General features: G+C 41.1%; 1 protein-coding gene across 2 annotated transcripts; it reads right to left on the bottom strand.

Moving 5' to 3' along the window:
- Positions 1 to 51256: 51256 nt before the first annotated feature.
- Positions 51257 to 129797, bottom strand: AMOT (angiomotin). 2 transcript variants are annotated; one of them, XM_049872045.1, is made up of 14 exons: positions 129082 to 129797; positions 121064 to 121141; positions 112843 to 112994; positions 110008 to 110941; positions 102668 to 103169; positions 97524 to 97668; positions 96411 to 96503; positions 90912 to 91057; positions 69397 to 69546; positions 68356 to 68546; positions 62953 to 63075; positions 61908 to 62140; positions 51799 to 52533; positions 51257 to 51443 (listed from the first exon to the last, which is right to left on the bottom strand). In XM_049872045.1, exons 4-14 carry the CDS (start codon positions 110877 to 110879, stop codon positions 51346 to 51348), a joined length of 3288 nt encoding a protein of 1095 aa, XP_049728002.1. In that variant the 5' UTR covers positions 110880 to 110941; positions 112843 to 112994; positions 121064 to 121141; positions 129082 to 129797; the 3' UTR covers positions 51257 to 51345. The 2 variants fall into 2 exon arrangements, with proteins under 2 accessions (XP_049728002.1, XP_049728003.1); XM_049872046.1 differs by lacking the exons at positions 110008 to 110941; positions 121064 to 121141; positions 129082 to 129797 and having other exon boundaries at positions 112843 to 112938.
- Between the last annotated feature and the right edge of the window lie 14382 nt (positions 129798 to 144179).

The raw sequence follows: 144179 nt of genomic DNA, 5'->3' as shown, positions 1-144179 counted from the left end.
TTTTGTCTGTATATTCCATGATTTTGTCTACTGTTCCTTATTTATTTTTCTGCTTTTTCCTTCATCTCTTTGATAGCCTTGAATATTAGAGATTTTAATTCCCCATCAGATAGTTCCAGTGCCTTTTCTTCTACTGGAACGTCATCTGGTGTTTTACTTTGGACACCTACTGGAACCATCATGTCCTGTGTTTTATATGCTTTGTTATTGTCTGCTGCCCTTGGGACATTCAGTAACTATTTCCTTTGTTTATTGATTGTATATGTTTGTTTCATCCTGCTGCTTTATTTTATTTGGTTATGCCTGAGCAGGTGGGTTGGGCATTCTTTGTTGTTTGCTCCTCTATGGACAGGATATTTCTCACCACTTGTCCAATGGGTAGGGTCAGTCACTCAGCTGTGGTGCAGCAGGGCAGGCCCAGCGGAGGGGGAAGGTCTTGGATGTGTTGTTTGTGACACATTCTGGGGCTGACAGGGCAGGGCTGGGAGGCAGTGCTGGGCAGTTCCTGGTGGACTGTGCCTGTGCCACTCGGGGTGCGATATTCAGTGCACGGTGGAGATAGGCAGGAGGGAAGAGGGAGTAAGTGTTGTGTGGTGCTACATAAGCACAGGAAAGAAGAGAAAGAGGAGAGAGAAACTGAAACCAAGAAAGCAAAGTGTTGAGGGATCCTGTCCTTGAAGTGGCACAAACCTGGAGAAGCCATGTGCCAGTGTCTTTCTAGCCAGGCAATGTGGAACAGCACATCAAAAAGGGACAGATATGGCATAAGCAGCTAGGTGGATGGGAGAAAGGAAAGGAAGGAAGGGAGAGAGTGATAAGAAACTAGATAAAAAAATAAGAGAAAGGCACATGCGGCCCCATGGTTGGGAGAAAGGACAGGAAGGAAGGTAGAAGGAGACAAGAAACCAAAAAATCAAACAAACAAAAAAAGATGCCAGGTTGTTGGGAGGAAGGAAAGAAAGGAAGGTAGAGAGAGACAAGAAGCTGAGAAAAAAAGAAGAAATAAAATTCCCCAAAGCAGCCCATCAGAAGCGGGTCCCCAGCTAAACAGCATTGCACAGCCCATTGAGAAGGAGTGGAGATCATACACAGTGTCAGATGTTCAGAAGAAGGTTAAGGAAGGAAGGTAGAGAGAGACAAGAAACTGAGAAAAGAAAAGAAGAGGAAAAAATGCTCCGAAGGAGCCTACTACCACAGTGGCACAGCCTGAGGGAGGTGCTCCCTACTTGTGTGATGCTGCACAGAATCAGAGATGGCACACAGGACCAGGAATTTGGGAGAAAGAAAAAGAAGGAAGGTTTTTTGTTTTTTTTTTTTTAGAGAGAGACAAGAAACTGAGAAACAAAGATAAACAAAAAAGAAAAAAATATGCCCCCAGTGATCCTACCAGCATGGTGGTGTGAAATGGAGAAATGGCTCCCCAGACGAGTGGCACTGCACAGCCTGTCAAGAAGAAGCAGAGATGCCACTTGGAGTCGGGTGTTCATGATAAAGGAAAGGAAGTAGATGAGAGAGAGAGAAGAAACCAGAAAAAGCAACAACAATAACAAAAAATTGCACTGAAGGAGCCAGCCAGTGTACACGAGGTGAATCCAAGTGGCAAGAAGCTGGCATCTTCCCGGTTGAGCAACCAGTGCCCACGGGAAAGTGGTGAAGGCCAGGCAGGGGAAGAAGGATGGGGGGTATGGAAAGTGTGTATCACTCGTTACCAGGTGCTGTTTCTCCTGCTGGGAGCTCAGTGAAGCTACCTTTCTGTATTCCCTGTCTGCCGTTCTTGGTATCTGAGGGGTCCAAGATGGTGAATCCGTGCTGCATTAGCTAGTAGGGTACCTCCACTCCATAGCTCTCTTTGTTCTTTGTCTCTGTCAGTTCCCTATTCAGTGCTTGGTTGAGTTCTTTAACCCTTCATTTGATGTTTAGAGTTCCAGGACTGACGTTTGTCTCTGTTTTAATTAATTTTTTTGGTCTTTGCTGTGGAGGAATGGCATGGTGCTTCTGTCTATAGCACCATGTTGGCTCCGCTTCCTGTATTGGCAATTATTGGTAATTGGAATGCAAAAGTTGGAAACAAAGAAGAAGGATCGGCAGTTGGAAAATATGGCCTTGGTGATACAAATGACACTGGAGATCGCATGATAGAATTTACAAAGACCAACAACTTTTTCACTGCAAATACTTTTTTTCAACAACAGAAATGGTGACTATACACATGAACCTCACCAAATGGAATACACAGGAAACAAATTGATTATATCTGTGGAAAGAGATGATGGAAAAGCTCAGTATTATCCATCAGAACAAGCCCAGGGACCACCTGCTGAACAGACCATCAATTGCTCATATGCAAGTTCAAGTTGAAGCTGAAGAAAATTAGAACAAATCCACGAGAACCAAAGCACAACCTTGAGCATATCCCACCTGAATTTAGAGACTATCTCAAAAATAGATTTGATCCTTTGAACACTAATGACTGAAAACCAGATGAGTTGTGGAATGACATCAAGGACATCATACATGAAGAAAGCAAGAGGCCACTAAAAAGATCCCCCAAAGAAAAGAAAGAAAAGATGAAAATGGATGCTAGAAGAGACTCTGAAACTTGCTCTTGAACTTCAAGTAGCTAAAGCAAATGGAAGAAATGATGAAGTGAAAGACCTGAAGAGTAGATTTCAAAGGGCAGCTTGAAAAGACAAAGTATTATAATGACATGTGCAAAAACCTGGAGCTAGAAAACCAAAAAGGAAGAACATGCTAAGCATTTCTCAAGATGAAAGAACCTTGAGTATATCCTACCTGAAATTAGAGACCATCTCAAGAATAGATTTGATGCATTGAACCCTAAAGACCGAAGACCAGACATGTTGTGGAACGACACCACGGACATACTTATAAGGATTAGACAACACAAATAACTAGCCTAGAAACAAACATCACCTCATATAATCACTTCAAGAAAGTGATCACTTATATGGGTTAGACCTCATGAATAAATTCATCCAGAAGCCACTAGCACTGGAATTAATTTTTGTGGTGATGGTTTTTCCTTTTCTCCTTCAAATGAGGATATAATTCTACAGTCAGACAACTAGTAGAGAAACAACCATCACCAGATAAACTTTTGGCTGTGACATTTTGTTCCCTCTTCCTTCAGATAAGCATTCAAGTATATTTACCAGACCCCATGACTGTCTCATCTAGTTTCAAATGTCACTGGAACGGATTTTAATGTTCATTGAGTGCTTGAACTTTGTTTTATTTATTTTGCAATTTCTTTGCCCAATCCCAGTTCAAGCTTGCCCTATTTCTAGTCTCATTCTCATTATTTCCCTTTACCACTCCATTTTCCTTCTTTTCCTCATTAGAGTAGGTTCTTTGATTTGCTATCCATAAATTCCTTGACTAGATTAATGAGTATCTGGACCCTACACTCTCTAACCTTGGGACTAGAAGTGCAGAGTCCATATTTTAAAATATCCAGATTAGGCAAATCTATAGAGACAAAAATTAGAGCAGTGGGTTGCTGAGACTAAGTGACATAGGAATGGTGAGTGACTGCTAATGAGTATGAGATGTCTTTTCGGCATAATGAAAATATTCTGGACTTAGACAGTGTTGATTGTTAACAACTTTGTGAACCACTGAACTGTACAATTACAAAAAATAACTGAAAGAACTTAAAAAAATGACAATGTATATAAATTACATGGTTAGTGCTCAATAAATTATTTTTCCCGGAAAGAAAAGAAAATATATATATACATGAAAAGAAAGGAGAAGCAGAAAGAGAGCAAGATAGCACAAAGAAGCTCCTCTCATAATGAGGCTTAAAATCAGAAGGAGCTGAAGAGTGCCAGCTTGAAATAGGAGAGATAGAAAATTTGCATAATAAAAGCAGTTGGCTCATCATCTATTTAGAACACTGAGGCTCATCATCATGTATGTTAATTAGTCTCTTCCCATCCAGCAACAGTCTGATAGTATCTGCCTTCTCTCACATAGCTCTTTTCCAGAAAGTTCTGTCCTCATCCCTCCACCCTCAGAGATACACCCAGGGAAACTGACTTAGTTTAGTTCTTCTTCAACCAACTACATTCTGACCCACCCTCCACTATGTGCTTCTTCCAGAATGTTCTGTCTGCATATGCCTGCCTTTGCAGAAATACCCTAAGAGGCGAGTTCTACTCAGTTCTCTTTCAATCAATCATGTCTGAGGCTGCTTCCTGACATTTTCTTCAGACTGGCCCTCCCAACCACTCCTGATCAGGCTTGTCCTTGTGCCACAGGCCAGGTGGTCTATCCTTCCCTTCAGAGCCCTGAACGCAGACAAGGTACTAAGAGAAGCCTGCTCAGGGGCTGCAGCTATGGCAAGAGATGGCTGGATTTGGGGCAGGGTACCTCATGATCATTCCCTGTCCTACGCCCAACAAGCAGTCTTCCTCTCAGGACATGTATGTGGTTAGATATACAGGTCCTGGGAGTGTCCGTGATCACTGCTCCTCAGGGAGTTGCTGAGAGAAGTCTCACCTGAGGCCTGGGTTCTAGTGGCTCTTTCTTCTGACTCCCTTCATGTCTCTATCAGTCCAGGTCAACAGCTCTGCAAACTCATCCAGGCCACACAGTAGCTCCCCAAAGTGGTATCCTAATGAAATATTTAAATAAAGCTGATATCAAATGATGAATTGTTTTAGCCTCTTGAAGCAAATAGCCCCATCCCAGTGCATGCAATGATGGTGGTATTTTCACAAAGCATTTGGGGCATGTGTTCTGACATAAGGATTTGCAAACAGAGATTTTGGAATTGAGGCTACCTTGGGGAATCCAGGATTTATAGTTTCCAGGGGTAGGTATAGACTGGATTTTTAGAGGAACAAAAAGGCCAGTTGACCAATGTGAACACAATTCTATCAGCTGGACTTTATAAGATCAATGCTATGCACTCCCAGATCAGACTCTCCGTCATTCCATTCCGTAAGAGAATGCCGGAGATTGTTGCAGCTCCACAATGTTATAAGGAGCACAAAGTTCTCTTTAAATGAGAGAATGTGTAACAGCTGGACCCACAGGGACTCTGATGACTGAAAAATATGAACACCAACTAAATATGCCCAGAGTCATGTATTTATAAGATGCACAAGTTTGTCCACACCCTTTGACAGTCAGTGCATATGGCCAGAAATTCCAAATAATGCCTTGTGCAGGCATTGTGAAGGGGGTGGTGAGAGCCATGAACTGGTAATTGAGAAACCCAGGCACTACAGTTCACTAGCTGTATGACCTTTGGCCAATAGAAGATGTTTGAAGCAGGTTATATAAAAATCTCTGCCAATTCTGCAATGGATCAGGCCTGAACTTTAGGAGTTTCAGGATCCTCCAGAAATAGTAACACATGGAGCAGTAAATTCTTTCTTGGTTCTATAGGCTTTCTTCAGGTCTCAGTAGCATATACCAAAGGCATCTCAAAGGAGGAGCAACTTGACTTTTTCTCCAATGTAAGAAAGATGCTGTGGTCTACACAGCTATCTTTACTGAAACAAATGTCTACAACGGAATTCAGAACTAGGTTCAGGCATTTTTTCTCTTTCACCCAGAACCAAGGGTGTGCTGGTAAGTGTTCAAAAACTGGCTCTCCAGAGGGAAAGAGAGCCTTGGTTTTGCAGCATTTATGTATTTCTATGGTATAAAAATCTCCCGCCATGGCTGATTTCAAGCTCCTAAAGTGATGTCACTTAATGTGGAGTTGGGAAGAGATGCACAGAATAAGCCCTCATGAGATTCCAGCTCTATGACCAGAAATGCAATCCCTCTAGATGAGAAAGTTAAAAGGATAATAATGAACGGTAGCTTCCAATTGTAATGTTACAATAAAAGATGATGCTTGTTCATTCTCTATTTTGATGATGCATAACATAAGTGAAATAGACTATTCCAGGAAGATGAGCAATTGGTATAAAACCCAGATACAAGAACCAGTCCATTTGGATTAGAATCCTGGCTCTGTCATTAATAACTTGGGGAAGTCACTCCACCTTTCAGAGCTTTAGACTCCTCATCTAGAATAACATAATATGGTAGTACGTGCAGAGTTATAAGAACGATGTCCGGCACACTCAATAAAATCTTAGTTCTTATCATCATCATCATCATCTGCAAAATTGGCATGATGACAACCAGCCTACTTTCCTCGCAGAGGTTTTAGAAACTGAAACATTGCATGTGAGAATAATTTGTCATCTATAAAGCACTATTTTAATCTGAGATATTATTTCCATGATAATTTTTCTAACCTCAGATATGTAAGAAAATGGGAATTCCTAAGGGAAATGTATGCTAACTTTCTCCAGAAAATTTTAAAAATAAGAGTCTCATTATAATGAAGGAGGCTGTCATATTCCCAGTCACAGGGGAGTTTGTTAGACATTAGAGATCATCTGATCCACCCTCTCATTGTACAGATGAGAAAAATAGCCATTGAAAGTTTAAGTAACATAATTAAAATGTTAACAGCAGAGTAAGGACTAGAATCCAGGTCCTTGAACTCACAGTGTTCTTGCCACTAAAGGCACATCGATATTGGACACAACCCAACCCAAACCCAGTGCCATCGAGTCAATTCTGACTCATAGCGACCCTATAGGACAGAGTAGATTGGACACTAGAGTTGCTCGCAAACCCGGCTCTCTAGCCAGCCAAAGAGGGATAGTAAATGGCAACCAAACCAAACCCATTGTCTTCGAGTCGATTCCAACTCATAGCGACCATACAAGACAGAGGAGAACTGCCCCATAGGGTTTTCAAGGTTGTCCTCTTTACAGATGCAGACTGCCGCATCTTTTTCCTGCAGAGTGGCTGGTGGTTTCATGCCACAGACCTTTTGGTTAGCAGCCAACAACTTAACCAGTGCACTACCAGGGCTCCTTAATAACGGCAAAAGGTTCTTAAACATCATACTGAGATCGCAAAAGCAGTGGAAGGTTTGATACAGATTACATGCTTAATTTACTTTCAGGATTTTGGATTCATTTTCATGCTATTTTCTCAAAGGGTGGAGAAACTGAGGGACCTAGATTAATTTTGGTTCTACTTTTAGCTGCACTAGTGTTCTTGGGTTACTTTTTACCTTATTCTCTTCAGGGGGAAGAAAAAAGCTCCCTGGTCCTCTGGGATCCAAAGTATAATCCTGGCCAGAAAGTTGCATCACTCTCTTGGGCTTCAGTTTCCTCACCTGTAAAGACAAGTGTTTGGATTATATCATTCCAGTTTCAGTTTGAAAAACATTTATTGGGTGTATACCATGTGGCAAATGTTCTTCTAGACTCTAGAGATACCAGGAGGAACCAGACAAAGCCCTGTCCCTGTTGAGTTTAACAGTCCGATACAGGAAATAGATACATAAATTATTATAATAACAAGTGTGATGCATTACAATTTGTATAATACTAGTGACATGTACTCATTCCACAGAAGAGAGAATGACCAATGATAAGGATGAAGTTTCAAAAAACAGATGATGTGAGAGGCAGATGTTGAAGGATTCATAAGAGCTTAATAGGTGAATAATTTGAGATAGACTATTTCAGGTAGAAGAAACAGCATTCACAAGGCAAGAGAAGCATTCAAATGCCTGATAAGTTTCGATAACATCACAAAATTGGAATGATCAGAATTGAGAGTATCTAGAGGGCACTGGGTTTAGTAGCAGCTGGGAGCCCTGGTGGTGCAGTGGTTAGAGCTCAGCTGCTAACCAAAAGGTCGGCAGTTCAAATCCACCAGCCACTCCTTGGAAACCCTATGAAGCAGTTTTACTCTGTACTATAGGGTCACTGTGAGTTGGAATCGACTTGACGGCAACAGGTTAGTAGCAGCTAACATTTACTGGGTACTTTTTCATATAAACCAAGAGCTGTGCTGTAAGTAATATAAAAATATTAATGAGATGTTTTACTTTCTTTTAAATCTGGGTATGTGTTCTACATCTCAATTCAAACCAGTCACATTTCAGGTGCTCAGTAGCCATTTGTGGCTAATGACTGCCAAATGGACAACCTAGTTCTAAGTGATATTTTTGTTGTGTTTTAATTTTTAAAGGGTTTTTGTTGTTCTTATTTGTCTCGTCTTCTATTTCAACAAAATCACAGTTCACACGGTCATCCAAGGTGATCCCCTGCAGACACTGAAAGCTTAGAAACCCCCTAACCACTTCTACACGTTACGTAGTCTTCAACTTTAGTATAGGAGTCTTTGGGTGGTGCAAACTGTTAACACACCCAGCCACTAACCAAAAGGTTGGAGGTTTGAGTCCACCCAGAAGCATCTTGGAAAAAAGGCCTGGAGATCTACTTCCAAAATATCAGCCACTGAAAACCCTGTGGAGCACAGTTCTACTCTGACAGACATGGCATCCCCATGAGTCGGAATCAACTTGATGGCAACTGGTTTTTAAATTTACTATCCTCTTAGGCCAACTGACCCTCCTCTGGGCAGCCTTCACATTTTTGGGCTTGTCCAGTAGGCAAGGGGGTATGCATATGTGGATCTCAGTATAGCCTTCATGGCAGGAGATATGCATCATGATTTATTCATCAAAACATAGTGATAGCTGAAATCAAGGGAATGGATGAGGTCTGTCAAAGAAAGTATGGTCATACTGCAGAATGAGAAGACAAGAAGGCTGAGGGGCTCAGGAAAGCACTTACACTCAAAGGGAGAGCAAAGAAAGAAAATCATTCAAAAAAGTCGGAGAAGAATCAGGAAGAGGATAGAACCTTTAAAGAAAAGAACAGGCAACATATCAAGCCGCTGTAGAGACATCAAGATGATTAAGGCACTTTTCAGCTCTATCACCATATGATTCCATGAGCAGTTAACTAATGTATTTTCAAAGACAATAAAGTTCAATTATTTTTAAGGAAAAGATAATAAAGATAAACCCAAACTCGTCGAGTCGATTCCGATTCATAGTGACCCTGTAAGTTAGAACTGGCCCATAGAGTTTCCAAGAAGCACCTGGTGGATTTGAACTGCCCACCTTTTGCTTAGCTGCCGTAGCACTGAGCAACTACACCACCAAGGTTTCCTTAACAATTTTTAATGAAGGGATAATAAAGATGGTGGAGCTTAAACTGCCTTTATTCTCGTTTTAGCTAAAAGCTCCCTCTTGTGTTCAGAGTGAGGATTTACATGAGAGTTGGCAAAAAAAAAAAAAAGGCTTTAGGAACAGCACCCACTGACTTACATTCAGGGCTTCCAAAAGGTTCCTTCCTCTCTGAACCCCTGCTGAAAATTTGTATTTACAACAAGTTCCCAGGTGATGCTAAGCCACTGGTTAGGGACCAATTCTGAGAACCACTGGTAGAGCCGTGGTTCTCAAAATTTATTATACATAAGAATCACCTGGGGATCCTGTTAAAATGTAGATTCTGATTCAGTATATCTGGGATGTAAATACAAATTTTCAGCAGGGGTTTGAACTGGAACAAACTGGTTCGAAGCCCTGCTTATGTATTTTTTCCTACCATTCTATAATTTACGTTTTTGCCAATAAATATCTATTAATTTCATAGTCAAACAGAAAACACCGTATCAAAAAGAAAAAAAAATGATGGTTTTCTCTAGACTTGGGGCTGCAATGAAAATCATCATGTAAAGACTAAAAAATACAGTTGAGGTAGAGAAAGTTAGTTGGCATTCAGTAATTACTGGGAAATACTGAGATGTTTCACAATCAGCTCAGATGATTCGAATACACCCTATGGTTTGAGAACCATCTCTCTGTGCCCCCAAATTACCATGTCACCGTTAAAAGGGGGAAAGAAAAACCCTGCCTTTGAGGGACCCAAGAGATTTTTAAGACTTACAGCCCAGAAAGACAGGGGCGTATAGTGGCAGTAGGTAGGTGCCAGTAGCAGAGGCCCCAGCCTGGTTTTCTCCATTAGTGGAGGCTCTAGGGAAGCTGGAGGCTTAGATGCTAGCAACCCAATTCTGCTTCCAAATAACTGTGTGTGTGTGTGTGTGTGTGTGCGTGTGTGCGTGTGTGTGTGGTGACCTTGGACATCCAGTAACCAGTTGCTGTTGAGGAGATTCCAACTCATGGCGAACCCATGTATGTGAAAGTGTAACTGTGCTCCATAGCGTTTTCAAGGGCTGATTTTTGCCGGGACACTTCTGAGTGGACTCTACCCTCCAACCTTTCGATTAGCAGCTGAGAGCATTAACTGTTTTCATCACCCAGGGACTCTGATCTTGGACAAGCCCCTTCCTTTTCTGGACCTTGTTTTTTTTTTTTTTTTTTCTTGTGTGATGTGGCCCTTCTGTTCTATGATCTGAGTCACAAACCGAAGCAGACAAAACTATGAACCAGGTGATGTTTCCCATCCTCTCACCTTACCTATGTTTTCAGCATTATCATCCCCATGAAAGCCCAAGGCCCTGAGGCCACCCACCCTAAACTGCTGAGGACTCTCTACTACATCACCCTGTGCAAAGCAGGAGCAACTTGGACCAACCTCCTCTCCACCGTGACGTCTGAGTGTCATAAAGGGTACAGTTAACAGTGGTTCAGTTGGGAGAGGAAATAAGTATTGTTGTGGAGGAGAGAGTAGAGAATTTTTTACTATACATTTTGTTTGGTTTGGATTTTTTTACCATATGCAAGTTGTGTGTGTATGAGTGTGTATGTATGCATTAATCAACAACACACTTTACCTGTCAAGTGGAATCCCATCCCCTCAGAGCCAAACAAATGTTTTTTTTATTGTGCTTTAAGTGAAAGTTTACAATTCCAGTCAGTTTCTCATATAAAAACTTATACACACATTGTTATGTGACCCTAGTTCTTCTCCCCGCAATGTGACAGCACACTCCTTCTCTCCACCCTGTATTTCCTGTGTCCATTCAACCAGCTCCTGTCCCCCTCTGTCTTCTCATCTCACCCCAGGACAGGAGCTGCCCACTTAGTCTCATGTGCCTACTTGAGCTAAGACACACTCTCCTGATGAGTATCATTTTATGTCTTATAGTCCAGTTTAATCTTTGTCTGAGAGTTGGCTTCGAGAATGGTTTTAGTTTTGGGCTAACAGAGAGTCTGGGGGCCATGACCTCTGGGGTCCCTCCAGTCTCAGTCAGACTATTAAGTCTGGTCTCTTTACTAGAATTTGAGGTCTGCGTCACACTTCTCCTCCTCCATCAGGGATCCTCTGTTGTGTTCCCTGTCAGGGAGGGCCAAACAAATTTGAGAAAAGTGAATTCTCAGTGAGGTGCCACCAAATGATTGGATGATGCATATGGCCCAGGAGAATTGGCATCACAACAAGGAACTCATAACAATTTCTTTAAGAAAGGGAATTTATTTGTCACTATGGGTCAGAAACTGTGCTAGGTCCTAGAATGAAAACCTAGGTTGATCTGATTCCAAATCCTGTCCTCTCTCCAGTCACATTGCATATTTTCCTTGACCCCACAGTGGGGAGTGCAAAGGCTGTGGCTCAAAGAAAGACCACTTGTTTAATAAATTCCTGAGAGGAGAAGCAAGGATAGCCACGTGAGCTGATGTGGAGACTGGGGACAGTTGTTAGAGGGTTTGTCTCTCTTTTTTTCTTCTCTTTCCTTTTTCTTTTCTCTCCTCTTCTGCTTTTCTTTCTTTTATTTATTTCTCCTTTCCCTTCCCTCTTTTCTGTTTTTGCCAAAGGCTGAAAAGAAAGCACAATTTCCCATACCTTCATCTCCTAGAGACAAATCAATAGAATGGCAACAGCAACAGGGACTTGGTGCTGATGAAGGCTGACGTATTGGGTGTGGTAGCTTACAGTGCAGCAAAGAAATAACACGGTCACCTCAACTTATCAGTTAAGGTCTTGCCTCAGATGAGAGCAAAGCTTATCTGTGGAGGAGCAGGGAGAAGAAGTTTTGTAGGTAAAGGCAGGAAGAGGGAGCTTGTTGGAACATTTATAGAGTTTTTTAAAGATGCTATCTAGTACTCCACTTAATGCTACTACACTAAAAAAAAAAGGAGGTGGGAAACAAGAATACTATCCTCTACTCACAAAAGAATAAAGGGTCACATTTGGATTGGACTGTTACAACTAGCCATGGGGAAGGAAATAGCTTCATGGGGTTTAGGACACATCTGGATATTAACCATTATAAGTGTACAAAGCACACAGAGAAAAATAGTGCATGTTAGTAACAATGCATATTCTCTTCACTCTTTCTCTCTGTGATTCTCTCTCTCTTTGGCTTTCTATCCTCCAGCTTCCTTCTCCACCTCTTCCTTCTCCTTATTCTTCTTCTCCTCCTCGTTCCTCTCTCCCATTCGCTTCCTATTCCTTCCTCCTTCTCTTATTTTACCTCCTTCTTTCTCTCTTTCTCCTAACCAGAAGGTCTACTCAGAGATTTATTATAATTAATAGACTGAAAGCAGAGCAGTTTTGCTGTCCCCTACAGAATCCTATGCACAGTTCACAACTCAGTGCTCACCAGGGAGTTCCCTCACTTCTCCTCTCCCTTAAGAGAGAGAAGATGTAGGCAGTTAGTCAGGCCCGCCTGCTGAATGGAGGCCAAGTTTGGGGGAAATGACTGAGTGCAACTCCTGTGCTGTCGAATAGAGTTTGCTTGAGAGCCAAACCCACTGAAATGGGGTCTGGAAGCTATCAGAGAAGAAATCTGATGCATGTATGTTTTTACCCACAGTCGTCCATCACCAAGGATTTTTGCATTTGAGGCATGTTGGAGGGACTCAGGCAAGCTGCTGTATATCAACTGTGATCAATTTTTAACATGTTGTAATAATCTAAAGGGAAACAGCCCCTGGAATCTACATACTTTTTTTTTCTTTTTCTAATTTGCCCTTTGGTGCCAAGAAAATTAAAACAGAAACCTGAAAGGTGGGATTTAAATTGAACAATCACTGTTGTAGGAAGACCTAACTCACTTGGATGTGTATCTGTGGCTACAGGGACAGAGTGTGCACATTTAGGTAATGACAATGAATTTGGGTAATACCACTTGAAATGTGTTGGCCACCTATTCATGTTCTAGGTACCGTACTTGCTGCTTTACATATGATAAAACAAAGAGGAAGAGAGAAGCTCTTCCTGGGTCAAAGGGTTGTAATTCTTCAAAAGCATTTCAGGTTGATAGGACAAAGAAAATAAATACAGATTTATGCTTAGGGAGATTTACTGTTGTTAAGAAACTCAGAAAAACTTTATTATGAATATTAACACAAAGTAATTGCAACCATCTTCTAGATGCTGGAAAATAGGCAGTCCTAAAATTTGTCAGTATCCTCAGGCATGTAGGCCACAGAACAGTTTTAGAAAGTTCCGGAAAAAAAAGCTCAGGGCTACTTTGTTGGGATTTCTCATTCAGTCCCACAGTTCCTAAAATATATAACCCAGTGCAAGCACCATGCTTTCCTAGATTCTCTCCTCTGTGTGTCCCTTGAATGCTGATGGGCCTCTAAGGTTTTATCTTTGGCCCGCTGCTGTTCTCACTGTACATGTTCTCTCTAGGTGATCTCATCCCCTCTGGTGATTATTACTAGCATCGCTATGCTGATGCTTTCCAAAACTAAATCTCCAGCCTTGACATCTCCCTGGAACTCAGGACTCATATATCAAAAAATGGCCAGTGGACATCATCACTTGGATACCCCAAAACTATCTGGAACTCAAAATATCCAATACTAAACTCATCCGTTGTCTTCTATAATATATTCTCCATTCTTTATCTTGCTTGGTGAAACAAAAATTGACTTGTTATTTTCCTTCAACCCCCTTATCAAATCAGTCACCCACTTCTGTCACTTTTAATTCCGTAATCACCCTCCTCCTCTCTATCACCCTGGCCTTGTTTTTGTCAAAATATTCATCATCTCTAATGTGAACTGTTACAATAGTTTTCTACCAGGTTTTGCTGCTTTTGGGTCTCACCTCTTCTAATCTCAGCCCCTCCAATCTCACCCTCTGCGTAGCTGCCAATCTAATATATACGTCTAATCATAAACCAAACCAAACCCAGTGCCATCGAGTCTATTCCGACTCATAGCGACCCTATAGAACAGAGTAGAACTGCCCCCATAGAGTTTCCAAGGAGCGTCTGGCGGATTCGAACTGCTGTCCCTTTGGTTAGCAGCCATGGCACTTAACCACTATGCAACCAGGGTTTCCAACATCTGATCATGGTAGCCCTTTAATTAAAATATTTTAATGGTCCCCTTTCACCTACTATGATAAGTTTAAACTCCTTGGCATGGCATACAAAGCCCCTTAAGCTTGGCCTCATGCCTTTCTCTTTCATCTCATCTACCGCTCTACTGGAAACCCTGGTGGCGTAGTGGTTAAGTGCTATGGCTGCTAACCAAAAGGTCAGCACTTCAAATCCATCAGGTGCTCCTTGGAAACTCTATGGGGCAGTTCTATTCTGTCCTATAGGGTCGCTATGAGACAGAATCAACTTGATGGCAACTGGTTTGGGTTTTTTTTTATACCACTCTCCTGCCCCTTACCCTTGATGCATGTTCTGCTGCAGCAATGCTGAAATACCTGTAGTTCCTCCCACATGCCATGCTGTCGTATACCTCTGTGCTTTTGCTCATGTTAGTCCTACTAATTGGAACGACAACACTGTTCCTATTCTTAATTTGCTTGGCTGATTCTTCCTCACCCTTCAAGGCTTAGTCCAGGAGTTCCTTCATAGGTAGCCTTTCCTGACCCTCACTGCTAGAACAGTGTTCTTTCTCTATGATCCTGCAGCACCCTGTGTGTGTTTTGTATTGTAACTCTTGCTTTGTCTTTGATTTGGTGTCTGTCTTCTGCACTGGATTGTGAGCTCCATGAGGGGAGAGTAGGGACTGCTTTGCAGCCCCCAAGCAGGCATACACTATACATTCAATTGATTCCTATGGAAGAAGAGTGGAAGTACTTTCCTTTTGAACTCTTCAGTTGGACTCATCTCTCTGTCCCCACTGCGACTACCTTAGTACAGGCCCTTACAATCACTCACCTAGATTGTTGCAGAAGGAGCCCTAGTGGTGCAGTGGTTAAGCACTTGGCTGCTAACTGAAAGGTTGGTAGTTTGAACCTCCCAGTGGCCCTGCGGGAGAAAGATGTGGCAGTCTGCTTCCACAAAGATTTACAGCTTTGGAAACCCTATGGGAGAAGTTCTACTCCACACTATCTGGTCTCTATGAGTTGGAATGGATTCTTTGGCAATGGGTTTTTTTGGTTTTAGATTGTTGCAACAGTCTTTGAACTCCCTCCTTGTATGCAGACCTTTCCTGTCTTTGATGACTCTCTAAAGCGTAAAGTCCAAACTGCCCAGCATGGCATACACAAAGTCTTCACAGCCAACCTACAAGCCTATTTCCTGCCAATACCTGCGCAACCCATACCTGCACCCCAACTGTGCTGAACTACCATGTACTTCCCTTCGCACACACTCTACCTGCAGTGCCCTTCCCCTCTTGATCAACCCTTGCTTATCCTTCAGAATTCACCTTATATGTGATGCCTTCCCCAAATTTCCCCAGGCAGAGTTAGACTTGTCCATCTTTGTACTCCCATTGCACCTCTATGACCACTGTTATAGCACTTTCTACACTAAATTATAGTCATCTGCTTAACTTCTCTAAGCCTCAGTTTCCTCATCTGGAAAATGAGAATAATAAGTATTTCTACTTTACAGGGTAGATGTAAGAATGAAATGGGACAATGTACATAAAGCCCGTAGCACAGAGTCTGGCACATAGTAAATACTGAGTAAATAGTACCTAACTTCAAGTGAACCATGCTTCATAGGGTTTTCAGTGGCTGCTTTTTTGGAAGTAGATTGCCAGGCATTTCTTTTGTGGCACCTCTGGGTGGGCTCGAACCTCCAGCTTTTTGGTTAGCAGCCGAGTGCATTAACCATTTGCATCATCCAGGGACTTCATCAACTCGATGACAACTGGCTTTGGTTTAACCTCCATTAAGCTCTCAAAAAGTGCTAGGTACTTCACGTGTATTAACTCCTTTCATCGTCCCCATGATGTGGGTACAACTATTGCCTCCATATTCAAAACGAGGACACGATGGCTCAGAGGCTGAAATGACTTGCCCGAGGTCACACAGCTAGTTAGTAAAAGATCTGTTTGACCCCATGTGGCCTGGCTCCAGAGCCATGCTCTCAACCAGTGTGTATCTGTTTACACTTTTCTTGTCCCTACTAACTGTGAACTTCCCCAGGACAGGAATACTCCTGCCCTCATCTAAAAGGTAGTCTCAGATTCTCTAACCCTCTCAGGTCTGTTTCCAGGAGGTGATAGGGATGCAGGTTTTCAGTCCTCAGTTCTGCTCAGACAACCAGCACTTTACCTCCTCTCCCTCAGTCACTTCCTGCTATTCAGTTATCTTGCCTAAAACAATGTGCTTGCATTTCTAAGACTGTCTGTGGCTGCTGCTTTGCCCCCACCACTACCGCAATGACTTTAATGCATTCCAGATCTACCTGAGGAGGCCCAAGTCCACTTCAGAGGAACAGAATAGGGCTCTACACTGCCTAAAAATTTCAGTAAATGTTTGTTAAATGCTTTATTGAGTATAGTTTTACAATTATTACAAACAGAACTGTAAATTCACCACACAGGCTGCTATTCTGATTGGTATGTCCGGGCCTCAATCTGGGACTCATATACACCAGCTAAATTCTACAACCATCTCAGTCAAAGGATGTTAAATATTGCTATGATTCTGTAGCATTTTGCAGTCTGAAAAAAGAGAGTAGCATATACAGTGAAAAGTCAGTGGTAACTCCGGAGTTTCTATATAGGGAGGATACCCCTAGTTCCCTTCCCACATATCTTTTACTGTTTGTATTTACATTGTCAAGAGCCCTGGTGGCACAGTGATTAAGTGCTCACCTGCTAATCGAAAGATCAGGTGTTTGAACCCACCGTTTGCTCTACTGGAGAGAGATGTGGCAATCTGCTCCTTTAAAGATTTACACCATTGGAAACCCTATGGGGCAGTTCTACTCTGTGCTATAGGGTTGCTATGAGTTGGAATCCACTCGATGACAATGGGTTTTATTTATATTATTTGTATTGTCTATTTATATTGTCCCTGGGAGGTGCAAACAGTTAACATGTTTGGCTGCTAACCAAAAGGTTGTAGATTCGCGTCTACTCAGAGGCACCTCGGAAGAAAGGCCTGACAATCTACTTCTGAAAAACCAGCCATTGAAAACCTTATGGAACACAGGTCTACTCTGACACGCATGGTATCTCCATGAGTCAGAGTCAACTCGATGGCAACTGGTTTTTACCGATTTGGGTTTATTTATGTGAAGGGACCTGGTGGAACTGGTGAAGATTAGGGCATTTGTCATGCAGGTATGTTTTTAGAGCAAGTACAATTTTACAATCTTTTTTGGGGTAACTCGAGGGTGACCAATACTCCCTCACAGTCACATAGTGAGTCTTAGGTAAAAACTGGATTAGAAGTTTCCACTCTTTGGCTCCAATTGCTGGGCTACAAAAAACTAGTTCCACAGTCCTTTCCAGACATCTACTAATTTGAAAGAAAATGGAAACCCTTTGTTAGTGAGAAATCCCAGCTAGAAAGATAAGCGAGTCAAGAAGGGAGTAGGGAAAGAGTGGGACAAGAGCCAGGAAGAAGGAAATCACACCCGCACTGGAGTCAAGGCAAGGTTTGCAATTTCCACTAAGAAACCAGAAAGCTCAAAACAGGAAGAAAGAGGTGAGGTACAATCCAAAAAGCAATTGGCTCCCTGACATTTTATTTATTTTTACCTGGGGAAAGGGGTGTGGGGAGGGCTTTCTGCTCCCAGGCAGACCCGGGACAGCTGCAGCTGCTACAAAGGAAAGGGGGGCTGGCCTGTTCCTTGCCCCCAACAGAGGCCCAGAGAATCTGAAGGAAGGAACCTGAGACAGTGTGAAGCCCAGGAGACAGGAATGATATTTCCAAGCCCAGCAGAAAAGGGAGCTGCTCTCCAAGGACGCACAATGGATCCCAGTCCTGACCTGGAAACCTAGAGGAGAGCTCCCACCCACACTACCTTTGGGTTGCACTGTTTGCCGTGGCCATTTTAAGTGCAGATGAAGGCAATGGGGGTGCAAAGGGGCTGAGGCAAGAGGAGAGGGAGGAAAGACACAAACTGTGCCAATAAAATATACAAAATTAACTGAAAACAAGACTTTCCTGGGATTTTCCCCTGCATCTGGTTTCATTTGTCCTCCCTGAATAAAAAAAAAAAAAAAAAAGAATGAAAGAAAGGGGGTGGGAATTGGTGAACACGGTGCATATGTTTTCAATGGAGTCCTTTAAAACATACTTAAGCAGCTAGGAGCTTGATCCCTGAAGCGGAGCTCTTGTCGCTGACAGAGCCAACACCACTCTGTCCGGAGTGTATATAGGATTCTGAGTGGTCCTGAGCAAGTCATTTCACTTTCCATCCAAGCTTCTGCCTCACAAAACAGACATGAGACTTTCAAAAGTGGTCACAGAAGAAAGAATGGCGAAAAGTATAATAACGAGAGTGATTAACATTTTCCGGAAGCTTTAGTGTGCCTTCCATGCATTTTCTCATTTAATTCCCACAAAAATCCCACATGATAAGCATTATTACTGTCCCATTTTATAGATGAGAAGACTGGATTACAGAAAGGTTGACTTGTTAAGGTCAAACAGCCAGTAATTGAAGGGGTTTAAACCCAGCTCTGTTTTTTTTTTTCTGACTGCAGAATTTTTCACTCAGAAAGATCAAGTCAAGTAAGATTGTTGATATTGTAATTAAATTGTACAATTTATGGTTTCAACATTTTGTCTGGAGGTAATGTTCTATCTGACTAGGGTTTCCTGGTCTGAGTTTGAGAGGGGAAGGAGGTGACTGGGTACTTCTTGCTGGAAAGTGGGATTTGAGAGAGGGAGACATTTGATGCCACAGTCCAAATTCCAAAGGTATATAACCAGAGCAAGTGACGCTCCCTCATCAGGTCTTCTGGGTTTAATGTCAGGTGTGAAGAAAGCCACCTTTCTCACACTCTCTTGGCAGGCCTTGACATTCAAGATTTCACTGCTGTCTCATATGGGGAGTCACATTAATTCTGGCTGATTTATTTAATGTTCTAGCCCATCTCCAAGTCTCCATTCTATGGATATCTACTGAGTAGATTCTATTACTTCATTCAAAACAATTCCTCAAAGAAAGAAAATCTTAAAGGTGCACAAAGATCTTCCCAGCTGTGAGAGATGTTGAAATACTGGAAGAGCACCTAAAAAGGGGAGCTGAGTCTGAAAGGCCTTAAGAACAAGAGGATCTTGGTAGCATATGCTGGTCAAGGGGTACTTCTGATAAGAGACAGAGGAATGAACAAAGTTGCCTTTTAAGCTTCCTTCTAGCACATTTAAACAGGCCAAGCTGGGTCAGGAGAAAGGCCTTAGAGGCTTAGATTTCCTAGACTGGCATTGCTGGAAGGGATTTGAGAGAGCATCTAGCCCACCTGTGTCCTCTTAAAAATGAAGAAACACGCATGTTTAGTATTGTCTTCAGTGCCAGCATAAATTTCTTTTATGTCCCTGTCACTAGCTGCCTCCAACTGCAGGCTCCAAAAACCCAGAGCATATAGTGGAAGAAGTATGTTAGGGCTAGGATACCTGGGTTCTATTACTGGCTTTGCCTCTCTCTAGCAGTATAACCCTGGGCAAGTCACTTGCCAGTCTGTAAATGGGGTTGATCGTACTTGCTAAGTCTACCTCAAAGTTTTCCTGAGAGAGAGAGAGACAGAGTGAGTAGCATGAATATAAAGCTCCATGGTTGGCTCCCCTGGTCACACCTTGACTATGTCAGAGAATCAAAGAATAAAAAATCATTCGGAGAAATTGGAAGTAGTGTATTAACAAAGTGACACTATTATTTTTCATTGGCATTTCACATTATTTTTCAATGGACAAAGATTTCTGCTCTGTCCACACTAAACACAGGTGGCCCTCTTCACTTCCCAAATCTTAAACTTATGTATGGGAGACCGCTGAGAGATATAATGGTCAGAGGCAGTCAGTAGAGGAGAATGTGACCAGCCAGGAAATTATCCTGGAGAGTAAAAACATAACTCTCTTTTCTGGCTATGGCTTAGCAAGAAAATATGAAAAGGGAGTAAGGGAAGTGGGAGAGAAAAACAGATAAAGGAACAGAGAAGGCAGGAGACTGAGCTGAGGCAAAGGGGAGGAAGACAGGGTGAAGGACAGAGAGTTGAAGAAATCCAGATTGGAGTCTTGGGCTTTAACATATCAAGCAGATGCCTGACCCTGGAGCAGCCGTGGAAGGGGGATACAGTTTTTTTTTACTTCCCTCTGGAGAAAAGACAAAATAAGCATCTGGCTCACATGGAGATAGCCTGTGATTTTTTTAGCAATCAATGCTTACCTAAAAACGGACATTGAAGGGGGGGTTTCTGCTGTGAGCTGACACACTCCTGCTTCGAATCTTTCCCATTCCCTGAGCTTTTTGGCCTCTCAGAATGTATTGGAAGTACTGAGGATAGGAACAAAGAAGAGAGGGCATCAGAACAGAGGTGACTTAGATGGGAAGGGACTTCCTGGCCTCTACAATGGTTCGCTGACTATCCATGGATGCCAGTATAGCCTAGTGGTTAAGAGCAGAGGCATTGAAGTCAGCCAGACCTGGACTTGAATTCTGATTCTGCTGCTTACTAGATATGTGACTTTGAACTAGCTGCTTTGTCTTTCCATGCCTCGGTTTTCTCATTGGTAACATAAACATAATAATAACTTCACCCTCCTAATATTATTGTGAGGATTAAATGAGTTAGGACAAGTAAAAGACCTGGCACAGGGCCCAGCGCACAGGAGTGGGCACTCAATAAATGTTAACCATTTATTTTGGATAATAGTTTGGTACAAGAGAAAGCAGCCACCTGCCTCATATTTTGCAGAAATGCCATCTCATTCAGAGTAATTACAGGAACAGCAGCACATCAGACTAGCCTGTACCCTCCCCACTTTTATAAGAGCTTTATCCAAAGTACTGAAAGGATTTTTCTTTTATCATTTTCTCCCCCACCATATGCTCCCTGCTTTTTCAAATGCTGCTTCAAAATACTGAAAGGATTTTTCTTTTCTCAATCTCTCCCCTGTCTCAGTGCCCTCTCTAGTTCTCTCACGCTCTCCATCTCTCTCCTCACACCGCTGCTGCCCCGCCATCACCAAAGAAGCCCCCAAAGCTCCAAATAGACATAAAGATGAGGCGGTACACAGGCCCTGCTCCATTTGAAGCTGGCTAGATTTCTCCAAAGGGGATGACAATATTGCTTTTGTTTCTCAGATACTAAAATCTCCCACAAATCCTTAAGTGGACATTCCAGCGCCTCTTCAGACCACTCCTAGCTACTTCAGCCAGGGCTCTCAGAAATCCAACAGTGCCACCTTTAAGGCCTCTCTCACAATTCTGACACCTGCTTCATGGCTCCTATAGAAACTCCCTCTTCTCAACGTATGTGATGTTGAGAAAACTGCAAGATGAATGCGGAAGGCATAATCATAATGTAAATGGGACTTCAGACATGCAAATGCGTGTTCTGAGTATGGATGAGCTGAACAAAGTGGATGTGACGGCCAGCACTGGACAAGTGCCATCAGTGACCCAGATGTGCAACTCTGGGAGGAGGGGGCTGAAAAGTGATGAAAGGAAACAAGAGTTATTTAGAAAAATGGGACATTTGAAGGACTAAATGAGAGGTGTGTAAATGGACGGACAGCATGAGAAAGTAGGAGACAGAAGTCTGAGTGCCTTTGAGGAGCATAGACGAGAGAATTCTTGAAAGTCAGAGGGCAGAAGAGGAGAAGCCTGGGTGGGAAACTGCCTGGAGCTGGGGGCTTTGTGCTCAAAGAGCTCTAGGAAAGGAGACCATGGAAGCCTTACTGATCAGGCTGCCAGGTAGACTTAGAGCAGTTTCAACCTGAGACCAAAGGGCCCACCTAGGAATCAGGGTGAAGGGATCTTGCTTCCCACTAATGAGTGAAGCTAGACTATGAACCTGGGCTTTTCCTATCTGGGCAGACTTTGAACCTTGAATGCATTAAAAACAGCTAGCTGAAAATCTCAGCAAAGAGGATCAGAAGAGAAGAAAAAGACACAAGAAGGGACCCTCGTCTTGCGTCAAACCTGCATCAGTGTCTAGGCCATACTACATTGTTCCCTTCTTAAGAGTGTTTTTCAAATCGTCCTTTCAGAGAATATTGTGTTCTGTGAACAAAGCCAGGGAGTTCTGACACTAAAAATGAAATGAAATGAATTAAAATAAAATGATGGTCTCTTCCTGATATTTTTCCTAAAAAATAGAATGTGTACCCCAATTTTTTTTTCCTGAAACTCTTGGTGCCTGCTCCCATACTAAACCAAAAACCAAACCCATTGCTGTCAAGTCAATTCCGACTCATAGTGACCCTACAGGACAGAGTAGAACTGCCCCATAAGGTTTCCAAGGAGTGGCTGATGGATTCGAACTGCTGACCATTTGGTTACTGACCACTGTACCACCAGGGCTCCACTCCCATATTAGCATATAAAAATTGGCATCTGAGTTACCATCAAGTTATAGGTAGCTATTTTATGACCTAAATATGAATAATCTATGGTATTGCACAAAGAGCTCTGGCTTTCTGGTGCTGTGTCACTAGAACAAGTTTAGAAGGTCTGAAATTAAGGATTGGGATAGTTATCTTTATTATTCATGATGATTTTGCCACTTTCATCTTTTTTCCCTTCCAATTCATTCTCCTCACAGAAGCAAGTATGATCTTTCTAAAATGTCAACCAGATCATCTCCTTTCCCAACTTTAACCTCTTTGATGGCTTCTCATTGCCCTTAGATTAAAACGTAGACTGCAGACCCTGGCCCACAAGGCTCTGCATGAGCTGGCCCTTGCCCACCTCTCCAGCTCCATTTTTACTCCACTGTCCTTCTTGCTCACGAGGTTCCAGCTGCACTGGCTTTCTCTCAGCTCCTCAAATATGCCAGGCCTGAGTCCATATCAGTGTACTTGTTCATCATGCTGTTCCCTCTGCCTGGATTATCCTTTTTATCTGTGGTAGGCAGGATTTTGACTCCTATAACTTTTGCCTCCTACTCTCATGCCTCTGGTTTTGTTACATTACATGGCAAAAGGGATCACGCAGATGTAATCGGCTAACCTTACAATAGAGAAATTATTCTGAATTATCCAGGTAAACCCAGGTGTGATCACATGAGCCCAGAGAGATGCAGCAGAAGACGAAATCAGAGAGATCTGAAGCATGAGAAGGACTTGGCCCACCTTTGCTGGCTTAAAGATGGGGGCGGGGATTGGGGAAAGTGTGAAAAGGTAATGAGCTTGGAAGTAGATTCTTTCCCAGAGTTTTCAGTAAGGAATGCTATCCAGCCTACACCTTGATTTTGGCCTTGGGACACCCAAACAGAGAACCCAGTTGAGCCCTGCTGTACCTGGACAACTGACCCATGAAAACTGTGAGATAATAAATGAGTGTTATTTTAATCTACTAAATTTGTGGTGATTTATTATGAAAGCAATAGAAAAAGAAAACAAGTATACACTATCTTTCCCTTTTCATGGTTATCTCGTTTCCATCTTTCAAATCTCAGCTTAAATGTCACCATGTCTGATAGTTCTTCCATGATCATCCTACCCAAAAAGAATCTCCTCTCCCCAGTTCCATTATTCTCCTTCTCAGTCCCCATTGTTTGCTTCTTTCGTGGCCCTTATTAAAATTTTAGCTATTTTATTTGACTTTTTATGTTTCTTCCACCACATTGTCATGAGACAAGGGGCCATCTCTGTCTTGTTCCCTCTTGCAGCTTCATTACCCAGTGTAGTGCATTACATACAGTAAACCCAAACCAAACCCATTGCTGTCGAGTCGATTCTGACTCATAGTAGCCCTATAGGACAGAGTAGAACTGCCCCATAGGGTTTCCAAGGAGCGCCTGGAGGATTTGAACTGCCGACCTTCTGGTTAGCAGCTGTAGCTCTTAACCACTACGACACCACGGTTTCCACATACAGTAGGTACTTGATAAAAATGTGTTGAATAAATGGATGATTGAATGAACAGTGCCTAACAGTAATATTCATACAATATGACCCACTGAAATGTAAACTGTAGGAGAACAGAGATTTTTGTTCACTCCGGAAGGTCGAAGAGTGAACGGCCTAGAGTCAGAGCTCGATAAATAATTGTTGAATGAATAAACCAATAAATATATGAATGTTTGACATCAATAGACATTTATTGAGTGGATGAATGAGGAATCATAAATTAATATTTTTGGGTACCTACTGAGTGCCAGGTACCATGCTCTGTGATTTACCTACCTTATTTCATTGAATCCTTAAAATACTAATTCAAAGTAGACACTATTACTACCTCCATTTTGCAGATGACAGAGTAGTTTAGTACATTTTTCAAGGCCACACAGCTAGTAAGTGATAGAGCCAGAATTCAAAGCCAGGCCTTTCTGACTTTAAAACTTGTGCCATCCTCTGTGTCATATTGACTTCAAAGTATTAGCACAACCTACTACACTCCGGCTTAATAAGAGCTTTGCAATGGGTAAAAAAAAAAAAAATGTACATACGCACATTCACCTGAAACTTTACATACAATTTCAAGAAATTTGTTAAGCCCACCCACAGACCTCAGGTTAACTTAAAGTATGTTACCTGCATCAAAGGGTATTTGCATATTAACAGAAATTACCTGGGTTGGATCAGATGAGTTTCACAGGCATTTTAGTTTTTAGATGGACATTCTTGAAGATGGAAAAAACCTTGGAGGCTTAAATACATTAAATGCCGGTAGTGTGATGAAAGATGTGGGGGAGGCAAGTAGTTCAGGATATTTATTGTTGCTACAAAAGCTTGTCAGTCTCTCAGCCATGTCAGACCATTGGTGGTGTTCTACTGGAGAATATAGAAATAGAAGAAAGGAGTTAGGAGAGTTGGTTTTCCAAGGAAGAAGATATAGACAGAACAATTTTCCAGGCCAGGAAGTGTTAATGGCAGCATAGTGTTTTATATTGCAAACAAAATAAAAATACCAAGGAAAAGAAAAGGGCTCTCCCATTCTTTCTTTCTTTCCTTCCTTCCCTCCCTCCTTCTTTCCTTCCTTCCACCTTTAAAATTAAGGACGTTGAAACATAAACAAAGTGTTCACCCCCTATCACCCTCCACTCCTCCCTGCCCCCCACACACTTGACAGTTGGAGGTCCATTCTCTTGGAATGATGAATCACATCTTGACAGGAATGAGAGGCCAGGCAGGATATGAGAATTATATCTTCTCCCTCGAGCCCGAAATGCATGCCTGGATGTTGCCATGGTAACTCACTAGTACCCAGGCTCCAATCTACACAAGTCAGTGAGATGTTCCTCCAGGGCCTTCCCAATCCCATATGCTTTTTTACATTTTGTTCCACCTTTTCTGGACATCAACAAAATGCTGGAGTTTTATCAGATCATAGGCTAGTCTAGGAAACAAAAGTACCATCAGTAAACACAAAGAGAAAAAGAGTAGGCTAAAACTTGCCTGTAAGGTGAGAAACTGGGTGTTGTTTTTTTGTTGTTGCTGTTTGTTTTGTTTTTTAATTGGAGCTCTGTACTAGCAGGCTACATAACTTCACAAGATGCCTCACCTCTTGGGGTCTCATGTTCCCTTTCTAATATCTGAGAGGACTGGACAAGTGGATGTCCAAAGGCTTTTCTTTCCCCAAAATGATTCTCTGCATATGTTTAACATGCACAGAAATGTCAGTGGTGGCTGTGTTACAGCACCAGCTGGGACCCTAAGAATTAGAAAAAAGGGACGATTTAATGAAAGGCCAGTGAATGGAGCAGGAGAAAGGAAATGAATGAGGGGCTGGGGATGGATAAGAGTAGAAGACAAACTGTAGCTTCATTCCTTCCAGTTTGGTGGCAACTATAACCATGTGAAGGAGCACTTGTGGCACACTGGATAAAGTGTTCACCTGTTAACCAAAAGGTCAGTGGTTTGAACCCACCAGCCGCTCTGCGGGGAAAAGTTATGGCAGTTGATTTCCATAAAGACTACAGACCAGGAAACCCTATGGAGCAGTTCTACTATGTCCTACAGGGTCACTATGAGTTGGAATCGACTCGACAGCAATGGGTATACGCCATGGGAGAATAGTCAGGGTCAAATGTAAGTGGGAAATGGAGCCACCTTTCACCCTTCTGTCTTTGTACTTTCTAGGTAGACTCAGTCTCCCAAATTTCCAGATTACAATAGTTGGTTCTCACATTCTTTCCTTTATGTGGACTGTCTTCCCCTTCTGGACTCCCTGTCATCTCTGCCAACCAAATCCTACACGTCTATAAAGTCCAGCTCAAATTCCATCACCCCCATGAAGACTTTCTGTAACTTCTCTCAGGCTACGAAAATTGCTCATACTTCTGGATGTCCGCGGCTAGTGAAATGCCTATCTCCTAATTCTTATCATAAACTGCTCTGCTGTTTTAGCTACCTTTGTTTTTTATTGTTTTAAATATGTTTTTAAAATTCAATTACTTTCATCTCGATTTTAAATATGGAGAGATACAAAAAAAATAAAACAAATGTGGGCCAAATTTTTTTCCCCTTCAAACCCTGTTGAATTTTTTACATAAAAGAAATACATGTAAAAAGTTAGAGTTTAAACTATGGGAAGGAACAAAATGAGAAGCAAAAGCCTCTTCCCCCCATCCCTAGTCCCTTTCTCAAAAATCACTAAAAATATGTCATGTGGTATCTTCCAGAAAAAAACAACATATATATGTATGTCTATATATATACATATAGACATACATATATATACACACATTTATATGTATATATATATACACACACTACAGGGCCATCATTCCTTATCCAAAACCCTCGGAGGCCAGAAGAATGTTACAATTCAACGTTTTTATGATTTTAACATGGTAATATAATGCCTATGACACTCCCTCAATGGGGTATGGGATGGAAGATACATAGGAATATGAAATATTAAATTTAAACATAAATTAGACATGTTCAGTATTAATCAAACACATTAAAATGTACGAAGCAAAGTGCTCCATTTGTGGGATACAGAAAGACTATATAAATAGCCACATGTCAGTTAACATCAGGTTTTGCCCCAAATGAGTTTGTCTTAAATTTTGAAAATAAAATAAAATAACTTGCCATTTTCAGAGCTTTTATGATTTAGGAATTATAGATAGGACATTGTTTTTATATTCTCTCTCAGTCTCATACACAAAGAGGAATTATGCTATACACACACTGTTCCACTCTTACTTTTTAACCTGAATAACAGATATTAGTGATTTTTTTTAATATCTGCCCATACAGATCTAACTTATTCTTTTCAATGTTGTGTCCAACATTCCAATGTATGGTTTTACCAATATTTATTTCTTTAACCAGTGCCTACTGGTGGACATTTTGATAATTTCTGTTTTTTTTTTTTTATTGTTGCTTGTTCTTTTTTTGTTTGGCTATTACAAAGTTGCAGAGAATATCCTTCTTCAAATCTCTTGGTGAACTTTTGCAAGTATATCTACCTATAGAAGAAATTATTAGCAGTAGAATTAATAACCTTTTATGTGTTTGGGTTGTATTTTTTGATAGATTGAAAGCTCCAAAGGACAGAGTTCATATCTTTAAATTCTTAGTATTCGCCATACAGCCTTGATAAGTAGGTGCTAATAAATGTTTTTAAATTAGTAAATATAATGAAGATAATAAGAGCAAGTGAGTATCTATTAGAAAACTTACTAAGACCCTATTACAAAGCTTAAAAATCAGGCAGGAAATATGCTGCAAATGCTTAAAAATGTCATATTGTCTGACCCCATAGTTCCACTTACAGCTATATTTTTTTCCTGAAGAAATAATTTAAAATGTAGGCAGAGATTTATGAATAAAAATATTAGAAGGAACATTATTCATAGTAGCAAAAACTGAGAATGCCTTAATGTTCAGCACCGCTGGGGTGTGGGTATGTAACCCACCCACTGCCGTCGAGTTGATTCTGGCTCAAAGCGACCCTACAGGACAGAGCATAACTGCCCCATAGATTTATATATATACAAAAAACCAAACCCTTTGCCATCGAGTTGATTCAGCCTCATAGCAGCGCTATAGGACGGAGTAGAACTGCCCCATAGAGTTTCCAAGGTGTGGCTAGTGAATTCAAACTGCTGACCTTTTGGTTAGCAGACAAATGCTTAACCGCTGTGGCACCAGGGCTCCAATATATGTATACATAAATGTGTGTGTGTATATATATATGTATACACATACATACACACACATACATACAATACATTTGCAAGAAACATGGTTGTAAATTGTTTTAATAATATGGAGAAATTTTAAGGTTAAGTGGAAAAAAAGTAAGTTAAAAATCATATATACAATTCTCAACTATGTGGAGAATTTTTTTAAAAAACTGAGCAAAAAAAAAGAAAAAAACTGACCAAAATGTAAACAGTGGCTGCATTTAGGAGGAGGATAATAAGGAATTTTTTTAATATTTTTTTTTACACTTTTATATACTATGCACATTATGTTTTTACAGTGATCATGTGTCGTTTTGATAATCAGGACCAAGATGTATGTATATTTAAAGATAGCTAGAGGGAAAGGATTCTCATTTCCATCTCCACATAAAGGTGAGGGGTTATCTTTTGATACCTGCTCATACCTCCCACCACCGGGTATACCCTTGTGGATTCTGACAAAGTCCCAGGGATACACACTGCTAGCCATTAAGGTTTGCTTCTCTGAGTACCCATTTTCTAAACCCCAGCCTAGGTTGCATCATGCCTCTCCACCCCTCCTCAGAAAATCTCTCTAGCCCCCTCCTCTATTCTATACATGGAGCCCTGGTGGTGCAGTGGTTAAGAGCTACAGCTGCTAACCGAAAGGTCGTCAGTTTGAATCCACCAGCCATTCTTTGGAAGCCCTATGGGGCAGTTCTACTGTGTCCTATAGTGTTGCTATGAATCGGAATCAACTCAACTGCATCGGGTTTGGTTTTTGGTTCCATTCTATACATACCTACTCTTCAGACTCATTCTAATTCAGACCAGTCAGATTGGCAACTTTATAATTTTGACTGCTTTTTCACTCTTAGTATTGTGTCCATAAGGGTTGGCTGGCCTCCCTCTCAGATGCTTGCCCACTTGAAGTCCCCTAAGATCTGGGAAGGAGTCATGCCATTTATCAGAAGGCATTTATCATAGAGGTCAACAAGAGAGTGCTTGATTTGGGTCACTGTCTGGCACCAGCTTTCTTCTGCCTGATTAGTTTCAAATGGTGTCTTTTTCTTGTGTGTTTATTCATGCCTTGCCTTTGGGACTTTCATAGACACTGGAGGCTGTTTATAAAGTCAGGCTCTTTTAGTATACCACCTGTAGCCATTCAAAATTGTGTTCTCAAGCCAGTCTTATCTTTCTCATTGCCATACCACATTTCCCCCAGCTCAACTGTGTGTTCACATATCCTAACTAGGGAGAGGAGACCTCTGACATATATGCTACCTACCGTGTTAAACATAATGATTCTCTAGACTAGGGGTCAGCAAACTATGACCTGCAGGCCAAATCTTGCCCATAGCCTGTTTTTGTATGGCCTATGTGGCGTAGTGTTTAAGTGCTACGGCTACTAACCAAAGGGTTGGCAGTTCAAATCTGCCAGATGCTCGTTGGAAACTCTATGGGGCAGTTCTACTCTAACCTATGGGGTCGCTATGCGTTGGAATCGACTCGACGGCACTGGGTTTGGTTTTTGGTTTGGGTATGAACTGAGAATTGTTTTTACATTTTCCATTTGGAAAAAAGCTATAATATTTTGTGACACATGAAAATTTTATGAAATTCAAATTTTTGTGTCCATAAATAAAATTTTATAGGAACAGAGCCACGCTTATTTGTTTACATATTGTCTGTGGCTGTCTTCATGCTACAAAAACACAGTTGAGTAGTTGTGACAAGACCATAAGGCCAGCAAAGCCTAAAGTATTTACTATTTGAAACTCTGCAGAAAAAGTTTGCCAACCTTGCTCTACTGCATGCCGATATATGAACTGCTAGTGCTGCTAACCAAAAGGTCGGCAGTTCGAATCCACCAGCCACTACTTGGAAACCCTATGAGGCAGTTCTTACTCTGTCTTATTGGATTGCTGTAAGTGGGAATTGACAGGACAACAATGAGTTTTTGGTTTAGTGTTCCCTCAAAGTTCTATACTTGGTAAATTCCAGGCTGATGACATAAATGAGTAAAGCAACCTGAACAATAGGGAAGGGTGGGGAGTGTGGCAAACTAAAGAGCACATAGCTATCTAAAGGTGGCAGCCACAACTTGTGATCATTCATGATACAGGCTCAATGTTGACAAATCTAATTTTTAAACAGAATACAGAAGTCTATATTTTTAATGTGATTTCTCCTGATTTTTATATGTTGGTAAACATAACTCAGTTCAAATAAAGCATGTCTGCCAACTACCACAGTTTATAATTTTTGTTTTAGGGATTCTAACATGCAAGAGCCCAAAGTTCAGATTGTATGTTAGAGCCACATATTCCAGCATCTTTGCAAACTAAGGGTGTAACCAAACAACAATTGGGCTCTTTAAGACGGCCTGCTCCACTGTAGATACCACAGTATTTCGGGGTAAGGATCAGAAACGAAAATGAGGAGAAAATCCAGCATTTCCCTCTGCTGTCTTATCTTGTGTGACTTATCTTGTGGCCTTTGATACTAGTGACCACTGTCTTCTTAGAACTCTCCACATTCTCTGATTTTTTTTCCTCCTCCTCTGGCTGCCCTATTAGCCTGTTTTACTGTTTCTTTCTCTGTCTCCTCTTCTGCTCTCTTCTATTTCCTCTCTTTCATTAAACTGGGTTGGTAAGTGGGGTTGGGTCTTCTTTGTCCTTCTCTCTTTCCTATTGACACTCTTTGAAGGGATCACAGGATTTACCTTTGGCTCTTTTACTCTCCTCAGATTCCTCCAGATTCTACTTAGAAGGTGGTAGGTTTTGGAAGGAGACGAAAGCCCTTCTTAGGCTTCTGGCCTGAACCATGTATTCCGACCCAACTTTCCCAGAGAGCCATGTATTGGATTTTCAGGTACTGATTCAGATTTTCTATTAAAGTGATACTTTGTTTTCCATTTGGCTACTGTTCCCTGCAAATCTTACTTATCATAAGGAATCTTATAAGGGAGGGCGTGATTGGCACTGAAGCATTCCAGAGCTCCCAAGTCCTATAGATAAACGTGGAAATTCTGGTGGTGTAGTGGTTAAGTGCTACAGCTGCTAACCAAAAGGCTGGCAGTTTGAATCCACCAGGCACTCCTTGGAAACTCTATGGGGCAGTTCTACTCTGTCCTACAGGGTCGCTATGAGTCAGAATCAACTCAAAGGCAATGGTTTTTTTTAATGCATAAATGCCATCCAAATACTGTCAAAAATTTTACCCCAATTTTTAACAGAAATCTTCTCTCTTGACTCTCCTCTCAAACTGCTCTGCCTTAATATCCATTAAGAACCTCTTTTCTTCTGCCCACCCCTTAAATGCTGGTGTGATCCAAGGTCTTGTCCTTGCGCCTTTTCGCTGCACCCTATATACTCTTTTAGGTAGTCTCAATCACTCCTGTGACCTTAAATACAGTGTACAGGCTGATGAGTTAAAAAACCTTCTTCTCTAGTCTCGATGTCTCTCCTGAGCTTCAGACCCATATGTCTATCTGCCTACTTTCATTTCAACTTGGATGTCTCAAAGGCACCTCAACCGTAACGTGTCCCAAACGAAACTGATTATCTCTTACTCCCTCCCCTCAAAGCTGCTCCGCCTCCTGTGTACTTGTAGTGCATTGCACCACTCTTCCCAAAGCCACTCAACCAGAAACCTGGGAGTCATCTTAGATTCCTCTCTTTACCTTCCTCCCCGCCCACCACATTCATTCATTCACCATGTCCTGCTACCTCCTATTTACCTCTGAAATTCATCTCCTGCTCTCCATTCCCTTTGCCACTACCGACCCTAGTCCAAGCACTCATCAGTCCTTATTGAAAACAAACAAACAAAAACTATTGTAACAACCTGCTTCAAGTCTGAACCCCTTTCAATCTCTCCTCCAGGCTGCTGCCAGAGTGATTTTTCTAAAATGCAAAGCTGCTCATATCCCTCTCCTGTTTAAAAGCTTTTACAAGTCTCCAGATCCCTGTGTGTGGCATGTAATACTCTTTATGACGTGACTACTGCCTACCTTTCCTGCCTCACCTCTGATATTCTTCTTCAAATGCATTCTGTACCAACTATCCTGAGCACTTGCATTACCCAAACACAAAGGCACCATGCTATTTCTTACCTTCATGCCTTTGCCTAGAATGCCCTTGTCCATTCCCCCCAACCCCGGCCAAGCTTTCTACACTCTAAAGAGACTCTGCAATCAATCTCCAGCAACTAGATCTAAGTGTCTTTATTGCATATAAGCAAGCAGGATTGTCTCTAAGTAAAACCATGGCTTCTGATCCCTCCTAACTATACCTTCAACATGTCTCTCTATTCCTTTTAACTGCTCCCCTCCCCTCATACCCATGTTTCATGCTTCCTTAGACCGTTGACCGTAACCTGCTCCCAGACTGCGGCGACACCCCTCTCAGGCCTGCCTTCCCTGGAGCACTGCATGTCCCAGCTCTTGCTCTCCCCCAGCATAGTTTACAAATCCTATAGTCCATTTTGTGAGAGCTTTGCTAGGTGACCAGCTAGCTAACATCTGGTAGACATTCATTTTGAGACAACTGATGATGATGACTTCTTGTCATATGAAAGAATAATACAAGAAAGGGCGGGGCCAAGATGGCGGACTAGGTGGATGCTACCTTGGATCCCTCTTGCAACAAAGACTTGAAAAAACAAGTGAATCGATCACATACATAACAATCTATGAACTCTGACCAACAAACACAGATTTAGAGACGGAGAACGAACAAATACGGGGAGACAGAGATTCTTTTCAGAGCCAGGAGCCAGCGCACCAATGGATTTTCTGGAAAAACTAGTTTCCCAGTGATGGCTCGGAGACAGCAGTCCATATCAAACCACATAAAGAAGCAGACCATGACAGCTTCTACAACCCCCCAAACAAAAGAATCAAAATCTTTCCCAAATGAAGATACAATCCTGGAATTATCAGATACAGAATATAAAAAACTAATTTACAGAATGCTTAAAGACATCACAAATGAAATTAGGCTAACTGCAGAAAAAGCCAAGGAACACACTGATTAAACAGTTGAAGAACTCAAAAAGATTATTCAAGAACATAGTGGAAAAATTAATAAGTTGCAAGAATCCATAGAGAGACAGCACATAGAAATCCAAAAGATTAACAATAAAATTACAGAATTAGACAACACAATAGGAAGTCAGAGGAGCAGACTCGAGCAATTAGAATGCAGACTGGGACATCTGGAGGACCAGGGAATCAACACCAACATAGCTGAAAAAAAATCAGATAAAAGAATTAAAAAAAATGAAGAAACCCTAAGTATCATGTGGGACTCTATCAAGAAGGATAACTTGCGAGTGATTGGAGTCCCAGAACAGGGAGGGGGGACAGAAAACACAGAGAAAATAGTTGAAGAACTCCTGACACAAAACTTCCCTGACATCATGAAAGACGAAAGGATATCTATCCAAGATGCTCATCGAACCCCATTTAAGATTGATCCAAAAAGAAAAACACCAAGACATATTATCATCAAACTCGCCAAAACCAAAGATAAAGAGAAAATTTTAAAAGCAGCCAGGGAGAAAAGAAAGGTTTCCTTCAAGGGAGAATCAATAAGAATAAGTTCAGACTACTCAGCAGAAACCATGCAGGCAAGAAGGGAATGGGACGACGTATACAGAGCACTGAAGGAGAAAAACTGCCAACCAAGGATCATATAACCAGCAAAACTCTCTCTGAAATATGAAGGAGAAATTAAGATATTTACAGATAAACACAAGTTTAGAGAATTTGCAAAAACCAAACCAAGGCTACAAGAAATGCTAAAGGAGATTGTTTGGTCACATGACCAATAATATCAGGTACCAGCACAATACAAGGTCACAAAACAGAACGTTCTGATATCAACTCAAATAGGGAAAGCACAAAAACAAACAAACTAAGATTAATTCTAAAAAATAAATAAATAAACAAAATAATACACATAACAGGGAATCATGGAAATCAATAGATAAAAGATCACAATAATCAAAAAGAGGGAATAAATATAGGAGGCATTGAACTGCCAGATGGAGAGTGATACAAGGCGATACAGAAGGATACAAGTTAGGTTTTTACTTAGAAAAATAGGGGTAAATAATAAGGTAACCACAAAAAGGAATATCAACTGCATAACTCAAGAAAAAAGCCAAGAAAAACGTAACGACTCAACTAACATAAAGTTAAACATTATGAAAATGAGGATCTCACAATCTACTAAGAAAAACGTCTCAGCACAAAAAAGTATGTGGAAAAATGGAATGGCCAACAACACACATAAAAAGGCATCAAAATGACAGCACTAAAAACTTATTTATCTATAATTACGCGGAATGTAAATGGACTAAATGCACCAATAAAGAGACAGAGAGTCACGGACTGGATAAAGAAACACGATCCATCTATATGCTGCCTACAAGAGACACACCTTAGACTTAGAGACACAAACAAACTAAAACTCAAAGGATGGAAAAAAATATATCAAGCAAACAATAAGCAAAAAAGAAGAGGAGTAGCAATATTAATTTCTGACAAAATAGACTTTAGACTTCAATCCACCACGGAGGATAAAGAAGGACACTATATAATGATAAAAGGGACAATTGATCAGGAAGACATAATCATATTAAATATTTATGCACCCAATGACAGGGCTGCAAGATACATAAATCAAATTTTAACAGAATTGAAAAGTGAGATAGACACCTCCACATATATAGTAGGAGACTTCAACACACCACTTTCGGAGAAGGACAGGACATCCAGTAAGAAGCTCAATAGAGACACGGAAGACCTACTTAAAACAATCAACCAACTTGACCTCATTGACTTATACAGAACTCTCCACCCAACTGCTACAAAGTATACTTTTTTTTCTAGCACACATGGAACATTCTCTAGAATAGACCACATATTAGGTCATAAAACAAACCTTTGCAGAGTCCAAAACATCAAAATATTACAAAGCATCTTCTCAGACCACAAGGCAATGAAACTAGAAATCAATAAAAGAAAAACTAGGGAAAAGAAATCAAATACTTGGAAAATGAACAATACCCTCCTGAAAAAAGACTGAGTTATAGAAGACATCAAGGAGGGAATAAGGAAATTCTTAGAAACCAACGAGAATGAAAATACTTCCTATCAAAAACTCTGGGACACAGCAAAAGCAGTGCTCAGAGGCCAATTTATATCAATAAATGCACACATACAAAAAGAAGAAAGAGCCAAAATCAGAGAAGTGTCCCAACAACTTGAACAAATAGAAACTGAGCAACAAAAGAATCCATCAGGCTCCAGAAGAAAACAAATAATAAAAATTAGAGCTGAACTAAATGAATTAGAGAACAGAAAAACAATTGAAAGAATTAACAAAGCCAAAAGCTGGTTCTTTGAAAAAATCAACCAAATTGATAAAGCATTGGCCAGACTGACCAAAGAAATACAGGAAAGGAAACAAATAACCCAAATAAGAAACGAGAAGGACCACATCACAACAGAGCCAAATGAAATTAAAAGAATCATTTCAGATTACTACGAAAAATTGTACTCTAACAAATTTGAAAACCTAGAAGAAATGGATAAATTCTTGGAACAATAGTACCTACCTAAACGAACACATTCAGAAGTAGAACAACTAAATAGACCCATAACAAAAAAAGAGATTGAAACGGTAATCAAAAAACTTCCAACAAAAAAAAGTCCTGGCCCAGACGGCTTCACTGCAGAGTTCTACCAAACCTTCAGAGAAGACTTAACACCACTACTACTGAAGGTATTTCAAAGCATAGAAAAAGACGGAATACTACCCAACTCATTCTATGAAGCTACCATCTCCCTGATTCCAAAACCAGGTAAAGACATTACAGAAAAAGAAAATTATAGACCTATATCCCTCATGAACATAGATGCAAAAATCCTCAACAAAATTCTAGCCAATAGAATTCAACAACACATCAAAAAAATAATTCACCCTGATCAAGTGGGATTTATACCAGGTATGGAGGGCTTTTTTTTTTTTTATGGAAGGCTGGTTTAATATCAGAGAAACTATTAATGTAATCCATCACATAAATGAAACAAACAATAAAAACCACATGATCTTATCAATTGATGCAGAAAAGGCATTTGACAAAGTCCAACACCCATTTATGATAAAAACTCTTACCAAAATAGGAATTGAAGGAAAATTCCTCAACATAATAAAGGGCATCTATGCAAAGCCAACAGCCAATATCACTCTAAATGGAAAGAACCTGAAAGCATTTCCCTTGAGAATGAGAACCAGACAAGGATGCCCTTTATCACCGCTCTTATTCAACATCGTACTTGAAGTCCTAGCCAGGGCAATTAGGCTAGACAAAGAAATAAAGGGTATCCGGATTGGCAAGGAGGAAGTAAAGCTATCACTATTTGCAGATGACATGATCGTATACACGGAAAACCCTAAGGAATCCTCTAGAAAACTACTGAAACTAATAGAAGAGTTTGGCAGAGTCTCAGGTTATAAAATAAACATACAAAAATCACTTGGATTCCTCTACATCAACAAAAAGAACACCGAAGAGGAAATAACCAAATCCATACCATTCACAGTAGCCCCCAAGAAGATAAAATACTTAGGAATAAATCTTACCAAGGAGGTAAAAGACCTATACAAAGAAAACTACAAAGCTCTACTACAAGAAATTCAAAAGGACATACTTAAGTGGAAAAACATACCCTGCTCATGGATAGGAAGACTTAACATAGTAAAAATGTCTATTCTACCAAAAGCCATCTATACATATAACGCACTCCCGATCCAAATTCCAATGTCATATTTTAAGGGGATAGAGAAACAAATCACCAATTTCAAATGGAAGGGAAAGAACCCCCGGATAAGCAAAGCATTACTGAAAATGAAGAAGAAAGTGGGAGGCCTCACTTTACCTGATTTCAGAACCTATTATATAGCTATAGTAGTCAAAACAGCCTGGTACTAGTACAACAACAGGCACATAGACCAATGGAACAGAATTGAGAACCCAGATATAAATCCATCCACGTATGAGCAGCTGATATTTGACAAAGGACCAGTGTCAGTCAATTGGGGAAAAGATAGTCTTTTTAACAAATGGTGCTGGCATAACTGGATATCCATTTGCAAAAGAATGAAACAGGACCCATACCTCACACCATGCACAAAAACTAACTCCAAGTGGATCAAAGACCTAAACATAAAGACTAAAACGATAAAGATCATGGAAGAAAAAATAGGGACAACCCTAGGAGCCCTAATACAGGGCATAAACAGAATACAAAACATTACCAAAAATGATGAAGAGAAACCAGATAACTGGGAGCTCCTAAAAATCAAACACCTATGCTCATCTAAAGACTTCACCAAAAGAGTAAAAAGACCACCTACAGACTGGGAAAGAATATTCAGCTATGACATCTCAGACCAGTGCCTGATCTCTAAAATCTACATGATTCTGTCAAAACTCAACCACAAAAAGACAAACAACGCAATCAAGAAGTGGGCAAAGGATATGAACACACATTTCACTAAAGAAGATATTCAGGCAGCCAACAGATACATGAGAAAATGCTCCCGATCATTAGCCATTAGAGAAATGCAAATTAAAACTACGATGAGATTCCATCTCACTCCAACTAGACTGGCATTAATCCAAAAAACACAAAATAATAAATGTTGGAGAGGCTGCGGAGAGATTGGAACTCTCATACACTGCTGGTGGGAATGTAAAATGGTACAACCACTTTGGAAATCCATCTGGCGTTATCTTAAACAGTTAGAAATAGAACTACCATACAACCCAGAAATCCCACTCCTCGGAATATACCCTAGAGATACAAGAGCCTTCACACAAACAGATATATGCACACCCATGTTTATTGCAGCTCTGTTTACAATAGCAAAAAGTTGGAAGCAACCAAGGTGTCTGTCAACGGATGAATGGGTAAATAAATTGTGGTATATTCACACAATGGAATACTACGCATCGATAAAGAACAGTGACGAATCTCTGAAACATTTCATAACATGGAGGAACCTGGACGGCATTATGCTGAGCGAAATCAGTCAGAGGCAAAAGGACAAATATTGTATAAGACCACTATTATAAGATCTTGAGAAATAGAAAAAACTGAGAAGAACATATACTTTTGTGGTTACGAGGGGGGGAGGGAGGGAGGGAGGGAGAGGGTTTTTTATTGATCAATCAGTAGATAAGAACTGCTTTGGGTGAGGGGAAAGAGAACACTCAATACAAGGAAGGTCAGCCCAATTGGACTGGACTAAAAGCAAAGAGGTTTCCAGGATAAAATGAATGCTTCAAAGGTCAGCGGACCAGGGGCTGGGGTCTGGGGAACATGGTTTGAGGGGACTTCTAAGTCAATTGGCAAAATAATTCTATTATGAAAACATTCTGCATCCCACTTTGAAATGTGGTGTCTGGGGTCCTAAATGCTAACAAGCGGCCATCTAAGATACATCAATTGGTCTCAACCCACCTGGAGCAAAGGAAAATAAAGAACACCAAGGTCACACAACAACTAAGAGCCCAAGAGACAGAAAGGGCCACATGAACCAGAGACCTACATCATCCTGAGTCCAGAAGAACTAGTTGGTGCCCGGCCACAATCGATGACTGCCCTGTCAGGGAGCACAACAGAGAACTCCTGAGGGAGCAGGAGATCAGTGGGATGCAGACCCCAAATTCTCATAAAAAGACCATACCTAATGGTCTGACTGCGACTAGAGGAATCCCGGTGGCAATGCTCCCCAGACCTTCTGTTGGCACAGGACAGGAACCATCACCGAAGACAACTCATCAGACATGAAAGGGACTGGTCAGCGGGGGGGGGGGGGGGAGAGAGATGCTGATGAAGAGAGAGCTAATTAAATCAGGTGGACAGTGAAAAAAAAAAGAATAATACAAGTAAAAGCCAATACTTACATACTACTTACCATGAGACAGACATTCTTCTAAGTGCCTTACTTATATTAACCCACTTAATCCTCATGACAGCTCTATGAGATAGGTACTATTTTAAGTATAGATGAGGACACTGAATCATGGTCATGTACTCGAAAGTGGGTAGAGCAGATTCAAACCTGGGTATTCTGGCTCCAGAGTGTGTGCTCATAGCCACCACTCTCTTGGTGTCATATCACCTTAATTATGTCACCACTTTTTGGAAGGCAGTATGGTATAATGGTTAGGAATGTGGGCTCTTCAGATAGAACTCGATTCAAATCAAAACTCTCACTAGCTGTGGCCTTGAGCAAGTTAATCAACCTCTCTGATTCTCAGCTTCCTCTTTATAAAATGGGCATAGTTGTTGTGAGGATAAAATGAGTTAAGCAATATATGTTAAATGCTCAGTATAGCACCCAGTACATAATAACTCTTTAATAACTCATTGATTGTTATACCCAGGCCCAGTGCCCTAAAGTCAATTCCGACTCATAGCAACCCTATAGGACGCAGTAGAATGTTGATTGTTAGAGTGAATAAAAATAACTACCTTCTTTTTTTTTTTTAATGATGGAGATTTTGGATACCAAAGGGACACAGGAATATAACGAAGTGGTTGAGAGAAGGACTTTGAATCCTAACTCTGTCTCTTAGCAACTAAGTGACCTTAGACAAGTTACTTAATCCCACAATACCTCAGTTTCCTCATCTGCAAAATAAGGATAATAATAGTATTTATTTCTTAGGCTTACAGATGATGAAATTACCTAAAACGTGTAATATACTTAGAAGAGTGCCTGGTACTTAGTATGTGCTATGTAAATGTTTGCTTATGATAACAAACGTATTTCCTTGAAGCCCTTGCCACTTCTGCCCATGTATTTGGTCCGCCGTATATACAACTTTGTTTTGGTAACATTTGTCCCAAGATTCTTCTATTTTTAATTAGAAGTGTCCTCAAAGTCAGGGATTTGACTTCTTCACTATACGCCCACAGCCAGCAGAGTGGCTGGGACATGGTCTGATGAATGAATTAATACATGAATGCATGATCTGAATCTGAATAAATAAACAAACGTATAAAAACTTGGGTTGAAGTCCTGGGTCTGGTATAACATCTTTAAGTGGGACCAATTTTTCTGACCAAACAGTACAGTGCAAAGCTCCTTCCTGCCCATTGTGGTCACTTATTAAATATGTAATAAATAACACTTAAATAACAGCATGCAAATAGCATATTCCATTTCAATTTATCTCAACATGCTACCTCATAGTTCTTTATCTGAAAGCAGGCACGACAGATCATTCATTTGGCCTTACATATCAAGTATCAACAGGAAATAGCTACCTTTTTTCAAAGCATGGCAGCCAGAGGGTCTGGAACTGATCTAGCTAAGGCAAGCTGAGGTGGTTTTTTGTGCACTTATGCTGGGGGATGTCGATCCCTTAATTATGGAGGCCCCTAAAGCAAGGGTTTTTAATCTTGATGATTCATCAGAATCACTTAGGGAGTTTATTAAATATGCAGATACTCAGGTTTCATACCAGACCCACTGAATCATATTGCCTGAGGATGGAGGCCCAGGAATCTGTATTTTTATAAATCTGCCCAAATGGCTCTAAAGCAGTACCTTAAGCACGAGTCAGGATTGGCCAGCAGACGTCACTGAATCCTTCCTGATCTACTCCATCCACCTGTCCTGTTGTCCTAAACTGAGCACATTTACTTGGAAAGCAATGTCTATAGCAAGTAGCTCAGACCATATCCCAAAGGCATTCATAGGTCTGTTCTCATGGACCATGAGAGAGAACAAGGGCCCTGTCATACATAGCATCTGGAAACCAAATGTTTTCCTAGGCAGTTGGTGAAGCAAGGGTGGCAAGCAGTGTGGCCTGTGCTGGAAGCAGTCCCCAAGCCTGTGGTTTTTCATTCTGTCCTGATGCATTGGCTGCTAAGGTGATATAGTCTGAAGGAGCCCCTGTTTCTTTGCATGGCTAGAAATAAAAAGAACTGTTAAATGGAGCATAAAATCAGAAGCACATCAATATTTTTAAAACAAAAGAAAAAATTTTAAAATGATTCCATTTTTTTTTAGTTTTACTTTTAGTTCTAAAGAAGCGGGGCGGGGAGGGGGGAATACCAGAAGAAGGTGCAGAAATAATCCCATCTGCTACAGAAGGCCTCCACAGAATTTGACCACTAAAAAAAGAAACAGACTGTTCCTAGCTTCAGCAATTCAGCTTCTCATGGTTCAATCCAGCCAGCCTTACCACAGAGGAATTCAGCAATTTGCTCAGAAATGTGGCTTTAGTTTAAAACACAAATAACCCCCTGCTATGAAACAGTCGTCAATTCAACAAACCCAATACTAAATTTCAGCAGTCCTTGTCTGGAGATACAGACACCACTCATTCACGCACTACACAAGACTCCTTCCTGTGTTTAGGGGCCTCGACCAGGGAGGGATTTCTCTTCCCCCTTGATTTGTAGCCATTTCCTACATGACCCCTGTGTGCAAGTCTGTATGTGCCCAAAGCATGATGGGAAGGCAGTGTAGGCCAGCTGAAAACAGACACCTAGGCCAGCTTGAAAATGACTTCTGAAGAGGTCCAACCAGGAAAGAGATGCACACGTAGGCCTGACAAACCCAAGATCATCAGGTCAGACAGCAGGCGCTGACTCACAGGCTGCAGTGGCCGACGAATCCCAAGATCGCAGGAAAGACAGCATGCCACTGGCTCGCAGGCTGTGGAGGGTGATGAATCCCAAGACTGGCAGGTGAGCAGCTAGCTCAAGTCTCAAGAACTAGAGGTCAGATGATGACAAGCTGGAAAATCCATTTCTATACTGGAGGCAGGCCACACACCCAAGGAAACTCCCTTTCAACTGATGGGTTGCTCATAGCAGATCTCATCATGGAGTTAATTAGATCATTGCAGAACTTCCAAATTACATCATTACATAACTGCCAAACCACTGAGAATCATGGCCCAGACAAGTTGACACACAGCTGTAACCATCAGAGGTATCACTGTGGCTCAGCGATTGCCATGTTCCTCTTGGTCATCTATGCAACATGACACATGCCTAGATTATTTGCTTTTAATCTTTCTTGTTTGCATCCTTATTCTTCTACAACTGAATAAGTGCAAATTACTGTAGACTCCTAGCTTAAAAAGAAATATAAGCTATCCTGCTTTGACTCAATTTTCATGTCCTCAGATTTTTCTAGGAAATGTTTTCTTGTGTCTTCTTTGGGAAATGACAAGTATTGTAGGAGAATGGAGCAGGTATAGCCAAGATGAGAGAATGAAATATCAAATATAGGTATAACTAGTGAAAAAGGAAAAAATAAGCCTTGATTAATAGATCCATAGACTTGTAGAATATTTGCAGTATATTCAGATTTTAAAATGTCTTTTATCTGTGCCTCATAGACAATTTTGGATCCATGTGAAAGAATTTATGACCTCAGAGGCAGTATTTAGTCTTGTGGAATCATGGAATGTAAGAGCCAGAAGGGACATTAGGGATCATAATCCAGTGACTTCATATTACAGAATGGTCACTGGAGCTAAATGAGCTGGCCAAGATCACAAATGTGATTGTGGTTACCTCAAGGGTTATAAAGCTTGTAATCCAATAAAAGTAACCAACAACATGCCCTATTTGATCAGAGCAGTAAGCCCAACCACTTAAAGAGTCATATTTGGGTAGGATAGGCAGCCATTTCACTATAAGGTCTAAGGGTGAGTTAAGAATAAAATGCCTGCTGACTAAAGTAAAGGTATGTGTGATGACAGCTAATAGGTAGAGTGGGCTTACCCATTTGACTACGCACAGTTGGAAGACTATTATGTAGGAGGGGAACTGAAGAGAAGAAGGGAAGTAAGATAAATTCCAGGAAATCCTCTGCCAGTGTTTCTCTAAGTATGTAGTCTCAGGATCAGTGACATCAAAATTTCCTGAGAAGCTTGTTAAAAGAAAATTCCTGGGCCTTATTCTAGAACTACAGAGTAACATCTCTGAAGGCAAGGCCAAGAAATCTGCATTGTCTAAGCACCTGAGGTGATTCCAATACAGCTAATTTGGAGAGGGCTTCAAGAAATACTGCTCTTGGTGAATATCAGAGAAAGTATTGATGTCATGTCAGTAATAAGAAAAAGAAGATACTCAGAACAAAGCATGATAATGGTTCTGATGGGATAAGAGTCCAGGATATTTGGATCCTTGCTCCAAATTCATCAATAACTATAAAAGTTTGGGCTAGCTGTTTTACTTGTGGCCCCATTTGATCTACATTGCAATAGGAAGCTTTTGAAGGATTTTAAGCAAGGGAATGACATGATCTGAGTTATATTTGTTGCTGAATGGAGACTGAATAAAAGGGACATGGAGGCTATTGAGAGAGTCTGGGTGAGAGATAGTGGTGGTTTAGAATAGGTCGTTGGTGACAAATGTGGAACGAATTGAATGGGTTTTGAGATTTATTTTGATAGGATCAGCGATAGATTTGATATTGACTATCAAGCTATCAGAGGTGTCAAGGATGACTCATGAGTTTCTGTCTGGTGATGAATGGTTGAAGTTTTAGGAGGTATGAATGAATCAAGGGTTTAGATGATTGAGCATGAAGTCCAGATCAGGAAGGTAGGGGCTAAGAGCCTGGGGAAAAAATGGAGGCATTAAGGCACATGAGGTCTCTCTGAGGTCAAAGTACAGATAATCACAGTAGGAGAAATGGAAGGATGGGAGACTGTAGCCAGAGAGTGAGGTACTGGTGTACAAATTTCCATAGTGGAGCAGTACTGGATGATGACCTCGTCTGTGTTTAGCCATGGGCACAATAGGATGAAGTGTAGTGGACGTGGAGGTTAGTCAAGGTGGACAGAGCAAGGAACTGATAGGCCAAGATGTTGGCTGGATTGTCTACATGGACCCTGAAGTCATCCATGATGACATGTCTTGGGCTAGAGAGGACCACTGTCATCCAGGGGCCAAATGCATCAGTGCAGTTGGAATAGTAACCAAATCACTTTTGATGGGGGTAGCATGAAGCAGCTGAGTGACAAGGACATTAAGAAAACTGGAGCTATCTGTATGGTGGAAGAGGAATAATGGTTTGGAACTTAAATTGGGGAGCAAAGAAAATACCCTACCCTTTGATATGTGGGTTGTGGAAGAACAAACACCATTTTTGGAAGACCTGAGGTTTCAGTTAAGCCAGCAGTTGTAATATCAAAGGAAGAAGCTTTGTAAGAGGCAAAGCACAAAATTGTGGTCATATTTATTTGTTTGGTGAGTTATATATTTTGGGTCCAGGTGTAGTACTTTATATTTTTCATTAAAGACAGTCTCGGGGTCACAAACGTCTGACTTATGTACAACCCATAGTTATACGAACCAACCCCCATAAAGTCTATTACATTATAAATTTGAGGTATGAACAATGGTCCATAATAACAAATGGTCACTACTTTGCCAGGTGCATCAAATCATTATTATTATTACCATATTATTACGTTAATGATGTTTTAGATTATTTGGAAGTGTTTCTTTAATGTTTTTTATGCGTAGAAGCTCCACTATATACTAAGGCAAACAACTGACTAATGTTAGATACGAACTGTACCTAACCGTTCCAACTTATGTACAAATTCAACTTAAAGACAAACTTAGGGATGGAAAAAAATCATAATCTGGGGACTTCTTGTATTAAAAAGTTCATCTTTACCCACACTGAAATATTTATAGATAAAATGATATAATGTTCTGGAATGTGTCTCAAAATAATATGAAGTAGGTGTATGCAATAAATGAAGCAAGACTGGCCATGAATTGGTATTTATTGAAGCCCAGTAACAGGTACATGGAGGTTCCTTAAACTATTCTGTTGACTCTTGTATATATCTGAATTTTAAAATGAAAAGTTAAAGAAATTATTGCATCTTTACAGATTCAACCCATTGTTTTGTCTGGAATCTTTTTTATATTCAGACTTCGTGAGGCTCTCCTATCCCTTTTCCATGAGGTCCACAGTGACAGGTATTATCCAATTTTACATTTTAAAAAACTTATCTGGTCCTCCGTTAAGGGATTTGTCCACAGGTAAACTGTAGAGGCAGACCTAGGACTAGAACTTCATGCTCTTTTGATTTCTAGACTAGTATGTCCTACCACTTTGAATGAGTTTGTAAGTTTCCATTAGCAGGTTATTACTGAACGTTAAAATTCAGAGTAGTTCTCTGGGGCCTTTGATCTTAGAAACACAGACTTCATTTGATTGCAGGTCTGACAAAGTAGAGATTGCCTTAGCACATGCTATTTCGTCTCCATGGAATGTTTGTCCTCATCCCTTGGTTCATCGTGTTAACATCTACGCATCCTTCAAAGGTAATCTTAGGCCCCTGTTATGGATTGAATTGTGTCCTCCCAAAATATGTGTTGTGAATCCTAACTTCCATGCTTGTAGTTATAATCCCATTTGGGAATGGTGTTCTTTGTCATGTTAATGAGGCAAGCTTAGTGTAGGGTGCATCTTGAGCTAATCTCTTTTGAGATATAAAGGAGATTAAACAAGCAAGGGAAAGAAGCAGAGATGGAGGAAGAGAGATGCCAAGCCACATGAAAATCGCCCAGGAGCAGAAGCTCAGAGACAAGGACCTTCCTCCAAAGCTGACAGAGAGAGAAGGCCTTCCCCAGAGCCAGCACCCTGAACTCAGACCTCTAGCTTCCTAAACTGTGAGTAAATAAACTTCTGTTTGTTAAAGTCACCTATTTATGGTATTTTTGTTATAGCAGCACTAGATAACTAAGACATTGCCCACCCGGTTATCCCAAAAATCATTTCTTCTCTGGCACTAGCTCGCTATCTTGTTCAAATTTTTGTCATTTCATATACCACAATGAATTGTCTCTCTCCGTGTGTTAGTTTTCTAATAAACTAGAAGCAGGGGCCAGGTTTTTTAAAATTTGGTATTCTAGGACCTTTTTATATAATGACAACACTAGTAAGTAGTTATTAAACAACTTTCAATTGCCTGAAACCATTAGTAGAGGTGCTAGGTAAATGAAAAAAAAAAGTCATGGGAGGCAAAATAAATACCCTAGGTTTGGTCAGTTTGTTCATCTAAGGAGTACTTTACAATATGTTTCCAATGCGCTATAAAATTTTGATGTTGTGGAAATCACTTTTCTTCTTGGAAATCAGGTCCCATCACTTAGGGTTCTTCATTCAGTGTAAAAAATGTTATAAACCCATACAATCCCACTTTCCTCAAAAAAACCCAAAAAATTTCCTTCAGGGTAAGATGGAGGTAGAGGTGGTCAGAAGCAGGAGTTTTTCTTGCAACTGAGTAACTAACACATATTGGATGTACAGATAGCTTATCACATTAGGGAATGCCCACAGGGAGGGAGCTGAAGTACCATACAGATAACAGATGTTGTATTATTGGGTAATTTCTAGAAACACTCTTACACCGTGATCTCAGTTTTGAAGGAATGCTTGGTTTTCCTTCTCACAAATGACTGCTTATTAAGAACGGGAAACTATATATTTCCCAAAGGAATATTTTGCAAAGCATTATAGAAAGGTATAGTTGACTTAATGCCATCTTCTTTGTCCTTAAAGAGAAGGGTGGCTTTCACAAATACAGTTTTTAAAACTCATTATAAATAGGGAGGGAATATAGCCCAATTTCAAAAATGCCCAATTTAGATTTGTATAAATTCTATACTCCCTCCCCACCCCTTTGCAACACCCATCTGGCAAATTTCACTGTGAAAAAGTGTCATTTCAAAGCCCTGGAGGATCTTTTTTCCTCCCCACTCAGGTTTGGGACTCACTGGTGAACAGGAGGCACAAGGGAGGGCAGCGTAAAGGCAGCCTTAACATTTCCAGTGAAGAGAGCCAACTCGTTTGTGGTTTGATTTGCTTTTAATAACAAGCTCCCTCAACCAAAACTGATGAATTGGCATAAGAACAAGGGTACAAAAGAACATCAAGGGGCCTTCCAAAAAATGCTAACCAAAGGATAAATTCTCTGCTTTGGGTGGTCATCATTTTATCCCTTGGAACCAGGAGATCAGAAAAAAAAAAATGCAAAGCTTCTTACATATGCTGTCTGACGATATAAAGAGACCCATTAGAGCATGTGGCCCATGATGTTGTCTTCATACTTTATAATCACATTCCATACTTCGAGCAAATGCAAATTCTGCTGCACGTTGCCCTTTAATGGCAATTTCACCACATACTGAATTGAAAGTAATCATTTTAAAATAACTAACTTTATTGTCAGTGAAAAGACAGGCACAAAGAGATTCAAACCTGCTTAACTTTATTGGGACTAGCTCAGTTGATTACAGAAGGGAGTCTCAATCATTATGGGGCTACATAAGTTTGAAATCAAAGGTGATTCTTCTCTAGTCATCTCCCAACCCCAGATATCCATTTTACAAACACATGCCATTAATCACAAGGGAGGCCAGAAGGATGTCTGATGGCTCTATGTGACCCATCGTTGCTACCGGAAAAAATAAACAAACTCCTGACACTTGTCCTACTGATGATGTATGGCACTTGGAAGATGTATTTCCAAGAATCATGGCAGGCTGAAATTGGTGGCAATTAGCCCATATTTTATGCCTTCTTTTGAAAATATTTTTAGTAAGGATGCAAACATTTTAAGTAACACATTCCATATGTGAATGAGCAATTGAGATAACAGGAGATTGTATGGCTAACAGACATGAGAATATAATTTATAAAAGTTAGTGCACATGTACACATTTTAAGCTGCCACATTCTGAGTATTTAAGCTCTCCATAAAAAGTGGTTTGTACAATCTGTTTGCTCATTTTCCAATTGTTCTACCCACCCAACAGTGTAATAACAAGAAGAAAATACACCAGGTCTCTTGGTATGTTTCCTATGGCAGATGATGGCAGATATTTCCACTTCCTGCTGCCCTGTCACCCTGAAGCTCAAAAGCAGCATTGAAAATAAATCCTTCATTAAAACAACAATTGAGATACATGATTTTAAAAGAATGCTCAAGCTACTTTTATTTGATAAAAATGGTTAATAGGAGTATTATATCAAGTACATTTCTTCTAATGAAGTTTTTTTTTTTCTTCTTTTTTTTCTATACATGGGACCCTGGGGTACAAAAGACTTAGAAGTTCCCCAGAAATCACCAGGCAGTACAAGTTAAGACAACAAGGCCACCCTCCTGTCCTGAGGTGCCAGTAAAATGCATAGATAGGTGAGGGTCCACAAAGGATCCCCAAATGTTACATCCACACAATAGTGAAAAGGTGACTAACTTGAGATTTCTCCCATAAACCTGAACTGAAAAAATGACACCTACTAGAGATTTTTCTGAAAAGGTGGAATCTACCTTCTTCGTAAACACTGACATTGACATGGACTTCTTTCCATCTCTTAGCTGTACGATATTGTCTTAGCAAATTATCTGGGATTAAAAACTAAGGGGAAAGGGACTGCCTCTGGAGTGAGGGGGAAGATTTGTTCTGGACAGTTCAAAATAGTACTTAGCCAAGAACTTCCTCCTTTCCCAAAATACATGACTCTAAAGAGATTGCTGCCACACAGTGTGGAATGTACGACATCTGTCACCTTACAGAATGTGATTAAAAGCATGGCTCCCAGAGCCAGCAAAAATTCTGGTAATGTGTGTTATGGCCATGAAAGGAGAAAATGAAAGATTTTGTTTGCTGTTTAATGTATTTATTTGGATAGAGATTAGTTCTCCTGAAGTTTGCTACTTTTGCTTCTACTCTTTAAGTATTTTTTTTTTCTTATGAGTAAGGGGTTGTATGGATGAGAATTAACACAACTGCACTTTTAATTTCCATCTGGCATTTACTTTATAACTGAGGACGAATGTATAGGATGATCACTTCATTACTGAATATGTGAAATGACTGGCTGAAAATCATATCACCCTCCTTCTTGTCTTTCCCCACATATTGAAAGTTAATTCCTTTGGAAGATAATTAATCGCTGCACAAAAATATTGTTAAATATGCCATTCCTATACTCACAGAGGAACCCCATAAGATGATCCAAGATACTCAATCTCATAGCAAGAAAAGTGAGATGAGTTTCTTAGGGGGACGCACTTCATGTGACTCAATCTTGAAATTGGGATCAGGAAAGGTAAAACGTTGTAAAAGGCACTGTGGGAGAGCCAAGGTAGGAATTCAGAACTCTGGACAAACTACTCAAACCAGGGACATTTTAGAAAATACATATGCCCTGAGCTGTGAAGATGCCTTTTTTTAAAACGAGGCTTTTTTTTGATACAGGGGTTTCCCAAAATAAGCATGGTAATCGGCAGAGTGGTAAGTTGTGTTGTGTGACCTTAAAAAAGTCACTTATGTTCTCTAGGTCTCAGATTCTTCATCTCTAAGATGAGGGGGTAGGGCTATATTGTTAAAATTCCTTCTAGCCACTATGGCTCTTGACGTAAAATATCAGGCCTATGCTTCTGTAAATGTGGTTTCTAACTAACATACCCCCAAATCTGTAGCCCCCACCCTTATCTAACATTCCTGCATGCCCATCACCCTCCCTAAACCCCTGAAAACTAATCTTAATGACATCATCTGCGGCTCTGTCACCTTAATGGTGGGCACAGAGGTGACACACGGCAGGGACCTGTGGCAATAGGCATCTCCCCTCTGAGTCCTCGGAGGCAACCCCATGACAAGGCTTGGGGCCACCTCCTTCTTTGGTCCCTGCCCACGTGCACGTTTCCTGTTGGTTTCCAAAGGTATTCCAAGTTGGAGTCAACTGGCAGTGAGAAGAGGTAGTTGAGGATACTGCTGCAATCAACCTCTCCCCTGACTGCAGCAGAGTACTTCTACATTTCTGATGCTATTCCCTTGGAGGTGAGAGTCAAACGCGCCTTTTAAGACTTAAGGTGAGAATTCGAGAAAACAAAATGAGTTACTTCAAAGTCGTCACCAGAAATCCAAAGCATTAAACTGGCCAACAAAATGCTTTCTCATTGCAAATGATTAGCAAATTTGAGACTGGTGACCCAGCCAATGACTTTGTGCCGTAGTAGAAATAAACACTCAGCTGATGGGTCTTAAGAAAGATAAGCAAGCTGTGTTCATGGCTACACACAGACCACAAAAGTCTTCAAACAGCACCTTATGCAACTCTTCATCAAGGCCTCTGATGTTTTAACTCCCTGTGAGAGAGGAAGATGAACACTGCTCTCTGCTAATTTACTCTCCTAGCAACTGAAAGCAATATGTTAAATATCCAAATGCATAAATTACTCCAGAGTGTATATATGAATGTATGAACCTCCACTAGGGAACCAAAATAATTCACTTTCAAATCACCACTGAAATGAAGATGAACACAAAACCTTGGGGCAGGACAGCTAAGAAATTGGGAGGGAAAGTTAGCTTAAGCACCCTTCCACACCACTCACTGATATTCCCCACTTTTTCTCCCGCTAACGAAGCTCTTAAAACTGTTCCTTTTCATTAGCCAGAAGAGAAAGCTTTCTCTAGATGCTGTTTAGATGGTAACTGCACAAAAGAGCAAATACACAAATTCTCTCTGGCTTCCCACTTTTGAACTACATGTTACAAACTGCCTTCACCACATACCGTGCTCTTCAATTAAAAAGTGATTTGGTATATAGAAATTTTCAACAAATTTAAGTACATTAAAAACATTGACGTATATCCAAATATTAACAGTCCCAGCATTTGTATAAATCCAAAGGATAAACCTTAGATCACATTCTGATTAACCTGTGTTTAGAGGTACTCTCTAAGTAATACCAGTATAGACTGGAGTTTGTATGGTATTATATAAGTATTATATTGTTCCAAAAAAAAAAAAAGCCCTTTAAAAAATATCCCCACCCCCGCCCCACGTCCTCACCCTCAAAAGAAGAAAAACAAAAGGGAAAAAAAATGATTAAAAGCATTCTTGCTGATAAGCCGCAGCTCTTGATTTGGCCATTCAGATGAGATATTCCACCATCTCTGCATCAGGCTCTTGTCCCAGGATCTGAATGGGAGTTTTTCTTTCCAGAGTATTGGAGTGGAAAATAGGACCATCTAAATGAAAATAAGAGGTTAGAAAGCATTGAGGGACAAGATAAAAACTCAAATTTCTAGAAATAGACAGCATTAGAGCTCCTGTGAAGCCAATGGCAAAGAGAGGCATGTCTGCCACACCCCTCAATTACCTGAGCAGTTATTTCTCTGGGAGAATGGCCTCTACTTATATCCTTTCCCATTTTGGTGGCTGAGAAATCATTCACAGACTCTCTTCCCTATCTCTTCTAATTAATCCCTTTTGGAACATGAAAGACTCACTCCACAAGACCAACTCTGTCTAAAAATCAGGGACCAACAAACAAATCTGCATATGAGGGCAGAACAAAAGCTAACTGGTACAGAGAATTAGTACCTGTCTTGTCCGGATTGCAGGTCAAACTTGGTACAGATAAACGACGTGGTGTAGAGCCGGCAGCTGGACTTGCAGAAGCCTCAGCCTGAGCCAAAGCTGGAGTTGGAGCTGGAGCTGGAATAGGAGCCGCAGTCGGAGCTGGAGCTGGTGCCTGAGTCTGAGCCGGAGCAGAAGCCTGAGCCGGTGCTGAAGCCGGAACCGAAGTTGGAGCTGGAGGTGGAACCGGAGCCGGGGCAGCTGGAGCAACCTGAACAGCAGCAGCAGCAGCAGCAGCAGCAGCAGCAGCAGCAGCAGCAGTAGCAGGAGCAACAGCAGCAGCAGAAACAGCAGAGGCAGAAATTGGAATCTGAGCAGCAGCAGCTGGAGAAACAGCAGCAACAATAGCAGCAGCAGTTGCTGGAGATGGGGCAGCAGCAGCAGTAGCTGGAGCAGCAGAGGCAGCAACAGCAGCTGGAGCAGCAGCTACCATGGTGGTGGTGTTGGTGGCAGCGGTGGCAGTGTTGGTGGCAGCGTTGGCAGTGATGGTGGCAGCAGTGGCAGCAGCAGCAACTGGAGCAGGAACAGAGACTGGAGCAACAGCTGCAGTTTTGTTCGGGTCCGTTCCACGTTCAGTTTGGGTGCTGCAGTCTCGGCTGCCTGTCTTGGAGTGAGCTGAAAGCAGGGGAGTTGAGGGAGGCACAGGTGAGGGTGTGGAAGGGACAGACTCAGCACGGTAGTCTCCACCCAGGAGAATACCTACAAATAAAAGAAAGAGGTTAGAAAACAATAGGTTCATTCTGGGAAGATGGCAGCATAAACAAACCATTGTTCTGATCCTCCCCCACAAATACAACAAGAAATACAAGGAAATGGTGCTCAGCTTTGACGGACTCTGAATCTTTGAGAGACTCTGAATTGGGGAGCAGAGGAATGTAGCTGGTAACTACAGACAGGCAGGAACAACATATCAACGAGTCACATACGGTAGGAAAATCACTTCTCCCATCATCCCTGCCCCTCCTACTGCTGTGAACTGGAATAGCGGCCCCAGAAAAAGAGCCTGTTTCCCTAACTGCCGCAGTCCCTACCTGTATAAAGAGACAGGACCCAAAGCTTCTGCCCTAAAATCAACAACGCAGACCTCCCCAGGGGTTCTTTTGGAGTGTGCCAGCACCTCCCCCATCTGGACACTGTCTGTTGCAAGCCTACTGCAAATTGCTACAGAAGGTCCATGCAGTGGAGACTGCTCTCAGTCACTCTGCCTACCTCCCTGTGCACTCGCATGGCTCAGCCCTCTGAAACCAACAGGACAGACATCCTAGGGAGTCAGTTCTGGTCTGTCTGCTCCCCCTTTTAGTCAGTGCTGGGGACTGCTGACTGAGGCTGCTGTGTGCTAAGAAGCAGGCATTTTTAGTGGAGGAAAAACCCACAGCGAACATATTACAGGGAGGGCTCTGATAGCAACAAGGCAGGCCTACCTGGAGGTCCACTGTGAGCATGAAAGCCCCTCCTCTGCCCAGACACTGTCAACTGCAGGTCTGCTGTGAATTGCTGCAGAAGGGCCCTGCAGTGGAGTCTGCTCCCATAGTCAGCACTTTACCTGCCCCTTTTGCACCCCATAGCTCTGGCCATTGAAACCAACAGGACAAACTTCCCTGGGGGTCAATTGGAGTTAGTCTGCCCCCACTTCCAGTTAGCACTGAGAAGCTGCTGTATGTTAGGAAGGAGTCTTGAGCGGAGGCTACACTCACAGCTAATAATCTACCAGGGGATCTCTGTTAGCAACAAGACAGACCTCCATAGGGATCTGAGCAGAGCATGACACCCCCTCCTCCACCTGGTAATTGTTGGTTGCCAGGCTGTTATAAGCTGCTACAGAAGGTATCTGCAGTGGAGTCTGCTCCAATAATCTGCACTCTACCTGCCTCCCTGTGCACCCCATAGCCCAGGCCACTGAAACCAACAGGACAGACCTCCCAGGAGATCCGTTTGGATCTGTCTGCTTCCCCTTATAGCTGGAACTGAGGACTGGCGACTAAGGCTGCTGTGTGGTAGGAAGCACGCATCCTGAGTGGAGGCTACACCCACAGCCAACGTACTACAGAATGGGCTCTGAGAGCAACAAGGCAAACCTCCCTGAGGGTCTGCTCAGAGTCTGACTATCCTTCCCCCAACCAGTAACTGCTGGCTGCTGGACTGATAAGAACTCCTACAAAAGGTTCCTTACAGTGGAGTCAGGGAGTAGGTCACCTAAGTGGAGACCGCTATGCCAACTACCACAGGGACACTGGAGCTCTGAAACTAACAAGACAGATCTCTCAGAGGTCATTCTGGGGAGTGTCACTCCCTCCTCCTTCTGAATCGGAAGAAAGTCTGCCTGTGCTTCCCCTGAATGTCAGTTCAGATATGAGCAGCCCCCACAAAGCAGGAAAGGAAACTTCAGGCACAGCTGGAGGTAACACCCAGCTTCAAAGGGGGCTCACTGGGTATGGGTTTTCTGACTAAACACATGATTGCAGAAACAGAGAAGGGAAGGGAGTAATAATCAGAGAGAGGGGACTATGCCCCTGTTGAACAGATTGATTAGTATGTGATATCTCAACTGAGTGGCAATGCCCGCTAGTGGACAGATTTATCACAGCATGTTCTCTCGTGTGTCTGGGAGAGATTGAAAGTTGAAAAACAAGATCTGGAATTTTCGAACCCCAATTAAACCATGGAGGGAGAAGGAGCTATCACAGAGATGTAGAGGAAATGGTAAGCAGAGGCTTCAATACACCACTTTCAATGTTGGACAAAACATCTAGACAGAAGGTCAACAAGGAAACAGAGGACCTGAATGACATTATAAGCCAACTAGACTTAACAGACATATGTAGAACACTCCACCCCAAAACAGAACAATATACATTCTACTCCACTGCTCATGGATCATTCTCCACAATACACCACATTTTAGGTCACAAAGCAAGTCTTGATAAATTTTAAGAAGATTGAAATCATACAAAATGTTTTCTCTGATCATAATGGAGTGAAGCTAGAAATCAGTAACAGAAAAAAAAAACCCTGCAAAATAAATATATGGAAATTAAACAACACATTATTAAACTACCAATGAGTCAAGGGAGAAATCACGAATTTCTCAGAGTCAAATGAAAATGAAAGCACAACATTCCAAAATTTATAAGATACAGCAAAGACAGCACTCAGAGGGAAATTTTTTGTAACAAATGCCTACATAAAAAAAGAAGAAGGATCCCAAATGAACAGCCTAACTTGACAACTCCAGGAACTAGAAAGAGAAGAGCAAACTAAGCCTAAATCCACCTATAACAAAGATCAAAGGAAAAATAAATAAAATTGAAAAGAGAAAAACAATAGAGAAGAAATAAAACCAGAAGTTGGTTTTTGAAAAGATCAGTAAAATTGACAAACCTTTAGCTAGACTGATGAAGAAAAGAAAAGATGCAAGTAACCAAAATAAAAATGAAAGAGGGGGCATTACAACTGATCTGTTAGAAATAAAGTGAAATACGACAGAATTTTATGAACAACCATATGGCAACAACTGGATAACCTAGATGAAATGGACAAATTCTTAGAAGCACACAACCTACTCAAACTGACTCAAGATGAAATAGAAAGTCTCAACAGACTCATAACAAGTGAAGAGATGGAATCAGTGATCAAAAGCTTCCCAACAAAAAAAGTCCTGGACCGGATGGCTTCACTGGGGAATTCTACCCAAACGTTTAGCATACTGACAAACTTTTAGCTAGACTGACACCAACAATGCTTAAACTCTTCCAAAAGAAGTAAACATAACCATGATACCCACACCAGACAAAGACACAAGAAAACTACAGACCAATATTACTTATGAACACAGGTGCAAACATCCTCAACAAAATACTAGTGAAAATAATCTGACAGCATATTAAAAGAGTTATACAGCATGATCAAATGAGATTTATTCCAGGAATGCAGGGGTGTTTCAACATTGGAAAATCAGTTAATGTAATACAGCATATCAATAGAACCAAGAAAAAGAACCATATGATGATCTCTACAGATATAGAAAAAGCATTTGATAAAATCCAACACCCTTTCTTGATGAAAACCCTAAAGAAGTTTGGAACAGAAGGGAAATTCCTCAATATGATTCAGGGTATATATTTTTTATATATGAAAAGCCAACAGCCAACATTATACTTAATGGAGAAAGACTGAGAGCTTTCTCTCTTTATAATTGGAAACAATACAAGGGTGCCCACTCTCACCACTTCTATTCGATATTGTATTAGAAGTCCTAGCCAGTGCAATAAGACAAGAAAAAGAAATAAAAGGTATCCAGACTCAATAAGAAGTAAAATTATCTCTATTTGCAGATGATATGATCAGAAAATTCCAAAAGGTCCACAAGAAAACTTCTAGGACTAATACAGGGATTTAGCAAAGTTGCAGGGTACAAGATCAACAAACAAAAATCAGTTGGGTTTCTCTACACCAGCAATGAGAAAGCTGAAAGTGAAATTAGGGAAAAATTCCATTTACAATAACATTTAAGAGAATAAAATACCTAGGAATAAATGTAATCAGGACATTGAGGACTTATAATATAAAAACTATAAAACAGCGCTGAAAGAGATTAAAGGAGACTTAAATAAATGGAAAGATGTTCCATGTTCATGGATTGGAAGAGTTAATATTGTTAAGATGTCAATACTACCCGAAACGATCTATAGATTCAATGAAATTCCAAATTCCAACAGCCTTCTTCACAAAAATAGAAAAAACAATCCTCAACTTTATAATGAATAGCAAGAGGCTGCGAATAGCTAAAACAATGTAGAAAGAGAAGAACAAAGCAAGAGGACTCACGCTTCCTGATTTTAAAGCATTTTTTATAGAGCTACAGTAATCAAAACAGCCTGGTACTGGTATAACATTAGACACATAGAAAAATGCAATAGAATTGAGAGTTCAGAAATAAACCCACACATTTATGGTGAACTGATTTTTGACAAGGGTGCTAAGTCCATTCGATGGGGAAAGAAGAGTCTCTCCAATAAATGGTGCTGGAAAAATTGATTTTCCACATGCAGAATAATGACACAGAATCCATGCTTCACATCATACCGTAAAACAAATTTAAAATGGATTAAGGACCTAAATATGCAAACTAAAACCATGAAATTCTCAGAAGAACAAGCAGGGACAACACTGTCAAGCCTAGCTTTCAACAATGGATTATCTAATATGATGTTAAAAAGCCCAAAAAGCAAAAGACAAAATAAATAAACGGGGCCTCATAAGAATTAAAAATTTCTGTTCATCAAAAAACTTTACCAAAAAAGTGAAAAGACAAGCTACTGACTGGAACAATGTCTCTGGAAACCACATATTTGACAAGGATCTAATAACCAAAGTATATATAAGACTTTGACAACTTAACGACAAAAAGAAAAATAACCCACTTATAAAAAGGACAAAGGACTTGAACATACATTTCATGAAAGAGGACATTGAAATAGCCACCAAACACATGAAAAGATGCTCAGCATCATTAGCCATCAGAGATGCAAATCAAAACCACAATGAGATACCATTTCACTCCCGCTAGGATAGCTAGGCACTGGGTCTGGTTTTTAGGATGGCTAAGATAAAAAACAACAACAACAGAAAATACCAAATGTTGGCTAGGATGTGGAGAAATTGGAACCCTTATCCATTGCTGATGGGAGTACAAAATGGTACAGCAATGTGGAAAACAGTGTGGCAGTTTCTCAAAACAATTTAAAATAAAACTACCATAAAAAAAACCCAAAACCAAACCCAGTGCTGTCGAGTCAATTCCGACTCATAGCAACCCTATAGGACAGAGTAGAACTGCCCCGTAGAGTTTCCAAGGAGCTCCTGGCAGATTCAAACTGCCAACCCTTTGGTTAGCAGCCATAGCACTTAACCACTACGCCACCAAGGTTTCCAAAATTACCATATGACCCAGAAATTCCTCTCCTAGGTATATATCCAAAAGACTTGAAAGTAGAGACTCAAACAGACACTTGTACTAACATTGTACCACTATTCACAATACCCAAAAGATGGAAACAACCTAAATACCCATCAACAGACGAACAGATAAACAAAATGTGGTACATACATAAAATGGAATACTACTCAGCCAGTAGGAGAAATGAAGACTTGATACTTGCTACAGTATGGATGGAGCTTGAAGACACTATGCTGAGCAAAATAAGCTTAGCACAAAAGGACAAATATTGTATGACCTCACTTATATTAAAAAAAAAAGGCATAAAAAGGCAAATGTATATAGACCAAAGTTTATTAGTGGTTACCAGGTGTGGGAGGGAGAGGGAAAAGAGGGGTTAACGATGATGGAAAAACTGCATTAAGGGTAGGGTTGCTCAATCGATTATGTAATTACTGTCAATAAGTTGTACACCTGTCAAAAGTTGAATTGGCAAAGTTGTGTGATAGATACATTTACAACAATGACACACACACACAAATGGTAGCTGCTGAGGTTGCTTATGTACTACTAAACACATCATGGGATTTGGTTCCTCGGTGTTATGGATTGAATTGTGTCCCCCCAAAATGTGTGTCAACTTGGCTAGGCCATGTCTCCCTGTATTGTGTGGTTGTCCTCTATTTTGTGATCTGATGTAACTATCCTATGTGTAGTTCAGTCCTAACCTTTATGATGTTAATGAGGTAGGATTAGAGGCAATTATGTTAATGAAGCAGGACACAATCTACAGGACTAGGTTGTATTTTGAGTTAATCTCTTTTGAGATATGAAAGAGAGAAGTGAGCAAAGAGTAGAGGGACCTCATTACCACCAAGATAAGAAGAGCCAGTTGCAGAGCATGCTCTTTGAACCCGGGGTCCCTGTGCTGAGAAGCTCCTAGGCCATGAGAAGGTTGATACCAAGGACTTTCCCCGAAAGCCAACAGAGGGAGAAAGCCTTCCCCTGGAGCTGGCATCCTGAACTCGTATTTCTAGTTTCCTAAATTGTGAGAGAATAAATTTCTGTTTGTTAAAACTATCTACTTGTAGTATTTTTGTTATAGCAACACTAGATAACTAAGACACTTAGTTTGGAGGTTTAGGGTCATGGTTTTATGGAACATTCCAGTTAACTGGTCTAGTAATGTGTTTGGTGCTTCTGTTCTACCTCCAAATTTGTTATGTAGTGCCTGGGGTCTTAAAAGCTTACATGTGGCCATCCCAGGCACAACAATTGGTCTCTATTCACCTGAAGCAACAGATGAAGAAGAAGAGTCAGGAATAGGAGGAGGATATGGAATGTGTGACTAATTGCTTCCATGAACAATTGTCCCCTTTGCCATGAGACTAGAATAACTAGATGGTGCCCAGCTACTATGACCAAACATTTTTATCAAAGATTCCATAGAATAATCCTGATCAAAAGGAGGAAAATGCAGAACAGAATTTCAAATTCTCATGGTCTCTAGACCTTCTGGAACCATGGAGGTTGGATGAACCCCTGAAACTATAGCCCTGAGATAACTTTTAAACCTTAAATAAAAAATATCCCCCGAAGCCATCTTAAAACCAAACAATAATTTAGCTTTACTAATAAAAAAGGCCTGCCTTGAGCATTATGCTCTTTAAAGAACTATCTATATGGGATCAAACTGACAACAGCAACTCGAAAGATTAGATAGGAACCTTGGGGGCAGTGAATTTATTCACGAGGGAGGAACAACTCAGAAAAGGAGGGTGAGAATGGGTGTAAAACTCGAGGAATGTAATCAATGTCAATAAATAGTACATGTAAAAACTGTTGACCCAATCAAGAAGTGGGCAAAGGATATGAACACACATTTCACTAAAGAAGATATTCAGGCAGCCAACAGATACATGACAAAATGCTCTCGATCATTAGCCATTAGAGAAATGCAAATTAAAACTACGATGAGATTCCATCTCACTCCAACAAGGCTGGCATTAATCCAAAAAAACACAAAATAATAAATGTTGGAGAGGCTGCGGAGAGATTGGAACTCTCATACACTGCTGGTGGGAATGTAAAATGGTACAACCACTTTGGAAATCTATCTGGCGTTATCTTAAACAGTTAGAAATAGAACCACCATACAACCCAGAAATCCCACTCCTCGGAATATACCCTAGAGATACAAGAGCCTTCATACAAACAGATATATGCACACCCATGTTTATTGCAGCTCTGTTTACAATAGCAAAAAGTTGGAAGCAACCAAGGTGCCCATCAACGGATGAATGGGTAAATAAATTGTGGTATATTCACACAATGGAATACTACGCATCGATAAAGAACAGTGACGAATCTCTGAAACATTTCATAACATGGAGGAACCTGGAAGGCATTATGCTGAGCGAAATTAGTCAGAGGCAAAAGGACAAATATTGTATAAGACCACTATTATAAGATCTTGAGAAATAGTAAACCTGAGAAGAACAAAAAAACAAAAAAAACTGTTGAATTGGTTTATGTTTTGCTGTGCATATTCTCAACAACAACAAAATAAATAAAATTTAGAAAAAAAGAAAACAATAGGCTATTCAAATACACACATCTGATTATCTCTTCCTCTTTATGTACTTGGTGGTGAAGGGGGCACAGCAGTTCAGCAGACATTTGAATGGGTCTGAATTCTTCCTTCTTTTTTGCCTCTAGAAAACTCAAGAATCAGTTCGTCAGATACCTCCACCAATGCTAAAAGTTTCTTTCAGACTTAGAAGACCCCTTCTGGTCCTCATTCTCCAACTTTGAGTACCTAAAACACCTAGTGCCATCGAGTCGATTCCGACTCATAGCGACCCTATAAGACAGAGCAGAACTGCCCCATAGAGTTTCCAAGGAGGGCCTGGTGGATTTGAACTACCGACCCCTTGATTAGCAGCTGTAGCACTTAACCACTATGCTGCCAGGTTTTCCAACTTTGAGTACAACTTATTAAACCTTTAATGTCCTGTATAGCTATTTTGATTTATTTTTCCAATGGTGACTGATTTCCACAGAGCTATCAGAATTCTTCTACTCAGTTCTACTTATAACCAATACCATACATTAACAGAGAGGTAGAAAGAAGTTTGTGGTCATAAATGAATGTGGTAATACCAACATGATCTCAGGTTCTAACCCATGACCACGTCCCCAAAGTGCCTACTCTAACCGAAGAACACTGCAAGTGTCAGAGGATCAATAAGCAACAAGAAGAGCTAATGTATCTATCTATATCTCTACCTGGAAACCCTGGTTGCATAGTGGTTAAGTGCTATGGCTGCTAACCAAAGGGGCTGGCGGTTTGAATCTGCCAGGCGCTCCTTGGAAACTCTGTGGGGCAGTTCTACTCTCCTATAGGGTCGCTATGATTTGTAATTGACTCAACAGCACTGGGTTTTGTATCTACACCTACAATGATAAATTAGGTTAGATAGATAGATAGATTAGATAGAGAGATGACAGACAGAAGATACATAGATGATAGATCTAGATAGATAGGTAGATAGGTAGGTATAACCTGCTCCCTCAGGCTCTAAAAATATGCCTATGCCTTATGGCATTCACAATACTTCTGGGGTTTTGATTAGAGAGGAAGGAATGGATAAAAATGGAATGGAAAAAGTATATTCTGTTCTCATCTCAGAACATTCTGGTAACAAAAACTTGCCACCCAGCTACATTTAGCTTAGCTAGAACTCTGGGTCCTCCTATTGCGTGGGAGGAAGGAGCATAGTAGAAGCTGTAATTTTGGAATTTTGAATAACATGAAGGCCACATGGGCTTTGGACAAAGTATCCCCATGTGGAAAAGGCCAAATCATAATTTTTTAAAGGAAATTGAAGTTATCTTCCCTGCCACCCAAATAGAACTCAGAATTCTATCTTCTAATACCTTGGCTTCAACCAATGTTTTCTCAGTGATACTTCACTGAGTAGAAGAGCTCTTTAATGTGCAGCTAGTCTCTCAGTCTGTCATATCTTCCTCTCTATAACCTGGGCCATCATCCCTTTTCCTGGCTGTGTGAGCACTTATGTAAGTCACGGCTCTCTTTAAACTTGTCACTATACTCTTCCTTATTTACTGTCATTACCTAGGCTCCCCTTCCAGTTCTTATCATCACGCTTCTCTTCCATGATGGGGGTGCCAGTCAGGGTGGAAGAGTGGGAGAGCAGGCCTGATCCAGCATTGGAAATGGACATCAGAGACTTAGCTGGACGCATGGATGACAACTGCTCTGTCTTACTTGGCTCCTTCCGGGAACGCTGCTGGAGTACCTTGATCATGGCATCCTTCTCAATAATCTGGGCATGGAGGGTCTTAATCCTAGGAGCCAAAGACAAAAAAAAAAAAAAGAAAACTTTATTATAAACACCTTGTTGCCACCACCATGTTCTGGTTGCACTACTTCCATGGACTTCAGCTCCCATTGTCTGTATTGATTAAGGGTTAGTCTACTTATTTCTGAATTGCAGGGAAAGGGATGCTGTGCTAAAGTTTTTCAAATGCCTTTCTGCTCACACAAATGGAAATAGCAGAGCCTCCAGAAGTTACTGTTTAAATGTTAAGAAGTCAAAGTAGAGTATGGGTTAAAAGAAAGGCTGTATACATGAGAGAGTAAACCTATGTAGTGGGTGCTGTGATGAAGGATCTGTGTCAACAGAGATAATGTGTTCAGTAAGAAAGTGAAAACTTCTGTGAATGAGCCACAACCTTTAGGTATAAGTAAATGACCATGAGTTTATAGAAGACATCAGGTGCCCTACCTCCCAGTCTGAGTAGGTGTTCTTTTATGAAGCATTCTGCAGTATCACAGGGCTGAGGTGCAGTGCTAGAAAAGAATTCTCCAGAGTGCAGATATCAACAATTCAGGTCTGGCAGAGGGTGGATGGAAAGCAACTGGCAAGGCCAAGGGGAAAGCAGCCCTACTTGGAATTCCACAGTTGGTGGGTATACTCAAGGTAAAGGTCATCATATCATAAACCCTAAGTAAGAGGCTGGCAGGGGTGGAGGAGGTGGAGGAAGGCAGCATTATCAGGTTTCACAGTTATGAATAAAGATGCCTGTCCCTTCCTACTGATATATCTGGTCTCTATACCAACTTCCCATATCCATCAGGGTCGAGATTGGCATGTTACCTGCCCTCCATGTCAAGGCAACGCTTGTTGGCCATCAAGATTTCTTCTTCCTCCTTCTGGATGCGAGCTTCTAGTGCTGTGTCATAGCTGGTGTTAGGAGAGTGGCTGATGACTGTTGTGTCCCTGGGGAGGAAAATGGCAGTGATGATGGTGGGAGAAGAGCAACATCAATGACTACTACCTCCCTCCTAAATTAAAGATATTGTTGGAAAACCCCAACCTAAAATCAAACTCATTAGAAATGGTTGGTTTCTGAGTGATTTACTCATAAGAGCCCTAAAACCCACTAAAAAAAAGCCCTAAAGATGGGAAAATTCATAGGAGAGGTTATTGACATGGGTGTGGCTGTAAAAGCTGGTGAAGAATTCTATGAGATGGGTACAGGCCTTCCTTCAGAACTGGACAGGCATCCTCTTAAAAACCTTCTTTCAGATAGTTCTTCCTTCAACTTTCAGACCATGGCCAGGGAATAAGAAAATGTACATATTTCAGGGCTTCAAACCAGTTTGAAGTGGTTCAGTCATGGCCAGTGGAAACAAGGGCAGTGTAAACATTGCATAGCTACCAAATCTCTTGAGTGTAGGCTTTTGACCCCGAGTAGGAAACAGGCAGCAGTGCCCTCCTCAAAGATGGTGGTCACCATGCTGCTTTAAATGTGTGTCGCTTTCCACAGTTCTGCCAATAATCCAATCTCCAGCATCAGGAATCTCTCAGGAGCCTGATGTGGGAGATTGGATTATTGGCAGGACTGTGGAGAGCAACACACACTCAAAGCTATGGTCGGCTGCCATCTATGGCTGCCATCTAGGTGCGGGTACCACTGCCTGCTGCCTGTTTCCTACTTGGGGCAAAAGCCAATGCTCAAGAGATTTGGTTGCTATGTAACGTGTACACTCCCATTGGCCATGACTGAACCACTTCGAACTGGCTGAAAGTCCTGACATATTTCCACTTTATTCTCACATCAGTCATCATGAAAGTGAAAGGGCTAGACTTTGACGGAAGCCGGAGAATGAACTAAATAGCTTATTGCTGCAGATGAATAGTGGCAACTACACCTGATAGTTAGAAACAAACTACAGACGAATCAACAGCTAACATCAAGGAGGGCATGTGAGCTCAGTGACAAGCAGTATCTTTGAGTCAGTGCCACTTGGTTCCTATCTAACCTACATCTGAAAAATTCTAGTGCCAAATTGACGAGTCTACCCTAACTAAGTGACTGTTCTCTTGCCAGAGTCCCAACTACATAAGAGACCATCATGTTCCAGCTGAAAGTGTCTCTGGCAATTAACTCAAAGAGCAATTAATAAGGAGAACTGTGTGTGTGTGACAGAGAGAAAGAAGAGGAGGGGCTAGTCCTCCTCTTCATGAGTCAAAGAAATATGGGAATAGTCTGATAAATGAGGTCATGCATCTTTCTGCAGTTCATTTAGAATCCGCATTAGAGAAAAGAGGGAAGGGAATGAAGAAAACTGGATCTTATTTGAGTAACTTGGAGGGAAAGGAAAAAGAGAATTAGGAAGAATACTAATGTAATTATATTGGCCTTAAAGGAAATTGGACAATAGGCGTAGAAGACAATGAACTGGCACTGCTTCATTATATTCCTATGAGAATGAGTATCTGTGGGAGAACTCCAAGCATATTTTTGCTTAGCTTGAAGACTGGGACCAACACAGATGGGGTTGAAGTGGCAACGGAGTGAAGAGGCAGAAAGTTGATGTTAAAGTTGGGGAATTTGATGAGTCTCTGCAAAACTAATCTCCAAAATGCTTGTACCTTGTATGCGATACTGAAACAATATGAACAGTGACATAATTAAAATTAAGAAGAGGGAAGGAATACTATGACTCTCACTTCCCAAGTGAATAATATTTTAACATCTCGGAATTCTATACTTCCTCTAGTGCAATTTCCTTGCTCGTAATTCTACTGAGAATGGCTCCTGTGTTCCAAGGAACTCAAAGGGAAGCATCATTGTGTAGTGATTGATGGCACTGGTGTCAAACCCCAGCTTTTCCAAGTACTCTGCCATTAAGGAGCTCTATGCCTCAGTTAACTGGTCTAAGCCTCAGTCTCTTCATATGTAAAATGGGAACAATAACTGTACCTGTATCTCCGAGTGTTTTGTGGGGATAAAACAAAATTACGCATGTAAAGCATACAATGGCAGGCACAGTATAAGCACTCAACAAATTTATCTATTAGGAGGGAAACATACAGGAAGAAGGAGAATAGCAGAGAAGAGAGTATGGCTTGAAAGAATTTCAGCTCTTGGTATAATCCTGGAGGCAATTCCTGTTCTGCAGAGTTCCAATTTGATGGCTGAAGCTTCAGTGCCAGACCTCTCTAAAAAGTGCATGGGTCTATGAACACTGGGGATTTGAGCACATGGTTTGTCACTGGGGGAGCTGATCCTGGCTTACTGCCACTTCCATTGCATAAAAGACCATTTTGGGGACTCAGAGCACTGCCAGCTAATTGATATGGACACTGTGAGTTCCTCAGGAATGGAGCCTGAAAATTTGGGGCACTTAGTGAATTCCTACAGAGCTGCCAGGACACTCCTTAGCATTAATCTGCCTTCTAGAAGACTGGGGCTACTAGGCCAATGGCTTAAGCAAAAGCAAGGAAGCAGAGTTTTTGAGGGAGCAGCTTGACCTGCTACCTTCCAATACTCTGAGACAATCCTTGAGAACATCAGTACAGAGATGCTTGGCTACGGCTAGAAAGTACAACCTGCAAACCCTTAACCACATATCTCCACATTTGACATCCCCCATTTCAAATGCTGAAGTACACAGTTTCCGGCAAAGTCAAACCCTACTATCCCTCCAGTTGCCTTCTCTCTTCTTCTTTTCACTAGAGAAGTTATCCCCATTATATCATTTAATTTCCTCCCTAGAATGTCACCAATGACTTCCTAATTAAAACATCTAATGGCATTTTTAACCCCAAGTCTTTCTTTTCCTATTGGTGGCATCCTTTTGTTTATTTGATAAGTGAATCTTAACTTGAGTGAGCCCTGGGTTTGAAGTTACTGAGATGCTGGAGAATGGATAAGACTAGTCTTTGACTTTAGGAGATTTTTAAGGGAAGACAAGACTGTAAATGATTAACTATTACAGGAAGGAGGCTGGACTTTATTCAAGAGGCAATGAAAATTATTAAGAGTTTTTCGAAAGGAATGAAATAATCTGAGCTGTGTTTTAGGAAGATAGCATTATCTCTTGCTGAAATGTGGTGAAGGGTTTTAGAGGAGAGAGAGACACTGGAATCAAGCAGAGCAGTCAGCAAGGTTATTGTAATAATCCCAGCAAGAGATAATGAAAACATGAACCAGTGAAGTGGCAAGAGAAATGGAAACAGGCTGTGGGAGGCAGAATTGATAGAACTTGGAGGCTGTGTGAATGTGAGTGGTAGTGAGAGAGAAGAATAGATGAGAACTTTGGCGTTTGTAATTCAGACGACTAAGAAAGATGGTATACCATTTTCTGTGATAGAAAACCAGGGAGGGGTTTTTGGAAAACATTGGAGTGGGCTTTTATTCCAGGTATGTTGGAGTTAAAGTGTCTTAATAATAGCCATAGGATGATATCGAATAAGTTACTGAAGATTCTAACTTTAACGTTAGAGATGTCACAGTTACCATTTGAAGTTACAGCACACGACAAGATAACTAAGAGAGAATCCACAATGAGTAGAAAGCAATGAAAACTGAGAAATGCCTACAGAGGGACAAAGTAGGCATCTGTGATGTGCGTGACCAGATTCTAGCTTATGCTTTGCCTCAAATAGTACCTTACTACTGAACAGTTAATAATCCCTATTCCATTATCTTTGAGCTACATCATATCTGGGAGACAGCATAGTATACTGGATAAGGTGACAAAAATCTAGATTTAAATTCTGGTTCTTCTGCCACTTATTAACTGTGTGTGGTCTTGGGCCATTTCATGAAGTGTTTCTAAATTTATGCCCAAAGATGACAAAATTACCCCAAATCTCACCACTTCCCAATAATAACAATATTTTTAGTGTTAGTATTTCATGAATAACCTCTGAACAAGAGCTGGGCTCAGGTGTTTCCTTGGGAGCTAGCCACTAAAATTATACTTAATTCTGCTTCTAATCTGCCAACAACCTCTCTACCATCTTCTAAGCACAGCTTGGCACTCTATTACAGAAATGACATGTATTGAGCACACCTTTCTCAGGAAACAAAGACAGTTAAGCTTAAGTCCATGAGGAATTAGGAATCAAGCCACAGGCACCTTCAGTCTATTTAAGTTATAGGGGATGCCTGGAGACAAGTGGAGCATATTAGACAAAGTTAAGACATTTTCCTAGAGAACTAGAGCAGATTTACAAATCACCAGTCCAACTCTTAAGCACTGACTACCCCTCATTAGATTTGGCCTGAGAAGGACTCAAAAATAAATGTACCCACCACCCCCTCCACATACAAATCCCAGTCCAAAGTCTGACAAGTGTTTCCAGATTCTTCTGGTTTACCACATTTAGGAGAATGTTAAAAACAAAATTGTGGTTTTTTAATAACTTTCTGGACAGAGACTTCTCTGGGTGCAATACGCTGTAGCCCACTTTAGATACCCAACTCCAGACCAAGGTTCTGTTTGTATCTCCACAACCCATGGCATCCCCTGATTTGAGTTTAGTTTTTTGGCTGTTATTTGTTTCTTTCCGAACTGATGATCATGAACAACAGAGAGGCAGACAAACTCCAATAATTAATGTTTATAACATGAAAAGGGTAACAAATGAGAAGCCAAAAAAATTTCTTAAATATACTCCTCCCGGCACTTGCTCTCCCCTACCAGATGGAATGTAATTGCTTACATGTGATGAGCTCATGTACACAGAAAATGTAGCCTTCAAATATAGACTTTCTCAAAGGGCAAGGATGGATTCATGTTCAGCATAGCCTTTGACATACCTTGGACAAGCCAAAGCTATCAAATGGCAGCAGCCACTCCTGAGTGACATTTACTTTCTTAGTGATATCTCTCTGGAGAGGCTTTCACTTCCAGGCCTGGTGCTTAGCAAAGAAACCTACACAGGTGGCTGAAAGAATCTGTGGCCTGGTAAAGGAGGTGTGCAAACATTCACCCGATCCCATCTGTAACTGTGCTGGCTCCCATGGAATGTTGAACTCTGATTTCTAATAGACTCCTAAAGTAACTATAATTTTCAAATCCCTGACCTTGTGCTCCCACATTCATTCAGTGCCTGCATAACCACATGAAAGAAAAGGCACTTAAGCAGAAAGGAGAGAAAGAAACAGAACATTAAAGACACACACACACACACAAACCCACTGAAAATTCTATTAATCAGTTACTTCCTGCTCTCCGCATCCACCCCCACCAACCTGCTTACCTCTGAGCAGCCACGGTTGCAGCAGCATCCAGAGCAAAATGTCTCATCACATTCTCCTCCAAGTACTTCTGCTCCCACTTAGTCATATCAGCTTCCAGGGCCAGGATCCTCTCCTCCTTCTCCCGAAGGAGCTCCATCAGTGCAGCAGCATTGTACTCTGAAACATTGGTGGGCTGAGAGTTGCCCTGGCGCTGTTGGGAGAGATGCCCAAGACCTCACAGATTAGTAAGAGAAGAACTATGGTGTCTGAGTCTCATTTTAAGAGCCCCTATCTTATGGAGTTCAGTTCTACTCTATAACACATGGGGTCACCATGAGTTGGAATCAATTCAATGGCAATGGGCTTGGATTTGGTTTGGATTCTGGGGAAGGATTACTGATAAAGCCACTTCAGTCTGGATTCTGATTCAGTGGCAAGGAAAATTCAGATCTCCTCTTAAGGCCACAGGGCTTTCTATCTTGAGCTTGAATATGGGACTCCCTGGGTGAGAAAAGGAGCCTGCCATATCAAACTGTCATGCTGCTCAAAAAGTGAATCAATGAGTTAAAAACTGCCATCCCTGCCTGCCAGAATGGTGCACAACAGAAATGGTAATAAAAAATACAGTTTCTAGTCCCCACCTTGCTCCCTAACTTGCTATGTCACCTTAACTGAGTCATGAAACCCTTTCTGAGTCTTTATTTTCTCTCATCTAAAAGGAGAATGGATAGACAGATAATTTCTAAAGTCCTTTTCCAGTTCTAAAATGACCATGAGTCTATTTGTACAGCATCTTCACTTTTTATAGGGTCTACTCTTTGTGGGGTTCATATGAAAATAAAAGGTGTGCAAGTTAATAGGCATCAAGAATTTTGCTGGGATGGGAAGCTAAGGAAGAAGACTAGACTTAATATTTATAATTGGGAGGTACTCTGGAGAAAGAACAAGTGGGGCAAAAAACCTAAAGATGAGCAAGAGTGTAGCTTTTAACTTCAGGTCAAAAGCCAACTGAAAAATAAACAACCATGAATAATTTCATTTTCTTTTTTCTTTCTCCATACCTGCTGAATTCTGAGGGATTCCAGTTCCCTCTCCAGCCGTGTCCGGAGACGGTGCTCCAGCTGCTCCCGTTTTTCACATGCTGCCTGGAGCTGTACAAGGGCCTGCTGCATCTTCTCCACCTTATCTACATACACCTGCTTCTTTTTCAGCTGAAAATCCAGGTTTGAAGATTTACAAGATGAAAGGAAAAAGAGCAACAGGGTCAGTTATGCAACCCCCAAATCCAGCCTTGTGTTTAGATCTTTCCCTGCCCCAGGCTACAAAAAAGTATGGATGGAAAGAAGTTCCTTCATGATGATTAGCAGGCTGCCTTGTATTTATCATAAAAAGAATGTGAATGGGGTAGGAATTAGGAACCCCATTTTAATCTCATCTTTCACCATGTTTATGTCTTCCCTGAGTCTATTTGCATCAGTAGGGGCTGATCATCAGTAGCGTCTAGGAGACAGGTGTCCGTCTGCTATTTATCCTTCAAGGTCCAGCTCCAATATCTTCTCTGGAAAGTTTTCCCCAACTGTCAAACACATTCCTTATCCTTCCTTCCACTATTTTCCCATTAATTCTTTTCACATACTTCTACTATGATTTTATCACTGTGCCACAGAATCCTTCAAATTTGCCTTCCCAGCTCTACAGTGACCTTATCTTATTGAGCCGTGTATCCTCCATGCCTAACAAACATTTCTCACTCAATAACCCTTTTTTAAAAATAAATAATTACAGTCACTAACATTACAACACAAAGCAATTGAGTACATTTAACAAAGATTTTGAAAGATGTCCATGATTCAAGATAGGTGCCTAGGTCTCCTAACATTTGGTCTTATTAATATATAAAACTAGAGAGGAGGTGAGGCCAAGATGGTGGAGTAATCAGATGCTTCCTGTTGTCCCTCTTAGAATAAAGACTAGAAAAAATAAATGAATCGATTATATGTGAAAAGCAAGTAGCCTTGTACATCAACGGCAAAGTTGAAGAATTGGACTGAGGGGCAGGGGAAGGGAGAGACGGTTCAGAAGCAGCAAGGAGTTGCCAGACCTGACATGTCAGGAACCAGCAACCTGCAGGCTGAGATTGGCTGGCACCAGTGATGAGGCAAGCAGTGGTATTTGGAATATGTTTTCCACATTGGGAGACACCCTGCAGCGGAGAGTTTCCTCATGCCTCCAGAATGAGCAAAAAGTGGCACTCAATCAGTAAAAGATAAGTACATGTGCTAACCTACTGCGCTGATCAAAAAACACTGCTTTGGGAAAAAACTCTTTCCCATTTACCTGACCCCTCCCTGCTCTGCACCAGGTCCCAAGCAGGTTTCAGTGATACCCACGTTCCCCGGGAAAGAAGTAGGACTTGTCCTGTGTCCTGAGCCATTCTCCCAGCCATAGAGGGGGAACAAATTAACAAACAGGGAAAAAATAATCTGCCGGCTCCCCTAAGCCAGGAACTCGGGGCAGAAACAGTTCCTTCACCTAGGCATAGGCATATGGGGTCCACACATTTGAATGCCTTTCGCCACAGCATAGGCCTGTGTGGGCCCATTTCAACAGCTTAGGCCCTCATTAGGACAGTATAACAGGGTATATATCTGAAGCCTAACTTCAATTGTTTCAGCTATATGGTGGAGAGGTAGGTTCGTGATGTTTGACACCACTCTGCCTATTAAGCAGGGTCTTCAACTACCCATATCAGGGGCCTGAGGGCTGGTGGCTCCACCCATGCTACCTACTGACCTGTGATAGGGGTCCAAGGATAAGTGGTGCCTCCAGTCCTTACAGCAAACATCATTGGCTGCCCACAGTCTACCTGCAAAACCTACCCACCTATGTGCTCTAGGGAACTGGGACACATGTTCTTCACAGAAACTCAGGGTGGTGGTCAGCCCCCTGCTTTGCTCAGCGCTTGACTCCTTACTGCAGCCAGTTACCTGTGCCTACACCAATCACCCCTGCTCATCTAAGACTGTAGGTGAGAGCCTGTACCACACACTTGATGACCAACTACCCGGACACCTGAGTAGAACCCACACAAGAAAAGTAAATGGACTCCTGGGCTCACATACCTGATAACAGATCTTACCACCTGATGACAGGACATTACACCTTCAAAGGCACCAATAATCAAATTAGCTCACTTGAGCAGACTATTTGGGAATAGCAAAACAAGAAGACAGGACACAGTAAGCAAGCACAAAACAAATAAATACGATAACTTATTTATGACTCGGAGACAACAGTCAGTATCAAGTAACATAAAGAGGCAGACCATTACGGCTTCAGCAAGCTCCCAAAACAAAGAATCAAGAAATCTTCCAGATGAAGATAACATCCTGGAATTACCGGAGGTAGAATACAAAAAGTTAATAGACAGAACTCTTTAAGATCAGAAAGAAGATCAGGCAAAACGCAGAACAAGCCAAGGACCACACAGACAAAGCAACAGGGAACTTAAGAAGATTAGAGAAGAGCATAATGACAAATTTAATAGGCTGCAAGAACCCATAGAGAGACAGTAAACAGAAATCCAGAAGATTAACAATAAAATTTCAGAATTAGACAACTCAATAGAAAGTCATAGCAGCAGAATTGAGGAAATGGAAGTCAGAATTAGTGAGACTGAAGATAAAGCACTTGACACCAATATATTTCAGGAAAAATCTGATAAAAGAATCTTTTAAAAATGACAAAACCCTAAGAATTATGTGGGACTCTATCAAGAGGAATGACCTCTGAGTGACTGGAGTGCCAGAATGGGGGAGGGGATAACAGAAAATACAGAGAGAATAGTTGAAGATTTGTTGGCAGAAAACTTCCATGATATCATGAAAAACAAGAAGATATCAATCCAAGATGCTCGTGGAACCCCACACAAAGTAGATCCCAAAAGATAGTCACCAAGACATATTATAATCAAATTTGCCAAAACCAAAGAAAGAGAATTTTAAGAGCAGCTAGGGATAAATTAAAAGTCACCTACAAAAGAGAGTCAATAAGACTAAGTTCAGACTACTCAGCAGAAACCATGCAGGAAAAAAGGCAATGGGATGACATATATAAAGACTTGAAGGAAAAAATCATTGCCAGCCAAGAATTATATATCCAGCAAAACTGTCTCTCAAATATGATGGCAAAATTAGGAAATTTCCAGACAAAAAGAAGTTTAGAGAATTTGCAAAACCAAACCAAAATTACAAGAAACACTAAAGGGAGTTCTCCTGTTAGAAAATCAGTAACATCAGATAACGACCCTAGGCTAGAACACAGGACAGAACAACCAGATATCAACCCAGATAAGGGAGTCAGAAAAATAAATCAAAGCTAAAATGCTTAAAACAGGGAATCAGAGATATCATTATGTAAAGGATAACATTAAAACAAAAAAGAGGGACTAAAAAATGTAGTCATAGATCTTTCATATGGAGAGGAAGTCAAGGGAATATGAAGAAATAAAAGACTGCTTTAAACTTATAAAAATAGGGGTAAATATTAAGGTAACCACAAAGGAAACTAACAATCCTACACAACAAAACAACAAAAAAAGAAAAACATAAAGATTGAACAAATACAAAAGCAACAACAATGAAAAAGAGGAAAAGAAATTATATAAAGAAAAAGGGCTTAGCACAGAAAATTAAGTAGAAAAAAGAAACTGTGAACGACACACACAAAAAAGAGACATCAAAATGACCTGTCCATAATTAAACTCAATGTAAATGGACTAAATGCACCAATAAAGAGGCAGAGAGTGGAAGAATGGATTAAAAAAAAACAGTCTGTCTATATGCTGCCTACAAGAGACACATCTGAGACTTAAAGACACAAACAAACTGAAACTCAAAGGATGGAAGAAAATATACCAAGCAAACAACAATCAAAAAAGAGCAGGGGTGGCGATATTAATTTCTGACAAAAATAGACTTTAAAGTAAAATCTACCACAAAAGATAGGAAGGACACTATATAATGATTAAAGGGTCAATACACTAGGAGAACATAACCATAATAAATATTTATGCACCCAACAACAGGGCTCCAAAATACATAAAACAAACTCTAAGAGAATTGAAAAGTGAGATAGATAGTTCCACAATAATAGTAGGAGACTTCAACACACCACTTTTGGTGAAGGACAGATGATTCAGAAAGAAGCTCAGTAAAGACACGTAAGATCTAAATGCCACACTCAACCTTGGCCTCACAGACAAACACAGAACACTCCACCCAACTTCAGCCAAGTATACTTTCTTTTCCAATGCACATGGAACATTCTCCAGAATAGACCACATATTAGGTCATAAAGCAAGCCTTAACAGAATCCAAAACATGGAAATATTACAAAGCATCTTTTCTGACCACAAAGCCATAAAAGTAGAAATCAACAACAGAAAAAGCAATGAAAAAAAAATCAAACTCATGGAAACCGAAAAACACCTCACTCAAAAACTACTGGGTTATATAAGAAAATAAGGACAGACTAAAGAAATTCATAAAAGCAAATGAGAATGAAAACACATCCTACCAGAACCTTTGGGTCACAGCAAAAGCAGTGCTCAGAGGTCAATTTGTAGCAATAAATGCACACATCCCAAAAGAGAAAAGGTCCAAAATCAAAGAATTATCCCTACAACTCGAAAGAATAGAAACAGAGCAGCAAATGAAGCCCTCAGGCACCAGAAGAAAGCAAATAATACAAATCAGAGCAGAATTAAATGAAATAGAGAGTACAGAAACAATTCAAAGAATTAAAAAGACCAATAGCTGGTTCTTTGAAAAGATTAACAAAATCAATAAACTATTGGCCAAACTGACAAAAGAAAAACAGGAGTGGAAGAAAACAATCCGAATAAGAAATGAGATGGGTGATTTCACGACAGACCCAACTAAAATTAAAAGAATCGTAACAGAATACTATGAAAAATTGTACCCTAACAAATTTGAAAACCTAGAGCAAATGGACAAATTTCTAGAAACATGTTACCTACCTAAGCTAACACAAACACAGGTAGAACAACTAAATAAACCTGTAACAAAAGAAGAGATTGAAAAGGTATTTTTAAAAACTCCCAACAAAAAAAGCCTGGGCCTTGATGGCTTCACTGGAGAATTCTATCAAACTTTCAGATAAGAGTTAACACCACTACTACTAAAGTTATTTCAGAGCACAGAAAAGGATGGAATACTCCCAAACTCATTTTATGAAGCCACCATAACCCTGATACCAAAACCAGGTAAAGACACCACAAAAAAGAAAATTACAGGCCAATATCCCTCATGAACTGAGACACAAAAATCCTCAACAAAATTCTAGTCAATAGAATGCAGCAACATATCAAAAAACTAATTCACCATGACCAAGTGGGATTCATACCAGGTATGCAGGGATGGTTCAACATTAGAAAAACAATCAATGTAACCCATCCCATAAAAAAAACAAGAGACAAGAACCACATGATCTTATCAATTGATGCAGAAAGGCATTTGACAAAGTCCAAAACCCATTCATAATAAAAACTTTCAGCAAAATAGGAATAGAAAGAAATTCCTCAACATAATAAAGGGCATTTATACAAAGCCAACAGCATCCTAAATGGAGAGAGTCTGAAAGCATTCCCCTTGAAAACGGAACCAGACAAGGATGCCCTTTATCACCACTCATATTCAGCATTGTTGGAGGTCTTAGCCAAAGCAATTAGACTAGAAAAATAAATAAAGGGCATCCAAATTGGTAAGGAAGAAGTAAATGTATCTCTATTTGCAGATGATATATTATACACAGAAAACCCTAAAGGATCCACAAGAAAAATATTGGCACTAATAAAAGATTTCAGCAAATTATTAGAATACAAGATAAACATACAAAAATCAGTTGGATTCCTCTATACCGACAAAGAGAATGTTGAGAGGAAATCACCAAATCAATACCATTTACAATAGCCCCCAAGAAGATAAAATACTTAGGAATAAATCTAACCAGAGACGAAAAAGTCCTATACAAAGAAAACTACAAGACACTACTACAAGAAGCCAAAAGAGACCTACATAAGTGGAAAAACATACCTTGCTCATAGATAGGAAGACTCAATAATGTGAAAATGTCTATTCTACCCAAAGCAATCTATAGATACACTGCAATCCCTATCTAAATTCTAATGGCATTTTTTCATGAGATGAAGAAACAAATCACCAACTTCATATGGAAGGGAAAAGGGCTCTGGATATGTAAAGCATTACTGAAGAAGAAGAACAAAGTGGGAGGCCTCATACTACCTGCTTTTATAACCTATTATATGGGCATGTAGTCAAAACAGCCTGGTACTGGTACAACAGATACACAGACCAATGGAACACAGTTGGAAATCCAGACATAAATTCATCCACTTATGAGCAGCTGGTATTTGAAAATGGCCCAAAGTCAGTTAAATGGGTGAAAAGACAGTCTGTTTAACAAATGGTGCTGGCATAACTGGATATCCATCTGCAAAAAAATGAAACAAGACCCGTACCTCACACCATATCCAAAAACTAACTCAAAATGGATCAAAGACTTAAATATAAAATCTAAAACAATAAAGATCATGGAAGAAAAAATAGGGGCAATGTTAGGAGCCCTACTACATGGCATAAACAGTGTACAAAACATTACTAACAATGCACAAACACCAGAAGAGAAACTAGGTAACTGGGAGCTGCTAAAAATCAAATGCTTATGCTCATCCAAAGACTTCAACAAAAGAGTAAAAAGACGACCTGCAGACTGGGAAAAAATTTTGGGCTACCACAAACCCAATCAGCGACTAATCTCTATAATCTACAGGATACTGCAAAACCTCAGCATCAAAGACAAATAACCCATTTAAAAAATGGGTAAAGGATATGAACAGGCACTTTACCAAAGACGACATTCAGGTGAGTAGCAGATACATGAGGAAATGCTCTCCATCATTAGCCATTAGAGAAATGCAAACCAAAACTACAATGAGATTCCATCTCACCCCAACAAGGCTAGAATTAATCCTAAAACACAAAGTAATAAATGTAGAGAGGTCGTGGAGAGACTGGAACACTTCTACACTGCTGGTGGGAATGTAAAATGGTACAACCATTTTGGACATTGATTTGGCACTTCCTTAAAAAGCTAGAAATAGAACTACCACACGATCCAGTAATCCCACTCCTTGGAATATATCTTAGAGAAATGAGTCCTCACATGAATAGATATATGCTCACCCATGTTCACTGCAGCACTGTTTACAATAGCAAAAACATGGAAACAACCTAGGTGCCCATCAATGGATGAATGGATAAACAAATTATGGTATATACACACAATGGAATACCACACAATGATAAAGAACACTGATGAATCTGTGAAACATCTCATAACATCGATGAATCTGGAAGGCATTATGCTGAGTTAAATTAGTCGCAAATGGACAAACATTGTATGATAGCACTATTATAAGAACTCAAGAAAATGTTTAAACGCCCAAGAAAACATTCTTTGATGGTTGTGAGGGTGGGGAGGGAGGGAGAGGGGTATTCACTAACTAGACAGTAGACAAGAATTATTTTAAGTGAAGGGAAAGACAACACACAATACAGGGGAAGTCAGCACAACTGGAGTAAACCAAAAGCTCAGAAGTTTCCTGAATACAACCAAACATTTTGAGGGACAGAGCAACAAGGGCGGAGGTCTGGGATCCATGGTTTCAGGGGACATCTAGGTCAACTGGCATATTAAGAAAATGTTGTGCATCTCACTTTGGTGAGTGGCGTCTGGTGTCTTAAAAGCTAGCAATCAGCCATCTAAGGTGCATCAATTGGTCCCAACTCACCTGGAACGAAGAAGAACGAAGAACACCAAAGACACAGGGAAAATATGAGCCTAAGAGACAGAAAGGGTCACATAATCCAGAGCCTCCATTAGCCTGAGACCAGAAGAACTAGATGGTGCCTGGCAACCACCAATGACTGCCGTGACAGGGAACACAACAGACAGTCCCTGATGGAGCGGAGAAAAGTGGGTTGCAGAACTCAAATTCTAGCAAAAAAACACCAGACTTAATGGTCTGACTGGGACTGGAGGAACCCCAGAGGATATAGCCCCTGGACTCTCTGTTAGCCCAAAACTAAAACCATTCCCGAAGCCAACTCTTCAGACAAATTTTAGACTGAACTGTAAGATAGAAAACGATACTGGTGAGGAGTGTGCTTCTTAGCTCCAGTAGACACATGAGACTAAGTGGGCAGCTCCTGTCCAGAGATGAGATGAGAAGGCAGAGGGGGACAGGAGCTGGTTGAATGGACACAGAAAATACAGGGTGGAGAGGAGGAGTGTGCTGTCACGTTACAGGGAGAGCAACTAGGGTCACATAACAATGTTTGTGTAAGTTTTTGTATGAGAAACTGACTTGAATTGTAAACTGTCATTTAAAACACAATGAAAAAAGAAACATATATATATATAACTAGAAAGGAAAGAGCGATAGTAGCATACAGGTAAGCCTTAAGCCCACACAAAATTCTATTTCGACTGAACTCTCCGTAACTTTTTTTCAAAGCTATAAGCTGTATCACAAAGCAAAGTTAGAAGTAGATTGCAGCTCTGAATTTGAGTTCTTTGTATTTTTGTAACTTTGAAGCCAAATTTTGGCTCTATGGGAATAAAGAAATGAGGAGGAGCTCAGAGCTCTTCGAAGAAGACATAGACACCTTCAACCCTCAAGAAGATGAAAGAAACTACAGCCTTCTCATCTTGTTAGTAAATGAGCAGAATATCTTGCACAATACTTGTGGGGCACCTTTCAGTGCTAATAAATCATCCTGTGAACTCCTTCTAAAGCAGAAATTCTTCTAAGTTGGGCAAATCTGCCATTACCATTCTTGTGCAACCTCAGGTTAGGGATACCTTCATTGTTAAGCTTAAAATCTGAAAACACTGTTATTATTATTAACCTGGCCAAGCAGAATAACTACCCAGGAATTCAGCCGATCTCTGACTTTTCAACAAATTCCCGAACCCTTGAGTTGCGTAAACAGTAAGAGACAAAGAGGTTAACCAACCTACCAGCATCACCTGCACCCATTTAGCTGGGGCCAAGGCAACAGGATGAACCTGATTCCCCCATTGCATAAACAGTGCTTTTCTCCTTTTTACCCTCCCAAACACCAGGTTACACATTCCTGGTCTTATCACTGCCCCCTCCCCAAATAAGAATTGCTGAACTTTCTCCAGGTGGAAAGAAACATATCTTGTATTTTCCTACCAGACCGTGGTATGCTTTGCATAGGTAAATGGACCAACAACAAAAAAAAGTTTTAATATTTTTCTCTGCTTTCTTCACTTTTTGGGCCTAGTTCAATCTAGCCTTGTAAATCAGTTGAGATGATTTATAAGACTAGATGTTTCTGTCCATTAGACCTTTGCCTAGGTAATAAAACAAACAAAAATAATCATTCTCTTTCTCTCCATTGGAAACCCTGGTGGCGTAGTGGTTAAGTGCTACGGCTGCTAACCAAAGGGTCAGCAGTTCGAATCTGCCAGGCGCTCCTTGGAAACTCTATGGGGCAGTTCTACTCTGTCCTACAGGGTCACTATGAGTCGGAATCGACTCGACGGCACTGGGTTTTTTGGTTTTCTCTCCATATGCTTAAACCTTTCTTTTCTGGGGTATGTGAATATTTGTAAAAACACTGACTAGAGCTTCCGCCTTCCTATTTGCTAAACTTTGAATAATTGGAGAGCAAGAAACATCTTCTATCCGCCACCTTCTGGGCTCTATAAATCCTCATGAGCTATTTAAAGTTGAATGTAATTTGTGAATTGCTCTGAAAACCCTAGGGGAGCAGTGCAATGTTAATGCAGAGAATGTTAACTATAATTACTAAGGCTTACAGCAGTTATACTTAAAGGCAATTAAACTCAGATAGCATGCAGTTCTTGTCTTGATGGTAAAGTACTACACTGTAAGGTCAGAGAACTGAAAAAGAAGCAGTTCAAGGCCGTGTGGATTTTTCCAGGCCCTGTCTTTCTTGGAAAAGAAAATCCAAATATCCCAGCAATAGAAATAACTGAGCCAACCCTTTGGAGAGATGAGCAGTAAAGGTCCAAGGAGTTTTCTGAGTTAGCTAAAGATAGGCACACAGGTTAGACAACTTCCATAACACAGGCCAATAAAAATCCCATTATGCTTTGCCACTGGGTAGGTAATCCACAGGTACCAGGGCCATTATTGCTAGCATAATTCTCCAACACTTTTTAAAAGAAGAAAAAGTGCAGCTCACTCGTAAACCATGATCACCCAGTAAAGGCTTAATCCCTAGGTAAGTTAGGGTTGAAAAGGACAACTCTTGGCTGCTACTAGTGCAAGGCCCTATAGATGCAATCAACAAAGTCATATATCTTCTCAGTTATATATTCTATGCTTTTTGGATCTCATGTATGGACAGAAAGGACTAAAGGTCTATATAGGTTATTAGCTTTTCTACTATCCTGAACTTTGTATGCATCACTTCTACTTTCACCATGCTAAATTCCCTTTTCTTCTTTTCTGCCTCTCCCCACAAACTCTTCTCCCACTCCAAGCTCCTCAAAAGTTTAATCTCTGTACTATATCTTTCTGAATCTTCGATGATAGATCAGCAATTAGTACATCCCAGATCCTCAGCTTCATCTTCCAATGCCTTCAGAAATGTCAGTGGCTCCTTCTCAGGCGATGAGAAAAGCAGTATAGTGAAATGGTTAAGGTCATGGGCCCTGGTCTTGGACAGCCCAATTAAAATTCCTGGCTCTCAAATTCACTATGTAACCTTGGGCAAATTATTTAGTCTCTCTGAGCAGCTTTTTTTCTTTCCTTGAGATTCCATTCCTCATTAATCAATAACATACTGGGATGGGAATAATGATAATGCTGTGTACCTCCACAAGGATCAAATGAGATAACATAACACACATGAAGTGCTTAGTACTGAGTTTGGCACAAAAAGTACTCATTTTTTTCCAGTTTTGAAGAAAAAGTTAATGTCAAGTCACACATGCTGCAGTCCTCCAACTTTGAACACTCACTCCAGATAGCCTTGACGTGGTTTTCATTCTTTCAGAAACTCTAAGTAGCATCAATGTCTTAATCAAAACATTAAAAACATAGCCATTTTTCCCCAGGAAGACATTTAACACTAAACCTCAAGCTCTTCATGCAGTAGAGCTGAAGAGATCTTTATAGGACAGAGCCCTTCAGCGGAGATTCAATGAGAAGCAACCACCAAGTAGCTGCAAGGACACCATATTCTCTTTAAATGAGGTCATTTGGGAGATACCTCCATTTTATGAGGAAGAAGTACTTTACCTATAGTCAAAAGCACTGTTTAACTAGAGTCCCTTAGGCAGAATTCATTTTCTGTCCTCCCCCTCCACACAAATAAACATATCAGAAATTTCTTTTTGACAGCACAATAAAAGGTAAAAAATGAGGTAGCAATCAGCAGACTTTGGTTCTAGTCCTGGCTCTGCTATTAATGGTAATTTGCTTCCCAGTTCTTAGCCTCAGAGTTTCCATTTGTAAAAATGAGAGGAGCTTCAGGGGTCAGAGAACCAAAATGGTCAGCTGTGGGCCAAATTCAGCAACGCTCATTAATTTACATATTGCCTATAGCTGCCTTCTAGCTATAATGGCAGAGTTGAGGAGCTGCTGTCGGGACAGAAACTGTACAGTTCACAATATCAACAATATTTACTATCTGGTCCTTATACAGAAAACATTTGCCAACTCCTGGCTAGATCAATGGTTTTCAAAGCATTTTCCAGAGTCCTGGTGTTTATGGAGGTGCTTTAGGGGCCACTAGTGGATGGGTTGTATCAAATGGATTCTCTTTTGTGTGTTTTATACATTAGGGTTATACATAAAACTTCACTTGAAAAAAAGGTTGCCACAGCTTTTAAATAAATATATATGCGTGTGTGTGTATATATACATATATATATATATGTATATATATATATTTTTTTTTTTTTGCTTTGTGTTGTCTGTCTTCTCTAGAGACTGGGCCTCCCGCCTTACCTCACTCCATCATCTTTTCACACTTGACCCCTCAGGATGTTTAAATGATTTTAAGGTTCCTAAGGAACACAGTGCTTCACCCTTCATTGACTTTGGACATGACATTCTCTTAGAAACACCTGCCTCACCAGGCTGCCATAGCGTTTTAAAAAGTTAAGGAAAAAACAACAGCAACACTGTGTTAGACAGATGATGTCTAAAGAAAGGTCTTTCAACTTCCAACTATTTTATGTATCTAAGATTTCCCCTTTCACTTTCAACGTTAACCAGCATCTCAGAGGGCTAGGCCAAATGGGGTCTTAGAATTCTGTATAGGAACATTCTTCAAAAGTCCTGCCTTGGTTTATGAGCATGTATGTGTAAAAGGCAGAACATATATTGTGCGTAATCACCATAGGATCCTAGGTGATTTATTTTTCTATGTTTTCAGTGTTCAAGGAAGTGAAAATTCACTTGAAAATTTTCCAAACCCAAGGTAGTGGCTCAGGTCTTTGTGCATAAAATGAGTTTTTAGAACCACAGATGAGTCATTCTAATCTGGAGACTAGTACCCATGAGCCCGCCCCTAGAAAAAGCCAAGTAAATTCATCATTTAAACCAAATTTCCACTAGGAATTTGGTGAATGGAGGAAATCATCCCACCTATCAGGTTTCCTTAAACCAAAAACCCTACCAAATGTCAATTTTCAAAAACTTGTCAAAGCCCCCACTTCCCCTGCTTTCCCCAATTCTATGTTCTTCTATTGCTGCTTCTTAAACCACTCATTCTGTCTTTACCTTTTAGTCCCACCCCCCACTCTGCTGTACCCCAAAGATCAAATCTAAGATAATTTAGTCTTTTTCCTCCATACCAATGGTTGTAAACTGGAGATAATTTTCCCCCCGGGGGGTATTCAGCAATGTGTGGAGACATTTTTGGTTGTTATACCTGGGGGGAGGGATACTACTGGCTTCAGATGGGTAGAATCCAGCAATGTTGCTTAAACATACTATAATGCACAGGACAGACTCCACACAACAGAGAATTCTCTGGCCCCAAATGTCAACACTGTATTTTTATGCAAATAATGCATAGTCTATGTTCCCTGAGGTACTTTTGGAATCATGCTATGCTATTTTTTTTTACAGGAACATGTAAAAAATTAGCATAGCAGGCTTATGAAAATACTGGGCGGGGGTGTGGTTGGCAAAAAAAACAGAGCTGTGTTATTTGCATAAAAATACGGTAATGCCAAGGTTGGAAAAATACTGCTTATACTCTAGCACTAAGGCACCCTGGTGGCGCAGTGGCTAAGTGCTTGGCTGCTAATTGAAAGGTTGGCAGTTTGAACCCACCAGTGGTTCCACCGGAGAAAGATGTGGCTGGCAGTCTGCTTCTTTGAAAAAATTACAGCCTTGGAGACCCTATGGGGCAGTTCTATTCTATCCTATAGGGTCACTGTGAGTCAGAATCCACTCGGCAGCGATGGTTTTTTTTGTTTTTAATGCTTCAGCACTACTGAAGATATTCACATCCACACTTTCAAGAACTGATTATATTAATATTTTAACGATATCATGCTTTCTTTAGTTACAGACCTCTAGCTGACTGCAATATATCGCACTCTAAAACTTAACATGGCCCAGACTGTTTTAATCTTTTCCCAAAATGCCATCCTTTCACTAGTTCAGTCATCGTTATCACTTATCCCATTTTTCCATTCTTAGAATCTTGGAACTATTGTTCTTTCCTCCTTTCCTTGTCTACCACATCCAGTCTATTACTATATTTTAAGTCTAAATAATATTGCTCATATTCCCTTATACTTTCATAGCCAACACAGTTTAAGGCCTATTTCACAAATAAATTATTCCAACAACCTAACAGATCTCCTTACTTTCAGTTACCATCCCACAATCACACACAAAACAGTCCATCCTACACAAAGCTGCTAGAACAGACTTCCTCAAGTAGTACATTGCAGCACGACCTTATATAAGAACAAAAGCAACCTACTGCTAGCACATCCATTCAGCTAGTGTTTATCAGGCACTTCTTATGTTCAGTGGCGTAGTGGTTAAGAGCGACGGCTGCTAACCAAAAGGTCGGCAGTTTGAATCTACCAGGCACTCCTTGGAAACTCTATAGGGCAGTTCTACTCTGTCCTATAGGGTTGCTATGAGTTGGAATCGACTCAATGGCAACGTTTTTTTTTTTGTTTGTTTGTTTCCCATGTTCAAAGTACCTTTATACCTCCTCTCTCATCTGTTCTCTCTCATTCATATGTCAAAACATTTGATGCTTTCAATTCACCACCAAGTCTCTTGCCACCCTGCCCTCTGTCCAGCCTAGATATGGCTCTTAAATGCCTTTATCTATAGCCAGTATCACTGTTTATTATGTCTAGAAACTGTGGAATGGGAGCAGGTTTTGCTGTGTATATTTCCACCAAAAATGAAATTAAATAAAAAAAGCTTTTATCAATGTTCTAGGCTCCTACTGCCTTAAACTAAACAGAACTACCACACAAATGATCAACCTCCTACTAGACTCTAATCATTTCTCCATCCCTCCATACCAAATCACTAGACTCTCCAAGAGTTCTTCCTTGAATTATCTTACCTGATGCTGGTTGCAGCTTTTCTCTATAGACTCATAAAGTGTACTCTATTAGCCGTCATTTTGTAAGGTTTTATTCATATATGGATTCTTTCATTCATTCACCAGATATTTACTGAATGCTAACAGGTGCCAGGCCCTATTCTTTATCTGAGAGCAGTAGTGATGCACTGGGAAGCAAGACAAACCCCCTACCCTACTGGAAGGCAGTATCTCATAAGCCACTTAAGGGTAGGGTGCTTTTTTTTCCTTGGTATCTTTCTCAGGTTCTAATTCTAGTTCTTCATTCAGTACATTCTTGATGATCAGTTAATACTAAATAATTGTCAAATGTAAGAACAAAAATGAGCACAGCATAGCTCAGCTACAACTCTACCAATGCAAAAACAATAAACACACACAATCATAATGTATTTACTTTGTTTAGCCAAGTCAAGATACAGGTTTCCAATCATTCCTATTCAGAGATAAATTTAAAAAAGAGGAATCATAAAATTGTGGGAAAGAACAGCAGAAGACAACCTATTGTAGAATAAGGCAAATACTCTCGAGTACAATCAATCATATTTTTCCATTGCACTTCTGCAATAATTTGAACCCGTTCCCAAGCATTTGGCAGATCTCTTAACCCCCTTCTGACTCAGGAAAATCTGATCCCTGAAAATGAATACCACGTGATGGCGTCTCTTCTCCGAACAACTGTGGGTGTCTTTCAAACTTATTTTTTAAAGTATGGCTATATACAAAATTACTTCTGGAGTCCCTAAAGCTATTCACTCGTATCAACCATTTTCAAGGAAGTGACTTAATTATTAACCTTCTACATTTTTTCACTGGTGGATAAAGCACAAGGTTGGCTATATTGGAATTATGAGATTTGAATTTTTCTCCTAGATTTATCACAAATTATCACCTAATCTGTCTACACTTGAATTTCCTAACCTGTCAAAAGAGGATAACACTTGTAAGTTTCTTTGGGGAATATAATTATATATTTGGAAATGTTTTTAAAAGGTTAAAAAATACAGATTGGTAGGCAAAGGAGGCAGACTATTAATACTAGCTGGATGAACACTGACATACACGCATGCTCCATTGGCTAAAGGATATTGAAGGTAATAATACAGAACTAATTCAGTGGCACAGAGGGAATCCTTCATTACATCTGATTTTCATCTTCCTATCTCTTTTTTTATCTCTTGTCCACAGCTCCAAACACTTAGCCTTTCAAAAATGTCACAAATGATGTGTACATTCTTTGCTCCTCTCCTTCATACAACTATTTATACGTTGTTCCATGGGCCTTCAGTAATTTCACTTGATTTGATTTAGTCTTACCCAGGAGCCCCTGGCTCCAAGTACGAGTTCACGCTGAAGCAATTTGGTAACACTACCCTGGTATTAGCAGGCTGCCTCTATCCATTGCCAAGAAGCTGTGGTACACTGGTGGATATTAAAAGAATTGAAGAGTAGAAAACCACCTCTAGAAACTTACTACGTCGGGAATGGAGCTTATACTATAAAGGAGACTAAAGAGAAATCCACAAGAATTCCAATTTTGGAATTTCAAAAGCCAAAATCATAGGAACGACTGAGAAAATTGAGCTCAGGGAGGTCACTCCATCTCTACTTGGGGTGGGGACAGAATTTCTTAACATGTTGGGTGGAGCAACACCTACTTCAAAGAAAATATGCTGACACAAATATGAGAAACGTCATCCTTAGATGAAATGACCTTCAAATTAGTCAACAGTTCATCAGCAGAACACCCAGGAAGATTTCTGGGTGGATATGTACTTTATCTGAATTCCTATCAACACTCTAAATGCATTCCTAATTCACATTCTTAGGTTTTTCACCCAAATTTATGAACTATCATAACCACTGCATGTGAGTTTTATCTACACCTACAAAATCCTATTGTTCTTTTAAAATTATTTTGAAACATTAGATATATTTTTACACCTAGGGATTTCATTTTACTTGGATCCACAATCAACGCCCACGGAAGCAGCAGTCAAAAATCAAATGACGTATTGTGTTGGGCAAATCTGCTGCAAAAGACCTCTTTAAAGTGTTAAAAAGCAAAGATGTCACTTTAAGGACTAAGGTGCGCCTAACCCAAGCCATAGTGTTTTTAATCTCCTCATATACATGGGAAAGCTGGACAATGAACAAGGAAGACCAAAGAAGAACTGATGCCTTTGAATTATGGTGTTGGTGAAGAATACTGAATACACAATGGACTGCGAGAAGAACAAACAATCTGTCTTGGAAGAAGTACAGCCAGAATGCTCCTTGGAAGCGAGGATGTCAAGGCTTCATCTCACATACTTCAGATGTGTTATCAGGAGGGACCAGTCCCTGGAGAAGGTCATCATGCTTGGTAAATTAGAGGGTCAGAAAAAAAGAGGAAGACCTTCAACAAGATGGACTGACACAATGGCTGCAAAGATGGGCTCAAGCGTAGCAATGATTGTGAGGATGGTGGAGGACTGAGCAGTGCTTTGCTCTGTTGTATACGGGGTCCCTATGATTTGGAACTGACTCGATGGCACCTAACAACAACAACACCTAGGCCATCTTCCTCTAATATAGGAAAAGAGAAGACTGGTTATGATACTTTGTGGAGAGGTGTGGTAACAGATAATCATGCATCTTTAAAATCAAGATGACAAACAAGCTGCATGGGATCTTTAAAGAAGGGAAAATATCAGCTATGAAGAATGGTGTAAACAGAGTGAAACAATATGAATTTACTCTTGGAAAACTGAGTGGAGTGGCAACAGAACCCTGGAAAACTCACTGGGTTCCCCAACAAGACTTATCAGTGTAATGTCTAAATCATCACCAGCCATTTCAGTTTGGAAAAGGTTAATTAACTGAGCCCCTTTTTCTGGAGTTTCTCTGGAAAATAACAAGGTTCACTGGCACTTTCTGCCAGCCTTCCCACATTCCCCTTCCTGTGCACTCTACTCAGTAAGCAGCTCACCCGCAGCATCTTCCTTCTTTGATCTTGCCGAGGCCTTTTTCCCACCATCCCTGAAACAATTACCCAAGCAATGGCTCAGCTGTGGATCATCATAAGACAGCAGCCAGCCAGAAGCCTGGGCTGCCTTGAGCCTTGTGAGTGGATATGCCAGGCATCTGTCGAAACTTCCAGTGAGGTCAAATTGGTGGGGGATGAAGGGGGAGCTCTCTTTGAATGGGAGAATGCCATGATTGCTGCAGGACACAGAGTTCTTTTGACCTGAAATTTAATGAGCCTCCACTTCAATAGGACCTACGTGTCCCGAAAGATAAGGGTAAGGATGGAAAGGCACCACTTACCTCGGCTGGCTGCCTGGTGCATAGGCTGCAGATCAAGGCCTGGAACCTAGTGACTCACCAAGAAAACCTTTCTACTTTTTAGCTAGTGTGCTCTCTGCTTCCCAGCAAGATCCCTTGGATGTCAGCAGAGCAGGGTCCATGAAAGCATCTGTGCTGAACTTACAAAAGGATGGAATTTGTGATTGTAGGAGTAAGCTTTCTATAAGCCTGAAGGACCACTGCACTGTAGCGCTTAGGGCACAGCGATTGTAGAGTATCATGGGAAAGAGACTTAATAGGATTGGAAAGATGGAATGGATTTTGGAAAAAGCGGTCTAAATGAAAACTTTGTAGAGGTAAAGACAAACTCATGCAAGGATCCTCAGACCGTTTAAGTAGCTATAATCTTTTTCCCTGACCGTCTTGATACAATGAGAAATAGTTACCTGAGTGACCCTGAGTTTGGTAGGCTGAGAAAATAATTCCTAAATAGAAGGCCCAATTTGGGAAAGTTTCTCTAACCCTGATTTGCTACAAGTAGGCTAGAGAGTTTTCCCCTGGAAGAACTAAGTTCTGAGAAAAAGCGGGGGGGGGGGGGGGAGGGGGGGAGGGTGGGAATGCGGTGCCATTTGTAAGCCATAACTAATTGTCTCTTCATACAAGATATAGGTGGGTCGTCTAACATATCCCTCTGCCTTCAAATATGACCTTAAGTGAGCCATCTCCAATAGACAGAAGTTAACTTTTTCATTCATGTATGCCTTTCTTGGTTTATACATGTTCACTGATTCTGTGAAAGAATAACAATGAAGACTCCGTAACTAGATCAGTTCCAGAGCTACTCATTCACTTTAAATACCTCACTAATATTCTAGAATTACAAATTTTACCCAAGGAAGAGAGAGGCCTAATGGCCACAGCAGAAAAGCAAAACTTCAATGAGCAATCCCTATATTTGAGGATAAGGAAAAGGCATGGTATCCTTTAAACATTATAGGGGAAACAGGGCAAATACCACGCAGGAGCAAACCCAGCTCTGATATGCTGCTAAAAAAAGGAAAATAAGCCATCAGTCAATTTTACTGAGAGGTGGTTTCAAGCCTTTAGATGTGCTAGAGGGGATCTGGCTTGAGAGTCTGGAAGGCATTATACGGCCTCTGAGGTTCTGCAGGTAGAAAGCAAAGGAAGTACAGGATGCAAAACACAGACAAGCATACACATACACCCTTCAAGCTGTGAACCTGCTCTCCCAGGAAAGTGTCTCACCTTCTTTCGCAATAGCAACTCAGAATTTACAATTAAAACTCCATGTGAAAAGGATTTAAAAATTAACAATAATTGATGAATTCAGTTGACATATCTGGCCACTAGACGCCATCATGCAATACCAGCTTCATATTTAGAACTTCCTCTTTGAACTGTAAGTCTACATATTTTAGGGCCAGCCCCTGGAAAGCTACTAAAAATCTCTGAAGCAAATGCCCAGAAAAGCCTCAGGAGTCTGAAGCCGGAGTATATTTCAGGCAACTCTTTCAGTGAGGGCTGCCTGGTGGGAACTACAGATTAACATCGTCTCCATAGATATATATTTATTTTCACGATTAACAAACCAATAACCACTGTGTTCTCAGACACTGCAAACAAAGACGGTTGCAGAGCTTCCCCCCCCCCCATTGATCTCCAACTGGACAGGCACCCTTCCTGGAGGGGCAGGAGGGCTATATAGACACCCCAATCTCAAAACAGTCTGAGCAAGTTTTTCAGTCTGCTGAAAAGAGGGGCCCTTTTTAAAAATTGAGAGATGCAGAGGTTACTAAATCTGAACAAGCGCCCACATTTTCTTTTTGGGAGTTGAACCAAAGGATGATTCAGACAGGAAGGCAGGCAGCAGGATCTAGGGAATGAAGAGTCATGAGATTCCAGTTTTATTCCTGGCTCTACCCAAGACTTGCCATGTGACCACCAGCAAGCTTCTCCTTCTCCATGGTCTCTCAGTTTTCCCTTCTCTAAAAGATCACAGTCTTATCCAAGTCCTGTAACTTAATCTATAATTCTCTAGCAAAAAGGGAAGGAAAGGGAATATATGAGGTGCATCAAAAAGCTAAAAGTATGCTAATTTCTTTAGATCTGGATGTTGGGCAAATAACAAGTACTACTCGTTTTCAATAATGTATTTCTGATGCAGACAGCTGATGAAGCAGTACATTAACCTAATTTTAAACAATCTGAAGTTTAACACTTAAACAATTCAGGAAAAAGGGCATCGTGGGTTAGATAGCATTACCTACTGGTAAAATGTGAACCCACAACCCAGCTCCGACAAGCATTTTTATACCCAAAAAAGAAAAGAAAGGATACCTATAACTCAAGAGAACCACAGGAATTAAAACCATTCTTCCTGAGGGAGGAGAAGCAGGCAATGAATGAAGGCAGGCAAGATACCTCACGTACAACAGCCAGAATGCTGAGGGTTTGTTCATGAAAGGCCTTTGGCTATCTGAAATTTAAATACTTCTCACTTATTATAATGTGGCTACACTTTTTTCCCCTTAACACAACTCAAGTTTTAGAATAGAAGTCAGTGAGATGTGACATTTTCTTTACCAAGTTATACTTCAGCATCAGTTTTCACTTGAACACACCCATTCCCTGAAGCACAAAACATCGAAGAACAGTTTCTATCCTTGTACTGCTGCAGAAATGACAACTGACATCCAAGATTAATGATAAGCCAGAAGCAAGAGTTCCTTCTATTTTACATGAACACAGTTTAGCATTTCTATCACGTAAAAGCTACATCAAGACTAATCAGATATATACTCATCAAACGCTTAATAATTTGGAGGCCCTAGTATTTGCTAGAGGAAGGCTCCATCCTTGCACACAAATAACTACTTCACTCTACCACAAAACTACATGCCAGAACCTAACCACTAAGAGCCAGGGCACAGTTCTTGGCCAGTGCACTCCCCTGACACAAACTGTAAATTGTTCCTGGGTCCCAAACTGTCCCCAACCTACCAAGACTGTTTCTATTCCAAAACCAACTTGTAAAATAAATCTGACAGCTCATCTTTTACCTGGGAGGAGACTGACTTCCCACCGAGCATGGGGAGACAAGGATCATTCTGATTTCAAAACCCTTAGAGTACTTTAAAATATCTGGGATCATTTTATACCTATTCCAAAATAAAGCTTAAAAGTCCTGTAAAAGCAGAATTTTTTTTTTTAATGGTTGCTACAGGCTTAAGGCCATGCTAGGTACACAGTGAGTACTGGGTCTGGAGGGGAGCTTATGATATGAATGAGCAAACAGAAATCACTCCTTGACTCTAGTGATTTCCTGCTCTAGAGGAAAAGGAAGGAATGTGAAGGAAAGAGAAAAGAAATCTAGTCCCTCACATAGGTACAGCTGTAACTAGAAGCATCAGATGGCACCTTTTGGTGGGTGGGGAGTTGTACAGATGCCAGTTCACCAAAACGGGGAGTCCAGTGCCTGTGATTCCCTGGCTTTCCCACCTTCCATGCTCATATGCGACCTGAAGACACCATACCTCTTCCTCGAGCTTTACCACCTTGGCCTGGGCGTTGCTCAGGGCCTGGTCTCGGATTTCAATGTGTCGCCTTTGGTCCTCATTGGTAGAACGGGCAGTGGCCAGCTCGGCTTCCAGCTTCTCCTTCTCCCGCTGACTTTCTTTATCTATCAGGACATGAAATATCAATATGGCCATCCTGGAGGAGGCTCAAAGCTTTAATTGAGCAAAATTGACAAATATGCCATTACCAGAAGCTCTACTTTCTAGCAGACAGCTAAAAGTACCAGGATACCCAAGATCTGGGCTCTATCAGGTCTTGCAAATAATGGTTTTTGTTAGTGGCTTGTGTTGGTGGCTCTGTCACTAACTTGCTGTGCGAATTCAGAAAAGTCACTTAACAGTGGTGGTTGTGCACAAGCAATGAGAAAGGAGATGTAAAAAGTATTATAAAGAGTATATTAAGCATCATTACACAAAAGAATACATATATACACATATACATACATACATATATATATATATCAGAGCCCTGGTGGCATAGTAGTTAAGAGCTCAGCTGCTAACTAAAACGTTGGCAGTTCAAATCTACCAGCTGCTCCTTGGAAACCCTATGGACAGTTCTACAGGGTTGCTATAAGTCGGAATCGACTTGATGGCAGCGGGTTTGGTTTTTGTTTTTGTGTGTGTGTAACCCAAGGGCAATGATTTTGTTTGTTTGTTTTTGGGTATGCACAGCAGGAAGAAGGTAGACTCGTCACATCAATTTTATTTCTTCAAAACAATCTTGCATTGGAAAAAAAAAAAAAGCAATTGAGCCCAAAAAAGTTTTCCCCATTGTTTCATCATGACAATATATTAAATAGATCTAAAAATGGTATTTAGTAGCATGTATAAAACCTAAAACCCCATCCTTTACAGAGTGGCATTATTTCCTAACTGAGATCAAGTCTCTTAGACAACATCTCCTCACCAGGGAAAGCCTAACCCAACACCATCCCCTAACACAACCGTTTTATCTCAGAATCTGCTTCTCTTGGTTGCTCAATAACTTTAAAATGAGTATGACATAAAAGGAGTAGGGAGAAGCCATGTCTGGGCTTCTCCCTACTCCTTTCCCTGCAGGAGAGGTTGGGTGTGGGAGGAGCACTGGAAAAAACACGGCAAAGTCACTGAGGGGAAAATAGCAGGATCAGAGAAGACTGTACCTTGTTCCAGTACCCATAGGTGATCAGAACATTTGAATATTCCACCTAAAATGATTATAACTGACTCCCAGTGAGGTAGTCCTCATTCCTCCCAAACTATCATTTAAACATTCCATTGCTTGGTCCTAGTTTTCAGTACCTATGTTAGATGGGCCCCTGATGAAGTCTATCCTAATTAGCTCACTTGTTAAACCATATTCACAAGCAGAATGAACCTTATCGTGAGTCTAAAATTAATTTAAAGTGGAGCCATTAGACCTATAAAGCCTTACCTAAACAGGTTGACCAGTCCTGATAACAACTTGGTGTGAACATGTGTGAAATGAACAGCTGTCTAAATTGGGACTGAGCTCCACTCTTTGGATTCACGCCTCCCATCAAGATTTGGAGTACCTCTGAGCTAGGGAACTAAAAGCTCTATTGATGTTCAATGAATAAAGTATCATTCTACCCACAGGCATAAATGCTACTAGAAATCAACAAACACATAAAAATATATCATTTGCAGTTATCTATGCCCCCTCCCTCCCCCACACCTATACACTGAAGACTCCTGTGACTCTTTCACAGACTTTTCTAAAAACATTATCTACACTCTTTGGCTTCCTAGGGAAAGGTAGACAGGTCTACAGAGGATGTAGGACTCCTCCACCAACACTCTCATTTATTCTCTATAGCTGAGCTTTGCATGTTATGAAGCAGAAGGGAAGGGCCCATACCTTGCTCCCACGCAAAGGCAAGATGATGAAAGTACCCAACAAACTCTGTACCAGCCTCTCTACCAAGCAGCTTGATCAAAACTAATCCAGGTCAATCTCTGACTCAATGTTTAAAATAAAATGCTTTTGAAAAAAAATTAACACAACACTATAGGCATGCTACCCCTTACTGGTTCTGCCTTTTTCTTTAATTAATTAAAAAAATTCTACAAGAGGAAACCCCTCTTCTATGGAGTCCTGTTCATAACCCTGAATTTACTCAAGAGCTTTTTTTTTCCTTTGGCAGGGGGGATCACAAACATGCACAGAGAAAAATGAAATAGATAAACCACTGGGGAGTCTAATCAAGCAAAAAGAAAAAAAAAGCAGAAGGATAAATAAATTAGAATTTAACAGAGAAAAAGAGTCACAGAAGTAGAGGGTTCTTTGAAAAACTCTGTTCAGATAAAATTGAACTCCCGGCTGAAGTTTTTTTTTTTTTCCCCCTTTCTGGGAATATATAATCTGCCAAAATGTATAGCAGGAGAGATAATAAACCATAATGAAATGGTGTTTATCTCAGGCATGTAAGGATGGTTTAATATCACAGTCCTGAATCTGTTCCAAGTAGTTTATATAAGACTATGGTCCAAGTTCCCTGCGCTATCTTCACTTGGGGTTGACTGGAACAAGTCAGTTAATCTAATCCCCAACCTCTCTGTATTTCCCTTCTTTTAAAATCCAGATAGCAATACCATCTTATTTAACCCCACAATATTAAAAGGATCAAATTAGATAACGAAAAAAAAAAAAAAAACCCTAACTTGTTATCATCGAGTCAATTCTGACTCACTGCGACCCTATAGGATGGAGTAGAACTGCCCCATAGGGTTTCCAAGAAGCAGCTGGTGGATTCGAACTGCTGACCTTTTGGTTAGCCACCAAGCTCTTAACCACAGCGCCACCAGGGCTCCAAATTAGAAAAAATAAGAGGGAGCTAGAAAGGCATGGTCACCTGCTAAGACAATCCTGAATTCAGAAAGAAAGAATTACTAATTCTATAGGTCTGGTGACTATTCTAAAACTAGTATACAGAGTCTGTCAGATCACAAAGAAAGGCACAGTTCGAAGCTACAGATTCTCTACCGTGATCCACCAGATACAGATTACTTAAATAATGAATACATTAGAAAGCACAATCAAACACCAAAGAAAATTGCCACATAAATAAATAAAGAGAACACAATGATGGTGGATCACAGTCATGATTAATGATAGAGAATCTGTAGCTTCAAACTGTGCCTTTCTTTGTGACCTGACAGACTGTATACTAGTTTTTAGAATGAGTCTGCAACTCGCCGGACCTATATAATTAGCAGTTCTTTCTTTCTGAATTCTTACAGCCACAGGTGACCATGCCTTTCTAGTTCCCTCTCATTTTAACTAGGACACACCTCATACCAAAAACTCAAATCAGTTGTTGATTCCCATTTGGTGATAGAGTGCCCTTTCTCTGGAGAAGTAGATACTCAAGTTTTTAGAAGAAACTATAATAGGGCAGCCTCATCTTCCTTCCCAGTCTGACTTTACATATCTATTCAGATGTACCTTGGAAAGAAACAAACATTTGCTGAATACCTGTTGCATATCAGGTATTGCACCTGAAGGCTTTAGGGTATTTATCTCACTTAATCCTCAGAACAACCACACAAGGAAGGCATTCTTCTCTTCTCCATTTTGCATAAGAGAAAACAGAGACTTGTCAAGGTTAAGTAATTTGCACAGGGGCCATAATTGGTAAATAAGTTGTGAAGCCCATATTTAAACCCCCGTTGTTCTAAATTCTTTCCACTATACCAGTCTGCCTTCTCCTAGGGTTGAATTGATTTGGTCTCTTTAGGATTGCTGGAGCACATTCCCTAGGAAGACTTTTCAAGAGGGATTTCTTTTCTCCTGCCCCAGTTCCCACCACGCAAGGCCCAAAGGCAAGAGAAATTAAGAAGGCCAAGAATCATGCCCTCTTTTCTGCTGAGTTGATGGAGTTCGCTTTTCCCTTCTCAGGCCATTTGACAGTCTTTCCCCCTGCTACTAATGTAGTTTGATCTACTAAACTACTACATTTTATAAACCAGTAGCAGGGTTCCTAGGACACCTGAAATGCCATCCCCACACAAAGTGGAGTGTGAACTAGCAGATTCAGGGCAAGAATCCATATATTTTGTTTTGTTTTGTCTTGTCTTGGGAGGTTGCCACCCTCTCTTCACCAGGGAACTAGCTTCCAGGGTAACCGTGACACCACAAAAACAACTTTACCTCCAAGCAATTTACACTAGGCAGTGATGACACCAGAAAAACTACATTCCTTCCTCTAAGATAATACTCACAAAGGAACAGGAGGATCAGGGAAAGAAGAATGGAAAAAAAAAAAACTCAGTTCTGAAGCCAGAGCACAACAGAGTAGCCCAGGGAGAAAGCAATATTGTAAGGGAAGATCGAACACACTTGTAAAAGCTGACTGGAAACTTCATTGAATGACTTGAAATGGTCACTCAGAGGCACAGCAAAGATGGAGACTGACACGTCCCCACTAAGTACTACTACAGCTAGGAGCTGCACTATGGGAGACTGGGGGTAGGAGAAACCAAATATGGGCATCAGTAGAAAGGAAGACAGTTCATTGGTTTCCCTCCAACTAACTTTCCCTATGGACTCAATTCACTGTGTAGTTTTTATTGCTGGTTTTATTATGGTAATTGGAAAAAAATTAGACATTGTCTAGCTGAGTGAAGTCCACTAGGGACTGATAAAGAATAAGATTAAATCATTGTCAGGGTCCTAGGATTATTTCCAGACAAAGGAAACCCTATTATGAAGAAGACATAGCTCTGCCTTCTCCCACGCCCTCCAATTCTGCAATCAGAGTCACTATCACTGGTTTAGGTCATAGCAATGGTTCCCCTCTAGTTACTCTTGCAATCTGCCAACATGTAATGATATGCTATAATGCAAGGTGTTTAACTAAGGGCCCCCTAGTGCAAGTTAAGTATTCCAAATGCCACTTACTAATCTTGCACATTAATTTAGTCTCTACCAGAGTCAGCCTAAGAAGTCAGAGCCTTCTAAGAAAATCTCTTCAACATTAAGGTGCTCCAGATTCACTAAGGTCTTTTCTTCAACTAGTCATGACAATGGAAGAGATTTATAGGGACTTCTCTGGTTTAATACAGAAGGAGCCATGTTGATGCGGCTAGATGTTGTGGAAAGCAGCCAACTTGGCCTGGAAGGAAAAGAACAGAATCTTCCAAACTTCATGCCTGAATAGAAAAAAAGAATCTCTAAATGGCGTTAACTCAGTCCTGGCTGTTCTGTAGTTGTTGTTATATGCCATCGAGTTGGTTCTGACTCCTAGTGACCCTATAGGACAGAGTAGAACTGCCCCATTGGGTTTTCAAGGAGCTGCTGGTATATTCAAACTGCCGATCTTTTGGTTAGCAGCCCGAGCTCTTAACCACCGTGCCACCAGGTTCTAGAAGGCTACATAGAACTGTGGAACTTTTTCACACATCTCACTCCCATCATTACATTAATACTGCTCCCCAAGCTTTCATACTTACTTTTAGCAAAGAGCTGAGAGATGGTTTTTCTGGTATCCTCTGATCCCTCATATTCCTTCTCAGCAAGCTGCTTATTGGCAGTCTCTAGACGCTCTGTGGAATTTGGAGACAATCAACAGGGCCCCAAACACAAACTTCCAAGTACATGCTGTTTGCCCTCTAAATACTGACTCTCAACAAAACAAGCCTGCTTCTCCTTGTTGAATAGGAATGGGTGGCAGATACAGGTTTGCAAACGTGAATTCCAGAATAAAACTAGACCATGGTGGGAAAGGAGGAGGTGAGTATGCAATACTTTCAGTCCTTGCTGACAAAATGGAAGTGCAGAACTCTAAATGTCAATGAAGGAATCCATCCTTGAATATATAATGATACCTTTCATTAACCAGGAAAAAGAGCATTGAAGTTAAGATAAAGTCTGTAGAATCATATAATTTCAAAGATGGATGGGACCACGGACAGCATATAGTAGAACGAAAAAAATCCCACACATACAAACCCGTTGCAGTGGAGTGGAGTCGATTTCAACTCATGGTGACCCAGTCCCCTCATTTTCTAGATAAGATAACCATAAACACAAAGATAGAAAATAACGTCCCCAGGGTCATCAATTTCAAAGATACTGAAGGTGGTTTAAAGAAGAAACATTTCTCACCATCTTCAATACTTTCATGTTAAGGCAAAATGAAAAGGAGGAAGTTCCAGAAATAACAGTTAGAGGATATCACTATTTTAAGCTTGTACAGGCTTTGCCTTAGCAAATCCTATAAAGGAAGAGGGTCAGCACCAATGATGGAGACAGGGCAGGGGTCAGCACCAATGATGGAGACAGGGCAGGTGGGTCCCAGAGTCCCAGGAGATATTGCTTAATTAACACATCAGTTCATCTCTCAGGACAGTCAGATGGACCTCCCCACTTTGAGGGAGTACAAGCTTAAGACCAAGTACTATTGCAGTCACAAAAACTTAGCCTTGTATATGCCTTGCAATCTACTGGCCATGCCAGTAGGTTCGAAAATCTCTAAGAGCCTAATATTATGCTCCCCAACCTTTCACTTCACCGCTCTGCCGAACTCTTTAGAAGTGAAAAGAGAAGCCCACTGATTCCCCCACCTCTCAGATCCCTGTTGAAGTCATGCATCCTCCGAATCTCCCCCTCGAGCTTGTTTCTCATAGCTTTCTCCAGGGTCTCTCTTTTGGAGGATGACTTTACCAGGTTCTCATATGCCTCTGAGACACGCTGAATTTCTGTCTCCACCTTAAAAGAAAAGGAAAGATGGTGGTGAAAACAGGAAGTTGATGGGGGAAGATCACCTGAAAACATACTTGCAAATCCTCAATGACAGTTTCTCCCAGGTATTTACAGGTGGCCAGGAGGCAAGTACAACATGGTCAGATGAGAAAAGTTTCAAGGAGATTTCTAAATTCAACCTTAAGTTCAGTAATTAACTATTTCATTCAATTTCCTCAAGTTAAACAAACAAAAAAACATTTTCTACCTTCAGAGAAGATGGTAAGACAAAGTAAATTTCATAAATACTGTTACGATTTTAATTTCTACACAAAAGTTCTCTTAATGGCAAAATATTACTAATAATGTATATGGAATGTAGATAACTTTTTTCCGGAGCACTTGAAGGGCTTTTCACATGTTTATTTCAATCTGCCCTGATATCTGCCTAGGCAAGGATCGCTCTCCCCATCTTAAAAAAAATCCCATTGCGTCAAGTCGATTCCAACTCACAACGACCATGTAATTGACTCGACAGCAGTGGGTTTTGTTTTGTTTTTTTGTTCTTTAAGACAGAGTAGAACTGCCCCCATAGAATTTGCAAGGTTACAACCTTCACAGAAGCAGACTGCCACATATTCTTCCTGAGGAGCTACTGGTGGGTTCTAACAGCCAACCTTTCGGTTAACATCCAAGTGCTTAACCACTGTGCCACCAGAGCTCCTGCTCCCCAATTTAGCAGAGAAAAAAGTTAAAGTACCTTTCCCAAGAGCAAGTCAGTGGCGGAGATGAACCCTAAGAATCCTAAGTCGTAGTTTCATGTAGTAGTTCAGCTGAATTTAAAAAACATTTATCAAAGGCTTATTGTATGCATGAACTTTTTAAAGCCCTGTGGAGTATGTAAATACGAATGAAGACATTATTTTTGCCCTCAAGGAGCTTTCAATCTGACAAGTAAAATAATACAGGAAATGATAAGTAGAAATAGTTCTATAAAGTACAGAGCAGCAGGAGGTTATTCCTGGTTGGGGGTGAAGGGAGTGGACAACAATTTCAGGGAGGAGGTGTTATTTGGTCAGATACTGAAAGGTGGGTCAGATTTCAATAGGCAGAGGTGAGGGGAAGGGTATTCTATTCTGAGTGAGTACATGCATTCACATAATGACCAGTAGTTTAGTTTGGCTGGACACTGTGGGGTACACAGAGGGAAGCAGGTGAGATATGGCTACACAAACAGATTGGAGTCAGATCTTAAAAGGGCTCTAATGTGAGGCATTTGGACTTTACCCCCATAGTCAGTGGGAAACGAGTACAGACTTTTGCAGACATTCATGATCAGAATTGTGTTTTATGACACCTTGCAAATCTTGTAAATGGGGGGGGGGGACAAAGAGAAAGGTTCTTACTCTGAATCAGCAAGAATCCAGAAGAAAGAAAAAATAAAGATCCAAAGTCTTTCTGTAGCCAGCACAGTTCCACTGCACATACATTTAGTTACTGCAGAGATATCTGTATATAATTCGTGTAAGACAAATAAACCTCATGGCCAATTCTCAAGCAATGTTCAAATAAAATTTGACACCTGCAACCATTCCGGCATTCCTGCCTTTTTTTGTGTATGTGAAATTATACATAACAAAACATATACTCACTCAACATTTTCTGCATATACAGTTCAATGACATTGATTACATTCTTCCCATTGTGTCACCATCTCACTATCTCTATTCATTGTTTCACCACCACTAACTTAGACTCTGTCCTCTAAACTTCTCAGTGTTTGAGTTACTGTTATCAGTTTGATCTCATTCAGATAGTTCTTTAAAAGAGCACATTGCTCAAGGTGAACATTCTTTACTAGTTGAGCTAAACTTGTTTAAAGATGACCTCATGGGATAGTTTCAATTCAAGGCTTAAAGATTATCTCAGGATAATAGATTTGTTATTTCCCTTAGTCACAATGGTCCAGTAAGTCCGGTTTCTATAGGAATTTGAAATCCTATTCCATATTTTTCCTCCCTTTGATCAGGATCCATCCATTGCGTACTTAATCAAAATGTTCAGTACTCTGCGTTCCTTCTTAATGTCCCACTACCTCCTTAACAGAGCCCTGGTGGTGCAGTGGGTAAGAGCTATGGCTGCTAGCCAAAGGGTCGGCAGTTTGAATCCACCAGCCACTCATTGAAAATCCTATGGCGCAGTTCTACTCTGTTCTATGGGGTCGCTATGAGTTGGAACCAACTCGACGGCACCTAGCAACAACAACGAACCTCTTTAACAAAGCTCAGGGTACTTTACGGGGAAAAATGTAAGGCCCCTAGCGGGAAACTGAGGGAAAGGTAGGGCTACCAAGCAACTCAGAATAAACCTGTTCCATGTCCAAAATTATGCCTGAGATGGGACTGCCTGCAAACAAATGAGGCTTACACCACAGAAAAGAGCAGACTTGAAAGTGTTTTTCTCCTTGCAGATGGCACCAAGATAGCAGCACAGAAGGTGAAAACTGGTGAATGGCATTTAGAAACATTATCTGCAAGGCCTGCGCCTGATGAAGCTTTTGCATGAAATTCAAGTGCTGAGGAAAGAAAATAAATATTTCCATTTGAAAGAACAGGTTTGGTGTTGGTCTCCTCTAGGCAGCCTTAAGAATTTGAGGCTATCCAGTTTCCCCACAGAATATGACACTTGGAAGGAAGTACCTTTACTCAAGTTGTTCAAAGTACTATTTCAAGACTGTGTACCAATCCTTTTCCTACCCTGTGTAGAGACTGTACCATTCAAAAGGGCAAGTTGCACATTTCTCTGCAGGGCCTTCCAGGAAAGGATGTCACAGAAGGACATTTCCAGTGTTTCGTCTTGTTGATGGTGGGGACAGGGAAGAGGGAGGGTGGCAGTGGGTTTCCTAACTTTATTCTATGTCAATGTGTTCCCCTCATGAATCTTGGGTCTTTTTTTCCCCTAGCACTAGCTGGCCTCTATCTACCTTATAGTCCCCACTTTGTTTCCTCTTTCACCCACCTGTTCCTCCAACCTACTACACTGGGTTGGCCTTCACTTCTCCCAACATCCAAGCTGTGCCAGTTATGCTTATTTAAGGCAACTTTCTCCATATTGGCTGCCAGAGTAGGGTCTTCCAACATTGGTGACCAGCAGAAGTCTTTTGATTGTATGCTTACCCAAATAGACAAACAAAGCTTTCTACTCTGCTCATGTTCCCTGTGGTCCACCCCCCCTACACACAAAAAAAATATCACCATAGATCTTTTGGCAAAGAGGGCCTATAGATGATCTGAGCTCATGTGTCAGTTACTGCATCAAAGATGGTGCAGGGGCCATCCTCAATAGAGAGTTTGGGGAGGGGGTATCAAGCATTAACCTAATCAGCCAAACCAGGCCAATCTGCTCATAGTGTGCAAATATAGTTTACTGCACCAATGTGAGGGAGTGTGTGGTTAAAATGAGAAAAGGGAGTAAATGCAAAATTGGGGAAGAAGCCAGGGAGAAACAGTTCTCTCTCCCCACCCCAACAATTCCCATCCAGATTTGGAAAAACTGATTGGGGGGGGGGGGCTTTTTTGCTACATAGAAATACTTAGCTGATAATAAGCCCCCCCTTTAGGACCCAGATCCGGGGTTTGCCAATTCTCAGCTTCATTCGAGCCCCTGAAATTTCCACCCCTGGGTGTCTCCTAAGGACAGAGTTACTGAACAATACAAGGCAACCCCCCTTCCTTCCCCCACCTTTCCCCCACTTCCCTGAAAAGTTCACATTGTAGAGAGATCAAACCACATGAGCTCCACAATGACAAAAGCTCCGAAGAGGCTGCCAAAAGCATAACCCTATTCACCAACAGCCACTGGAAGCCAAGAGCTAAGGTTCCTTGCTTGAGGCACTCAAGAGCTGAAGTCCCAGCTGTGGGAGACAGGAGGGGCCCAGGGAAGAATGTGAACTTGGGACACACACTCCTTTTTCTACTTCCTCAGCCTAGGGCTGTCACCTGTCACCCAGCTGTGGTGCTAAGCCCCTCCTGCCTCCTACACACACCAGAGAAAGAGAACAGATGTTGAATTTGAGCTGCAGAGAAAGACTAACACAAAAAGAGGAAAAGGGAGGGCAGTTGAAGAGTTACTCTGAGAACCCCCAACCAGGAAAAGTACTCCAAACCTTTTTCACAACAAGGCAGGGCAGGATCTAACTTCAGTTGTTGAGATTTTTCCAGGAACTATGGCTTTATATTTAAGATGCAAATTCAGTATTTGAAATATATATAATCAAGAGAAAAGCCTTAAAATGCTGGCAAGGCCTTCATCTATACAGGCATCGCCAGCGTTCTTGGACTTATGATGAAGTCTCCCTGCTTTTGGAATTCTAAAATAATCTATTAAGTCTCTTTTAGGGCTATGGTGTCTAAAACCAAGGAAACCCTGGTGGTGTAGTGGTTAAGTGCTACGGCTGCTAACCAAAGGGTCGGCAGTTCAAATCCACCAGATGCTCCTTGGAAGCTCTATGGGGCAGTTCCACTCTGTCCTATAGGGTCTCTATGAGTCGGAATCAACTCGACGGCACTGGGTTTGTTGTTGTTGTTGTTGTTTTTTTGCCTAACCAAAACCAAAAACCAAACCCAGTGCCGTCGAGTTGATTCCGACTCATAGCGACCCTATAGGACAGAGTAGAACTGCCCCGTAGAGTTTTCAAGGAGTGCGTGGTAGATTTGAACTGCCGACCCTTTGGTTAGCAGCCATAGCACTTAATCACTACGCCACCAGGGTTTCCAACTGGGAAAACAAAATAAAACATGTTTTTGGATTTTTTTTCCTCCTCACATAAATTATTACTCTGCCTAGACAGACAGACAGAAGGCCTTTTCCAAAGCTTGATCCATACCTAACCTTCAGATACAAGAATCCTGAAGACCTGTCCATAAATAATGCAGGCACCCACAAATGGAAACTTTTATACCTACATTAAACAAGTCCCACAAGTAAGATTTAAAGGAGCCTTTAATATCCCAAAATGGGGCCTTACCTTCTGTAGTCTTGCCACCTTCTCATAGCATCCTTCCAACTCCTGCCGCAAGTTCCGATTCTCATCTGAGAGGATCTCAACCATTTGCTGGGCTCTGGAAACGATGGCAAAAGGGTCTGCTGGCATTGGTTGATAAGAAGCAGATGGCTGCTGAGCCCGAGGCATAGCTGAATAGGCCTCTCCTGGCTGTTGCTGCTGCTGCTGTTGGTGGTGGTGGTGGTGATGGTGTTGTTGTTGTTGCTGCTGTTGACTCAGGCCAGGCTGGGAGAGACGGTAATGATCTCCCTGGTGAGCCTGATTAGGAAGGAAATGCTGCTGTGGCCTAGGCAGGTGAGCCGAGTGGTCTCCTTGGTTTGGGACCAAGGGGTGTTGGCCAGGAGACAATCTAGTAGACGGTGGAGACTGCAGCAAGGACAAGGAACCCCCCGACGTGAGGGAAGAAGTAGGGCTGTGAGGCTGAGAACTCCTGGGTGAGAGTGGCAATGAGATGTCCTGTGTGGGCCTGTAAAACATGAAGGGCATGCTCAGGTTAATTTCTCTACTAAGGCACTGGGGAAGAAGGGCACACAAAAGTGAGATGAAGGTTCTGGGCACCTTGGACACCTGCAAAATGAGGAGCTGGCAGGGTTAGACTATGTGATCTCTGCAAAGACCTCCTACAGACCCTTTCCAGGTCTGATTTTTTTGTGACTCCACCAGACAGAAAGACCTAACAGAGAATGGTATGATCCCAGGGGGTACCGAAGCAGATGACCTCAAAGGTCTTTTTGTGCAAATCTAAGTGATGTATGCCTGTATAGTCATTGCTGAAGTTAAGCATCTTAAGCAATTATTCTGAAAGGTAATTTTTATCCTGTTATGTTAAACTAACCCTTTTCTGGCATTCCATATGTGGTCTAGCACACATAAAGATTTAAATTTAGAAAATACATTCCACTTGCACAGAAGAAAACAACAAATAGCCATCAAAGCTATCCCTCATCTTGCTATTTGCAACCCCCGTTGATTAGTCTGAAGAATCCCCTTGGTTATATATTCTCAAAAAATTCCTTGAGGATGTATAAAGTGGATACTTATTATATCAGTGACACCAAATAATTCTTGGTGATTATAGTTATTAATGATTTAATGGTGGTGCCCCACTACAAGTGACAATACCAAGATTTGGAGGGAGCCCTGGTGGGGCAGTGGTTAAAGCGATCGACTGTTAACTGAAAAGTCGGTGCTTCAAAACCACCAGTGGCTCCACAGGAGAAAGATGTGGTAGTCTGCTTCCGCAGAGATTTACAGCCTTGGAAACCCTAGGGGGCCGCTATGAGTTGGAATTGACTTGATGACAGTGGGTTTGGTTTTTTTTGTTTTACAGGCAATGTTATATTATTTTTTGGTGTACAGAATCATAAAATATAAGGGCTAAGAAGGTCTTAAATAAATATTCTAGTCCAACTCTGTCACTGGACTTAGGGGGAAACTGAGGTCCAGAGAGGGGAAATGGCCTACCAAATATAACAGTGCGAGTTAGTGGTAGTGCCAGGGTAGAGCCCTTGTTTCCTGATCCCCATTTTCAGACTTCCCATTACCACAATACACTGATGTCTATGCAATGATTTTCAGATTCCCAGCCCTTTGCTTACAGACAATTTCAGAAAGAGAGCTTTGGTACATTTTTTAATATCGCTCTCTCCTTTTTGTCCATACTATCAGACTACTTATCATTTTATCAGAATACTTGCCATTAAAGGAATCAATTAGAGAATGCAGATGAATCACTTCCACCATCACCACCGCTAGGAAGAACATCTGTCAGTATACACTGAAAACAAAAAACTTGTTCACCCCAGCTCGTGCCCAACTAACCTCATGTAACTCCTAAATCCTGTGGATGCTTGACCTAGAGTTGAGACTTCTCAATCAGTGGAAGATGGCTAAGAGCATGAGATGTGGATCCCAATAGACAGAGTTTGGAGACCCTATTCTACCAGCTTTGTAACTTGCTCAAGTAACTTAATCTGCATGAGTCTCTGTTTCGTTCCTGAAGTTGCAAATGAACTGCAAAAAATACTGGGCTCTTCTCATTTCTAAGCTCAAATGAAATTACAAAGAGTCTCTTATCTACCTCCCAGTGAGATACGTTGACCTTGTTAGAGATTTTACTTATGGGATATCCATTTAATCTTTGTACTAAATTGCATAAAATTCTTGGTGGAACTGGGACAAATCACTACGAGCAATTAACTTTTAACTGGCATTCCACATGATAAAGCTTATCACTCCCATGCACACTCCAGTTACCATTATTGTTCCTTTATCTATTCCTACAAGAGATCCTCATTATAAGGTCTTTTTACAGCTACAAAAACATTTCAAACACTTGTTCATGGATACTCAATAACCCAGATGTTCACAAGAACCACTCAAACCCTGGTTCTGTCCCTCAGCTCCATCTGTGCCTCTGGTATTACTGCTTCCCCATTCATCCAATTTCAGACATATATCAATACAAATTATTGCTGAATATTGAAGCATGCATGTGAACTAACTACGCACAGAAGAATGTACATGGTACTCATGATTACAGTTGTAAAGTTGCTATTATACATAAATTTTCTTCCCAAGAGCTCAAAACATTCATCCAATCGAAAACCCACAGGCTGTTTATAAACTTATTTTGATGGGTCTTTCCCCATTTTCTGGAAACCCTGGTGGCGAACTGGTTAAGAGCTATAGCTGCTAACCCAAAGGTCAGCAGTTGGAATCCACCAGGAGCTCCTTGGAAACTCTATGGGGCAGTTCTACTCTGTGCCACAGGGTCGCTATGAGTTGGAATTGACTCAACAGCAACGGGTTGGGTTGTTGGGTTTCCCCATTTTCCATACTATGGATCTTCAGTTTTCTCATAGGTAAAATGGACTATCTCGTCTCTTTCCTCTTTGAATAGCAGCTATTATAGTTTATACATATAGACCTAGAATTAAAATATAATGGCCTGGTGTTTATTGGGGCTTCAGGATCTCTACTACAGAATAAAACAAAAACCTGCTGCCATCGAGTCAATTCCAACTCATGGCGACCCTATAGGACAGAGCAGAACTGCCCCATAGGGTTCCCAAGGAATGGCTGGTAGATTCCAACTGCTGACCTTTTGGTTAGCAGCCTGGACTCTCAACCACTGTGTCACCATGGTTCCCTAATGCAGAAAAGAGGAGGCTTAAATTTCATGCTCACCAATGTTATTTTCAGCTCTCAAAATTTAAGGGGAAAATCACCATAATAACCTTCCTTTTTGTTCCCAAGACTTGGAAGCCTGGGTGGTGTTCTCTTTCAAAGACTGAACACCTAGTTTTGAACTGAGATTTCTCTCCCCAGCTCCCGGGACCCATCAAGCAATACAAGCCTCTCTCTCAAACAGACCCTGCAAATAGCCTCCCTCCTGCCTGGAGACTGGAAGGCCCCTCCATGCCCTGGGCAACACATGAAGCGACTTGGAAAAGAGGAGACCACAAGGTCTCTGGGGTCAGATACACCCAGGATGCAGGCTCAGGCCATGACTCTGGGTTCTGCCTAGAGATAAGTGGAGACAAGGCAGCTGCCTCTTGGGCTCCTAGGTTGAAAAAGGAGGCAGATCAAGTGCACCATGGTGTTGGGAAAACCAAGGCAGTCGGGCACTCGAGCTCAGAGGGTGACAAGAAGAGAGAAAGGGCTCCAGTGAACAAACGCCATCTGGGCTCCAGCATCCTCCCACCACAAAAAAAGCAGGACAGTATTAACTTTTGTGTGAAGTTCCCCCTGAGAAGAGGAGAGATAAATGTGAGGGTGGGAGAGAGCTACGGGAGATGTCAGAGGGACCAAAATACACTCAAGATCAAATGATGATAATAATAAAGGTAATAACAGTAATAATAAAGGTGGCAGGCAGCCCAGCTGGGTGAGCTGCAAACCACCCCGGTCCTTCAACCACACAGCAGCTTGAACTGCTCCCCACTGAAACATTAACCATGAACAACAAGCTGTAGCAGACAAAAGAATCACATGATCCCATGGAAGGCCCCTGACTTGCCTCCCTGCCTCTTCCCTCCCTTCATCCTGCTCCTTCCTAAGACAACCTGGGTCACTTGTGCTCTGTGGGAAAGGGGAGAGAGCACACATGCAGGAAGAAGGCCCATGACTAAATTCTGTGTCCTTCCCAAAGCCAGAGAAACCCCTTCCCAGAGAAAGCTTGTGAGGACACAATGGGAAAGTAAAAGCCAGTGCATCCAGCTGACACAGAACCTTCTACCCCTGCCACCATGCTTACAGGAAGCCCCCACCTTCCTCAAACACACACACACACACACACACACACACACACTCCTAGCCCATGCATGTGCAAGCCCGTGCACACACAAACACACCCATACCAGAGCAGGTGGCACCAACAGCTTAGAATCCCATTTATTCTCACCACGAAAACGGTTCCTTTCCCTGGCTCTGCAATGGTGAATCCTGGAGAGGGCTGTGAATTCCTGATTGTTTCTCTTGCACAACCAGCTCTGCTCTGAACTAGAGTTAGGTCACTCTTAAGATTCCACTAAATAATGATTTCAAGAAACCTCAGATCTGGCATGATCTCAACAACTGAAAGGAGGTGACTGCTTTATAAACAGATGTGACTTAATTTTTAAAGGCACTTAATGAATGTCCAAAAACCCAGGATCCAGAAAAGGCTCAGCACACAAAAGGACAAAGATTCAGAAAATTCACAATTCTTCAGATGGCTTGGCCTTGTTTCCTATCTGGAGTTTTGGGCATTCAGGTTTTTTTGTTTTTTGTTTTTTTAAGTGGGGAGGAGGATATAGGGAAGATGAAGTAATAAAAAGATTGTTTATAACATTTTGTTCATTTTAACAGCAAATCTCCAGCATTTCATTGTACTTCTAAAGGCAAACAAGGGTTTTCAACAGCAATCTGTTCAAAGGGCTTGCTTTGCACCTTGATCTGTAACTTGTGGATTAAGAACTAAGAGTGTAGTCTTCTAATTGTTTGGCGCTCACAGCAGTTACTCAGAAAAGTACTCACAAACTGTATAGCTAGTTGGTTAAAGGAAATAAAAAAGGAAATAGTGTTACCACTGAAAACAGTACACTTCTGGAAAGCAGTTCAACAACCTTCCCTTGCCAACAGGTTCCACTCCCTCACCCAGGGCCCTGCAAAAATTTTACAGTCAGAATTTACCTGAAGCAGACCTAACCTTTACACAGAACATCCCCCAGTTGGGATTGTTTTCGATTTGCTTATTCATCAAGCATACCAAGCACCCTGCTCCTCTCCCATAGAGAGAAAACCTGTTAAAGGAAACCAATGTATTATATTATTGTTCTAGAGAGGACAGTCAGAATGGGCTCTGCTGCTTGCGGGGGTTAGAAAGAGAAAGAGAGCTTCACATAACTTAGGAGGAAGGAGAAAATAAAAAGTATCTTCTTGTAAAATACATGCAGTTCAATTTCTCTGGTGGTTTAATCAGTACTGGAAGAAACAAATCCTTCTTTGGGTTCCTTATTATTTATTTAGGCAGATCAAAGGGCTTTTCCATCTAGCTTCAAACACTGTGGGAGTCATTTCAGATCACAAACAATACTGGTGAATGAGTTCTGAAAATAGCTTTCCTGGGAAGGTGGGCCATGTGCTGAGTGGGGCTTTGGATTCTGCTCCACACCCCAGCCAACACATTCCCCTCCCACAAGCAACAGACGTCAGCCCATCCACATATGGGAGGGAGTCCCACAGACTCTTCCATACTGATGGGAAAAGCAAAACAAAAACCCCAGCTTCATTGACATTTTGCTGGCTTGAATGAGTTTCCACTAAGCTGAGGAACAGACCAACCCCTCCCTGGATCTTCCGTTTCATTGGGCAGATGGGAATCAGGTTCTTGTTCTCATTTAAACCTGAATGGCCCTGTCCCTTACCCTATTTCCTGTTCCAAGCCATTTATCAGAACTTAGGCTCCTGCCCTTGGAAAGCTGCACAGAGGAGGATGAAAAGGGTTAGGAAATCAACCTGGGTTAAGGAAAAAAAAAATCCTAAACTAGCAAAGTTAGGGGCGGAGCCTAAAGTGAATTGCTTCTGGTTAAAAAAACAGGACCTGCAGGGGGAAAAAATGAAATACCAGGAAATGCCAGGTGCATACTTTTACCTTCATCCTACACTATCCCCTGCCTGCCTTCTCTCCTGAGTAACTCATTGAACTTCAAGCCAAGAGGCTTTTTTCCAAATCACTGAGAAGGGCACAGATCACTGTGCTAGTTTGTGGGCTGCCTGTGAAAAAAAGACCAGCCTAAGTCCAGGTACTTCAAACCTTACAGTCACTCAAGATTATCCACAGTAAACGCGCATAATTGCCATCACTGTTGCCCGTGGTTTCAACCTCCTCCCCAACTCACATGCTGAAATACTACTGATCACACATGGCCCAAATACTAGCAATAAGAACAACAAACAGATTCATAAGGTCTGGTAAACGCAGCATTGGGACAATGGGCTGTGCATAATTAAGAGGTGTACTTAGGAAGAACTGAACATATGAAACCACTTTCCTGAACTAATCCAGTGGTACAGAAGTCATGGGAATATTTTTTTCATCTGTATTTTAGCATCTGACCAAAAGTTCTACGATACGATGTGAATTTAACTTAAAAAATTTAACTTAGATACTTAAAATTGTGACAGACAACAAACTCTCTACCGAAAAAAGATGAAGGAGTCCAGACTTCACGAACTGCAAGGAAGGACAAGGCAAGGACCATTCTAAACCTGTACACGTACATATTTCCCTCCACAGTAGAATCTTGGTGTTTATCTTAAAAAAAAAAAAATTCACAGAAATTCTACAGAAAAATTACAATTAATGAGAAGTAGACAGATTTGCTTTGCTTGCCAAAAAAAAAGCGATACGAGTTTTATGGAGGGACAGAAATGGAAGTGATAGGATGTTCTAAAGTCCAAGATAATTTGCTTTTGCTCCTTGGGGCTTAATAACTCAAAAGAAGAGGAACACTGACCTCTCAATATTCTAGGAGACAAGACAGTGAATACCCACTGAGATCAGATTTGTTTTCCTGTTCATCTACTAGGCAGCTGTGGCCATGTTCAACCTATAAAGTCAAGGGAATGTACTGTGCTAATTATGGCTGAAGAGGCTAGAAATTCAGGTTGGCGGCTAATTTACTAAACCAAGGGCCAGCCATCCACTGCAGAGTTTGTTATACCAAACACCTGCCCATTCCTTCCCTTAAGATTCCCAACACACAGCAGAAGCTGGTTGGGGGTGAGGTCAGGAAATGACAGAAAGGGAACTCTCTTACCTGGCTGCTCCATACTCAGGGGGATGCTGATACCTCATCAGTTGCCCCTCTGTTCTCCCTGGCTGGTTCAGACGATGCTCACTATAGAAGTGCCCTGGCTCTTGGGGCTTGCACACTACAGACTGGGGTGGCATGCCCTTGAAAGGATACTCTGGCGGGGGGCCTCGATGTTCCATGCCCTTCAGGCTATGCTGGTTGGGAGGTGGCCCTTGGGTCTTGTAGAATTCACTGGAACTTGTGGGATTCTTGTAGAGGTCACTAGGTTGTGGTGGGGAGAGGGGTGCGCTGGTAACAGGTGGATGGGCCTTAACCCCACTGGTGGCCAGTGACATCTGCATTAGTCGTTCACTCAAGGAGCGGACATGCCCTTGCTTAAGGTCTCTGAGTCCTTCATCTTGGTGCATCTTCCCAGGATTGAGGCGCTGAACCGATGGGCGTCCCTCGGTTCTCATCTTCTGGTTGGTGACTCCAGTGACATAGAAGGCAGCTCCAACACTGGCATGCTGTTGGCCCCGAAAATACTGGGACTGAACCTTGGCTTCTTCATATGTCGGGAGTTCTTCATTATTCTGCATTCGAGGGGAGAGCTGTTTCTCCATGATGATATTTTCTGACTGGATTTCCTGCCCTTGGGGTTCTTGACGAGCAGCATGAGCTACAAGCTGTTGATGGTGGTCTTGGGGACTTAACACATCACTCTGAGGGCCTGGGTTCCCAGTACCACTGGGGAAAGGAGGGCCATTTCCTGTGGCTTGCTGGTGTATGGCAAGCAGGTTGCGATTCTCATTAGGATTGCCATAGCGAAGTTGCTCTTGTAGCAAACGCTGCAATACTGTGGTTCCTCCACTTTGTTGTTCTTCAGAATTTCTCATCTCTATTGCTGGTGGTGCCTTGTGAAGAGAGAGAGAAATTGGGCACCTGGGCTGCCCTTGACCTGGGAAGGGGAAACAGGAAGCTTAACACCCAGTTGACGGATAAATCAGTCCTCTAAAGAGGAAGAAAATGGGTATTTGGGGATAGGACTCCATTGTAGAAACAAAGTAAAGAACTGAATCTAGATGAATTGTTGGGGACTCCTGGCTCTAGCATTGATATAATGAGGAACTTGGAGGCCTAAGAGCTATATGTTTACTCTTTCACGTTTAGCATGGGTTAAATATTCAATCTTAAGAGCCAAAAGAACTAGGGAAACCCGGGGAGTCAAGTAGGGTGATCCGAAAGGACAATTTCCCCAGGTCCTTATTAATAGGATTTATTTCTCTGTATTCTATTTCTTTAACTAAAAACTCCAACTCACATGGCTATGGAGATGGGGACAGGGCAGTGGGGAGAAGTTACCCCAACAAAAGGATTTATAAAGCAGTTCAGCATGTAAGAGGAGCTATAAAATGCTATATAATAACTAAAAAAAATAAAAGGTAAAGAGACTTTGACTTGCACCACATATGATGATACCTTCCATGACACAAATCTTCCTTTCTGATCTCATGAAACTCTGGAGCATATCTTTTTTTTTTTTAATCAGTTTTGTGTTGTCCATTTTGGATGTTCCTTGCCAAGGGCTTAATAAGAGAAGGACTTGGGGTAATTATTATTGGCAAAGTTTCTCTTTCAGCCATCAGGAATAATCACTGAGGTTTTTGTTTTTGTTTTTTTTTTTGCGTGGGGGGTGGGTGGGTGGGTTTAGTACTTTAAAATGGAAGCCCTCTTTCATTTGAAATGTGTCTCTGACAACATTTAGAAAGTGAGAAATAAAGGGTATGATACCATACCCCCCTTTAATTCTTCTTAAGGAAGTAATATGTGTTGAGTGGTACAGATATCAGTAGAAGGACAACTCAAGATTCAAATTCTAATCATGACACTGATTTATAGGGTAACCTAAACAATTGATTACTCCTTCCTTGGTTTCCATTTTCCCGTATGAAAAATGAGTTGTAGGGGACATCTCTGTCTTCTCCTCACCCCTCCCCCGGCCCCCCAGCACTGTATAGACACACAAACTCATTAAATCTTTGGGCAAAATGTATTTGTCATGCGAAGTATTGTAATTAAATACCAATGTTCGATAATGAAACTTCCACTCTAAGGATCTTAAATGTTCATGAGAATGGCTATAACGTCACACAAAACTCACATTAAAAGTCAGCCTAAAGAAGAAAAAGTCAACCTAACCAGCCTCAGGTTCCTCGATGAGAACTCAGGAATCCATGCTCCCAGTCCCTTATTTCTATTATGTTGGGCAGTCTCTAATCTCTCTGGACATATGAAACCCTTTCCTTTAGTTTTGCAAGGAATAACCCTGCGTATGTGTATGGAAGATGGAAAAGGTCATCTTCCTTTCTTTTTCACTTCTTGCATGATTTCTGCTACCTGGTTTCCAGTTGTTCTGGTGAATACTGGATCCAGTTAACTCTCCAAAAGGCCCTTTTTAAATCATCATATTCTTTTGTGCTGAGCAACATGCCCTCTAGAGTATGCGTTTCTTCTCTCCCAGTGACCCTTCAGGACTCCTGTATTTGAATTGTCAAACTGCAATTTTTGGACAGGCAGACAAGTATAACATACAAATCTCTTTTGGTGCCTGAAACTGGAGAGATGGCTACCGGGAGAGATGACTACCAAACTATTTTTCCTCTCTCAGAAAATGGTAACAGGAAGTTGTATGGTTCAAGCAAAATCACTCTCAAATCTATCCTGCAAGGTAGGAAAATCCAGACATTGAGCTGCTCTAGACCCCAAAGAGTATACCACCCCCTCCCATTCCACACCCACCCCACCCTGCACGCATACATGCACACGCCCACACATATCATACGCATCAATAGTTCATACCTATTTCTGCTTTCTTTTAGGCTTAAAGCCTTGATCAGGATAGGGAATTCTTGCTTATGAGCAGCTCCAGAAACCGCAACGGCAGATTCCCTCTCCCCTAACACTCAGGCTGTTCAGGGTAAGCGCCGTCAAGAGTCCAACCAGTGGTCACTCTGAAATGTTCAGGAGGGTAGGGAGGAAAAATAAAAACGTCGTTTCTATTTTGCCACCAATGGCCAGCAGTTAACCAAATCAGTTCTTCCAAGGGATCACTTGTCCTCCCATGTGCTTGGCTTTTAATGAGTAGCAAACTGCATCTCCACTAGAGCCAAAAGGAAAACCTCACTGTACAGCAGCTGTGTTCAGAAAGGAGTGCAGTCTCCAGGTGATAGAAATGTTCAGGTCTGAGACTGAAAAACAGTGCTTTGTTCTAGCCTCATAGCCCTAGAAAGTTGCAGCTTCCATTCTGAATTGGCATGGTAGATGATTACAAAAGCCATACCCACTGTCACCTTAATATGCAACTTTAAATTGCTATCAGTAGCAGGGCAGGTTAGTGAGGCTCACAACTCCACAGCCTGGAAGGGAAGTTAGTCATAATACAGTAGGTTTTGGTTAAAAAAAAAATATATATATATATATTTAGCAAAGCTCCTGATTTAATTGCTTCAGCCTTAGATGAGCAGAAAAAAAAATCTTTTCAACCATGTCATTAAATATTTATTGCATAGTGACTATCCCAGGCATTCTCCCAGACTCATGTCAAACACAATAAGAGATACAAAAGATACAAAATATAGTTCCTACCCTCACAGAATTTACAATCCGCACTTGCTGGGGTAGGAAAGTTGATTGCCCTACTCAATACATAGTACAACCCTTCTCCAAACAGAAGATAAATTCACTTGCTTTCTCAGTGCTTCCACTGCCCCAGTATCTCAGCCAATGGAAACTACGAGACTCATAGAGACTAGATGTGAACGCTCAATAGACATGGATTGAGATAGTCCTCATTTCTAATTTCTGTTTTGACACTCCGACAACCCTTGCAGGTCCAACCAAAATGGTTATAAGATTGAGAAGTTCGTATTTAGGTGAGACACACGTGAACCACATTCCTGTCTTCTGTCCTGGCCTCAGCCATGACTCACTCATCGCGTAAAGGCAAGCCTTTAATCCGCAGCAGAGACTCCATTTGAGGAGCAAGGCAATGCAAAGGAAGCACACAAGCATCTCTGTATGTTGGGAGCCTGACCAAAACCTCCAAGTTTTTTTTTCTTTTTTTAATCCACAAAACCACAGTGATTAATTTAACATTATTTCCTTGCAATGTTGCCAAAAATAAAGTGAACAGATACAGAGTGAACAAACACGGAAATGTGTCTTTCCATCTTGTTTTGGACGGATGCATAATCACATTCAAACGCAAAATAGTCTCCAATCTTCAAGGTAATTATTTTAGGGTGTCTCCTCCACTTTCAATGCAGAGGAAGGACTTCTAATTGGAATCAAAGCTGGACTGTTAAGGGAGCTACGGTAAATAAACACGGTGCTTCTATTGTCCAATTCTGAACAAAACATTTCTCTTTTTTTTTAACCAAAACACGGAGAAAACAGCCCGAGGCTTTTAAACTTGAGCCCCTAGGGAGAAACCACCACACAATTCTTTTGCAGTACTATTTAGATTCTTCATGACGATTTTCACTGGCTTTCTCCTGACACCCAGCTCCTCACTGAAGAAACTTTTCTCATCCAAAGTCTTACTCTCTTCTCTTCATTTTGTCCTCTCTCCTCCATTTCCTTTTCAAAACCCAAATCACTGTGTCAAATGGACACAGATCACCCCTCCTCCCCCACCTCTGGCCTTTTTTGTTTCTGTTTAAAAGACGAAAAGAAATCAGCCTAAGAAAAAAGGCTGTGCAGATTCCTGTGCAGTTTACTGATTTTTCTTAAAAGAACTTACGTTCATTTACGTGTCAAGAGTCACTTAAAGAGGAAAACACTATTCCATTTATTTATTAGAGGAAGGAAAGGAAAAGATTCAGTCTCATGTGCAGGAACTAGTATGAACTCTGCAACCTTTAATCTGCCCAAAGCTTTAATCACACAGCTTCCAGGTTCTGACATCATCTTCAATCAATAAAATAACCTTGTTTCTCCTGGACACACAGACTGTCCCTGAGGATATTTGATACGAAAAGAAAGGATATCCACGGTTCTCTCTTTAAAACGCAATTTGAATCTATATATTCCACTCTTCTATAACAGCGACAGGTCAACAAAGCTGGGCAAAATTCTTATACCATCTGCAGTCATGGACCTCTCCCAGTATACCTGGGAGCTTGAGCCAAAACACATTAGTGAGAGCCCAGATGTGTTCCAAGCCAAGTCTCAGAAAATCAGCATTATACGGTCGTCAGGGCAGACCAAATTCCCACCCTTCAAATAAAGTTTGAAATATGCCTATAAGATCTTTCTAGCCCTTCTACCTCCTCCTTCCATTCTGCTCACACCTCTCACTGCACAGACCAAGATGAAGACTCTAAAGTCTAGGAAAACTGTTTCTCCGCTAAATCTTGGTCAACTTGTTTCATACAATTTACTCCCAGCTAAATGGAAAGGAGCCAGTTTCAAGTTTTCCCTGTAACTATGCACATGTATTTGTGCATAAAACACAATACAACCCCCCATTACAAACTGAGAGGCCAAGTGTGGTCACACGGAAGTCTCTCACGTTCTCTTAGGCTGGTCCATACTGTGGCCTGAACTGTCCTAGAGAACAAAAAGTCTTGCAACCCAGGATACTAATTCACTTCCTTTGGGAGGTAGGAAACAATGGTTCCCGTGCAGGTTACCCTTAAACTTTCAATGGTCTAGAGTCAGACAGCTCAAGTTCAAAGCCTGGATCTATGGCTTACTGACCTTGTACGCATCTCTTGACCTCCCCAAGTCTCAATTATAATAAATATGGATAATGATGCTCATACCTCATAGGATTGTTACAAAGATTAAGGGAGATTGTCCAAATAAAGTACTGAGCACAGAGTCTGTCACATAGTAAGGACTCAGTAAATGTTAGCTATTACTATTTCAAAGTAACCTTTCTTAGAAGGCTGCAGCAATCTTACGATGTAAAGTTGTTTTTTTTTAATGTTTATTTTCAACTCAGGTTTTTTTTTTTTTTGTGCCAGGGGTCCTTAGATTATTGAAGGTCAGAAAGAGAAAGATTCTTGGGAGACCATCTAGTAGTCCAAATCCCTCCTTCTATAGGGTCACTATGAGTCAGAATTGACTTGACAGCAACAAGTTTTTATAGATAATGATAAAAAAACCAAACCAAACCCAGTGCCGTCGAGTCGACTCTGACTCATAGCAACCCTGTAGGACACAGTAGACCCCAAGGAGTGCCTGGCAGATTCGAACTGCCAACCCTTTGGTTAGCAGCCGTAGCACTTAACCACTACACCACCAGGGTTTCCATAGATAATGATACCAGGGTCTAATCGTGGTCAGATCCAGGACTAGAATGCAGGTCTTATAACTCCTAAGGCAACAGCCCTTCTACTACAACGTATTATCTGGCATTATTAGCTTGTACATAGAAGATCCTTAATACATATTTATTAAATCAAACTGACCTGACCCTGGTTTTAAGAGACTGTGTTGTTAGCTGCCATTGAGTCAGCCCCTGACTCATGGCGACCCCACGCACAATGGAACAAAATGTTGCCCAGTCCTGTGCCATCCCTATAATCAATTACTGATCGGACCATTGTGATCCATAGAGTTTTCGCCGGCTGATTTTTGGGAGTAGACTGCCAGGTCTTTTTTCCTAGTCCATCCTAGTCTGAAAGCTCTGCTGAAACCTGTTCAGCATCATAGCAACACGTACGCCTCCACTGACAGACGAGTGGTACCTGCGCATGAGGTGCACTGGCCAGCAATCAAACCCCAGTTCTCTCTCATGGAAGGTGAGAATTTTGCCACTGCTCCTTAAGAAACTGTAACCCAGTAAAAACCCAGGGCTGTCGAGTCGATTCCAACTCATAGCGACCCTATAGGACAGAGTAGAATGGCCCCGTAGAGTTTCCAAGGAGTGCCTGGCAGATTTGAACTGCCAACCCTTTGGTTAGCAGCTGTAGCACTCAAACATTACACTTAGACCTGGCTTAATGCTACCACAAAGTTTCCAGTTCCATTCGAAGTAAAACTTTAATGGTAGGAGGAAAAATTGAAAGAGGAATGTGTTTGGCTAGAAGTATGTCAGAAGGAGAATGAAGAGTCTCTCCTCTTTAGGCCAAGACATGCAAGTAGGTTGACCTCCACTAATCAATGTTTCGAGGCCCCCGTTCTAGGTCTTGTCAACATCATACCAGCTTGGCATTTGCTCTTACTTAATTCTAGCCCTAGCTTAAGAAAAGGCATTGAGTTGACCCAAACTATTTTCCCCTATCTCTACCTCTATTTAGATCAGGTTGCAAAATTATTTTAATAACCATAGCAAAGCCTTGGCATTTCCAACTCTTACTAAGAGCAGTGTTGGTCATCTTTTCTCTGAGATAACTGTTAAAAAGACTTGGTCATTTTTGGTCCTAGCTTTACTTTTCTGTGCTCTAAAGCAATTAACTTGAACATGTTATTAAGCAACAAAGGTAATCAACCCTGAAGTGTACGTAACCAGGGAACAGAACAAGGAGATATTACATAGTTTAGAATCGGGAAAGGTGTGCATCAGGGTTGTATTTTTTACCATACTTATTCAATCTGTATGCTGAGCAAATAATCTGAGAAGCTGGACTGTATGAAGAAGGCTGTGGCATAAGGATTGGGGGATTAACAACCTGAGATATGCAGATGACCCATCCTTGCTTCCTGAAAGTGAAGAGAACTTGAAGCACTTACTAATGAAGATCAAAACCACAGCCTTCAGTGTATATTACACCGTAACATAAAGAAAACAAAAATCCTCACAACTGGCGATGAGCAACATCATGATAAACCAAGAAAAGATTGAAGTTGTCAAGGATTTCATTCTACCTGATTCACAATCAACAGCCACGGAAGCAGCAGTCAAGAAATTAAACGACGCATTGCATTGAGCAGATCCGTTGCAAAAGACCTCTTTAAAGTGTAAAAGCAAAGATGTCACCTTAGAGGACTAAGGTGCATCTGACCCAAGCCATGGTTACTTTCAATCACCTCATATGCATATGAAAGCTGGACAATGAGTAAGGAAGACTGAAGAAGAATTGATGCCCTTGAATTGTGGTGTTGGTGAAGAATATTGAATATACCATGGAGAGCCAGAAGAATGAACAAATCTGTCTTGGAGGAAATACAACCAAAATGCTCCTTAGAAGTGAGGATGGTGGGACTCCATCTCATGTACTTTGGACATGTGATCAGGAGGGACCAGTCCCTGGAGAAGGTAAAGTAGAGGGTCATCAAAAAAGAGGAAGACCCTTGACGAGATGGATTGACACAGTGCCTGCAACAATGGGATCAAACATAGCAATGATTGTGAGGGTGGCACAAGACTGGGCAGTGTTTCATTCTGTTATAAATAGGGTCACTATGAGTTAGAACCAATTTGATGGCACAAGGAGAATCCCGTTTCAACTACCCTTTCACCCTCCTGCACACAAACTCATTTCAAGGGAAAAACACACCATGCTATCACATCACATCACATTCCTTATTTCCTCAGAAATGGTACAAGACATCCATGAAATCATACTGAGAATAAAATGAAAAAAGTTTAAGAATATACCTAGAAGCTGCCTGCTGCACCAATCTCCTGCCTCCAATAGCATATCACCAACTTTTATTTGCATTTATGCTTTAATTTACAATATAAGGAAAGCAAACACATATTTTTAATAAAGAGAAAAAAAACACTCATAATTTCACCACCTCAGCCCAGATATAATTAGCATTCAGAATACCTCCTTTAGTATTTGTCTATGTGTATTTGTGTTTTTACAAAACAATAAAATATTAATATACATATAATTTTGGATCCCACATTTCATTTTATCATGAGCACTTTTTACATGTGGTTACATAGACATCATAACAAACATCATAATGGCTGTGTAATCGTCCATTAAATAAGTGTATCAAGATTCACTTACCCGTTCTTCAATTATTAAGACATTTAAATTGCTACCAATTTTGTGCTAGTTTAAATAATGTTACAAAAATGTTAGCCTTTTCAATATTTTGCATTTTTTCCTAATGATAGAATCCCAGAAGCGAAATTAATGGGTCAAGGATTGTGAATGTTTTTAAACAAGCCCGCTAAAAAAATAACACTAGGAAAACACCAAAGCCTCATGAAATCTCTCCCTCATTTAATTAAAAGTTTTCCTGCTCCCATTTCTCCACCAAGGAGGAAAAGAAGCCAAGAGAAGCAGTGTAGTATCCCAGTGGCTTGCGAAATGGCAGAGTGGAATGCGGGCTCCCTTGTGAATCCAGCTTGTATGCACTTGCCCCAAATTGCCACCTGGCCAAGAAGCTAATTAGTAAAAGCATCAGGTGGGTGAGAACAGGTTCATGGCTGTAATGGCTTATATCATGTTTCATTTTTGCCCTTGGAAAGATCTGACGGTCAGCTTGAAGACATTCAGTTCTAGTGACCCAACCTGCTACATTCTGAGTGCTAATTAAATTTGCTAGTTTTCAAAGACCAGTCTTCAATATATTGTAAAGGGCACTGTGCTGTATAGAACTAAGCACATCTAATCAATGAGTCTCTGTGCATATTTCTGTTTTCAGCCATGGTTAAGGTGGCACATTTAATATTACATGACTAAGTGTCACCTGTCTTAAATGGTCAAAGCGTTATAGACAGAGGTTTATTTGCAGACCTGACCAAATAAGTCATCCTGTCCTAAGGCAGTGAAGGCAAGAGTCCAGAGATGTCTCCCAGCTCATCAAGAGCAGGCACATTGGGCATTTCTTTCCTTGGCTTCTTAGCAAGAACTCACAGAAGCGGGCAGTTCTGCTTTCACCTTCTCCTTGAAGGTTTTTCCTTAATCTTTCTTCATTCCCCCAACCCCCTGCTCAATATGGAAAATTAATTCTCCCTTCTCCATGTTCCTACTGGACGTTGTATGCATGTCAATTACAGCACTTATCACACCATATGTTCCACAAACAGTGTTGAGCACTTACTCTGAGCCAGACATTATGCTAGGTACTGGGGTGGAAAAAAAGACAAATACAAGAGTACGGTCCCCAGCCAAGCAGAGGAGGCAAGTATGTACCTATGATCCAATGGGAAAACAGACTTACCAGCAGATAGCTCTGGCAATGCAGAGGACTCTGCCAAAACAAAACAAAACAAAAACCCTCTGGGCCAGCTGAGAAAGTTTCTCAGAGAAAAAGACCTGTGAGTTTAGAAGAAGACAAGTAATTTGGTGACCAATTTGTTGTTGAGGAAGAGGGGAAGGGAGAAGTCCATGACAGACTGAGATACGTCTTTGGGAATCATTAGCATATAGATGGAATCTCTGGGTGACAAACGGTTATGCACTCAACTACTAACCAGAACAGTTTGAACTCACCCAGAGATGCCTTCGAAGAAAGGCCTGGTGATCCACTTCCAAAAGGTCACATCTTTGAAAACTACAGAGCACAGTTCTACTCTGTAACACACAGAGTCGCTATGAGTTGGAATCGACTCTACAGCAACCAGTTTGGTTTGGTTTTGATGCGTATGGATGATAGCAAAGGTCATAGGAGCAGGCTGGATCACATAGAGTAGGAATAGTATAGAACCAAGGTGGAAACTAAGGAGGGACTCCTAAAAACCGTGATCATTCAAAGGTCTGGCCCTTGGCAAATGTGGGAATCAGAGAGAAATTCCTTTATTTACCTCATAGCTTTTCTCTCCACGTATCTTCAATCATGGGCCGAAAATTCCCAACTGAAATTCAGAAAGAGTCAATTCTTGCCTTTTAAGCTTCTCAGTGCCCAGACAGAAATCAATGTTAATGGGTTGAGCTGGGAATGGAAATTGCTAAACTATGAGCTCTTAAAAGGCAGGGCTAGGTGCATGACTTTTCATTGTATACGATCCAAACATCTAAACCATTAACTGGTACACAAAATGTGCTTACTAAGTGCATACTGAGTGAATAACTACTTCCCAAAGTCCTTGCATGGAGGTAACAGCAGGAAAAGAATAGGAATGGAAGACGTGGAATCGCAATAACAATAATAATAAGAATATTATTACCTTTACTCTCTCAGCCTTTCTTCTAAGGAGACAAAAGTTCTTTCACGTCTGTAATCTTATTTGTCCTTCTCAGCAGCTCTGTGAGGAGATAAAGGCAGATGTGATTAGTCCCATTTTACAACCAGAGAAGCTCAAGTCCAGAACAGAATAGCTAATGGTAACTAGTTTAGTCAAGATTTCACTGTTTGGTGGTAGGGCCAGGATCAGAACCCAGGTCTTATGACTTCCTGCCCTGTGCCTGATTATTAGACACTACTCTCTACAGATCTGACTCCCCAGTTTTTTAGAGGATGGTTCACCAGAGAAACTCATTAGGAAAGCAAACTCTCTTGACACTCCAATAATATCTTCAGCAAGTAAGTGCGCTGCACCTAGAAGAAAATATCTAAGACATATTCCATACCAACACTGGAAAGGCTAAAAGTAATTCCCAGCAGGGCTCCACCAACATAATTTGGAGCTCCTTGTTTTGTTGCACCCCTTTTGAAGGGAGCACCATCTGCCTTCAGTCTGGTTTCTGTGTCTGAGTGGGGCTCAGGTGCTGACTGCAGGTGTGGGGCATCCAGCAGGTGCATGGACAGGAGCCAGTGTTTCATATCTTCATTCCAAAGGGCCTGAGTCACTCCCCAAAGGCAGAAGGCAGCCCCTCCTCCTCTTGCTGACTTGCAAGCATCAGGAACCTATCTTGAATAAGTTGCCATTGCAAAACTAACCCTATACCCTGCTTTCCCAGGAAGGGCTAGGGTGAAATCAGTTAAACCGCAAATCACATAACCCAGCCAACATTCCCACTCTCAGAAATTAGCGTGGGTATATGCCATGGACATAGCATTAGGGAATATATGCACAGCGTGACTGTCCTTGACAAGTCCTGGGGCAAAGGGGAACCACAGTAGACCCATATTACGTATTTAGCTATGGAGCTTTTCCTCTATTGAAAATGGCTCCAAAACTTCAGGAGCAAGTACTCATCCTCCTAAAAAAGACTGAGTACAGTAGAAAGAACGTGCTAGGAATCCTGCACTCCCATTCCCACCATAACCACTCTCCTTCAGGCTGCCAAGGGAGTACCACTTAGCCTCACAAAAAGCACCAGGTCAGAAAATTCCTCACATGCCCCTAACAGAAGCCTAACTGACAGCCTGAGGCAGGCAGAATGTTCTTTGGGAGGTGAAGATCCAGGGTCATCAAAATTTTCTTAGCTCCAAAAATTGTTTGCTTAAAAAAAAATTCCCCTCCTCCAGGCATGCATACACACACACACACACAAACTCCAAATAGAAACTAATTGTAAAAGAAAAGAGACTGTTACCTTAATAAAAGGTTTTTTGTTTTTTGTTTTTTTTTTTTTTTGGTCATTTGTTGTATTTCTCCAACTCATACAGGAAACTCAAATTAATAACCTTTGGTTTACAGCCCATGATCCAGAAAGTAAAACTGGCTACTAAACTAAAATGTGATCACTGTACATAGAAACAGAGTGAAACAAAAATCTGAACTGAAAACCTACATGCAATAAAGAGGAAATTAGATTTCTTCAAAATAGGCAATCTAAATTTTCCCCATCTGCGATTTTTATCTTAGTTTGCTATCACATGAAAAAAATGTTATTAATTCAATGCAAATCCACATCCCTTGAAAACAACCCAAATGAGTAAGTGAGGCATTAATTAGCTTCCTAATGGGGAAGGTTTTAATTGAACTATTCTATAACAACCTTCATCAAAGTTTCCAGGGCAACTTCATAAAAGGATGTCAGATCTGGCCCATATTTTTATCCCCTTAAAAATAATTCTCAATGCACAGAAACACAGAAAGCTTATTTCTCTTCAATGCTGTTAACACTCAGGCCACTACATTTTCTGATGTCAGCAATCCCCTTCCCACAAATATTCCAAGTATGCACCACCGTCATTCTCCTTTCAATTATGTGGTTTCTCTGCTCCTTTACTGATTGAGTCCAGACCTTTCGGATAATGAGAAGCATGTGCAGGGAAAATATGCTCTTAAAAAACACATACATCAGTTTCATCTCCATTATGAAGAGAGGGGGGGAAATGTTTATGGCAGATCATTTGTCCATATCAAAAGGACCAACATGTGAAGTTTGCTATGGGATATATGAGAAAAAAAAAAAAAAAGATCAGCATCAGTGCCTAAGACTGGGGAGTGGGGAGGTTATTGTACTCTGAAGCAACACCAATAAGAATAAGAGAGACCCCCCATATCCACCCTTTCTAGCTAGGCCACATTTATATTTAATGTTATCTTAATGCTGCTTTGGGGGGTATTTAAGTTCTGACATACATATGGAAATAAGCCACGAATTGTACAGCAAGCATAAATATTCCATCATTAATAAAAACCAGCTGTGTATAAAGCACTACAATGGCTAGGTTTCAGTTACTGGCTATCATCAGTATGTGTCATGAGCAAATATTACTGAAAACTTTCTCTTAAAACACACATACACACACAGAAATTTGCTTTTACTCTTTTTAATCATTCGGAGGAACTTTGAAGAACTCACTGATCTCTATGGCACACTTCAACTAACGTCCCTTTTCGAAGCTATTGTTCCATCAGCACGGCAGATGGTATAGTCCTCTTATTTCAACTTCAATTTACCACATAGTATGAAAAGGTTTAGTTTCTTTTTTTTAAAATCTGAGATCAATAATATGAATGTTGGGACAATCTTAATTGTAGTCAGTAAGGCAATGGGGCACCAAAAGACACTGTGTTACAACAGAGCAAAACTCATTAAAAGTGAACACCTGCTCAGGTCCCTATAATAATCCTACTTTGCCATCATGCAAATACCTTTCTTCCAATGACCTCAAAGCATGTGCCCAATATGAAGCATGCCTAAACACCTCTGTGAAGTATTAATATCCTTGCTTCCCAGAAGAGCATCTAATTCATTTACCCCTGGTCACATAGCAAGTCAGAGAGGGGTTGGGCACAGAAACCCATATCCTGGCCACACATCCCACAGGCTAATGGTATTTCATGGAGTTGGAGCACTAGTGAAAGTGACTTTACAAATGTTAAGGCAGACCTACAGAAGGCAAAAGCTGATTTTCAAGAACAACCTTAGGAAATATTAGCAAATATTGTTCATTTTCCCCCATGAACGCGTATTACATAAAAACGTTCCTGCACTTGGTACTTTGTAAGTACTAAAACTCCATACTTCACTTCCTATTCTGCTTAAAAAACCAAAACCAAACCCAGTGTCGTCGAGTTGATTCTGACTCATAGCGACCCTATAGGACAGAGTAGAACTGCACCATAGAGTTTCCAAGGAGCGCCTGGTGGATTTGAACTGCTGACCCTTTGGTTAGCAGCCGTAGCACTTAACCACTACGCCACCAGGGTTTCCCTATTTTGCTTAGAGTAATTTAATCTAATTTCTAATTATAAGCCACAAATTTCCAGGAATGAGTCCATCAAGAATTAGAGATCACATACATACTTATACCTTAGTCATCAAAGGACAATTAAAAGACTGTGTAACTGAACTTTTACTACATGGTGAAGGCTTCAAATGAAGAACTCACTAAGTCTGGGTCATCTGCTCCACCTACATGTCTTTTATTTAATTGTTTAAAACCCCTAGTTTCCTTGTTATTTTTTAGTCTAATTTAAAGACATTATTTTTCAAAGCCACAAAACAACATATTTGTGCTTTCCTGCTTCTCCTTCCTCATTCTAGAGATTTCACAGATTACCCAAGTCTGCACTCTCCTGATGGGATGTGAAGATACAGTGATTTAGAAATCATCACCAATGATTTAAAAAAAAAAAAAAACCAATAATTTAGACAAAGTAAATAGTAAACCTTAGGGTTTTTTTTTTTTCTTTTTCTTCTTAAAAAGAATGGGGAGCTAAACAGGAGGTTAAGGGAGTAGGAATTACAGACTTGCCAGAAACATGAATGACCCCTAAATCACAGAAAGTGTTAGGGATTACTTATTAAATGTTAGTCTATCCCGGCGTTCAAGGAACAAACATATGTGATTCCTCATGTGTACTCAGTCAGGTCCTGACTACTTTTCTCCCCACAGGTTTACAAAGATATGTTTTAAATGGGTTTTTATTTAAAAGCAGCAAAAATTTTTTTTTTTATGACTGAAACTAAAACCATAATCATGTAAAAGTTATGGAAGTACAGGAACAAGGATTTGAAAGGAACTAGGAAAAACGAAAAGCAGGTGATCTTTTAGGATGATGGGCTTCTTGACGATGCTTTGGGCAGGGTCTTAGTTTTTAAACTTAAAGTCGTTAAAATATAAAGCACAATACATTTATAGTGATATATTCTTATAAAAAAAAAAAGGCTCTATTATTTCTTAACGTCCAGATGACTCCATGATTGTATTTCTAAGAACTGTGTATACATTCTAGTAGGAATCATTCACATATACATCAGACATCAAGGCCTAGGAAGAGAACTGGCTCTCAAAATCCCCGTCAGGCCTCCACAATCTACACAGAAGGAAACTTGCCAAGAGTGGTAAACTGAGTTAGAGTCGGGCCTAGAACTTATGTCCCTCTCACCAGTAGGCTCATTAGGAAAGGTTTTTGTAGATTCTAAGATTTAAAATGGCGTCAGTTGCCATTCATTTCCTAAAAACAATTTTCTGGGTCCTTAAAAAAAATAATTAAAAACTAATTTAAATTTTTTTTTGGCCCTTAGATTAGTCAAATACACTGATTGTTGGAAGCAAAAATCTTTTACTTATATAAGGTAGATAGTCCTATCCTTAGACTTCTTCAAAATCTGTAAAGTCTGATTTATTTCTAGAAATTAATATTAGCCACCTTCTATAAGCAGTTGTAATCTGAGGCTAACATACCCAGCATTTTTACAACCTAGAATGATTTTATAACAAAAAGATTTCAAAGTCCAAATAATGGCCTCACTTAACTCAAGCAAAATCATTACAACAAAATTCCAATGCCTTCCTTCATGCAACGCCCCAGGTTATACTGAATTTTCACATATCAAGTCATGGGTTAAAGACACCAACTAGGAAAGCTATTCTTTCACAGAAACCTGTTGTGGACTCTTTTATAAAGCAAATGACCTATTTCTTTTTCCCTTTTTTTTTTTAAAGTTCAGATTATGCGCGTTGTGTGTGGAAGCTGTGACTTCCCTCCTTTCTCTAGGTTAAAAGGGCTCAGAAGCCCACCACAGAGTACAGTAATGCAGTATGGTCAGCCTGTTTAATAACCCCTTAGCTCCTCGGATCAAATTTTAACCTTTGACTTGGGGGTGGGATCCTAGATTTTAGGCCAAAGTCCCCAAAAGGCAGCAAGGAATGAAGAAGTAAGTAAGACTGAAGACAACACATTATTTTAAAACACGAACAAAAATTCCTGAAGACAGGAAATCAATGGAGCACATCTCTAAACCAATTGGTTTCGTCCCCAGCTAATTAACTTGTCAAGCAGATCTCCATACCCACTGAATCCAGGGGGGAAAGAGGTGATGTAATAGGAGATTTGGGAACATTTACCCATTTACCATCCTAAAAGGCTCAGCCATGACCACAGGCACCTCTCTCCACCCCCTTTCAGTGGGTTTAAGCTGGGCTTTAATGGGCGCAAAGGACAATTTCGTCCAGACAGTCCCTAAGAATGGACTGTTCTCATGCATTCCAAATGCTCAGTCTCCATGGAGGAGACTACCTGGCCGCAAGCATTTCCCAAGGAGGAATATATCCTTTACTCCTCCTCATTGGTACCCACTCCCCAAACAAAAACAAAAAAAAAACTTCTAAGTATTCTGAGAACTTCAGGGAACTTTTTTTTTTGGGGGGGGGAGGAAAAAAAAACTTAAGAGGGGAGTAGGAGAGTGTGAGAAACTCTTCTTGTCTCCAAACGGGAAAAAAGGCCTTAAAAAGCTGGATCAAAGGAAGTAAGGGGGGGTGAGGGAGAAAAAAAAAAGAGCTGCTTAATTACAAAGACACCCTTTTAAAGAAGGCACAGGCCCTGGGAGAGGGCTCTTATGAGAGGCACAGAAGCAGATGTACCCACTTAGAATTCTGGCACTCAACGGAACCTCAAGGTCATAGCATCCATCCCTCTGCCTTCTGATTAGACTGTGCTCAAAGCATTCTAGAAAGTCTGGTTTGTTCTCTACAAAACTCCAGGAAACGCAACTCCACAAAATCCCTTGGTTATGCGTTAGTCTAATATATTCTAATTCATAAACCAGAAATGAGATTGTTCAAATCAAAAGTCGTATTCAATATGAATTTTAAAAATCTCCTTTCTAAAGTCTTTGAAATAGCTAAACAGATCCACTCTATATGTAAGTGTGGTCTGAGATTTATTTCACATCTAGATTACGAAGTTAGAAAAAGTACTTTCAATTTTATGGAGCCACAAATTTTTCCGAAGGAAGAAATTTCTTAAAATGAAATATGATGTAGTGCCAGAAAGTGTCTGTAAATGAAACCAGATAAACCCATACAGAATAGCTGGAACCTGAGTTATCATCTGTAAATAGATGCAACTACTCTACAACCACCTGGCTATTAAAATGTCCCAGGCCAGTTATAAAGTGCAGTTTGGTCAAGCCAGCTCTTCCCTCCCAGCTGATCTGAAACGTGATAGCCTTTAAAATTGTCACCCTGCAAAGTTCCTTCTCTCCCTGCTTTCCTTTCTCTTATTAAAATCAACCAAAGAAATTATTTTAAAATATAAGGAAATAATATGTTCCCAAATAAGCAACGGGTTGGGGACATTTCGGTAATAGATCTTTGAACACCACCATTTTTATAAGCTTGTCATACTTACCCAATTGGAAATAAGTAGGAGATGGGTGAAGTTGTATCCCATGTCGAAAATGGTATTTCAAACTATTCTTAGTTACTAAATGGGGGTGCTCAAAGGACTAACTGAGAAGGCTTCACAAAGGCTGTCCCAAGAAAGAACTTTTCACAAAGCCTAGTTCAAGGAGTCTTACATACCCTTAGCCCTCCAACATTAAAGAATATGGTGACTAATTATCTTCCTTTCTGAATAGAAGAGGATTAATTAATAAAAATTTTTAAACTGCTTCCAAATTTCCACCCTTCATGGGAGGGGAACTGAACTAAAACACCCTAAAGTGTCTTTGTAAAGTATCTACTAGAGATTGGAAATGCTGTTTCTCACAAACCTTTCCTTTTTTTCTCTCATTTAATTGTGTTTAGTCCCTTGTTGCAAATTATTATAATATTACTAGTGGCAATTTACAGGGGACTGCTCACAGTCTACAAAGACTGTCACTTTCCCTAATTTTCCTTCTCTTTATTTTCAAATATTGATGAAGTCCATCTTGCTGTTGAAGCACCTACGCAGTGGCCTGGGCTTGGGACCCTCACGACACCTGCCTGATCCCGAAAAACTAGTTAACCAACATTATTAAACCTTATAAAGCTGATAAGGGGCTACCGCCCCTACCCACCACCAGCGACACACACATACACCAAAAGGAGCGTAGCGTGATAGATTACTCCCAGAATTTAAGACCTCAAGAATTCAACACCCCCCAGCCGGACTTCACTTGCCGCCCATCCCCCGCCTGGAGGAGTGGAGTGTTAGCCCCCATCCCTACCCTAAGCACAGAGGAGAAACTCATCTAGTCATCTGAAATAAGAGCAGATATTCCTGCTGGGCCAAACGTAAATCTCGGTTTCCCTTGAGTCTTTAGTTTCTTATGTGATTAATTGCCTAGAGACCTACAAGGACCCCAGAAGACAAGGAAGTTAAAGAACCATCAAGTTGTGGTACCCACTAGCATCTCCTTGCCGAAGTAGGACGGAAAAGGAGTGCACACTCTTTAATCGATTTAACTTGCTGCACATGCTGGAAAACTCACGGCCAGCTGCAAAGAAAGTAGAGCGCACGGGCATCTCTACAAGCTTCTAGAGCGAATCACTCACGCCGAGGGCACGACCAAGTTCATGCCACCATTAATTCCTGCCCCAGTTCCCCGTAAAAAGTAACCACACTTCTCCTACCCCTGAAGGCAACGAAGACAGGGTGACGGCTCTCTGCTCGCTCAGGTGGCTTCAGTCCCGGGCCAGCGGCCAGGGATGGGCAGGGGGAAGCCCCAACTCCCGGCTGCTCTCCTCCTCACTGCTCCGTCCGGTCTCTCCTTAGTGGCAGTGGACAGGCAGGATACCGGGCCGGAGGGTGGAGCAGCGGATGATCCGAGGCTAGACAGACTCGAGGTGGGAGGGCGGGGGAAGAGAACTAGGGGAAAAGGAGGCGAGGAAAGCAGGGATGGAGGAGTAATTCAAGGGGTCTACCAGCTTGGACAGCCAGAAAGCTTGGACAGCCAGAAAGCTCCTAGGAAGGAAGGGGCGTGACTGCGATGAAGGCAGCTCCTGGGCAAAGGATGGGAGGTAGGGGAGGGGGACGAATGGGTGGCTTTTCTTCTTGCGGTGAGCGGCTAGGACCGCCCAGGAGAGGAGGGGTTGGCGGTGGACTAGGGTAGGAGGCGGAGTAGAGGGCGGGGAAAGAAGGGCGGGAGCCTGACTGGACCCTAGAGGGGGGAGGTGCGGAAGAGAGGCGGGGCCAGGGGGCGGGGAAGTTTCAAACAATTGAACGGCGGGGTCCAGGAGCTCCCGCGAAAGTGGGGGCCTTCGCTCCCGCCCTACTACGAACGTGGCATGGCTTGGTTCCGGGAGTACCGAAAGTCTACGCAAGGAGTGGTTGGGAGGAAGGAAAGGGTTTCGAAAAGACTACAATAATAATCTACGGCACAAGCGGAGCAGAGTCGCGTGGGAGAGCCAGTGCAGCTCTCCGCCCCACAGCGGGAAGCAGAAAAACAAATAATAGAAAAGCTGAGAAGCAGCTTCTGTCAAAGTCAGCTTCAAATAATGCAGGAAGAAGCAGCGCTCCTTCGTTTTCCTTCCCCTCTTGCTTCCTATTACCAGCAGGCCTCCACCCAGGTCACGGTTCTGCGAGACACCCTCCTTTCTTCCTCCGCTCCCCCTAGCCTTCGACCCCTCCCCCACCAAGCGCCTCCGCCCCTCCTTCTGACGGCAGGGGAAAGGTGGGCGGGGCTTGTGGAGCCTCCGCCTCTTGGGCGGGCTGAGAGAACTGGCCTGGGCGGAGCGGATCCAGAGGAGCAAATCCCACCCACCATTCTTTTGCAGCTTCCCGTTGGCGAATCCTACCTTAGCATTCCTTTCCGATTGGTCAATTGAGCCGTCAATCGCTCCTCTGCCTCACCCGCCCTCAAAATTGATAAAACTAAACAAGAAGCTATTGTCTCTCTTCTCCCCCAGCCACTTCTGGGAAAAGAAAGATGAGAAGCTTGATTTCTCAGTCTCTTTTTTTTTTTTTTTTAAAAAGAGTACGACAGTGTATCCGCAGACTGGGGTACACCTCTACGGCACTGTCTAGCACTTAGAATAGTAACTTTTCTTCCTCCTCAATACACCAGGTAGGGAGGGGTAAAACGTACCTGAAGTATCAATGTGGTGTTCATATTTCCGAGCTACGAAAAATTGCTGTTGCTTAAGAACACTGGGATTTGAGAACACCAGCTACCATTTTACAGCTGGGAAAACTAAAGCACCAAGAAACAGCATAGGGATAGCAGAATAACATGGAATTTGGAACCAAGGGAAGAATTCATTTCGGGCTCTGGCACTTATTAGCTAGTTGTTTGCCTTTGTTAAATCGTTTAATTTCCCTATCTGTAAATAAAGGCTATAAGACATGCCCTATTAACTTCCTGGCATTGGTAAGGAAATAAAATGTGTGTGAAAACTCTGTAAACCACAAAGCACTCCACAAATGTATGTGTTCCTACTGTGTACGACACATGGCAGAGAGTCTCTCATATGAGTTTGGGAATCATATTCTGCTCATCTGTTTTAAGCATTTACATCCAAGGTGTGTAGGTTCTGCGGCTTTCTTTTAAAAAATCAACTTTTTTCCTACAGCTTTAAAGGTGGATATGAAATTGGCTCCCTGCAGTTAGAATAATAAATTGCCCCTTTTCTAACCAGGGTGGGTGAGATTTCTTTTTTAAACAGTTCTGCAGTGGCGCCACGACCTAAATCTATTGTGGTGCTGGTACTGAAAGAGGAAATCATGCTGTGTATCTCTGAAGTGAACTTGAAAAAACAAATATGAGGAACATTTACCATGGAAACCACCATTCTCTTCTTGTTGTTGTTAGGTGCCATAGAGTCAGTTCCGACTCATAGTGACTCTGTGTACAACAGAATGAAACTGCCCAGTCCTGTACCATCCTCACAGTCATTGATATGTTTGAGCCCATTGCTGTAGCCACTGTGTCAGTCCATCTAGTTGAGGGTCCTCCTCTTTTTCGTTGACCCTCTTCCTTACCAAGCATGATGTCCTTCTCCAGGGCCTGATCCCTCCTGATAACATATCCAAAGTACATGAGATGAAGTCTCACCATTCTTGCTGCTAAGAAGCATTCTGGCTATACTTCTCCAAGGCAGATTTGTTTGTTCTTCTACCAGCCCACGGTATACTCAATATTCTTCACCAACACCATAATTCAAAGGCATAAATTCTCCAGCCTTCCTTATTCATTGTCCAGTTTTCCCATGTATATGAGGTGATTGAAAATACCATGGCTTGAGTCAGGAGCACCTTAGCCCTCAAAGTGATATCTTTGCTTTTTAACACTTTAAAGAGGGCGGCGGGGCTGGGGCGGGGGGGGAGAGAAAAGGCTGAAAGAAGTAAGGGTATAGGGTTGGTTGAGCATCCCTCATCACTGAAGTTGCAGGATGGGTACATGGGGTCATTAAATGATTCTCTTACTTCTGTTGCATACATTTTAAAATTTCTACACTAAGTTAAAAAAAAATCCTATATTCCTATGGCCTCTCTAAACCAGGCAAAAAGCATGAGTGCTATTCTCCCAAGGTAAATGAAAGCAAAATTACAAACACTTTAAAATAAAATTTTAACACTTTAAAAGAGGTCTTTTGCAGTGGATTTCCCCCATGGAATACAACCTTTGATTTCTTGACTCCTGCTTCCATGGATGTTAATTGTGGATCCTAGTAAAATGAAATTCTTGACAACCTCAATCTTTTCTCCATTTATCATGATGTTGCTCATTGGTCCAGTTGTGAGGATTTTTGTTTTCTTTATGGTGCAATCCATACTGAAGGCTGCATTCTTTGATCTTCATCAGTAAGTGCTTCAAATTCTCTTCGCTTTCAGCAAGCAAGGTTGTGTCAACTGCATACCGCAGGTAGTTAATGAATTTTTCTGGTGCCCCATTCTTCCTCGTCCTTAACGACCAAAAACATTCTGTTGTCAAATGAGTTTGGAAAATGGTGGGCTAAATCAAGGTAACCCTCCTGTTACAGTTGGCTTAAATGGTATGCCAGCCCCCTCTTTTTGGCCCTGGACCTCAGAGGTAAGGCATTATTCCAGTTCTAATGCATTTAACACAATAGAATACAGTTGAAATCATTCTTTATACTTTTTAAAAATTATTTTATTTTATTGCTGTTGAAAAATACACAGCAAAATATATACCAATTCAGCCATTTCTACATGTACAATTCAGTGACGTTAATAGCATTCTTCAAGTTGTGCAACCATTCTCACAGACCTGTTCAGGATTGTTCCTCCTCTATTAACATAAACTGATTGCCCCTTACGCTTCCTATCTAACCTTTGGAGTTATTATTGTCAGTTTGATTTCATAAAGATAGTTCTTTAAAAGAGCACAATGCTCAAGGCAGACATTCTTTACTAATAATTAAGCTAACCTATTGTTTTTTTTTATTGTTTGGTTTGAAGAAGACTTCAGGGGATATTCTTGGTTTAATGTTTAAGATTTCAAGATTATCTGAGGTCCATAGTTAGGGGGTTCATCCTGCCTCGATGAGGCAATTTAGACATTTCCCATCTTTTGCCATTACAAATGATGCTGGGAAGAAAAAAATTCTGGTAGCAAAGATCTGGCAGCTGTTTGTAGTATGCCTGCCCCCAGCCTTAAAGTTGGTTCTCAAAAGACTTTTTCAACTAGTCTTCCCACAGCTACCAGGGCCTCCATACCATGGAAACGCCCGAATCATTTAACTCTTTTATTACCCGCTCCTCAAATCCTGCTAGGGTCATTACTGTTCACCACCAAATTTGAATTTTCACGGCATAAAGTTAGCAGAGCTCTGAAACTTAAAGGTGAATCGGGCCATGTGTGAGTCACTTCTTAGCCTGTGCCAAACAACAGGTTTTTGGTACCTCTGCTTTGCTCAGGTCATTCAAGCGTCTTAGGTGTTCCTTCTCTCCTCCCACACAAGACTTCCTCTTTGTTTTTACCCTGAAAACCCTTCAGTTTGTTTAAACTGAGTTTGAATTTAAAGCTATGCATTGCCTGCTCCACTTTAAGGGGGGTAGGAGGGTGGGGAGGCCAACATCAACAAACATTGATTGAGCTGCTATTATGGACAAGGCTGGAAAAACAAAGAGGTATGAAACTTGGCTCCTTCCTACAAGGATATAGACATAAAAAGATAACTAACAAGAATATGCTAAGTGCTAAATGAATGGTATTGACAGTAAAAGCTGTGGAAGTTGAGAGCAGGGAGAGAAAAACTAGTTCCAGAGAGAGAGTTTATACAGCAAACTATGCCACGCACATTTAACTAATCCCCGCAGCATCTCTGTGTCTTCATAGCCCGAGTAAAATATGAAGAACCCTATAGGGGATACCAGGAGAATTAACCCCTAGCTGTAAAATACTTGTGTAAAGACACTGGGTTACTTAAGTGCTACACAAAAAAAAGCCCCATATACTGATATGGAAAAAAGGAGGATCATTTTAAGCTTGGAAGTCAAGAGTCTCCATCCTGAACTAACTGTCCTGCTTGGCCTTTTTTTTTTTGTCCATAGAGTGCAACTCCTCCTTTAACATGCAATAAAGATCAATCTCTGCCCTTTGCATCCAATATTTTTGCTCAATGTACAGGAAAAGTAGGAAGGAGGACATGGCTTATAGTCTTTCCCCAATCCCTGGCTAGGTTCTTCTTGAAGCAAAGACCATGAAACCATAATGCTTCATACTGAAGGACACTCTTCCCTACCCACCAGGTTGACTGGGAGTGTTAAATGTCCACATCCTCCTCTAATTGTGTGGCGAACAACTAAATCATGTACATGCATTTGCAAACACAAGCAAAGGCAAGAACATACACCAGCGAAAATAAATCCAAAGGATTTGTGTCTCTAAATAACCCTCCCCCTGCCCATAAAACACGCTGCAAATATATCAGACGCACATGAAAAAGCAGCCTTTTCCTGCACACCTCTGAAAGTCAGCCTCCTGTTTATTCATAAGGACACTAGCCCTGCACCTGCAGAAACCAGCTGATCAGAAAATAGAGCTTTATCTGAACAGAAAAAGAACAAAGGGACACGTATGCAGTATATGCAGTATATAAGCATTGAGTTAAATGCTTTTCCTTTTGGATTCCCCTCCTCCCCACTTCCACTCTTCCCAAACACATAAACACACATGCACACACACACATACACGCATTTGGCCCAGACACAGGAAGTTTGAAGCATGATCCATGTGTGGAAAACAGTAATGTGGGAATTCAGGAAACAACACCAGAACTGTGCTCTAAGGCCAAGACCTGTTCCCAGCATTGGGAAGCAAGTTACTCTTGGGGTACTTGTAGGCCCCAGCATTTTGAAAGTAAATTGGCTGTAGAAAAATAAAGCTGCCTGGAAGCCTATTCCCTAAGCACCTACTAGGGTCCTGTTTGAGTAACCTGGGTTTGCCTCTATGATTTATGCATGGCTCCACTTCAGCTTAACTCAATACCATATCTCCTTCAGCAGTTTGAGTTTCTAGAAAGGTCCGGACTGTCCATACTTCTCAGTAGGGTTTGTTTGCAAAGTCCTGGGTTAGCTGGAGCAAGAGGGAGGTAGGGAGGCTCGAGGAGCACACCAAAGTCTGTATTCTACAAGGTTGTGGAATGAGGAGAATATAATTTAGTCAATGATAAAAAAAAAACTCATCTCCGAAAGAAAATCAGAGGAAAATGAAATTCCTGAGCCAGTAAGCACTTTAAATGTACCAAGTTAGCAGGATTAAAGGAAGTTCATCCTCTAACATTACCCTTTGCAAATAAACTCTTGATTGATTCGGCACTCTCTCTGTTTCTGTAGTTGCCAGAGTGTCTGAGAGTTGTTATCCCAATTTCAGTAGAAGCCTGTGACTGGAGTAGAGATTTATCTTCTCTGGCACACTGCCCCACTTGTGGAACTACAGGGAGAAGGTAGGTAAATGCTATTTTGATGTGATTTAAAGCAGGCCTACCTTGCATTCCCAAGCAGCCTTCTTTTCAGATCTGCCCCAGTGTGTGAAATTCACACAGGAAAGACCCTTGTTAAAGTGTAAATATGTAACCTGGGAAGGATTAAATATTAAGCTATAATTGGTGCGTAAGGATGGAAAGGGTACAGACTTTTGGAGTCACTCAAGCCTTGATTCCAGACACATCTCCACCATTTGCCAATGAGATTAATTACTTAACCTCCCTGGCCACTGTTTTCTCACCTGTAAAACAGGGACAGTAATTTCTTCACCATAGAAGTTTCTGTGAAGACTAAATGAAATAGCATATTTAGAGGCCCTAGCGTGAAGCCTAGCATAGAGTAATCACTTCAAGTTTATTTCTATATCCCCCTCCATTCACTCTTTTTAGGGAACTCCAGGGGGTAGGACAATGGTCTGCCTAAAGGCTTACAATGATTTAGAGCACCTACCAGTAAGGCCCTCACAATCCCTCTTCCCTAATAATTCTGCTTGGCGGTGCCTCCTGGTGCTAAGTATATGGGCTTTAGCACCAAAATAACATAGTTTCATAGTTTTAGCTCTGTCACTCACTACTAGCTATGTGACTTTGGGCAAGTTTTGAGCCTCAGTTACCTCATTTGTGAAATAAGGTAGTAACAACACCTTTCTCACAGGGTGGTGATGAAGACAAAATTATGGCAATATAAAAATACTAGCTGATACTATTATTTGTAATGTTGTACCATGGCTAACTAGAGTTTACTTTGCTACCAAGCATTTTCTAATCCAAAGCAACGAATGTGTTAGCAAGAGAGTAGGAGTGTTAAAAATCCTTTAGCAAAAAATAGTTATGCATTCCTGGCTTCTTGGTCTTGACTGAGAATTTTGAGGTGGTGCTGGAACAGCTGTGTAGACATCGCAGCTCCAGGCTGTTGGAACCTCTCCCCCAAGATTTTCACAGTGTTTTGGCAGAATATGAGCATAAGGAGAGACGCCAAGGAGGTGCTGCAGGAGATTCTGGGATAATAGAATACCGTAGTTGTGGAGTGTGGGCCTGGAACACTCAGGCCTCCAGCTCTTTGAATTCCTCACTTCGCACCCTTGTGTATCCTATTCTTTCTGCCTAGGAACACTCTGCAGACTCCCTTCTTCACCCTACTCTCCTCCCACTCTTCACTTAGCTAACTCAGTCTCATTCCTCAGGTCTCAAATTAAATGTCATGCCTTCAGGAACTAGTCCCCGTGCAGCAGCCTCTACCCCAGCTTCCTGTTTATCTTTAAACATTCATATATGAATTGCATATTCTATGTGCTAGTTTAGATGAGAAGCAAAGTGGTTTTAATATAAAATAGTTAAATTATTTAATAGGTAAATTATTTCAATTGGCCTCCCATCTAGTTAAATTGTTGATCCAGGAAGACACTTCATGCTTATTCTGTAGCCTTGTGGCATCATCTTACCTATCCCCTTAAGGATACCTATGAGCTGGCCAAAGTTAGTTATTTTTTAGACTTATTCCTGCACCAGGAGGCGGGGGGGTGCATTGAACTAGGTGATCTTTAGAGTTCCTTGCAACTATTAAGTGACTACTGACAGTTGTCAAAATGCTGATAGTTTCCTGAATGCTGGAATAGGGAGTAACATCAAAGTGTCATCTACTTCGTACTGCCCCCTGCCTCAGTTCCCTGATCTTGGTATATAACAGGGCATTTTAAAGTGTGATTAGGAAATGTGGGCGTGATTTGTTTAAGCAGAAGGTGGAAGGTTTATTTGACACCTAGCAAATAAGGGCTATGAGATCACAGGGAAAAGTGAGTACAGGCATGAATGATAGGGAGATTAGAGTGTATCTGGCTGACTCAATGCCTTTGATGGCAAGAAGATGGTTTCAGATGATTTTATGGATGGTGTCACTTCCTGAATCCTCAACAGAACTGTGGACCAGGCAGAAATTTACCAAAAGGCAATGTGGTATAGTAAAAAAAACAAAGTGATTTTGAAACAGATTGAACTGGGTTAAGAGCGCAGCATTCAACTGGTTGTGTGAACTTGGATAAATCCTTCAGTCTCTCACAAGCCTCAATTTTCTAGTTTGCTCTTTAAACAAATATGTATGGAACATCCAAACCAAAATAAATAAAGACAAAAAATACCGCTGAATCTGTTGCTGTTGAGTCAATTCTGACTCACGGCGACTCCATGTATTACAGAGTAGAACTGCTCCATAGGGTTTTCTTGGCTGTAAGATTAATAATAAAAAAAAAAAAAATTTAATCTTAACGGAAGCAGATCATCAGGCTTTTCTTTGATGACACTGCTGGGTAGGCTCGAACTGCTAACCTTTAGTTAGTAGTTGAACACAAATTGTTTGCAAAATGCGGGAAGCCTATGTGTCAAACACTGTTTTAAGCGCTTGGGGTGGGCTGGTGAACAAAATAGGCAAAATCCCTGCCCTTCTGGAGCTTATATTCTGAAGGAATGGCGGAATGGCATGCAGATATTTTAAAATTTGTGAGGATTTGAGAGGTTATCCACATAGTCCTAGAATGTGGTAAAAAAAAAAAAAAAAGAATGTGGTAAGTACTCAGTAAATAGCAGCTGTTATTATATTTTAATAAAGCAATCACAATCTCTTAAAACTCAGGTGAAGCCAGATCATTTCTATGCAAAGAATAGTAAGTGGCTTGAACAAAGTACCTGAGATTCTTGCCATATAATAATAGCAAGTGGCATGTATGGGTTTTTGCTTTTTTTTTTTTTTTAATCCTACGTGCCAATATATTTTTCTACTGTCGTTTCCCTAGTGGCATTTCTTTCTGTGGTGAAATTTAGCCCAGATTGGCCCTACACAGTAAATTTAAACTCCATTTAGATAAATTCTCTTTCTTCATTATCTCCAGGGAGTCAAAGAACATGAATCTGGGATCATGGCATTCCTCTATGACCACTCCCATCATGTTCCCACCCAGGTGACATTAACCAACCAAATATTTAACATAAGTTAGATGTCCCACTCCTTTACTCGCATAGCACCCTTTGTAGAAGCTTAATGTATGTATGGGAGGGGTGGAGTTGGAGGCTCATAATTTTCCGTGATTCATAGTTTCTAGCTTGATAAAAATTCGCAATTTTTACCCTATTGCAGAACAACAGAACCATGACTTCTGTTTCATAATTCATGTGGTTAATTTCACAAAGTGACGTGTTTCATGTACTGTCATGTTTCCAACATTTCAATTAGACCCCCAACCCCACAGGGTGGAAAAGGCACTAAGCCAGAGTGTTGCGAGAAGCATATTGTGCTTTGGGCTAGCAGCATGTGTCCTACCTAGTTTCCTTGCCCTTTCCCTAGGCTTTAGTTCTCAACCTAGTGCCTATCTCTATCAGATTACTCATTACATTGTTTTGTAGCTATTTATTCTCTGTACAGTCGTCCCTCAGTATCTACGGGGGATTGGTTCCATCCAGGTCCCCCACGGATACCAAAATCCTTGGATGCTCAAGTCCGTTATACAAGATGGCATAGCATTTGCATACAGCCTAAGCGTGTCCTCCCGTACACTTTAAATCATCTCTAGTTTATTTATAATACCTCAAACAATGTAAATGCTATATAAATAATTGTTAACGCTTCCACTTAACACTTAATGCTTTCGCAGTCTTTGCAAACACTTTACTCCTCAGATACAGAGGACCGACTTGTATTCCCAACTAGACTGTAAATGCCACGACGCCATTGACTATGTCTCATTCAGTGTTGCATATCCAACACCTAGCACAGGCTGTATCTGGCACATAGTGTGTACTCAGTAAATGCTCACTGGATGAAGGAAACATGCACTTCAGCTTGGCTCGTATTTCTGTGTAATCGTTCACAATCCTTTTCAATTTCCCAGCTTACCTCATGTTTAATTCCAAGCTATTTTTCTCAGCATTCATGGTCAACTGAGCAGGCAAGGCCATTGCTCTGGCATCCCTCTGTCCCAGATGAGAACCCCTCACAGCCATCCCAACCCCATCTCATTGACTTTCCCAGATTATCCCCAACATTTTTTAAACTCAACTCACTGTTTCCTTGGAACACAGACTCGAGTCAGAACTGTTTTAATGTAAAAGCCTTTTAATATACAGCCCTCTAAAAGCCTTATGTTTCTTCATAATTCCACCATGCTCATCTTCCAATTGTTGTTTGCATCCCACTCCCTCTAGCTCCCTAGTGGGATACCTCTGCCAGGAAAATATTTCTTTGCCAGTCATTTTCTACCTTGGTTTTTTCTCAATAAAAACATGGTCAGTAGTATAAAATAGCACTGAATTTGGAGTCGAGAAATTTGAGTGTGGCCTTGCTGCTTACAAGCTGTGTCAACTTGGGTAAGTAGTTTAACCCTTCTGAGCCTCAATGTCCTTATCTATAAAAAATGGGACAATAACCTGTCATGGCTTGGTGTCACACTGGCTTGTGACCTTCAGATCAAACAATGGCTGTGAAATCGTTTTGGAAAGTGAAATATATGGTTATTTTCAGGACACATGTGGTTGGTTAGAGTGGTTACCATCCACACTAACCTCCCTCTGGCACCCAATTAGGCACAAGCATTTATTCAGTCTTAACCACTCTAGCTTTGGGCCTAAGCTGGGTGAGGGGGGCCTTGTTCTTCCTCTCCTCTTGACATGTTGATCTTGGCTTAAACTTGTTGCCCTCAGGCCTCTTCAGTCAGCATCTTGGGGGAGCCTCTCCGTAGGCTTCTAAAACTCATATCTATCATCAGGTGCTCTTTAGATACCAAAGAGCTTCTACCTTAAGGCCTTGTTTTAGTTACCTAGTGCTGCCATAAGAAAAAATGCCACAAACGAGTGGCTTTAAAGAACAGAAATTTATTTTCTCACAGTTCTGGAGACTAAAAGTCCAAATCAGGGTCTTGACCATGTCAGTTCCTTCTGTGGGCCTCACTCCTAGTTTCTGCTGTCTGCCAGTGACCCTCGGTGTTCCTTTACTTGTAGACAGGTCCTCACATGGCATCTGCCTTTCCTCTGTGTGTGTCTGTGTCTATTCTTCTTGTTTAAAAAGACACCATTCAGAAGTGATTAGGTTTAGTGTCTACCTTATTCTGGTATGATCTCATCAACATAACAAAAGAAAACCCCAGGCAGGGTCCTATTTATAGGTACTGGGGTTAAGATTTCCACGTTTCTTTTTGGAAGACACAATTCAACCCATAACAGGCCTACTTTGTCCTCTCATGTAAAAAGCAGTTCCTGCAGGAGAAGGAGAAAAGGGAACATTTCCAACCTCTTCCTCTTTTGCACCAGAATTTCCAGGGTCCCCAGACTCCAATTTTTCAGGCATAATTTCTTTGCATCCATCAAGGTCTGTCCCATAAGGTATTTTAGACTCATTCCAGGCAGGTAAGTTACATTTTGTGGAGATTTTACTTACTCCCAAAGTGCAGTCTCAGCTGGTTGGTAATTACAAAGCCCAGGACTTCCCCTGGCTTTGTGGTCAAAAAACACCCTCAGCGTTTGCCTCTCCTTGACCCCAGCTTCCAGATTGCGTTTGGGTCTGCTCTGAAAGCTCTCGAAGGAGTTCCCCAGCTTTAATTTGGCAGATGCTCAGAATCCTGCTCAAATCACTCTCACCATTTTGTTTTTCTTTTCACTTTGAATAGCTTTTGCACAGACTTTGTATTCACTCAAACCTACCCTTCTCGTAGCTAGTTCTACCTACTAGGAGGGAGTAGTTGCCTTATTGAAGGCTGAGGAGCCCTGGTTTGTCTTGGATTCAGACTTTTCCTCATTCGGAATTCTCTTCACACTTACTATAGAAGGCTTCCAGTGCTGATTCTGCAAAGTTGACCTTCCCACAATAGGCGCTCCAAAAAAACCAAGCCTGTTGCCACCGAGCGGATTCCGACTCGTAATGACCCTATAGGACAGAGAACTGCCCCATATGGTTTCTAAGGAGCGGCCAGTGGATTTGAATTGCAGACCTTTTGGTTAATAGCTGAGCTCTTAACCACTGTGCCACCAGGGCCCCAATAGGTGCTCAATAAGTATTTTGCAAATTGAAATTGAATTGCAATTTATACATACACCATCTTCTAGAACAAAAGTGGGGAAATAGCTGTCCACTGGTGGTCTGGTTTTGTACAGCCCCAGCTAAGAATGTTTTTAATGTTTTTTAAGAGTTGTTAAAATAAACAAAGAGGAACATGTGAAAGAGATGGTAGGTATGTAGCTCACTAAGTTTAAAAATGTTTACTATCAGGCCCTTTATAGGGGACCCTGGTGATGCACAGTGGTTAAGAGCTCAGGCTGCTAACCAAAAGGTCAGCAGTTCAAACCCACCAGCCGCTCCTTGGAGATCCTATGCGGTAGTTCTACTCTGTCCTGTAGGGTTGTTATGAGTTCGAATCAACTTGAGGGCAATGGATTTTTATTATTATTATTACTATTTTGGCCCTTTACAGAAAATGTTTGCCGAATCCTAGAGTTTTCCTCAGTATGTGAAAACAGTTTGAAGCAATTTTGACCTTTTCACCTTCTCTCCCAAGAAATGTCTGACTTATTTATCGCCACATCTTACCATTTCGTCTATCCCTTCCACTTAATTTCTAGCCTAGCCATGAAGAGTTTAAATGGTTTCTGTCCTACACATTTCATTTGAACTCACATTTCATTTCTTTCCCAGGGAATAAACTAACTTCCTTTGGTAAGACCAGCTCCCCATCCTTCCCCCCCCTTGTCTCTAATTAATATCCCTTTGGCTTGGTGGACAATTTGGAAAGTGAGAGCTCCTTGTTCATTTTCACAGAGCCTCAGAAAAATGCTCAGGGTAATTTGAAGAAGGAGCAGATGTTAAATATGGGGAGATTTTTGTGGATGACTAAACCATGGAGACACTTAAAATCCCCCTGCAAATGGAGACTAACTCTGTTTCACCCACGAGGTGATTTATTTCCACAGCTCTTTGGAAGGAGGCAAGATCAGTTTACTAGGGCTTAATTTACTCAGCAGAAGGACTAATCTCCTCTGTTAAAATGCATTTTCTGCCAAATTTAATCTCACTCTCAATGGTTTTCCTTATGCACTACCTTCATAAGGTGGGCCACGCTTAAAAAATGTTGACGAACACAATTAACCGTCAGCGTTTAGTCCAAACGCAAATACTTAGTGAACAACTATTAGGTACCTAGCATGTGAATGGTGCCACGTGGAATACAGAGAAGTCTAAACCTGGACCCAGACTCCAGAAACTCCAGCATAGCAGCAGAGACATAATGATTAAATAACATCCAAGGGGTTCTATGATACAACTCAGATGAGTGGATTGCTTCAAATAATCTCTCCCAATTGTCCCATAAACCTATTGCCGTAAAGTCGATTCTGACTCGTAGCAACCCATATATATGTGTGTGTGTGTCCCATAGCACACATATATTTGTCAAACTGGGATTTTATCTGAGTATATGGTCGTATAACCATATATATATATATATATATATCCAAAAAACAAACACCCTTACTGTGCAGTCAATTCTGACTCATAACTACCCTACAGGACGGAGTAGAACTTCTCCATAGAGTTTCAAAGAAGCGCCTGGTGGATTTGAACTGCCAACCTTTTGCTTAGCAGATGTAATTTTTAACCACTATGCCATCAGGGTTTCCATATATATATATATATATACATATATAAAAAATTTTTTTATATATATATATATAGTGACTATAATAGGGAAAAGAAGAGAGAGATTTCTATGAGCTTTGGCAAAAAAGATACCAAAGATACCTGGTAGGTATTCAATGAAGATCCCTTAAATCACTGTTAAGCAGAGAGACTAAGGGATGAGGCGAGGGTATTCCAAGCTTAAGGAATATCATTAGCAAAGGTTTATAATCTGAAAAAAATTCATTTTGTTTGCAGTACGGGTGAGCAGACTGGCCAGGGTGGAGCCGAAATGTTGTATAGAGGCGAGGGAAGGATAAGTCCAGCTATGAATGTGGGGCCAGATTTTGGAGGAGCTTCAATGCCAGCTAGATCGATTGGAACTTGTTCTTTTCAAAGGTTTTGGAGGAAAGACTGATGAAGTGATGTTTTATGATATGTAATTTGGTGGTTAAGTGTCACTGCTCCGAACCAAAAGGTCAACAGTTTGAATCCCCCAGGCGCTCCTTGGAAACTCTATGGAGAAGTTCTACTTTGTCCTATAGGGTCACTGTGAATCGATTGAACAGCAACAGGTTTTTTTTTTTTTTAAATCTGGTTAGTGGTACAGAGTGGTTTAAAGGGTGTGAAAATTGGAGACCAGAAAGACTTTACAAAAAATTATGAACAAAACCAGAAGTATACAAACTCTTACTCATTCTGTCCACTTCTCCTTGGTCATAAGTGCTAAATAGCTAGAGAGCAAGACTGACAGCTGCCAAATTTGACTGGCCTTTTACCATCCCTTGAAGAATATCTTAAACAACACATGCATCAGATTTCACAACCAAAGGCCACACACCTCAGTGCAGCTAGACTGAGCTGGAAGGGCACAATCAGCCAGTGGTCAAACCAACAGAAGTATTTCAAGGATACCCACAAGTTTCTCCTCCTTTAAAAAATGCCTTTTCTACCTGTTCTTGAGGATTCCGAAGACAAAGACTTTTTTATGACCTCACTGCCAGAACAATAGGGAGCATGCTGACTGATGATTCCCAAATCAATGTTGTTGCTGTTGTTGTTAGGTGCTGTCAAGTCAGTTCCGACTCATAGCGACAATAAGTGCAACAGAGTGAATCACTGTCCAGTGCTGTGC

This window comes from Elephas maximus, chromosome X (genome assembly GCF_024166365.1).
Source record: "Elephas maximus indicus isolate mEleMax1 chromosome X, mEleMax1 primary haplotype, whole genome shotgun sequence".
Taxonomy (NCBI): domain Eukaryota; kingdom Metazoa; phylum Chordata; class Mammalia; order Proboscidea; family Elephantidae; genus Elephas; species Elephas maximus.
The sequence above is the reverse complement of the archived record's forward strand: the minus strand, read 5'-3'. Positions and strand labels throughout refer to the sequence as shown.

What these genes read in the sequence shown, in the direction of transcription:
- AMOT (XM_049872045.1), bottom strand. Translation starts at nt 110,879, where the DNA reads ATGAGAAATTCTGAAGAACAACAAAGTGGAGGAACCACAGTATTGCAG. An exon ending in TGGTAAAGCTCGAGGAAGAG is followed by an intron (nt 69,547 to 90,911) that starts GTATGGTGTCTT and finishes CTGGATTTTCAG; the next exon opens with CTGAAAAAGAAGCAGGTGTA. An exon ending in GAACTGGAAGGGGAGCCTAG is followed by an intron (nt 52,534 to 61,907) that starts GTAATGACAGTA and finishes TTTTATTTGTAG; the next exon opens with GTATTCTCCTGGGTGGAGAC.